Source organism: Aethalodelphis obliquidens, unplaced genomic scaffold, assembly GCF_003676395.1.
Source record: "Aethalodelphis obliquidens isolate GAN/ISIS:26980383/991018 unplaced genomic scaffold, ASM367639v1 scaffold21, whole genome shotgun sequence".
Taxonomy (NCBI): domain Eukaryota; kingdom Metazoa; phylum Chordata; class Mammalia; order Artiodactyla; family Delphinidae; genus Aethalodelphis; species Aethalodelphis obliquidens.
In genome coordinates, this window is record NW_020837965.1 from 12,964,120 (window position 1) to 13,108,298 (window position 144,179).

The following is a 144,179-nucleotide window of genomic DNA, read 5'->3' on the forward strand; positions in this document are numbered from 1 at the left end:
CAAGACAAGGTTGTCCACTCTCACCACTATTATTCAACATTGTTTTGCAAGTTTTAGCCACAGCAATCAGAGAAGAAAAGGAAATAAAAGGAATCCAAATTAGAAAAGAAGTAATGCTGTCACTGTTTGCAGATGACATGATACTATACACAGAGACTCCTAAAGATTCTATCAGAAAACTACTAGAGCTAATCAATGAATTTGGTAAGTAGCAGGATACAAAATTAATGCACAGAAATCCCTTGCATTCCTATACACTAATGATGAAAATATCTGAAAGTGAAATTAAGGAAACATTCCCATTTACCACTGCAACAAAAAGAATAAAATACCTAGGAATAAACCTACTTAAGGAGACAAAAGTCCTGTATGCAGAAAACTATAAGACACTGATGAAAGAAATTAAGGATGATACAAACAGATGGAGAGATATACCATGTTTTTGGATTGGAAGAATCAACATTGTGAAAATGACTCTACTACCCAAAGCCATCTACAGATTCAATGCAATCCCTATCAAACTACCAATGGCATTTTTCACAGAACTAGAACAAAAAATTTCACAATTTGTATGGAAACACAAAAGACCCCGAGTAGCCAAAGCAATCTTGAGAAAGAAAAACAGAGCTGGAGGAATCAGGCTCCCGGACTTCAGACTATACTACAAAGCTACAGTAATCAAGACAGAATGGTACTGGCACAAAAACAGAAATATAGATCAATGGACCAGGATAGAAAGCCCAGAGATAAACCCACGCACATATGGTCAACTTATCTTTGATAAAGGAGGCAAGAATATACAATGGAGAAAAGACAGCCTCTTCAATAAGTGGTGCTGGGAAAATTGGACAGCGACATGTAAAAGAATGAAATTAGATCACTCCCTAACACCATACACAAAAATAAACTCAAAATGGATTAAAGACTTTTAAGGCCAGATACTATAAAAGTCTTAGAGGAAAAAATAGGCAGAACATTCTGTGACATAAATCACAGCAAGATCCTTTTTGACCCACCTCCTAGAGAAATGGAAATAAAAACAATAATAAATAAATGGGACCTAATGAAACTTAGAAGCTTCTGCACAGCAAAGGAAACCATAAACAAGATGAAAGACAACCCTCAGAATGGGAGAAAATATTTGCAAATGAAGCAACTGATAAAGGATTAATCTCCAAAATTTACAAGCAGCCCGTGTAGCTCAATATCAAAAAAACAAAAAACCAATCCAAAAATGGGCAGAAGACCTAAATAGACATTTCTCCAAAGAGGATATACAGATTGTCAACAAACACATGAAAGAATACTCAACATCATTAATCATTAGAGAAATGCAAATCAAAACTACAGTGAGATATCACCTCACACTGGTCAGAATGGCCATCATCAAAAAATCTACAAACAGTAAATGATGGAGACGGTGTGGAGGAAAGGGAACCCTCTTGCACTGTTGGTGGGAATGTAAATTGATACAGCCACTATGGAGAACAGTATGGAGCTTCCTTAAAAAAAACTAAAAATAGAACTATCATATGACCCAGAGATCCCACTACTGGGCATATACCCTGAGAAAGCCATAATTCAAAAAGAGTCATGTACCACAATGCTCATTGCAGCTCTATTTACAATAGCCAGGACATGGAAGCAACCTAAGTGTCCATTGACAGATAAATGGATAAAGAAGATGTGGCACATATATACAATGGAATATTACTCAGCCATAAAAAGAAACGAGACTGAGTTATTTGCAGTGAGGTGGATGGACCTAGAGACTGTCATACAGGGTGAAATAAGTCAGAAAGAGTAAAACAAATACCGTATGCTAACACATATATATGGAATCCAAAAAAAAATAAAAATGGCCATGAAGAACCTAGGGGCAGGATGGGAATAAAGATGCAGACTTACTAGAGAATAGACTTGAGGACAGAGGGAGGAGGAAGGGTAAGCTGGGACAAAATGAGAGAGTAGCATTGACATATATACACTACCAAATGTAAGACCTATAGCCAGTGGGAAGCAGCCGCATAGCACAGGGAGATCAGCTCGGTGTTTTATGACCACCTAAAGGGGTGGTATAGGGAGGGTGGGAGGGAGACACAAGAGGGAGGAAATATGGGGATATATGTATACATAAAGCTGATTCACTTTGTTATAAAGAAGCAACTAACACAACATTTTAAAGCAATTATACTCCAATAAAGATGTTAAAAAAAAAGAGGTACAAACCGCTTATAATAAATGTCACAGGGATGTAATATACAGCATAAGAGATGTGTTCAATAATATTGTAATAAGTTTGTATGGTGACAGATGGTTACCAGACTTATCTAGGTGATCATTTCATAATGTGTGCAAATGTCAAATCACTATGTAGTACACCTGAAACTAACATATATTATATGTCACTATATTTCAATTTTTAAAAAGGACTTCAGGTATTAGAAATATCTGGTAAAGAATACAAATTATGTTTGATGTTTCTCTAAAAGTAGGAACTGAAACATAAGTAAGAAGTAATAATCTAACAAAATGACCAGCATAAAATTTTTTAAATAAATTAAGAATATGCTCGTAGTATTAAAAATATTACCTTGTGATGATGGATGTTCATACATTAGGTTTAAAAATAATCTTCTTTCCAGAAAGCAGTTTAGTTTTATTAATTTGGGGGAAAAAAAGCATCCCTGTAATAGTTTATTTAATGATTTAAAAGATAAAATTCCAATTTTCATTTGTTTTTTTAACTTGCCAGCCAAAGAAACACATATCTGTTACATTCGCTTCTTCATAAGTATGCCAAAAGTAAGTGTACTGGGTATAAATTGAATAGCCCGAAATACTGAATTTAACAGAAGAGATTGTTTTAAACAAGAAGACACGTGATTATCTTCTGTGAGCGAGCTTATGCTTTTTTCCTTTCCTATTCTATTGTCAGAAACGTTGCCCCCAAACACATGTGAATTCTACATCTCTGACCAAAGACCTAAACTCTTCTCTGTTTACACAGAAATAATTCCCTAGGTTAATGCCTGCAAATTACATTTATTAAATACAAAAAAAAATCCAAGAAGACTGTTGGGGGGCGTGGAGTGCCAAGGGCATGATTCCGTGTCAGACAGAAGCCTGCCCCAGACTCTTCTTAGGGGGAACCAGAGGGGATCATGCCAGCAGGAGGGATTTCAGGATAATTCAGTAGGAGTGGGCACGGAGGGGACAGCTGGAGTGTTGCTTTCAAACCTCAGTCCCTCATGCCAGACACCCGAATAGAACAGAGTAGGAAAAAATAGAACAAAAGCATGAGCAGATGTGAGCTCAGAATGCCAGGTGTCATCTTTGTTGTGATGGAAAAAGGAGAGAGGAAGGAGGGGACCAACTCCCTGGATCCATGACCTTAAACATGGGGCCAGTTCTCAGTCACAGATACTCAAGATGATACACAAAAAGCCTGCTGCCTCCAGTTTCAGGGTTTCTGCCTCAGTCTTTCTCCTTTCGGCGGCCTCCTCGGGCCCCCGGGCCCTTCTCTCTCACCTCTGTCCACCCTCCCTCTCACCCCACGTTTGCTCTGTGCACACAATCACAGGCTCAGAAAAGACCATTCCTGTTGCTCCTGCCTGCATGGGAAACTGAGGATGCTTCCCACAGCCCTCAGGGGAGCTGCATTTTCACCCTGTAAGGGGAAAGCTGCTCTCTTGGCCAGGAGAGTTCATCCTGCCCCAGGGCGTAGGGAAAGGGGGTGGAGGGTATATGATGTGCCTGTATTTTTGTTAGAAGAATGTTCCTCTTTGTTCCAGAAATCATTCTCTGGCTCTGCTGGCTTCCTTTTTTCAGTACAAAAGGAGTCAGCTTAGCCAAGGATTATGAGCAATTTGGGAGGTATGATTTCCCTGCCAAGTTGCAAAGAAAATGCAACTGGTGAGGCAATAAAAGGATCAGGGAAGAGTGATGGCCTGGGAGTTCGCTGAAAGCAGCAGCCAGAACCACAGGGGGACATGAAATGCAGAGTCCAAGAGGCAATGCAAAGAGCTCTCCAGCTGAGCTCCAGCATCTAATCACAGGAACCCCCGGGTGCAGGGCTTAAGAAGCAAATGTGGGCATGCCACTCATGCCCCCCGCCCTGAGCCGGCTCTCCCTTGCCTCTCTGCTATCACACTGCCTCCCCCCACCCCACCCCCGCCCCTCAGCCTCCTTGGCTGCTTTCTCCTCTCCCTGCTCTCCTCTTCCTGACCTCCAAACTCAGAACCTCCCAGGGCTCAATCCTTGGACCTCTTTTCCACACAATTCTCATTCTTTAGCTGATCTCATCCACGCTGCAAGGACCATCCACATGCTGATGACTCTGCCCTTAATCCCCGACTCATCTATCCACCTGCCTGTTCAGCAGCTTTATTTGGGTGTCTGACAGTCATCTCAAACTTAACATGTCCCAAACAGAACTCTTGGTCTTCTGACCAAAACCCATACCTCCTCCCCTCTTATTCAGCTCAGTAGATGGAAAAATCATTCTACCAACTTCTCAGACTAAAATCTTAGAGTCAGCCTTGAACTTCCCTCTTTTATTTAGACCATCAGCAAAGTCTATTGGTCAACTTCTAAGTCTACCTAGAATGCAACCGCTTGTTACCACCTCATCACTCCCATCCCGGTACCAACCTCCACCCCTCTGCATCTGGACCATCACAATAACCTTGCAACTGGTCTCCAAGTGTCCACCCTTTCTGCAATGTACTCCACTGGACCTGGGAGTCAGAGCAGACCATTTCCCTGTTTAAATCGTCCAAGGATTTCCAATCTTACTCAGCATAACTTCCAGCACAATCTGTCCTCTGCTGTCCACCATGTCTTGTTTTTATTCTTAGCACTTTGTCATACCTGCCATGTTAAATATCTGTTTTATTGTCTAGAAAAGGAATCAACAAACTACAACACCCAGGCCAACCATCTGTTTCATAAATAAAGTTCTGTTGGAGACAGTCATGTCCACTCATTTATGGACATGACAGTCTCCAGACAGTCTCCAACTGTCTCTGTTGGAGACAGTCATGTCTCCAGAATGGATTCTGCAACTTCTCCACACTCCTAATTTCATCTGACCCACTGTGATTTTCTGGTCTAAGGAACGTGCCCTATTCATAGCTAACGTGCCCTATTCATGTCCACTCATTTTATCTCCAGACAGTCTCCAACTGTCTCTGTTGGAGACAGTCATGTCCACTCATTTTATCTGTGGACGCGTTAGTGCAGAAACAGCAGAGTTGACAGTTGTACCCAGAGACCTATGGCCTGCAAAGCCTAAAATATTTATGGTCTGACCATTTACACACACCATAAATATATTGACAGACAGCCCCTCACACAACCCCCAGAATTCCCCTGGGGAGGGGACGCCTATGGCTTAGACGCAGAACATTACAGTGCGGGTACTTAAAAAGGAAAACATGACCTTATTTGGATCATACCTTTGAGACTAGGACATTTAGCTTATAATAAAATTAGCAATTTAAAGGTTATTATTTTAATGATCACCATCGAGTATTCATTTATTTATTCATTCAATATATATTGATTGAGTGCCTGCCATGTGCCCATTATTGGGCAGGTAACAGAGATAGAATAATGAGCCCAACAAACATGGCTGTGTTTTCAGAAGCTTGTGGTCTAGGAGAAGGCAGACAAAAAACAGAAATTAAATAAATGTTTATGTGCTTGTAAATTCTACAAAGGAGAAGCATAGGGAGGGAAACACAATGAAAGAAAGAGAGGGAGGAAGGAAGGAAGGAAGGAAGGAAGGAAAGAAGGGAGGAAGGGAGGGAGGGAGGGAGGGAGGAGGAAAGAAAGAGAGACAAGAGATGGAGAGGAAGGCAGGAAGGGAGTAAGAAATGAAGAAACAAGAAAGAGGGCTTCCCTGGTGGCGCAGTGGTTGAGAGGCCACCTGCCGATGCAAGGGACACGGGTTCGTGCCCCAGTCTGGGAAGATTCCACATGCCGCGAAGCGGCTAGGCCCGTGAGCCATGGCCACTGAGCCTGCGAGTCCGGAGCCTGTGCTCCACAGTGGGAGAGGCCACAGCAGTGAGAGGCCCGCGTACGGCAAAAAAAAAAAGAAAGAAAAGAAAGAGAATGGATTCTGCAACTTCTCCACACTCCTAATTTCATCTGACCCACTGTGATTTTCTGGTCTAAGGAACGTGCCCTATTCATAGCTAACTGGCTGGGTAACTCCATCTTACATTCTTAATCAATCTCCTTCCTTTGATCAGGAAAAGGACCCCACTCTTTGCAGGTCCCCAGGGCCCACTGCACACAGTCATGACACCACACCCATCCACGCCCATACAGTAAAGAGAGGTCTTCTCTTCCCAACCTCTTTCACCAGACCGGGGGACTTCCAGGTGACTTGCTAAGAATGGGAAGATGATCCAGCCTCCCAGAATCCTCCATGACCATGACGGTACAGTTCCATGGATTCATTAACTGTTTTATAAATATATCCAAAGAAGCTGATTCTCTGGTGGTCCCACTCAGTGGTGATACGAACATGGAATGGACTTATTTTCTCCAGCAAATTCTCTGCCCAAAAGAATCTGCTCTGCAAATATCTCCCTGCTGGAGAAGGGGATTGTAATAATATCTCAGGCCATTCCATCACTTTTTGGTCACTTTCAATTATTAGAACAGTATAGTTCCAGCTCCTGAAGACTCAATCTTCATTTTAACTCTTCAAACTCATACTTGATTCAAAGCCCTCTCTGCAAGGCAGCCTAGACCCTCTGCCCTGTGGGTCCCCCCTCACTCTCTCTGTCTCTTTTCTGTTTCCTACTGCTGTGGTGTTGGAACAGGAAGACAGAGAGCTGCCTGGGGCCGAAGACCCTCTCGGTTGGTGGCCCCTGTTTCTATGCCAAAGTCTGACGAGACATCAGTCGTCTCCACGGGATGGGGCTTCAAAATGGAGTCTCAGGAGCACACTTGGGGATTCTTGTGAGGGAGAGGAGTCCTCAGGGTCTCTCCCCCCAGGAAGTCCTGCTGGGTCTGTCCTTATCCCAGCTCCCTCAGCACTCCCAGAGGAGGCACCCCAGGGGAGGCTGCAGGGACCCATCTCCAGTAGGTACTCTCTCTCAGGGAGATCTGAGACAGGCAGCCAGCCACCCCTTCTGGGGCATGTCCTAGAACAAAGGATGTCCCTGCCAGGCCCACAGAGGTTGTGCAGCGTCAGTGGAGCTGTCTCTGGGAAGTCCACCTACACAGCCCAGCAGCCTGGGAACCCAGGCAGGGAACCACTAGTTCCCACACTAGTGGGAGACGGGATGGTTTAGACTCCTTCTTTGGATTTGGGAGCATCCTTCCCCTTATTTTGGGAAAGAGAGCAAAAGGAATGGTCTCTCTTCACCAATAATGCTCACACACACATACACACATCAAGAGGCTGCCTCTTCCTTGCCTCCAGCCCCTCTCCACCAGGAGAGGGTTAGGGTGACAGGATAAGGCCACTTCTCCAGCTGGTGTTCTCTTGGAAAGCCCTGCAGAGAGGGGCTGGGTCCACCTGCTAGCAGTTCTCTGAATTTGGAACATGGGGTCCTTAGCATCATTGGGTGTCAGCCGTGGGGTTTTGTGGGCAATTCTAGGGAGAGATGATTGCACTCCACGGCCAACACCAGTCTGTTACACTATCTTAACAGCCCAAGACCAAATGGGTGAGAGCATCAGAATTCAAACATATCACACTGAAAAGATGGGAAAAGCCCCAGGGAGGACCCCCTGGTTCCCTGGTTGGAGCCCTCAAAGCACGGTGACATATCAGTTGATGACAACTCATCTGTCAGCAGCTCAACCACACACTCACTAACAACCAACAGAACAGGAATGTCATCTTAGGTGGCACCAGCAGGGGCACCAGACATGGGGGCTTGTCCCCCTGTTCTCAGCGCCAGCCACACCGAACATACGACAGTTATCGAGTCCCAGAGTCGGATGGGCACTTGGGAATCAAAGATGGACGGCACCCCACCACCACCACCTTGAGTGACTGTGAGCCTTAGGGAGGAAATGGATCCAACAACAAACCCCCTCGCCATAGGGGAAGGCGCCACAGCAGAGGCTGGCAGCTCCCGAGAGAACCAAGAAACCTTCTCAGAGGCATAGCATATGTCCTGGTTTTTGAAGCATAGCTAGATCAAGAGGGAAATGTCAGGAGGAGATGAGATGAGGAGACAATACATCAGCTTTTCAAACAAGACTATAAGGGGGTGTCTGCTTCACCTTCAGATGCCCAAGACCTGAGGACCCCGGAAATCCCCTCCACAGACAATAAATGGATACCATTATCCAAAATGGTCCATGCCAGCCACCTTTCTGTATTTGAAAAGCTTTGGAGTGGGACAAGAATTACACTTTCTGGGAGTTGATTCTGACCTAGAATTAGAAACAATTGGTGGCAGTTCTAGAAAGGCAGATTTGAGGCTCAAAACAGCTAATTTCTAATGATTGTAACTCTCCTACAATGAAGACATCTCTAGGCAACTAGGGACACCTATCACTAGAGGGGTCAGGCAGAAGCTAAACCACCACAGGTCAGAGCTGCAGAAGCGGGGGTTCTCCTCTCATCCAGCCTCCGAAGCACCTTCCAAATAACTCGAAGATTGGCTGATTCTGTTCTGAAGAGAGTACCACTCGTTTGGATGCCTCATTTCCAACACGTGTATTGAACTGTAATCTCTAGAGTCCACAGATCACCAGAACAGGAAAAATCTGCCAAAGAGCGCTGTTTATGAAAAGAGCTTATATGTCAAATTATTCATTCTTTGTCTGCACCTATGGCCAAAGGACTGGAATTCTTGCTTTGAGTCTTCAGTGATGGAGGAAAGAAGGCTGCTGTCAAAAATATTAAAAATATAACTTCTTATTTTTATGTCACTAATGATAGAGGCGCTTTCTTCCCGCAAAACTGCTTTTTTTAACTTTCCATCGTGGTTGCCATGGTGATTTGAGCTGGTGCCTGACTCCTGCTATGAGACCCTGGCTCCCTGCTGTGGTCCAGCGTGTTCATGGCTGACACTCCCAGTTTCTCTTCAGGGACCTTGGGGTTCTGTTTGAAACACTACATGGTACATTATAAACACACATACATACACATACACAAATACGAGACAGTGCAAACTAAGTAAAATCACCAGAACTCCCATTCAAAGAGGACTTCTGTTAATATGGTGAACATACTCTGGAAAATTCTCTCATTGCCTCTATTATTTAATGTGTGTGGGCTCACATGTACACTGCTTTTTACATAAAATGGATCATAATGTACTTGATCTTTTGAAACCTTAATTTATCACTTGAAATGTCATGTGATGGTCATTGATCTTGAGCAACAAACATAATAACATCTAATATTCACTGAGAACTCAAAAGGAGACATTGTATTAACTCATCTAATTCTCATAAAACCCCAGCCAAGAAGGTTATCTACTATGTCTACTTTGCTGTTATTATCTCTGTTTTCCAAATGGCAAAACTGAGTACCTTCCAAGATCTCAAAGCTAGTAAGTGGTAGAATCGGGGTTCAACCCAGGCTCTCCAGTTCCAAAGCCTGTGCACTTAATTGCCACATGACACTGTCCCTGCGAATGCCCCTCTTTTTCAAAGGCTATTTTGTGGTGTAAATGTACTGCCATTTATTTCCTCAGTCCCCATTTGATGGGCATTTAGTTTGTAATATTTTGCAACTGAGAGCAACACTCTGATAGCAGTACTCTGATGCTTGGATATGCCTCCTGTTACCTTCATGAGATGATATCCTTCTTTGGCAGAGACTCCTCAAAGCAGGATTGCTAAATCAGGGGATTGACCTGCTTTTACAAAGGTTTTCTGACCTTACAGCGGAATGAGGGTGCCTCTTCCCCCCACATCCTGGCCAATACCAATTTTGTCGTTGGTAATTTCAGTTGCAGTTTTTGACTGTAATAAGGTTGACAGCTTTTCATTTCTATTGACCTCCTGGTTTTCTTCTTTTGAGTTACATGTCTTTTCCTTTGCCTGTTTTTTAAATTAGCACCCTTATCTTTTACTGGTTAGCTTCTCACAGCTCTCACTGTGTACTTGCCAGGGGGCATCAATTATGGGCAGTAGATTGGCTCCTTCAGCACCTTCCCTAACCTCCTCCTGTTCCAGGAGAGCTGAAAACCATACTTTCCAGACTCCCTTGCAGCTAAGATTGCAAATGTGCTATCGTTCTACCCCTGGGACATGCTGGCAGGAAACTTGAGAAATTGGGTCAGCACACCAGGCACATGTGGCATTCACGTTTGTTGCTCTGGGGTCACTGGGCTCCATGGGGCTTGTGAGTCAACAGTGCTGGCTAAAGCTTCCTGATCTTTGGCTCACAACGGTGACCCTGGGATCCAGTGACCATGGCAGGAGACAGCAGCTTCCTCTGCAGCATCCTGGGTGAACCAGAGCAGCAGTTGCCCTGGCAGGCCAGCTCTGAGATCTCCTCCTTCTGCCCTCCCAACAATTCAGGAACAGCTTAATTCCTTGTGTTAAATCCCTTCCCTTTCCTATAAGCTGCAACTGAACCACTAAATGTTAAACCATGCTAAACATGTCTTAAAATATTTTTCCAAGTTTTCCATTTAACTTACAATACTGTTCCTGCTGTTCCCTTGCCATTTAAACAATATTTTGTTTGTAGTCATATTTTTAAACTCTTTATCTTCATTTATGGCATCCCTGGAAAAAGTTTTTCCATGGCAAGTTGATAAACGCTATATTTTCTTTCAGTACAATTATTACTATTCGCAATTTGTATGTGTGTATTGGAGGAGAAAGGGGCACAAGAACTATGACAACTGCTGTAATCAAATAATCCCAGTGATTTTTAAATGTCATCCATAGACACCTGAATGCAGACTTCATTCTATCACAAGGGTTGGCAAATTTTTTCTGTAAAGGAACAGACAGTAAATAATTTTTGGACTGCTCAAATGGTCTCTGTTGCAACTACTCAGCTCTGCCTTTGTACCATGAAAGTTGCCATAGATAATATGTAAATGGATGGGATTGGCTTGGCTGTATTTGGCCTGCTAGTCTTAGGTTACTGACCCCTGTTCTACATCCCCTATTTGTTTATTCTTGGGCCATTATCATGCGCACTGCATGACTACAACTTGAAGTTCTTTCTCATTATACTTCTTTACAGATCTTTTCTGGCTATTCTTGAATATCTATTTCTCTAGAGGAACTTTAGAATTGCTTTTTCAAGTGAAGAAAATCTTATTGGAATTACGATCAGAGAATTGCTTAATTCATTAATAAATTTAGAGGGAATGTCATCCTTACAAAATCATCTTCCAATCTCCATTTATTCAAGTCTCCTATTATCAAGAATTTTGTTCCTAGGGCTTCCCTGGTGGCGCAGTGGTTGAGAGTCCTCCTGCTGATGCAGGGGACACGGGTTCGTGCCCCGGTCCGGGAAGATTCCACATGCCGTGGAGCGGCTGGGCCCGTGAGCCATGGCCGCTGAGCCTGCGCGTCCGGAGCCTGTGCTCCGCAACGGGAGAGGCCACAACAGTGAGAGGCCCACGTACCGAAAAAAAAAAAAAAAAAAAAGAATTTTGTTCCTAAAGAGGCAATGTAGGCACAAAGTCCAGTCCTAGTTCTATCACTTCCTGGCAGTGTGACTTTGGGCAAGTTACTTCTCTGTGCTTTTATTTTCTCACCAGTAAAATGTGAATAGTAGCATTTCTCTTGCAAGGTGTTGGGAGAATTCAGTGATTTGCCTGGAACATAGAAAGCATTGTTCACTTGGTGCTCTAAACTTGTTGTTACATCTGTTAAATCATAGTGGTTATTGCTGTGGGCATCCCATCTATTTCTAACTTTAAAAACTGGTTCTAGTGTTTCACCATCAGGCATAATGAAAACCTATTGAAATTTCCCTAATATGATCTATTACTATTTTACTGTTTTGTTTATCCAGAATATATATTGACTTTTATCAAATGCCTTTGCCACATCTATTGAAATCACCATACCTTTCCCTCTTCTTTACGCATCAAAATAGACAATTACTTTAGCAGATTTCCCCTACGGATCCATCTTTGATTTGTTAAAATGAACCTCTCTAGGCCATGGTGCTCACCTGTTATGCATTGCTATGCTTTAGTTGCTTATGCTTTATTTGGGAATTTTATATCAATGTTCTTAGGAAAGATTAAATTGCTTAACTGTTTTGTTCTTTTTAAAACATATTTATTGGAGTATAATTGCTTTACAATGGTGTGTTAGTTTCTGCTTTATAAAAAAGTGAATCAGCTACACATATACACACATCCCTTAACTGTTTTTAAGAGCTACCCTCACCCATTATTTTATACCAATGGTGTGCTTGTTTCAGAAAGATAATTCAGAAGCTTTACTTCTTTTTCCCTGTTCTAGAACACTTTTAAACAGCCTTGGAACCATCTGGTCCTCAATATTTTAAAATTATCCAAGCGGACACTGTTTGTATCTGACGTTTTACAGCAAATGGCTCAATTTCTTCCATGATAATTGATCGCTTTCTTTTTTCTTTTCAATTCATCTTGAGTCAGTTTTATTAAGGCCATTTCTTACAAAAGCATTCATTTAGCCTATTTTTTTCCAGTTGTTAGAAGATAACCTGTGCTCAGATTTACTGGTTACAGAAAAGCCATAAAATTTTTCTAGTTCACATTTGTTTAGTTTTAGTTATTTCTTTCCTTAGGTTTATTCATTAATTTTTTTTTTTTTTTTTTTTCGGCACGCAGGCCTCTCACTGCTGTGGCCTCTCCCATTGCAGAGCACAGGCTCCCGATGCGCAGGCTCAGAGGCCATGGCTCACGGGCCCAGCTGCTCCGCGGCATGTGGGATATTCATTAATTTTTAATTAAAAAGAAAAAATAGTCCACTGTTATATATACTTCACTCTGTGATTTCATAGAAGCCTTCCGTGTCCTGTCCTCCCCACCCCAATCAAATGCACAGTCTTTAACAGTCCTTACAAATGCCATCCAATAGGAGAAGCAGCCCCCAGGCTGCAAGAGCCAGGACACAGGAAGGGGAGAAAGGCGAAGAAAAACAATGGTCACTGGGGCAGGAGCCTATAAGAATGACGCTCAACGCCCACTACACATCAGAATCACCTGGGACGCTTTTAAAATAAATGCCAGTGCCTGGACCTCTCTCCAAACTAATTAAACCAGACCCTTAGGGGTGGAACCTGGGCATCCATATTTTAGGTCTCCTCAGATGATTCTATGTGCACCCATGGTCGAGAACAACCAGGCTCTGGAAATACGGAGGGAGGGAAAAAATAAAACCTTTAAAGGAATGTGGCATCATGGTCTCCAACCCACATCCACTCAAAGACTTGAGCCCTAGATCAACTCAGTCCTGTGGTTCAGCTTTAGGGATTCTGTTCCAGACACAATGGCTTAGGTCTGGCTGTAGGAGTCTGAGAAACAGGATCTCATCCTCACCACCTAACACAGACTTCTGGCATTAGTAATGCCTCAGGGGGAAAATAAAAAATCCCATACACAAAAATAGAAAAATTCTGTCCCAACGAGGTGGAAGAGCAGTGCCTGAGGCATAGAAACCAGAGTCAGTTCTTGGGGCTCACTGCTCTCCTCTGCGTCTGTGCAAATGCACCATTTCCTCTGAAAGGTTTAGCATCATGGGAATAAACCCTGGAAATAAGATTTCAATGTCTCTCATCTATGATCTAGAAGTGATACACCACAGGATGGCATTTTCAAATGGAATGTACGGTTCAGAAGAGAGTCCCTGGACTCTCAAACAAGATAAGGTAGAAACTTTATTGCATAATTATTCTCCACTCAACCTCATTCTTTTCCTCCCCAAATACCCAACCATCTTTAGCTAATCCAGCAGGTCAGTCTTTTCCTATTTTATTCTTCCATTATTTTTTAAGGCTCAGTAACTTATCTTTAGTGCTGGATAACATGCCAGCTAGTCAGGCTTTTAAAATTCCCCATATTTAATCTAACAGTAGTTTTATACATTTCATATGATAATCAATGGCAACCCTGAAACCTCCAGCCTCCCTAGTAATTCAGGATGGAGTCAGACAGAGCAGTCCGGGTCCTAACACTCACTATGTTTGTATGCTTGGGCACATTTTCAAATTTTAGTTTTAAATATTACCTACCTCATGGGATAGTTATGAAGACGGAATGAGATAACCCATGAAAAGTGCTTAACACAGTGTCTGTCACCTTGTAAACACTACGTCCACTCATCCAACAGCTATTTATTTGTTGTGTTCTGTAGTACGCATCACGGACTGGGCTAGGCACAACGGATAGAGTGATGAGGAAAATCAAACTTGATCCCTGCTTCCATGGAGCTTACAAACTAATTCTCAATAGATGCCGGCTTTTATTATTTCAAGATGCTAAGAGTGGGAATGATCCTTTCGCTGCTAAAAATAAATAGTGTGAGCGGTACAGCAAGAATTTGCAGCTTTTTACTTGGGCTTGCTTATTCCCAGATGGCAGGTATTTGTAGAGTTAAGTTTCATGGAAAGAAACAAATGCAGCCCTGAAGGGCTGGATAGCTTTGTGACTTTGATTAAACTTGAAATGACAGGGTTTGGGGTGAGGGGTGGGGTGGGTATAGGTACAGGCTGAGACAACCAACTTCCTGCTTCCAAGAAGTCTTCGCAGTGCATTGTAACTTTTAAGTCACTTCGCGTCTCTGTGCTTTAGTTTCTTCCTCCGCCAAAGGAAGATAATGTGCCAGACTCTAAGATCCCTGCCAGCTCCAACATTTTCCAGTAATTTTAAGTGTGTGTATGTGGCTTTTGTTTTTCCCTAAAAACAATGATGATTCAGGTCTGCCAGATTTAATGTAGCAGGACTGAAAACCACCAGGCAAAATGCTTTTCCACAGATTGAGATTTTAAATAACACTAACAAAGACAAGCACCAGGTGGCAGAGGCTGGTAGTTGTTGGCCCCAGTATTCACTTTCCCTTTCTCCTGAGCAACTGAACCCAATTTTATTTGGAGTGCCAATGTGCACAGCTAAAAGACCTTAATTCCCAGCCTCTCTGGTGACTCTGGCTAGAATGTTACTAAATTCCAGTCAATGACATGTCAATTGGTCTTTCCAGTACATCTTCTCAAATGCAAAGGGCCAGGCCCTTTTTCCCCTCAGGAAGAGCAGTCAACAAGAAGCATATATGGGAAGAAAAATGCTACTGAAACATGCAAAAGAGTAACTTTCAAAAGTCAATTTTTTTTAGCAAGCTTTTTACTTAAACATCACCATAAGCCAGCAAGCCATACGCACTCTCTTTAGAGGATTAGGTAAATGGTTCTTACACCCTTTATACTGCTAGGGGAGGGAAATGTCATCACAGAGTAATTGTAGGCTTTTCATTTTACTTTCATTCACAAATGTTTATGATCATTGAAGGTTTCCCATGCACTCTTCTATCCTCTATAAAAAACAGCCAAAAACCCTTGGGTTTTAAGTTACATTTTTATTAGAAAATGTAATGCAGTACTCCAAATGAAAGATTTTATCTACTTCCATTTAAAGAATGCCAAAATGCACTTCTATGATAAAGGCATCTGTATTAGAGTCCTCCAGAGAAATAGGACCACCAGGATGTGTACATCTAGAGAGAGAGATCTATTTTAAGGAATTGGCTCACACAACTGGGAAGCTTGGCAAGTCCAGAATCTGCCGAGTAGGCCAGCAGGCTGGAGACCCAGGGAAGAGTTGCAGCTTGAGTCCAAAAGCCATCCACTGGCAGAATTCCCTCTTCTTCAAGGAAGTTCAGGCTTTTTTTAAATTAAGGCCTTCAGCTGACTGCATGAGGCTCAGGCACGTTATGGAGGGTAATCTGCTTCACTAAAAGTCTACTCATTTAAATGTTCGTCTCATCTAAAAACTACCTTCACAGAAACATCTAGAATAATACTTGACCTGGGTATCATGGCTTAGCCAAGTTGACACATAAAATTAAACATTCTAGCATCTTAGGTAATTTTCTTTGCAAACCTTAATTATTTGCAAAGGTAATCACAGTTTATGTAAATCTGTCACAGAGGGTACGCAGGAAGAGACTTTGGGAGGCTCTGTGGCCTGGACTGGCCAGGGGAGGCCATACCTGAGAAACTGATCTTCAACTTACCCAGTCTTACAGGAAATTCTCAAATGATCCTGGGGTTGTTACCAGTTACACAAAAGGAGTAGCCAGGCACACATCTAGTCTCCAGAGCAATTGGAAAGAGACAAGAGGGCAGAGATACCCTGAATCCCATTTGTAAACAATCTGACCATATCCCCACCCCTGTTAGACAGTATCACAAGCAGCTGAGAAATCTTATGAGCCTTCAGGGCCAGAAAGTGTGCGACCCCACCTGGGAGGGTGCCACTGTGTCCCCCAAACTGAAGAGCCATACAAGCACATGGTACCACCTTGCATATCAATCTTTAACACGGGTTCAAAAACACTCCCCACATTGTGTTCAATACATACCACACAATTCAAAAACATTAAACAGTGCAATCTGTCAAACAGATGCAGAAAGTAATAAACTGTCTTTCCAGTAGAATCTTCAAATCACTGAATTTCATGCTTCCCTCCCTCAGTGAATGTGAAAATTATAAATATCCTGTTGGAATGAAATCACTTCAAGCTTCTCACCCAACAATCCCCACAATTCTTCAAAGTGTTTGCATTTTTTTCTAGTTGAGTAACAATTATCAATTATATGGAGCATCAAGTTCAATTTTTTTGGAGAAGGAAGGAAAGAGGGAGGAAGAGAGAAAGAAGGAAAAAGAAGGTGGAAAAGGAGGGAGAAGGAGGAGGAGAAGGAAGAGAAGGGAGAAGGGGAGGAGGAGTGGGCTGAGGAAGAGGAGGAGGGGGAGGAGGGGGAGGGGAGGGGGAGGGGGAGGAAGAGGAGGAGAACGTGTTTTAAGACAGTTTCAAGTTACCCATGGCCTAGAATCAAGCCAAAAGGCTATTTTCAGAATAATAAAATCAAATTATATTTCTGACATATATACAGAGAAAACAAGTACTTCTTTCAAGTGAAAGAAAAATATCAAGATAAAAGAAAACTCAAGTGTTAGAAAGAATCCACCTATGAGCAACACTGTGGCTTCTCAATCATGCCTCTTGGTTACCTCTTGACTCTAGTCTAACTTATCACAGTGTTTGGACACCATGATAGTTTGAAATATTACTAATGGTCCTGTGAGAATGATAAACTAGCCTCTTCTAAGCAGGTCACATATCTCGAAGAATGGAATCTGCCACAAAGCTTATCTATATTACTTTAGAATGAAGTAAAATACCATTTGCAAAATGATTTCACTCGATGAAGCCATTTTGCTGCAGTGAAAATGTACAAGGCATTGTATGATCATCTGCTCTATGGGAAACAATGGATAGCAAACCGTACTGATTTGGAAAAGAAATTACCTCTTCAGATAAGCAAACTCTGAATTAAATAAAGAAACGCAGATTTCCAAGCCACAGAATTACAGAGCAAGAGCCGGAAGGAGTCTCAGCAACCAGCCTCGCTTCTTTGCTTATAGGAACAGCAGCTTCAGTCCAGAAGGCTTAAGGGATTCAATCAGCCAATGAGTAAGAGAGCAGGCGTTGAACCCAGACCTTAGGACTCACGTTCAATACTGCTATCATGGCGCTCCTCCAAGTGTGACTTTTAGGTGTGTGCTATGATCTGAATGTTTATGTCTCCCCCAAATTCATAGGTTGAAATCCTAATGCCCAATATGATGGTATTGGGATGTGGGGCATTTGGGAGGTGATTAGGTCATGAGGGGAAGGGATTATTATTTTCATCAAAGGGCTCCAGAGAGATCCCTAGCCCCTTCCACTGTATGAGGACTCACTGAAGGGCTGCTATGAGCCAGAAGGGGAGCATGCTGTTGCCTGGATCTTGGACTTCCCAGCCTCCAGAACTGTAAAAAAATAAAGATCTGTTGTTTATAAGCCACCCACTGTGTGGTGTTTTGGTCTAGCAGCCAAATAGCTAAGACAGTATGTGAAGTAACTTCAGCCATTTACAAAGTGTTTTCATCTAGAGGTTTGGTTTGTCTGCTTTAATAAATACAACTCATGGTTCCCAGTACCCATATATAAACACAGTGTATCGAATCAAACCTGACCAGAAATCAAGTCCTTGCTGAGCACCTGTTAATACTGTGCACCAATACAGGGAATGCAGAAGCATGAGACATTCTTTACCCAAAGGGTTAAAAGCTACTTAAGAAGATCAAGCTGCCACCTGAAACAGCGTCCAAGTTATAATAACATGTGGTTCATATTATTAGTGTTAAAAGATTTTGGAAAAGACCATGAAGGCTAAATATTAAATTAAACGAATGGAGAGTTCCATTTTCAGCTATGAAAGAATAGTAACTAGAAATGGACCAGTCCTTCCGCTGTAACCAACTGTTTCAGAAAGTAGACAACACATCCCAGGACTGTGATCCCTGAAAGAAGGGAAATAAATGAGGCAAGCCCTGTGATCTCCTATTTCTATGTGGAGGAATTTATCAGATTCCAGTACACAGAGGGGAAATACAGAGTATGGGGGCGGGGTCTTACAGAGCTGTGGAGATAGGTTCAGAGTTGAAGGAGGCTGAGACACCTGAAATTTGCAGTGCAGAGCACCTGAGAGAAGGAAGCTACGCAGAATGAGGTCCAGAAATCTGCAGAGGGGTCCATTTGCATCTTTGGCTCTAGGCTAAGCTAGGTATTCATAGTGTGAATCTCCATGGGCCAGGCAAAGCATCACCAGGGAGAGAATAGTTACAAAGGACCTATTAGCTGAACAACTATTAAAATTCTCACAGAGCTGGGAGATCCTCAAGATCTGAACTATAGTGGAGCTGTATAGTGGTGAACTCATTCAACTCCCAGAGAATTCCATGCTTTAAGAACAGGGCTACTCCAGACCTGCAGTAAAGCCTACTCTGGATCTGCCCTGACAAAGCTCTAAAAACTCCAAAAGAATCAAACTGTCAGAGCTCAAAGGAGAAATAGAAAACACAATTGTATTCAGAGACTTTAACACTCCTCTCTCAATAATTGATAGAACAAGTGGACAGAAAATCAATAAGGGCATAGACTTCTTAAACAACACTATCAACCAACATGACATAATATTTTAAAACATTACAGTCATACACTGCAGAATCTGTATTCTTTTTCAAGGGAACATCAACTAAGATAAATTGGGTCATAAAAAAAGTTGATATATATTTAAAATAATTGAAATCAAACAGAATATTCTCTGACCAAAGCATATTCTCTAACATAATGAAATATCAATAATAAAAAAGAAATCTAAAACATCCTCAAATAATTGGAAATTAACCACCACGCCTCTAATTAACACAAAGGTCAAAAAACACAAGGGAAATTAGAAAACATTTTGAACTGAATGAAAATAAAAACATGACATGTCAAAATATGGGAGATCCAGTTACATTAGTGGTTAGAGAAAATTTTAGTATTAAATGCCTATATCTAAGAAAAAGAAGATCCAAAATCAGAAATCTAAGCTGACATCTTAAGACGCTAGAAAAAGAGAAAATTAAACCCAAAGTAAGCTGAAGAAAATAACTAGCAAAGGTACAAGCAGCAATCAATAAAATAGAAAATAAAGAAACCTAAGGAAAAACATCTAAGAAACCAAAATCTGGTTCTTTGAAAGATAAATAAAATTTACAAAACTCTAACTATACTAATAAATATAAAAAGAGAAAAAGCACAAAGTGGCAATATCAGGAATGTCTTACAGACAATAAAAAGGAAATACTGTAAACCAGTTTATGCCAATAGACAATTTATATAAAATGGACAAACTCCTTGAAAAACATAAATTGCCAAAACTGACATAACAAATTTAAAAATTGGAGAACCCTGTTTCTGTTAGAGATTCTCAGCCCCAACTCCTCTTCTTTGACCTGCTTTGTGATACTGGAGCTGGGGTCTGTAAACACTTCTCTTTTGCCGGAGAGCAAGGAGGGTACTGCAGGGACATTCAGAGGAAAGGAGCTTTCATCCTTGAGACCATGTGCTTTCTTCTTCCTGCTCCTGTGGTGTGGGGCTAATAGCAGCCCTGGGGACACCCTGTGATGCACCCCTTCCAGTGAGGGCTGGGACAGCCCGTACTTACCCTCCAGTAGTTTTCACCAACACTCCAAGAGCTTTCCCAGAAAGTTTCACCAGCACCACAAAAGGTAACTTTCTAGAGAGTTTCAGCAGCATCCTGGGAGGTAGTTTCCCAATGAGTCTCAAATACAGCCCGGAAGGCAGTTTCCTGCTTGCCAGACCCAGTGCTCACCATCCCAGCTAACTCCTATGCCATCCACAGTGCCACAGCCAAACCACCTCCAATGAGATCTGAATCCCGGCCTTGCAAGAAAGCCCTCTTCCAAATGTGCTCCTTCCTTGAGCACTTCTCCCCAGTCAAGGAAGTGGGAAGTGGCTGGTCTCTACATCGCCATTTCTGTATTCTTTAGGTGTCTCTTTACTCCTTAGTAGTTAATCCTATTACTAGTTAGTATCTCTTTATGTTAAGTTTTTCCTAGTGTAGCTTCTGCCTCCTGACTGGACCCTGACCAATACAACTGATGAATTCCATCTAAGATTTAAGAAACTCACAAACTCTTTCAAAAAATAAAGAAGAGGAGGGAACACTTCCCAACTGATTTTATAAGGCATCATCCTGTTACCAAAACCAGACAAAGACATTATACGAAAAAAAAAAAAAAAACTAGACCAATATTCCACATAAATATAGAACCAAAAACCCTTAACCAAATACCCAGAAATCAAATTCACTACTATATAAACAGGGTAATAAACCCCAGTTGGTCATGCTATACCTCAGGAATGCAAAGTTGTTTTATTACGTAAATATCAAATATGTGACATACCACCTTAATCAAATAAAGGAGAAAAATCATATAACTATGTTATTAGGTATAGGAAAAGCATTTAATAAATGAAATCTCTATTCGTAATAAAATTCTCAGCACACTGTAAATAGAAGGTAACTTTCCTTAGATAAAGGAATCTACAAAAAAGAAACTCTACAGCTAACATCACACTCAATGACAAAAGACACTTTTCTCCTAAGATCAGGAATAAGGCGAGGACATCTGCTCTTACCACTTCTTCCCTGCCTTGTACTGGAAGTCCTAACCAGTGCAATAAGACAAGAACATCAGAAATAAAGCAGACATACTGAAAATGACAGGGACAGAGTAAAGGGACAAACTAGGTAATTAGTTAATCCCATTAGGGTATTGTAAGTAAAAAAAAAAAAAAAAAGTATGGGAGGCCCCTGTAAGTTAATGATCACTCAATAAAACAGGTTTACTTAACCACAAAACCAAGCAGGCCTGCCTAGCAGCAAAACCATGCGACAAAAGCACGAGACATGCCCCAAAACAATAAAACAATGGTGGCATGAGACCCACATCTTGCCCAGTGAGCTCAGTAAGTTAATGATCCCTAGGACATGCTCTCTGCACACATAAAAAACAATAATTTATGGAAAGGTGCTCGTTGTACAGAGACCTGAAATAATTTTTACAGTCCTGGCTTGACCATGTAAGGACAAAAAAGCTCCCCTGCCCAACCTGGAGGAGAAGCTGATGATGAAAGCATGACGTCTACTCAGAATGAAGAAGAAAGTGGTCTTTTCCCCTCCCCACTTTTCCTTTGATTATAAAGCTGCAGCCCACCAAGTTCTCGGGCACAGCACCCTGTTGCCCGCCCACTTGTAAGCCTCACAAGCGTCCTATTCTAATAAATCACTTCTTATCTATCACTTTGCCTCTCACTGAATTCTTTCTGCACTGAGACATAAAGGACTGGGCTCTTTAGAGCCCCCCGAAACAACACCTATATGTTTCAGAAAAGAACAAGTAAAATTATCTGTATCCACAGATGATATTATTGTATATGCAGAAAATTCTAAGGATTTTTTTTTAATGCTACTAAAATAAGTGAATTTAGAAATGCAGTAGGACTGCAGGTTGACAAAAGAAAATCAACTGTATTTTGATGTATGCAAAACAAAGAACTGAAAAATAAAATGAGAAAACACCATTTACAATAGCATCAAAAAATAAAAGATCTAAAGATAAATCTAATAAAATATGTGTAAGACCTGTACACTGAAAACTACAGAAATTGCTGAGAGATATTATAGAAAGCCTAAAAACATGGAGATGGAACATGCTCATGGATTGAAGGGTCAATATTATTAAGATATCCATTCTCCCCATCTGTACTTTCAGTGTGATCCCAATCAAAATTCCAAAAAGGCCTTTGCAGAAATGAGTCTAAAATTTATGTAAGTGTAAAGGACCTAAATTATCCAAAACAATTCTGAAGAACAAAGTTGGGGGATTTAAACTGAGTTCAAAATTTACTATAAAGCTACAGTAATGAAGACAATGTGGTATTTGCCTAAGGATAGACAAACAGATCAGTAGAACAGAATAGGGAGTTTATTATTGGTTGTACACATATGTGGTCAATTGATTTTTGACAAAGGAAGGTCTTTTCAACAAATGATGCTGGAAAAAATTGAATATCCATATAGGAAAAAAATGAACCTCAATCCTCACCTCTCATCATGTACAAAAATAACGCAAAGTGGATCACAGACCTGAATGTAAAAGCTAAATATATTACACTTCTAGAAGACAAAAGAGAAAATCCTTGTGAACTTGGAGCATACAAAGATTTCTTAGGACACCAAAAAAACACCTACCATAAAAGGAAAACATGATAAATTGGACTTCCAAATTAAAATTTTGTACTCCTCAAAAGATATAGACTTGGAGAAAACTGACAAAATACATATCTGATTTAAAAGAAAAATTGCACCTGGAATGTATAAAGAGCTCTTACAACTCAGTAAGACAGAGTACCACATTTTTTAAATGAGCAAAAGATATGAACACACATTTCACAAAAAAAATACATGAATGAGAAATAAGTCCTTGGAAAGATGCCCAGCAGCTAATACACCTACTACAAACTCACAAGAAAGCGTTAAAATTAGAAAGAATAACAATAGGAAGCATTGTCAAGAATGTAGAACAATGGAAACTCTCAAACATTTCTAATGGGAGTGTAAAATCATACAATTATTTTGGAAAACAGTTTTGATAGTTTCTTATAAAGTTAAACATACACTTCCCCAAAAGATGAAGCAATTTCACTCCTTGGTATTTACCCAGAAAAAATGAAAACATATGTCCACACAAAGACTTGTACACAAATGTTCACAACAGCTTTATTTGTAATACCAAAAACTGGGGGGACAAATTGTGGTATACCCCTTCAATGGAGTAGTCTTTGAAATTAGGAGCAAACCTTTGATATACACAGCACATAAACAAATCTCAAACACTTTATGCTGAGTAAAAGAAAACATTCATAAAAGGGTACAAAGTGTATGATGCCACTTTTATGTTTTGGAACAAAGGAAACTTATCAACAGTAATAGAAATCAGATTGATGGTTGCCTGGGATCGGGGTGGGGATGAGGGGAAATGCCTGCACAGGTATACGAGAGAACTTTCTGGAGTGATGGAAATGTTCAATATCTTGGTTATATCCATTTATCAAGACTCACTGAACCGTAAACTTAAAATGGGAACATTTTATTGTATGTAAGTTATACCTCAAGAAAGTTAATTTTAAAAAATATGTAGGGACCTAAACTGGAAATCACTTAGACTTGGTTTTAATTTTTAAATTTTCTCTGTAATCTGATTTACTCTAATATTTAGCTTCTTGTCTCCAATAGTAATACAAAACTTCATATCAGTTTAGCCTACATTAAATCACTACAAATTCCAAAATTGTAGAATTAGTTCAATAGTTTTAAACTTTCATTATAAAAAATTCCAGAATTTACTTTATCCACATGAATGATTGATTTGCTTCTAGGAGGTACACTCATGATTAGATATAAATTATACTGCATTAGAAATATGCTCACCTATACCTAAATATATTTGTACTTTAACAAAAGAAATGCTTCTAACCACACAAAATATTAGAGGATGATCCAATTCTATAAAGTAGATAGGTGTTCCTTTTCTTCCAGGCACGAGGAGATAAAAGTATTCACTAGTTATTTTAGTCTGTCACCAGTGCCACAAGAGAAGACAGACAATGAAAGGCACAATGAATAGAAACACAAGAAAATTGCTACAATTTTACCTTTGGACCCACTCACAGCATTGGCTATATAGGGTTTTCTTCCTCCTTCCAGTCACCTGGGAAAATGATCACAGAGAGTTATAAGGGTCACGAGACTAAAAGTCGGACCCAAGAGAATTAAAAAATGCAGATAACCCAATTAATCTGCTAATATTTATTACTGTAGAAATAGCGATAGAGGTAGTTTATTAATGGGGCATTCTTCAAATCATCCCACTCCATATATCTAAAATTCAAAAGCCTCATCTTAAAAATGAAAAGAAAAAAATACTTTTTAGAGTGTAAGCATAACATGTTGAAGTGGTTTTCAAGAAGCAGAATTTCCAAATTTCACAATTTGTATGGAAACACAAAGACCCCGAATAGCCAAAGCAGTCTTGAGAAAGAAAAACGGAGATGGAAGAATCAGGCTCCCCAACTTCAGACTATACTACAAAGCTACAGTAATCAAGACAGTATGGTACTAGCACAAAAACAGAAATATAGATCAATGGAACAGGATAGAAAGCCCAGAGATAAACCCACGCACACATGGTCACCTTATCTTCGATAAAGGAGGCAAAAATATACAATGGAGAAAAGACAGCCTCTTCAATAAGTGGTGCTGGGAAAACTGGACAGCTACATGTAAACGAATGAAATTAGAACACTCCCTAACACCATACACAAAAATAAACTCAAAATGGATTAAAGACCTAAATGTGAGGCCAGACACTATCAAACTCTTAGAGGAAAACATAGGCAGAACACTCTATGACATACATCACAGCAAGATCCTTTTTGACCCACCTCCTAGAGAAATGGAAATAAAAACAAAAATAAACAAATGGGACCTAATGAAAATTAAAAGCTTCTGCACAGCAAAGGAAACCATAAACAAGATGAAAAGACAACCCTCAGAATGGGAGAAAATATGTGCAAATGAAGCAACTGACAAAGGATTAATCTCCAAAATATACAAGCAGCTCATGCAGCTCAATATCCAAAACACAAACAACCCAATCCAACAATGGGCAGAAGACCTAAATAGACATTTCCCCAAAGAAGATACACAGATTGCCAACAAACACATGAAAGAATGCTCAACATCACTAATCATTAGAGAAATGCAAATCAAAACTACATTGAGACATCATCTCACACTGGTCAGAATGGCTATCATCAAAAAATCTACAAACAATAAATGCTGGAGAGGGTGTGGAGAAAAGGGAACCCTCTTGCACTGTTGGTGGGAATGTAAATTGATACAGCCACTATGGAGAACAGTATGGAGGTTCCTTAAAAAACTAAAATTAGAACTACCATACCACCCAGCAATCCCACTACTGGGCATATACCCTGAGAAAGCCATAATTCGAAAAGAGTCATGTACCAAAATGTGCATTGCAGCTCTATTTACAATAGCCAGGACATGGAAGCCACCTAAGTGTCCATCGACAGATGAATGGATAAAGAAGATGTGGCACATATATACAATGGAATATTACTCAGCCATAAAAAGGAACGAAATTGAGTTATTTGCAGTGAGGTGGATGGACCTAGCATTTGTCATACAGAGTGAAGTAAGTCATAAAGAGAAAAACAAATACCGTATGCTAACACATATATATGGAATCTAAAAAAAAAAAAAGGTCATGCAGAACCTAGGGGTAAGACAGGAATAAAGACGCAGACCTACTAGAGAATGGACTTGAGGATACGGGGAGGGGGAAGGGTAAGCTGGGACAAAGTGAGAGAGTGGCACGGACGTATATACACTACCAAATGTAAAACAGATAGCTAGTGGGAAGCAGCCGCATAGCACAGGGAGATCAGCTTGGTGCTTTGTGACCACCTAGAGGGGTGGGATAGGGAGGGTGGGAAGGAGGGAGACGCAAGAGGGAAGAGATATGGGAACATATGTATATGTATAACTGATTCACTTTGTTATAAAGCAGAAACACACCATTGTAAAGCAATTATACTCCAATAAAGACGTTTAAAAATTTTTGTTTTAATAAAAATGAAATAAAGGTAATACGAACAACAACAAAAAAAGCAGTATTTCCAGTGTTCTTCAGCTTCCTGTTACAGCAGCATTACCCACGACGAGGACACCAGCTCACTAGACACACGGTCAGCATGAATAGATACATCACAGTGATGATCAAGTCCCTGCCATCTGCATGATCATGTGCAAATAAGATGACGAGAGCTACCTCAGCATTAACACAAGGCTTCGAGGTCTGAACACCCAAACAACTCTGCAGGATTTGACCAACGTACCTAGTGCCCTATGTACGGGACGTATCGGGTTATATTAAAGATTCATCTGTTTCCCCTTGGAATTCTAAAAAAAAAATCTTCAAGATGGTCAAGCAAAAATATATTTTTCTCCTCATTTACTCTCCATTTTTTGTAGCTTCCAAAAGGCTCCTATATTGATCCATCAAAACCAGAAATGGCTCTGAACCAAAACCAAAAAGAAAGAAAATCCAGAGAGTGTTCTATGGCACTCTGTGAGTATTAGGGTATGGCTTCCACATGAAAGTTGTCAAACTGTGCAAATTCAAAGGAGTGAGTTCCAATCGCGGCCCAGCCATTCTTCGGGAAGTTCACAGAGACGTTTTTCCAGAGAGGCTTGCCATTCAGCGTGCCAGAAGAGAAACCACCCTGGAGTGGGGAGAAACACATCCCTTAAAGACACGTGAAACTGATCCTCTGAAGTCTGTTTCTTAATGGATGGCCCACCTACTTAGTGCAACAAATATCCTTCTCATTGAAGATTTACCACAGCAAAATGATTCCACAAGTTTGAGCAAAAGTTTGAAATACAGAAAAAATTTTCTCAAAGGAAATTCTTATCTATTTATATAAACAGTTTCCAAGGTACAAGAATACCTCAATATTTCCTTGTACTCCACCAAAATGCTGTAAAACTTGCAGAAATGTAACACTTTTCATAACATAACGATAAAATTTTAGATAAAAGTTCACTAAAATAAAAAACCATTTGTCATTTACACGTAGTGGCATGTACATGCATTGTACTGACAGCTTACAGCCACCAGCTCTTCAGACAGGACTGCTGGGGTCAAAATGTTTTATTTATTTATTTATTTTAAAGGCTTTTCTTATTTATTTATTCATTCATTCATTCATTTGGTTGCACCAGGTGTTGGTTGTGGCTCACCTGCTCCTTAGTTGCAGCTCACCAGCTCCTTAGTTGTGGCATGCGAACTCTTAGTTGCGGCATGCATGTGGGATCCAGTTCCCTGACCAGGGATCGAAGCCAGGCCCCCTGCGCTGGGAGCGCAGAGTCTTAAACATTGCGCCACCAGGGAAGTCCCTCAAAATGTTCATTTAAGGTCTTCATTAAGGAGCCTCAGCCCAGCTGGGAGAGGAGTAATTAACCTTCGTTTTATTGCTTTATCCTCATGTACAGAATACCACTTCAAAGTCATATCAAGAGCCTACACTTAAGTTAGAAAAACAGTAACCATCAGTTAAACTGATGACTGGGGAGAGGCAGGGGGTTGAGTGGATGGAAGAAGAGAAATACCCACAGGAACAACTTCCTAGTCACTGACAGAGAAAGATAAAAATAACGTCCTCCTCAGACAGCTGCCATTCCTACTTAGCTAAGTGGCTGGCACACAGCTCTTATTATCATTATTATAGCATGCTTATGAGCATATATCCACAGCACACTCATTCCAGCTACACTTAAAACTAGCTAATTTCAAAGAGTGAAGAGCAAAAGATCCAAAGCACTAGGCCAAGGATCAAAATAAAATCTGCTCTGAAGTCATAAAATTATACTGGAATGGGCCTTCATTTACTTATTTTATTTTATGCATGGAGACACGGTGACTTAATGAGACTAAAAATCAAAGTCACAGATTTACCAGCAACGCTAGGACTTGAATTTGAGTTGCCCAACTCCACGTTCAGAGCCACATACATTTCTGCTACTACACACCTACACAGCTACCTTCAGCTCTGGAAGTGCTTACTGAACATCTTCTGCCACATAGGGGATAGTGAATATTAACACTGAGCCAGGGAGCTTATGTACACAAATTATATTCAGCACTAAAGCTCATCCTCCCCCTGCCCCTCGCCCCCGGGGTGTCAGCCAACCTATCCTCTGGCAGCTCGTCACACAAGACCAGTCGCAGCAGTGCCCTGTGCTCAGACTGCTCTTCCCACCACTCAGCTCTCAGCTCAAACATCACCCACTTCAAGAGGCCTTCCCTGACCTCTCTATCTAGAGAATCTGGCAGGGAAGCTACTTTAACTCATTATCTCATTTTTCCTTCATAATTTTATTTATTTGTTTATTTGGAGCAGGAGTGAGCCAACCGTGGCCCACAGGCCAGCCACCTATTTTTATAAATTAAATGTTATTGGCACACAGGCACCCCCATTCATCTACCTATGGTCTACGGCTCCTTTCTCACTACAAAAGCAGAGCTGAACAACTGCAATGTAGACCAAAGGGCTCACAAAGCCTAAAATATTTACTCTTTGGCTCTTCAAAGAAAAAAAAAGTTTAATAATCCCTGTCCTAGAAGAAAACAGGCTCTGAGAGAGCTGGAACCTTGTCTGTCTTGTTCACTGCTGTATCCCCAGTACTTAGAACAGTCCATGTAACAGATGCTTAATAAAAATGTGTCGAGTGAAAAATAAAAAACATCTAACTCTAAAACAACCTACAGAGCCTACCTCCATTTTACAGATAAGGAAACAGAGGCTCAAAAACGTGAAATAACTTCCTGGAAGTCTCAGCATATATCAGTAAGGAAATATGAATGCTGACCTGTCTGGTTCCTAACACACCTACTTCTAAGAATATTAACTTGACTCATTAAAGTGCTCACCATATATTGGGTACTGTAACAAACTTTCATATATATATATTTATATATGATACCATTCAATCTGCATAAGGGTGTGTCTCCATGAGATTTTATGATGGTAAAACAGAAGCGGAGCAACATAAAATATCTGCAAGTGACTATTAATAGACTTCAAAGTTTATCGTTCTAACCCCCATGCAACAGCGCTAAGATAAAGCATCTGACGTGTGCTGAGAAGAATTCAAAAATGGCCAATTTCAAAATCATAAAATCCTCATATTAGCAGTAATTTGGAAAATGAACATCATAAAAGATGTTGTTTTGTTTTGTTTTTCATGTATGCGACAAATATTTATATGTCAAATGTTGCTTAAGTCACTGGGAGTTTAGGACGAACAAGAAAAACAAGGTCCCTGCTCTTATACAGCTTACATTCTAGTAGAAGGAGACACACAAACACACATGATACCTAAGAGATAAGTGGCCTGTGAAGAATTAAAACAGGTTGATGTGATGATGGGCGCCTCAGAGACCGCTCTGGATTATGTGCCCAGAGTTGGTGGAACAAGAAATAATGGGGTAGGGGGTGGAGCAGGTGTAAGTCAGCAATATCCCCGCCCATCCCAGTAGCAAGACTGGAGCTAACTTCTAAAAGTAGTAAATCACATTATATAAAAGACATACCAGAAGAAAACAGCTGAAATAGTTCAAAGTGGCTGTGTCAGAGGAGCAGAACACAGAATGGGGTGAGGCGGCAGGAACAGCAGTGAGGAAGGAGGCGGGTGTTTTTGATAAGCCCTTTTTTTTTAAACATGTACGCAAAATATCTAATAAAATTCAGGAAATTTACCTTTTTAAATCCTATTCAAAATTTCAAAAAATTCATAAAATTACTAAAAATAAGCCTAACAAGTAATGTGGAAGAACTATAAAAATAAAACTGAAGGACACAGCGGGAGATCTTAATAAATGGTGAGACGCAGCATGTTCTTGTTACCATGTTCTTGAATGGGGAAACACACTATTCTTTTTTTTTAGAAAAAAAGTCTTTACTGAATTTGTTACAATGTTGCTTCTATCATGTTTTTTGGCCTTTTGGCCACAAGGCATATGGGATCCCAGCTTCCCAAACAGGGATCGAACCCATACCCCCAACATTGGAAGGCGAAGTCTTAACCACCGGACCGCCAGGGAAGTCCCTGGAAACACATTATTCTAAAAGAATATATTACTTTTGCCCAAATTGATGTATAAATTCAGAGTAATACTAGTAGCATTTTTCATGGAATTGAAAAGATGTTTTAAAAATTCAAATAGAAGAGTAAATATACTATTGAAATAGCAAAGGTAATTTTTAAAAAGAAATAATGAGGAACTTGCCTCACCAGATATCCACTCATTCATTCTACAAGGGTTCTTGCTCTGACTGTGTGTGCACCAGGCACTTTTCTAGGTGCCAGAGAGCCAGCAATGAATAAAACAGACGCCCGTCATTAAAGGAGCTTGGTTTTAGTGAACGGAGCAGGACAAACACACAGCGATCAACAGAACATGTAACAAGAGCTTCAGTGAAAAATTAAGGAAGAGAAGAGGGGCAGAGAGTGAGACGGGGTGCTATCTTATAGAAGGTGGTCAGGAAGGAACTCTGAAGGAAGTAAACCATGTAACCAAAGATTTTAGAAAGTAAACACAATTAAAGGTGGGATGTTGGATAATAACAAACAAAGCAATTAAACAGAAAAAAAGCTCAGAAATAAGCCTATGTACACATGATGATTTGTTATGTCGAAAACATGGCTTTTAAATCATGGGCAAAAGGACAGTCTATGTACTAAATATGACGGCTATCCACTTGTTTTTAAAAAATTATGTTGGGCTCTTCTCCTTATGAACCACAAATACATTCCAGATGGATTAAAGACTTAAACATTTTTAAAAATCCTAAACTTTATTTGGTTTTGGGGAAAAAATGTTCCTGACCTTGAGAAAGGGGAAGCCCTTCTTAAATAAAACATAAAAGCAATGAAAAAAAGTGAAATATATGACAGTAGCAAAGTTTAAAACTTCTATTCACGAAATATACCATAAGCAAATTGAAATACATGTGACAGAATAGAAGCAAATATTTGTGACACATATAACAGATGAGTTACTACCCAGAATATATAATAAATTCATACAAATCCATCAGAAAAAGACAACACAATAGAAAAATGAGGAAAGAGTGTGAATGGGTAACTTCAGAGAAGAAAAAACACAAACAGCCAATAAACATAGTAAGATGTGCAACCTCCCTAATTATCAAGGAAATAAAAATCATGTCTATTAATTTGAAAAAAATCTTTAAAATCAGTAATATCAAATATTATTATAACTGCTATAAAAATTGATATAGTTTGGCTAGCAATAGGGGCAGGATCTGTTAAAATTTAAAATCCAATTCCAAGACCTAGTATCTGCCTAAACAAATAACAGCACATGTGTACTGTTATTTGTTCCAGCAGGAACCACCTCACACCAAAGGCACATAAAAGATGCCTCCCCTCTATCTGCAAGTAAGCCAGCCCTTACTGCCTCAGTTCACTGCAAAAGGGAAGAACTAGGAACGAGGTTACGCCCATCGAGTGTGGTTTTAGTTATATAAACTGTATCACACCCAAACTGGATTTTCAGTAAATATTGTTACTGCCAGAAAAATTAGTACTGTCACTTTTGGTGGTTGAGTAAGAGAAGAGAACAAGTTCAAAAAGTTATTTGAATTCCATTTTTTATCTCTATTGTAACCTAAAGAAAATTATGACAGGACTGTTGGCAGAGAGCAGTATATTATACAGAAGAACTTCTCTACACGGCATCCCGTGGAAGCATGTCAATCAATAACTCATGATCAACCAATAATTTTGACAAATATTTTTAGATTTCCATACTACCGTCAATCTGGTATCATCTCTGACAAAGAGTCATGGAAACTAACTTCTAAAAAAGTGTGCTTATAGCTGAAAACCAAATCATTCTTAACCATCAAAAAATAAATTTATGTGACTTTCCTTATACCTATTAGCTCCAATAAGAATCTTGGTTTAAGAAAACTTGAAAAAAAAATAGTTCAATTATTGATTCTGCCAATTACTCCTGAGTTTAAAAAACAAAAACAAAACAAAACAAAATACTGGGGGTGATAAAGTCAGCTGCTGATGGTTCTCGCGTGGGTTTACCCAGACACACACTATCATCCCAGGGACTGGTGGTTTGCTGGTATCACGGCAGACTCTCTGCCTATTTTCCACTATTTATCGTACTTTCCCCTTTTGATAACAGAAACCGTTAGAAAAGCACAAGAAAAGAATATTTTTACCTCAGGCATTCTGATCAGCAATACTTACATTAATAGTTAAAGTGAGTGTATACCATTTTTTTGCTGTAACGTCAGCATGTCCTGAAGTATATATGATCCATCCAGCTGTAACACAAAGAGATTATCCCAGTTGATGTATTTTTAGAATCTAAATCACAGAATCCCATAACTCAGTGGGGGTTCTTAGGCGCATTTGTATGTAGTAAAGTCAGCCTTAATAAAGATCGACATTTCCATACCTACAATTGATTTAAAACAAAACATCCTTCATTCAGGCATCCATCCAGCATGCAGAGAGATCCTACTCTGAGCCATATGTGAGCTCACAAGAGAACGAGCAAAATAAACTTACAAACCAAGCATGGTACAATGACGCACTAGCGTGTATAGTTCAGGTCTGCATGTACACCTGATTGGACTGAATATGAAGGATAAGGAGGAAGAGTCAAAACCTACCATAAGATTTCCAGCTAGTGTACCTGGCTACATGGTAATAGCACTCGCTGAGAATTAGAGAGAAAATAATAAGCTAATTTTTGAACGTATTATATTTGAATGCCTGAGAGAAAGCCAGGATGAGATGTCCAGTGTGCAGTTTAAGACACAGAGCAGTGGGGACTGAAGTCAGAGATTTAAATCCCTAGTTCCAATTCTGCCACTACCTCAGTTTGAGACCTTGGGTAAAGCAATTAACCTCTCTGGCACTCTCTTTTGGATGGGAAAATGCAAGGTACCTTCCAGATCAGTCATGCTATGATTATGCAATTCCTATTCTAATGTCCTCATTACCCACTCCCTCTTTAATTTTTATTTTATTATTGGAGTCCTTTTCACCTTAGGAAGAGGCATAGGGGAACAAACTGTAGGAGAGAAGATTTTTTATTAATGCAGGACGAAAGTCAAGAGACTATGAATCAAGAAGAGTCACCACCAATAAGGTCTAGTTTCAACAGAGCGGTGTGTACCCAAACCAAAGAGAAGTGGATGGGATTCAACTTGAATGGATTCTAAGCACCTATTCTGGATAAAATACTATTCTACATAAGACAAGGACTGTTAAGATGAATGAGAAAAGTCCAGCTGTTTTCAAATTATTGACTAAATTAAGAAATAGGAATTCTCCATCTTAAACAAATCAATCCTTCCTTTTGTATTTCCATAAGCACACCAGCAACATTCTTATAGTCTTGCTTTTAGTTATAGTGTTTCCTGAGTATTTTCTCCCTACTACTACCACCACACCCCAATCTCTGGTAATCCTACTCTGACAGCCTAGCTCAACTCTACAATAGCCGATAAGCTTTGCACAATTTTCTCTTTCACTGAGCTGCCTCTGTCTGTACTAATTAACACTATAATTCTGAATCGTTTGGCGTTTGCTTACACGTGTTGAATCTCTTCTCAATTAGATGTTCGAACACGATGAGGTATAAAGCTCCTTCATCACTACCATAAGTAACAGACAGATAGAGCAACATATCATGTAGTAACCATGTGCTATAGAAGAAGCCACTTACCTAGATCACCTGTAACTCTGTAGGTTCCATTTGCAAAAATCCAGAAGAAAACTCCCCTGGCACTTCTAATCAAAATGCCACCTTTATTCACTCTTCCAGCAATGAACACACCTCCCTTCTCAGGGGTCTCTAGGTACACATCACACTTTATAGTCAAATTGGACCTGCAAAATCAAAGTGTTAGTGCTTTTAATTATGTCATTTCAAATGTAGCACAAATGGCTCTTTTCACAGTCACATGCTTCCAAACTTCTAATCAAGGTATGTGATTTGCTAAGTCCACACTTATACCAGGGATGGGCTTCATTGATGATGGTTTCAAGTTTTACATGACGGAAGTCAAGTCATTTCATTGCCTCTTTTAATGACTTACTGTTGGAAAATAATATTTACTGTTTTCAAGCTTCTTAAGAATATATTTCCTGTCTTTCTATAATAAAATAACTTCTCATTCTAAGAATATAAGGAGAAGCCATTTTTTCTAGGAATACGTAAAAGATAAGTTTCCACATCATTCTGAACAAAAAGGTTTATTACATTTCCATCACCAAAGAGAAGCAGCGGAGACTACTAGGAACCTCTGGGAGAACAAAAGCTGCTTTTGAGGCTAATTTTTACATTTAACCCTAACAAGACACAGTCAACTCTATGTTGATTCTACAGTAGGGCTTTTCACACTTGAGCAGTATTGAAATCACCCTGGAGGGCTTATTCAGTTCAGTCTGCAGGCCCCACCCCTCAGGGTCCGATTCAGTAGGTCTAGGGTGGGCCCCTTGAGTGTGCATGTCTAACAAATTGCCAGGTGATGCTGATGCTTCTGGTCCAGGAATCTCACTTGGAGGACCGTTTTCCCCTACACAGTACCTAAGTCTGTGCAGAGGCAGTAAAACCCTGGTTTTGGTATCACTGACAGGAGATCAAAGGACGAGAAAGGTTCAGCCAACCAGGAACTGCCAGAGCTTTAACAATGACATCTCCTCCAGGCTTCCTTTTACAAATGCTACTGGATTCCTCCTGCAATGAAATAACCACCCCAATCCAATACGACCTCTGAAAATAATTCCCCTCCCACTCAAATTCTAAGTGCAAATGGAAAAGAATTAGAAAGCTTGCACACAGTCATGTAATAAAGCAAGCAATTTATCTAAAATAGAACTAAGAATGCCAAGAAATATATTTTGGAAATGGGGAGAAATTATGTGACTTTTACATTTCTCACAGTTTCCTGTCAGTGAATTTTGCACAGTGAAATTTTACTTTGTAAAGGAAAACATAAAAAAGAAGCACCTACAGCAGGTACACAACCATCAGGAAAATCTACATTTAATCATTTAATTAAAGCTGGGCTACTTTACGGGAAAATCAAATGCCAAGTAACTAAAGCCCAGTCTCTCTTGTATGTCCTCCCACAGCAGAGGGAGTTTTTCTCTCTGTAGATTATCACCAGCATGAAACCACCAAGGATCAGCCTTGTTCCTTACATCCCCTACCTCCCTGCTGGCTCATCAGAAGTTTGAAAGTGCTACAGATCCTGTCAGCACCAAAAACTTATTCTATTTAGAGTTAGAGTGAGAGAAGATCAAACGTTTTCCTTTTATACATTACAGTCCAGAATAAGTGATTCTTGCATCACAACTTACAGGCAATTTTACAGATAATGAATAAAATAGAATAAAAGTTTGGTTTAGTCTTCCACAGCCATAATCTCTTGAAAGTGCTGAGAGAACAAAAACCAGCCAACATAATTAAGCAAATTTGATCAAAAGGATGCAGAATTCAGGTCTGTGCAGCGAAAGATAATTTTGTGATTGTCCTCAGATCCCAACCAAAGCTTACTAACAAGATGGAAGTCTTTAACAGCTTTGGTAAAGTCTACCATTTATAGTCAAATTACTGTGCTGATACTTAACTAAATCTAAATACGAAAGAAGGTCTGTCCTAAACACAGTTCTAAGAACTGATGGCACTGTGCGCACATAGAGCCGATTTACTAGAACAGCACTATGGATAAACTCCACTAACTTACTAACTTTCCCTTTCCTCCTCTCAGGAAGAAGACAATGATTAAAACAAGGCTGTGAGGTATAGTCCAAGAGCATGGGCTACAGCACCAAACAGACCTGGCCTCTTGCCCTGGTTCTGGAATTTAAAAGTATGGGATCTTGAACAAATCTCACCCCGAAGCCTCAGTTTCCCAGTCTATAAGGTTAAGAGGATGCTACCTTTGCCAAAAGGTAGCTATGGGAAGCTCATACCAGTGTTTAGTGTTACCCAGTTTTCATTCCCTCCTTTCCCTGCAATAAATGGGCATCACAGCCAGAGAACAGAAATGAACATGGGATGTGTGTACATCTCTAAACAGATCTGGCTCCCTTGAATCCAGGACAGGATAATGGGAGATAACACAAAATAAATAGGATGAGACCACATTTTAAAAGATCTTGGAAGTCAGGCACAGAAGTGCAGATCTGGTTCGGTAGCAGGAAAGAGTCACTGCATATTCTTTTTTTTTTTTTTTTTTGCGGTACGCGGACCTCTCACTGCTGTGGCCTCTCCCGTTGCGGAGCACAGGCTCCGGACGCGCAGGCTCAGCGGCCATGGTTCACGGGCCCAGCCGCTCCGCGGCATGTGGGATCCTCCCAGACAGGGGCACGAACCCGTGTCCCCTGCATCGGCAGGCGGACTCTCAACCACTGCGCCACCAGGGAAGCCCCACTGCATATTCTTGAGCAGTGAAAGAACATGATGAAAGCAGGGCTTAAGAAAGACAAAAATAGTCCTTTCTTGACATGCATAATTGCCATTTCCTGGTTCTTTTTCTTTCAGAATATGTCACTCCTTCCTTCTCTCCCCACTTTCCCCCATCCTCCTCTTCACCTCCTTACACACTGCAATAGTAAAGACTGAGTATTGCTATTTAGATACTGCAAAACCTTCAAAGGTATGAAGAGTTTTGTTTAATCTGTAGATGGTGCTCTACATCATTTCTCTACTACAATGAAGGAGTCTCCCAGTTTTTCTGGAGTCCCAGCCAGAAACAATAGATTTGGGGTTCAGAGAGAGCCCTATGTAGTGTTCATGAGCGTGGGGGATATGGGTTGTCACAGAAACTTAAAGGTTTTCTATGGTGGCTGGCTTCCAGACCAGTGATCAAAATAACAGGGACCATCCCTTAGACAACTAAACGCAGCCACCTGTCTTACTGTAAGACCATTAGTAACAAATGACGAAATCACAAACCCTGCTGACATGACCAGAATGTCCAGATAAAGTGTCTGGTACAGAGATGTTGGGATAAACAGTATTTCTGTTGTATAAGAAGATAAGCCATTGAAGTTATTCTAAATTAGGCAAGAATTCTTTACTCTACCCCCAGTAACTCTCCAAGGAGCTGTAAGGGTTCTAGAAGCTCTGGATAGGAGTTTCTTAAGACTTACTATCTGAGCTTGGGACTAGAATTGGGATTTATAACAGGGAGTAAGGCAATACAGAAAGGATAGAGACTTTCTGCAGCATTCTACAGATAAACAATTCAAAGCTCTTTTCCAAATTATCTTCCCTTCCCTGCCCAATTTCCAAGCTACAGATATGGCTATTTGGTGACTTGACATTAATAGTTACTATCACTAAGCCTGAAATGCTTGTGTTTTATGTTTCACAGTAGCATTATACTAGTTAAAAGAAAAAATAGAAAAGAAACACCTAAAACAGTTATAATTAGTCAGTACACTGGAATTCCGTAACTGACTTCTCAGTTTTGCTTTGGCCATTATATTTTAAGTGAAGAATAAATACATCTTCTCTCTTTATCAAATGCCTAAATAAAAGAGTGGAATTCTCTAGCCAACTAAAAGCTGATTTGCTTTTTACTGTTGCCATCTACTGTCACCTGGTAAATAGATTTTCCACAAAAGCTAAAACAATGTAATTCAAGTATGAATCCAGCAGGTGGCAACACCATTTCAACAAATCAACTCTCCAGCAAAAACAAAAACTTAAAAAACAACACTCAAATCACAAAGTCTGCTTATAAATAAATCTTAAATTATCACTGGGTCCAAAAGTCCTCAATTTTTATATTAAAATCAATCTGATACTGCAACAATTACTATTAAATTGGGCAAATCTGAGGGAAGGACACTTAGGCAATAAAACAATTGGCTGGTTTATGGCCACCACGATATTCAACAATTATAACACACCTATTAGGTTCTTGGACAGAAGAACTGTTGAAAAGTCCTGGCTTCAGAATGTACCTGACAACATTACAAGGTTATTTCAGATCAGATCTATTCCAGCCAGATCTACATAAGGATGTCAATTTTACATACCATTTGTAATCTCCTATAATACTGATGGTGTTGAATGCATCAGCAGCCCAAGTGATGGGCCTTTGATTGAGAACCTGGCGCAGTGTGAAGCGATGCTCTCCAGGGTCTTCAATATTCATAAAGTATTCAAATACACCAGTCTGATCAGCAAAATTCGGAGCTTCACTAAAAAATGGGTAATCTGTTCAGAACACAATAAATTCTTTGTTTAGTATCAAATCTTACAGAATCTCTCCTCTCTGATATTTTCTGGTCCATTTTGATATACTTTTGAAAAGTTTTAAATAGATAAATGATACTTATAAACAGTCAAAGTTTAGGGTTTAGGTTACTAAAGAGCTATTGACTTTTACATCATCTTTATTAAGTATCAATGTGATCAGTTTGACCTACAGACTTTACATACTTAATCCATGCAACTGCTTAAGAGGAAAGATCATGAGTTGTGGAATAAGCAGACCTGGGTTCGGATTCTAGCTCAGTCGGTTCCCCAGGCAAGTTGCTTAACGGCCCTGACTTACCAAGTTTTCAGCTTCTCAGAGGTACGAAAGCAGTATGCATTCAGCAGAAACTGTACCTCAACTTCTGAATTTTGATCAGGATGCCCTCCTGTGATGCCGGGTAGTGGCAGCAGGCTGCAGTGAGCCACACTTCCATCAGCCATGCAATCACGAGGGTGAACAACAGATACACTCAGAGCCATTCTGTACCCAGACAACCACTTTGCTTTTCACTTTCAGTACAGTCTTCAATAAACAACACGACATATGCCACACCTTATTAGGCTTCGTGTTAGATGATTTTGCCCAACTGCAGGCTCACGTAAGTTTTCTGAGCAGATGTAAGGTAGGCTAGACTGAGTTATGAGGTTTGGTATTTTTGACTTATGATATTTTCAACTTACGATGGGTTTATCAGGACCTAACCCCACCGTAAGTTGAGTAAGATCTGTATAACTTTCATTCCAACAATAACCTCTACATTTTTTCTGGCACTGAAACTTACAGGACCCTCAAGTTGCGATTTATCTTGAAGTAACACAAAAATTAGTTCCCGTTTACCACGTAGAGATTTAGAGCTAAATTAATGTAGTTCTCACAACCACTCCATCAGGCACCGGTTTGACAGGTAGAAATCTATCCACTACTGCTGAAATTGGAAACCAAATTAAGCTTTAGTACAAAAACTTACCGACATTGAAGTCATCCTTATAGACACAGGGAAAGGGCTGGGACTTCGGAGGCAGCAGGTAACTGCCTTTGCTGCCGGTGGTGAGCGTGGTGAGTGTGAACAGCTCGTCCTCTTGCAGTTCCAGCGTGAAGCTGCCACCGCTGTCTAGGAGCTGAGAAAGAAACGATGCTGTGTTCAGGCCAAGTGCTTTGGCTCATCTCATTTGGGTCAAATAGCTTTTTAAAAAATAAGCTTAAGATAAGCCAAACTCATTTCTCTTAGAATTTCCTAACTACTTGTGAAGGACACACTCAATATCAAGGCCCTTGGAATCATTTTTCTTAAGTTATTTATAAGACTTTATACAATTAAACATTCTAGAAAGGATATTAAAAGAATTTCTTTTCACAGAAGGAAGAAGGACTAGATGATCCCCAAATCTATTTCCATTACTCTCTTTTCCATTAGACTGTACTATCCTTAACACCTGTGTATAATTCAATACATGCAACTAAGAGATCTGCTTATTTATTTTTTAGGACTTTGCTAAGGTAGAAAAATCCATAAAATCTTATTGTTGACTCAGCTGTTAAACACAGAAAACGTTTACTATATAAAAAAAGTCCTACTCATTACATGTTCAATACGTATTTCAATTAACAAATTACATTTATGTCACATTTATGACCTTGGCATATAAAGCCATAATCTCTTCATCTATAAAATGAGGGGAAGAAAACATACTTCATAGGGCTATTGTGAGGATTAAATGAGAAAATGTTTATAAAGTTCTAAGCTCAGTGAGTGACCTACGAGAAACCTTCCCTACATCATAGGTGTTCTATGGTAAAAGCAGGCCTCTGAAGACACTGAAGTCCTTTGCATAATTGTCACAGGTGCTAAACATTATGTCCACTTTATGAAATCTGAGTAGCTCTTTTTTTCTACTTTATATTAGAGGTTTATATCATACCTTTGCTTTAATAAATTGTTGGTCAGATCTATGAAATATCTAATACCATATTCTGGCTTAGGAAGAACTCCAAATGATATTATTTTTCCTATGGGGAAAATCAGTTTTATTATGCTATTTCTAGCAATGTGTTGTGCAAAAATTAGAGACTATTCCTTTTTTCAAATTTAATATACAATGGGCGTTCAGTTATTGATACTGACTAGTTGAGTCACAGAACTTTCATAATTACCATAAAAAGTAGCAGATTTGTGTCAGTTAGGTGAAGCGATGTGCTTGCATGGGCCAATTCATTCTTTGAAACATTTACTCATGAGAAACCACCATTTGCTAAGCTCTACACTAGGCACCTGGGACAAAAAGGTATAAAAGGCTGGGACCCAATCCTCGAGGCATCCGATGTAGTGGGGAAAGTGTTTACTAGGTAAGTACATATCCCTAGGTGGCTATGACCTAAGACTGGTGGGGAAGGCTTCAGAGGAAGCAACACTTGGGCTGAGTCTTGAAGGATGACAATGATATGAACAGAAGGCATTCTAGGACAAAGAAAAGGCATGTGCAAAGTCACAGAAGTAATTAACTTGGCATGCCATGCTCTGAAAAATGCAAGATGTTTAGACTGTGAGGAAAGGTCAGTTTAGTAGGACATGCATCTAGAAAGGAAAGCAGTCTTTTACCTCATGAGGTGATAACGTGGGTCACACGCCACACTAAGGAACGTGAACTTATAGGAAAAATCACTAAGGCATTTGAGCAGGGACTGACAAAAATCAGATCTGCATTTAGACGCATCATTCTGGTAGTAGTGTGATGGGTGGCGGGGAGTCTGAGAAAACAAGAGATAGTTTCCGAAATCTGAGAGAGACGTAATGAGGAACTGAAACAAGCAGTAGCCGTGGGAATGGAAAATAAGGAGTGGGTAGGAGAGATATGTGGGTGATATTGTCTATACTTGGTCACTGATGGTATGCAAAGGGTGAGTGGGAATGACAGTCTCAAATGAGACTCAAATTTCTGACGAGCAACCAAGTGATGGTTGCTACCATTCACCAAGACAAACTAAATACCAAGAACAAACACATCTACCGAACCATACTGCCTTGAAGAGGACTTCTATTTAAAAGAATGGGGGCAAACTTTACCTCTATTATGCTTCAGCCATAAAATCAGTTATGAAATTAAAAATTAATTCATTAATCAAATTTCTGTTCCTTTTACTGTTGCAATGCTCACACTATAGAAATTGATTTAAAACTACCCATAGAGAATCCAGTTGTTTGAAAAGAAATCTCTCCGATGGTTTTCCAAGTTTGGTATACCACACCTGCAGCTCCGGTATTTCACTCTAAGGAGGAAACACAAAGAAAGCATAGTTGAGTGATTCATCATCTCCTCTTTGAGGATTTCTAAAATCTGTACCAGCAAGAATGAATCAATGACAAGGTGCATTCTATTTCTATTTACCAAAGATCCACCTCAAATCTTAAATAGTAAACATTTTGAAAGTAGGAAGACATTATTCCAGCAAATACTTTATTTCTTAAAAATACTGCAGATTTTTGGCAAATGTTCAAAAAGATTTTAGTGTCTTTGCTTCAAAAATACTCATTATTATACCTATGTAAAAAGTTCTTTAAGAATTTTCTGGCATTAAAAAACAATTCTTACACGATTAGTAGAAAGAGCACTGTATTTCTGTATTCAAATCTAACAATAGGTAGAAATAACAAGAATCTTGTCTCTTTTTTTTGTACAGAGTACTGTAAAGATCAATGTTTGAAAGTTCCCTCAACTGCACAAATGATGCTCTACCAAAAAGAACAACTTTCTTGCAAGTGACCTTTGTTAGGATTCTTCAGAACCACAAAGAGCATTACCTCCTAGTGGCTTCTGTATGTTTGACCAAAACTAGTCAGCAGACATAAGACACCAAGGCATTTACCCATTCATATGCAAACTCTTAATCACTTGTAAGACTTCACTTAAGAACTGCTAGCCCGTGATAAAATATATAAATTCTCAAATCAAAATCAAAATAAAAGTTCCACTTATTTACTCACAAAAGAACCCTTAAGGCTGAAGGTAGCAAATTGTCGTGAAACATTGAAATAGGGAAGAAGTGGCCGTATACACATGGAATGTTTATGACTCTGAGTAGGAAAAAAAAGAATCATGTAAGTTATCCGAATGATATACAAGCCATTTGGGGGGGAAAAAACAAACAGACATTTAATGCCTATAGATTAACAGAAATGACACATAATAGGTGACAAATAACAGTTTATTTCAAACTTTTAAAGACGTTTTTCTTAAAAACCTTTATTGAATGTCTATTGTGTGTATGCCTAGTCAAAGTAAAACTCAATGGCATTTTGACTGAATCAAACTTTGAATTCCAGTCATTTGATGGCACACAGATTAACTTTTATGTTCTGTTTTCCAAGTAATATACATCAAAACAAAAGTAAATCTTGGGACATTTTCACTGAAAAGGCATCTCACCTATATACAACCTTCAAATACACAACTGAGGTCAGCTAAATACATATAACAAATCTCACTGCCAGCAACATTTTTTTCAAAATAATCAGTACAATGGGCTGGGATCAAAAGAAGTCTGAGACATCATCCCGACTTTAGGGGATTCAACAATCACAGAGGACTTACAATATAAGGTTCTGGGACAGGCTTTGTGGGAAAATTTTAAATTACAATTACAGTTAGAGATTTCAATACCTTTCCTCAATAACTGATATACCACTAGACAGAAGATCAACAAAGACACAGGTGATTTGAACAACACTACCAAGTAACTTGCCTGGACTGACATCTATAGATCACTTCATCCAGCAATTGCAGAATGCATATTCCTGTCAAGTGCACAGGGAACATTTACCGAAGTACACCATATTCTTAGCCATAAAAGAAGTCTCCATAAATTCAAAAAGATTCAAGTCACAGAAAGTCTGTTCTCTGACCACAATAAAACTAAATCAGAAATGAATAACAAAAATCTCTGGAAAAATTCCAAAATATTTAGAAACTAAATAACAAATTTCTAAATAATTCATGCCTCAAAGAAAAAAAGTAAAATAAAAGGTGAAATTAGAAAGAATTTTGAGCTGTATGAAAAGCAAAACACAACACATCAGGATTTGTGGGATGCCAATAAAAGAGTAGTTAGAAAAAAATGTATAGCACTGAACACCTAGATTAGAAATGAAGAAAGGATTTGAGACTTTAGCTTAAGATACTAGGAAAAGAAGAGCAAATTAAAACCAAAGTAAGCATAGGGTATGTATGGGATTAAGAGACACGAACTACTATGTATAAAATAGATAAGCAGCAAGGATATACTGTACAACACAGGAAAATATAGACATTATTTTTTAATAATTTTAAAGGGAGCATAATTATAAAAATACTGAATCACTATGCTGTGCATCTGAAGCTAATATAATATTGTAAATTGACTACATTTCAATCAAAAAATTTAATTAAATTTAAAAAAAGTAAGCAGAGGAAAGAAAATAATAGAGATGAAAGGATAAATCAAACAAAAACCAGAAAAACAAGAGAGAATAATTGAGAAACCAAAAGTTGACTCTTTGAGAAGATTAACAGAATTGAATAAACTTCTAGCCAGACTAATCAAGAAATCAGGATAAAAAGAAAACACAAATTGCAATTATGAACATTAAGAAAGGTGACATCAATACAGAGTATATAGATATTAAAAGAATAGTGGGGAATAACATCAATAACTTTGTGCCCAGAAATTTAACAACTTAAAAAGACAAATTTCTTTGAAGACACAAAAACCCAGTGCTCACTGAAGAAGACATGGACAAACTGAATAGCCCGATATCTGTAAAAGAAGTTGAAACGGTAGTTAAAAAAGTTTCCCACAGAGAAAATTGTGGTCCCAGATGGCTTTACTGGGAAATTCAAGTCAACCTGGAAGCTTCGCTCAAACAGGAAGTAAGAGCTAAGGCAGAGTTGAAAACTGCCTGCCTGAGTATTGAGGCATGCCCCAACTGTGCACACAGAGACCATCAGCAAAGGCTGGGACACTTGCTAGTTCCAAACATAAGGAAATCTGTACGGTCATGATCTGACCACTAAGATAATTGAGCAGAGGCTTCAGTGGCCACAAACGATAAAGCTAACAAACTACAGAATTTGTTCAGGAAAGTCACAAAGCAAATAAACAGCAACAACCACAACAAAGAGCAACAACCACAAATACTAGATAGGAGGAAGAATCTGATCTCCAGAGTCTCCATGCTATTTTACGTAATGTGTCTAGTTTTCAACAAATCGTTATGAGATTTGCAGAGAACCAGGAAAGAAAGGCCCATACACAGGCATAAGAGCAGCTGACAGAAACTATGTCTGAGAAACCCTAGTCATTGCTTATTAGATATTAGACTTCCTAGACAAAGACATTAAATCAGGTATTTAAATATGTTCAAAACACTGAATGAATAATGAATAAAGGAGACATCTGCTTCCAGAATGGCAATGGGAGGAGCTCCATGAACCGGCTCCCAGTGAACCTGGTGAAAACTATTTAAATAATAATTACAATAAAGTCTCTGGAAATGGTCCTAAGGCCATGCAACAAATATAGAAACATTTATTCAATAAAATCTACTAAAACTCATGGCATTTAAACCATGATCGACTCCCTCCCTGTCCCTCTCAGCCTAGAGTGACAGAAACTCCATGCCAAGTAGGTACAGCCAAGAACACAGGGTTCCCTCCCTCCCAGCTCCCAGATGAAGACAACAATATCTTCGTGAGAGAAACAGAATATCAGCATTTCTCACCCCCCTTCCCCTCAGCTACTTGATGCTGAGGACAAGTAGCCATGAGTGTGGCCAAGAGGCTGAGGGTTCCCTTCCTCTGTCCAGGTTCCATTCACAGACTCACCTTAAACAAGGCACACTGAGAATATGGGGGGTTCCAAACCCCCACCCAGCACCATACTCCTAAATCAGAGGTGTCACTAAGAGAGAAACACACCCTTGTCCCCATCCCCAACTCCAAGCTTCAGCTCAGAGATTTTGTCCAGGGAGAGAGACAGGTTATAAAACAAAGAGTTCAGAAAGTCTCCCCAAAGAAATTGATTGTACTTAATGCAGAGCATGGGGAAGTTCAAGAGTAAGGGTGCTCTTAAAAATAATGGAAGTTTTGGTGGCAAGCAAATAAAAAGAGACTGTCAGCTTCATTAGATGCATAAGCTAAACCACTGCCCAGCTATTTTGACAGGGAGAACCACAAAAAAAGAAAGCTAAGAAGAACCCTCCTGATGTCAGAATAAACCTAAAACACTAACCTCAAAATCCACCTCTGCAAATAAGCTGGAATTTAATTGGATCAGCTTATGGAGCAATTTAAGTCCCTGAGCATTGCTGAAAACAATAGAGCAATCCACCAGTAATCAGTGAGGCAATAACAGAGAGGTGCACCTGCCCAAAGCTGCACTGTCTAAGAAGCAACACTTGAGGCCTCTCAGTGCAGGGGAGGGGGTGGGTGGGTGGGTGGAGGGAATAAACTTCACTAAATTTCTCCAGCCAATCACTAAGCAAACAAGCAAGCAAACAACAAACCCCAGGAAAGGAGGGAATCAGTACCCAGAGTTACCACAATATATTATATAAAAGGTCTGGCTTTCAACATAAAATTAGGAGACATTCAAAGAAACAGAAAAGTGTGGCCCATACACAAAAACTAGGCAACAGAAACCACCTGTGAGAGCAACCAGATGCTGGATTTAACAGTTGAAGACTTCAAAGTAACCAATATAAATACATTTAAAGAACTAAAGGAAACAAGGCTTAGAGAAGTAAAGGAAGATATAATCACAATGTCTCATCAAGCAGACAATATCAATTAAGTGACAAAAAAATTTTAAAAGAACCAAACGGAAATTCTGAAATTGAAAAATATAGTAAGTGAAATGAAAAATTTCTGTTTTCACTAGAGGGGTCAACAGTAGATTTGAAATAGCAGATGAATTAGAGGATCTGAAAACAATCGATAGAAATTGTGCAACCTGAGGAACTGAGGGGGAAAAAAAAACAAAGGATAAAGAATAATGAACAGAACCTCAGAGAAATGTGGGATACCATTAAGTACACCAACATATATACAATGGGACAGTAGAAAACAGTGGAGAGAGAAAGGAGCAGAAAATATATTCAAAGAAAAGTATCTGAAAACTTTACAAATTTGATGAAAAACATTAATCTACAGATCCAAGAGGCTCAACAAACTCCAGGAGGAATAAATACAAAGAGATGCACATACAGACACCCAGTAAAAATGCTGAAAGTCAAAGAAAAGAAGAAAATCTTGAAAGGAACAAGATCATTTACAAGGGAACCTCAATAAGATTAATAGTTGGTTTATCACCAGAAACAATGGAAGACAGCACATTCAAGGAAAAACTGTCAGCCTAGAATTTTATATTAAGCAAAACTACCTTTTGAAAAATGAATATCTCACTGGAATGCAGTTAATAGAAATCTGAAGTAGACTCTAATAAGTCAAGATTTCTACACTAAATCCTGGAACAACCACTTAAGAAAATAACTCACGAAAATATAGTAAAAAAAAAATTAAAAGAATTTAAATATTACATCACAAAATATTGACTTATTGCAAAAGAAAACAGTAACAGAAGAATAGATGAACCAAAATAATGAGACGTATAGAAACTAAAAAGTAAGCTGAAAGATGTAAATCCAACTATATCAATATTAACATTAAATGTAAATAGATTAAGCAATTGAATCAAAAGGTCAGACTAAATATTTCAAAAAGCAAGATCCAACTATATGCTGTCAAAAAGAAAGACAACTTAGATTCAAAGAAACAAACAGAGGAGGTTGGATCAAGATGGTGGAGTAGGAGGATGTGGAGCTCACCTCCCCCCACAAACGTGTCAAAAGTACCTCTACCTGTGGAACAATTCTCAAAGAAAACTAACTAGGAACTGGCAGAAGAACTTCTATACAACCAAAGCTGCAAGAAGGATCTCCACGTAACTGGGTAGAATGGCAAAAAAGGCATAAGGTTGGGTCCTCCACCCCTGGAAGGGATCTGAAAGGAAGAGAAGGTTTGCTCTCAACCTGGAGAGTGAGTAGGTCAAGCCACAGACTGGCTGTCCCAGTACTGGGATCCTATGCAGAGGAGAATAGCTCCCCTGTTTTCTTTTTTTTTTTAAGAAGGTGTTCAGTTGTGTTTTATGCTATATTTTCCAATACTAACAAAGTGAATTAATCCAATAAAAACAACAAAGAATTACCATAGTTTCAATGATGATGGTGAGGTTACCTAAGCCATCCGTCAGAGCTACATAGCTTCCTCCTTTTTCTAAATGGCCAACTGTCTTCAGGTAATACCAACCTGGTTGAGTAAACTGAGTGGTATGAGCTATAGACAAGCAGAGAAAGACCCAAATAAGATTAAAACTGTGATAATAGGATTCCGTCAAAAAATAAAAAGCTGTTTACTGATTTGAGTCTGAAAGACAACAGAACATGCCACCCCAAAATGTGCCACTTTAGCATGTGGATTATTTTGAGCTGATGGCAATCAAGACCTAGCAGACAAAAGAAAAACTTTTCTCTCTCCTTTAACTGCCTGAAAGAATTTAGATAGGGGACCTGGCACAGAAAGACAGCTACTACCAGAGACAACTTTGTATCTGAAAGATTCACCTGCATGGCAGGGCAAACATCTGCTCTTCTCTTCCTATGAACTGTCTTCCTCCCCTCTGAAGCTCCAGGTCCCTATCCCATTCCTTAGCTCAGGATGGCATTATAAACCTCAACTGCCTGACTGCAAATTTGAGTCTCTTTTTTTTTTTTTTTTTTTTTTGCAGTACGCAGGCCTCTCACTGTTGTGGCCTCTCCCGTTGCAGAGCACAGGCTCTGGACGTGCAGGCTCAGCGGCCATGGCTCACGGGCCTAGCTGCTCCGCGGCATGTAGGATCTTCCCGGACCGGGGCACAAACCCGTGTCCCCTGCATCGGCAGGCGGACTCTCAACCACTGTGCCACCAGGGAAGCCCTAGTCTCATATTTTTATGTACAAAATTAAATGTGTTTTTTTTCCTGGTGATCTGTCTTATATCCATTTAATTATTAGATTAGCCAAAGAACCTAGGAGGGTAGAAGGAAAACTTCTCCACCCCAAGTCTGATTGAGTCTAACAGCCATTTTCTATTTTGGAGAAGAATATTCACCAGTCTCATGTTTCAACTTCTAGTTAAATGGTACAATTATGGGAATATTCTTAGAATGACTGGTGAAAATAAATGAACCACACTCTGTCAGTTCAAGACTACTGAGTAAATCTTTTTTTACCAAGAGTAAAAAATAAAGTTATCCCCTCCCAACTTTTGATGATCTCTATTTAACCCATCCTAATATAACTACAAAGAATATGGTTTTTAAAAAGTTAACAAAATATTCCAAAAACTAAGCTTTATGGTTTCAAACAAGTTTATTTCCACAATATGTATTTATTGGGCACCTCCAAAGTTGGTCCTGAAAATGTACTGAGCAATATTATTCCTTGTCCATTTTGGGAGGTGACACAATTAACCGGTGACAAAATTAGAAAAGTACATTAGTTCATGTAGATAATGTGGGATCAACTATTTCAACATTTAAGGGGTTAACCAACCAGGATATACAAATCCAACTTAACATTTCCATATTTTTGAAATAACAACCTGAGTTTAGAATAATGTCATGGTTACATAATGTCATGACTATAAATCTCTGAGAAAAATATATCAACTAAAAAAAAGCCTGGTCTTAGAATAATTGAGAATGGAATACAGAAAGTAGCCTAGCTATAGAATAATTGAGAATGGAATACAGTTACCCAAAAGGTTCTTACAAAACACTATGACAAATCTTTGTCTTGAAACAGAGACACACTTAAAACTAACACACACACACACACACACACACACACACACACACACACACACAGTGTTCATATAATCCCCGCTAAGTGTTTTCTGCTTTGTCTCTTAGAGAGTAAGTTAGGGATTGAGAGATGGAATCTGAACCATACCTGATATCCAGATAGGAGCTTCTACTACATAGTGCCCGCTCCATGGCTCCTGAGCAGTCATCAGTCCACAACGCCCATATGGCAACTGTTCATAGTAACTAGCCACCAAATTCCAAGCAATTGTGCTAAAAGATTTGTTTGATAAAAAAGAAACACCAAAGCAGCTTGTAATAAAAATGTAAATATCTACAAGCCTATAGTAAAAAAGACCTTATCAGAGTTTACACAAACATATGTAAATGACAAAAAATTACCACCCAAAACAAGAAAACATAAGTTGCCTAAAGTTCACCCACACTTTGAAAAATCAAGTATTGGATGCATCTAAATATTTTTAATGGTGAATCATATAATAAAAAATACAAATGTATATGAGGTGTACAGTTTTACTGACGAATGGTGTAACCAGAAGATGAATCATGACCTACCAGTACCAGACATGTCACAAATGTGAGTCAAATACAAATAAAGGCTTTATCCATACTTGCTTTTCTTCTGACGGTCAGCATTCTAAATGCCCCAGTTTCAAGACATAATTTTATGAACTTCACTCTGAGCTGTTGCAAAGTTTTACAAATGAGAACTCTTAGAGTCAGATTGCCAGGGTTCAAATGATGGTGTAGGCAAATAGGGTAAGGGTTCCCCAGAGGAAGAGAACCAGACATAACTTTCTTAACATAAGAGAAGCCATTTTAGGCCTAAGCCATTTTGTGATCTAAGCCTGGCCACAATGCTTGCCCTTACAGAACAGTCTCAGTAGTAAGTGATTTTAAGGGAATAAAAGAACATAAGAACAAACAGCTATTATCAGGCCAGGGAGATAACTTAACCATATCTGAGACAATATATCAGACCCCAAATAAGCTCTATTATTTGCAGCTTGTTGCTTTTTTTTTTTTTTGAGTTGACACAGCTTAGGTATAGATATAGGTATAGATGAAGGAAATAAGGCAAATGTTTAAAATCATTGCATTTAGGTTGTGAGACTACGGAAGTCCATTGTACTTTTTTCTACTTATCGTGTTTTGAAATTTTTCAAAATAAAAGCCTTTAAAAGTTTCTAATAACTTACGCAGTCATGTAGCCATTGATATAATTCTGATTCAGTATGCGACCCCAGCAGCCTGCACCCACATCACTATTTAAAGTGCTAAAATCTTCAGAAGACCAAAGTTTCTTCTCAGTCAACCTAGCATCGTTTACTGTACGGGTCCCAGGGTAATGAGCTCTGGAAAAGAAAGGGTGGGAGAAAATGTAAAAAGGTCAGAACATGGCACTTATATCTATTTATTGAGTGAATAAAAATACACATCTTCTCCAAGATTTCTATTTTAAAATAATGGGCAGCTTCCAGGTTGCTGTCAGACTGTAAGCATCCTCTTCCCACTCTGTGTCTCAGAACACCCTTAGAATGAGATAAACCTATAACACACAGAATGGGAAGGAAGATAGCAATGGATGAGAAATTTCTTTCTGGAAACCATAACATGGAGGGAAGGATGTTGACAGGTAGAGGCAGCAGAAGAGGCCTAGAACACTCCAAAGATGAATGAGGTGGAGACAGGATTCAGACTTCCCAGGGGAAACAGAGAGCTTGGACAGTAGGAAGGAAGGAGTAAGAAAGAAACGAAAAATAAGACTAATGGGTCTATTATGTAATGTAGTATCTCCTCCCCTGCTCCCACTCCTTGTAGACAGAGAGGCATTTATTGTTTATTCCCAGGCAAAAACAAAAACACTAAAACAAACAAAAATGCACAGAGAAGTCTTCTTTGAATAACAAGAATAAATCTTGGGAAAACTAGAAGTTATTATCCCAGAGCAGTGTGGTTCTCAACTTGAATGCTTTTTGCCTGGTGGAGAAGGCAGGGCAGGGCAGGATTTGCTACTGGCATCTACTGAGTAGAGGCCAGAGATACTGCTAAACATCCTGTAACACCCATGACAGGTCCCAACAACAAAGGATTGTCCAGTGAAAAATATCAGTAGTGCAGAGGTTGAGAAATCCTGCCCCAGACTAATGAACCCCTCTCTTGTTCTAGCATTTGAGAGGAGTCAGCCTAAATATAAATGTATATTTATTGTTCTACGAGTAAAATACTGCCATAATGATGATTGTGGAAGTGACTGATTATTGAATATAAAAACAATTAAGAAATTTCAAATGGAAAATAGAAAACAGACCAACAGTTAGTATAAGAATTAGAGAGCACATGAACAAAATAACTTTAGGGACAAGAATGTATACTTTCTAGGCCAACAACTATTTACAAATAAATTAACAATAATACAAGCAGAATAACAGAGATTGGATTATATCATAATTCTAATCTTTGTGGTTTGGTGTAGTAGTATTCATAACATTAAAAGAATGATTGTGAAAACCTTTAGTTTTTACTTATTTAATTCCATTTAGATCATGAATCTTTTAAGAAAAAAATATCCTACTTGGGAATTAATTATACTAGTAAAGACAAATTAAGGCACAACATTAATTTGGCATTCCAGGATTTTATAAGGAAGAAATGGATAAATAATAAAGAATATAAAGAATTAGGGAAAAAATGAGATTCCACCAAGGTTTTGTTGAGTCACTGAACTCAGTTGAAAACAGGCATCTATTCAGTATTGTAAACATATACAACAGAGACCCCAAGAGCAAGCCAGCACCTAACAGGGTTAAGAAATTATTGTTCTGGTACTACAATTCCCAACTTGGATAATCTGACTACTATTCTTTGAAATTATATAATTTTAATAAACTTTTACATTTTAGATTTATTCTATATCCCAGAACTTCATTCTGTGGTCATGATATTTGATTTTGACACCTCAACCAAATACTATTTTTAAGACTCATCTAGTTATCACTCAGCCAAATGTATATTTGGTGTGTCTCTGGTACAAAAGTACTTATATAAAAAAAATAGCCTGGAAAATAATATGCCATTATGTTATTAATGATCTCTAGATATTTAGATTTTGAGTAAGTTCTAACTCTATCTTTATGGCTTTCTACATTTTCCAAATTTTCTATAATGAGCATGCACTATTTTTAAAATCTAAAAAAGTATCTCTTTTAAAGTTACAGAAATAGGTATCATATCCCTCATTCAAAAAACAATGAAACTGTTACATTTTAAACCTGATTGATTTATCAAATGATCTGAGAAAAGAGGGGCAGAACTGATACTAAAATCCAGGTCTCTCCCAATGTCCAGATCCATAGTTCAACAAAATGTATAAGTTCTTTAAGAATATAATTTTTAAATGCATATAATTAGGCAAAAACATCTCTATCATTTCATGGCATGATTTTTCAAACTTTAAATGACAAGATTAAAATCAATGAAAGTAAACCAAGGTTTATCCTAACAGAAAAATATATGTGTATTAAAAGAAAAATAGAACTTATGAATGAGGTGGACCATGGTAGCCCACTTTCTGAAACTCCCCCAGTACTCCTCCTGAAACCAAACAGACCAACCTGATGACAGAAAGTAAAAACCCACAGACAATACCCGCATCAAATCTAGGTGACAGGAAATCCCCAGGAGCCTTGCAGCATCAGGACTGGCCAGGATCAACAGACAGAATATGGAAACAGTGGAAGTGAAAGGGGACTAACAGGTACTCACCACCCCCCAGCAGCAGACTCTATCCTGAATGGAAGAATTGAGAACAACTGGCTAAAGTGAAAATGTCTTTACAGGCTTGAAATTGGGGCCAAGTGCCAAAAACAGTAAATTCACTAAGAGATCAAACACAATACTGTGACAGTTTAAACCAGATTTGTCCAATAGAAATACAATGTGAAGTATACAGATAACTTTACATCTTCCAGTAGCTACATTTTTTAAAAAGCAGAAGAGAAATTTTAATTATATACTGTTTAACCCAATATATCCAAAATATTATCATTCAACATAAAATCAATATAAAAATTATTAATAACTTACTTTTTTATATTACATCTCTAAATTCCAGTGCATACTTTACACTTATAACATACCTAAATTCAGACTAGCCATATTTCAAGTGCTCCATAAACACAAGTGGCTAGTGGTTACCATATTGGGCAATACAAGCTTAAACCCTTAACTATTTCAGAAATAGGTAGCAAACAATCCTTTCTGCAATGGTAGAGTCTCACCATAAGAATAAGCTGCTTAAATTAGCATCCAAATTGAATAAGACAGGAACACTTAGGATGAGGGAGAGACAACATTTACACAGTAGGGAGAATGGGGCCCAGAGGAAGCAGACCCCAGAAAGTACTGTAACTGCAAAACAAAAATCTGCAAACATAGCGCAGGTCAAGCACAACATGAATGGGGCAGGGAGGCATACTCTTTCTATGGAGATGGGAGCCACAGAATAAACATCTCCTGAACAAAATTCCATTGTACGGCAAGAGCCAAAAATTGGAAACAATCCAAATGACCTTTAACAAAGACTAGATGGATAAATTGTGTTATATTCCTACAATTGAATTCAAAACAGTAATTAAAATCAGCATGACTTAATCTTATAAATATAGTGTTGACCAAAACAACAGATACTCTAAGATGCCGTTTAAATAGTTTTTAAACAGGAAAAATTAGTCTATGATGATAGAGGTCAGATTAGTAGTTGCCTTTGGTGCAAAATGAGAGGCTACTGCTTAGAAAGATTTCCAAGAGGAGAGCTTCACAGATACTGATAATTTTCTATTTCCTGACCTAGGTGGTAGTTGTATAGGTATGTTCACTTTACGATAATTCATTAAGCTATACTCTTATGATCTTCTATATGTATGTATGTGTGTGTGTTTGTATGTTATACTTAATAATTTGTAAGGAAATGAAATTATTAGACAACAGAGGTATATAAAACTAAAGTGAGAGAATTACAGAATAATTATTTTAAAAAGAAAAAGCATTTTAGAAATGAAGACTAAAGTAGAAGGAACACAGATTAGACACTGTCTAATAAATAAAGAGATTAAAAAAATTTGAGAGAAATATAGAATAAAGACAATATGCAAAGGAGATCCAATATGTGTAACTGGGCTTTCTACAAAGAAAACCAAAGTAATGGAGCAGGATGATTATTTAAATTAAGATTTAAGTAAAACTTACTGAAAAAAGAAAATACTGAAATATAGATATTCAAAGGGTGCACAATACTTACTGGGAAATGGTAAACAGTATAAAAGTACTAGACTCTAAAGTTAAGGAGAAATATTCTTTGGACATACCAGAATTATGCCAAGTCATTTATAAGAAAAAATAAGTCTGGCATCAGAATTCTCAACAGCAACATTTTATGTAAGTAACCAATGGAGCAAATTTTATGATACTCAAGAGTTAAGAAAATATGAGTCAAGGATTTTATACCCAGCCAAACTGTCCTTTGAGTCTAAAGGCCACAGATATATAGTAATAAACATGTAAAAGTTCAAGAAATATTGTTTCCATTAGCACTTTCTGAGAAATATAGCAGATATTAAGCTTCTGACACTCAAGAGACTAAAGGAGATACTTCAGTAAAAGACTTACAGGTGAGCACTGATATGCTTAACAGTAGAGCTTGACTAAAAGAAAGGGTAATTAAATAGTATATAAACATTACATTTTCTAATAATGTATAACTAATATAGTTGACACAAAATAAGAGGAAAGAAAGTGAAATGTAAACTAAGTTTGCCAGTTAGCTGGGAGTAAAAGATTACAACTTGCTGCTGACAAATCAAAATCATACAAGCTTATGCTCATGTAAGAGCACAAAGATTAAGAAACTCTGGTAATTAAAATTCCATTGTAGGAGAGAGGGGGAGGAAGAAGTGGTTATAAAATAATTTTAATATTAATTACAGTAAACGAATAGACAATATCTAAATAGAGAGAGAACCAAGATTATTAATATAGAGCAGATCTCAACTTCAGCACTACTGATATTTTGGCTGGATAATTCTTTGTTGTGGGGGAGTTATCCTGTGCATTGGAGGATGCTGAGAAGCAACCCTGGCCCCCACCCATCAGATGCCAGTAGCACCTACGCCAGTGACAGTCAAAAATATTTTCAGTTATTGCCAAATGTTCTGGAGGAGGCAAAATTATCCCCAGTTGAGAACTACTGGTATAAAGGTATCAGCATAAATGTAATCAATAGAATCAAAACTTGTTAAATAACGAAAAAGACACTTCATTTAAAAAGAGCAAAGAAAACAAATCACATAGCAAAAGAATGTGTGTGGGGGTGTATTATATATATATATATATATATATATATATATAAAAATATATATATGGTACAAATCATTAAATGACAAACACAGTAGAAAAGAAAACAAAACCTTCAGCTATGTCAATAAATATAAATGAGTTAAACTCACTAAAATATGAAGACTTTCAGAACAAAATCTAAACCTATGCTATATGCAGCATCACACCTAAAACAAAATTACCTTGAAAGGTAAAGAATAAAAGTATGGGCAAAGATTCTATCAGGCAAATACAAATAAAAAAAAAAAAAGGCAGAGTTCTCTCTTAGTTACATGCAAAGCGAAATTCAACCAAGAAGCATAATATGAGACAAAGAATGACTTTTTCTAATAATAAGTTACAAACCATAATAAAGATAAAACATTACTAATACCTATGTACCAAATAACACAGCAACAACTTTCAAACAGCAGTAATTTCATGAGATTGAAAGGAAAAATAGAAACTCACTAATAAGAGGAAACTAACACTCTTAGTAACCTTGGATAGTTTAAGCGAACAGAATAATTAGAATACAGAATAGCGAAACAATGCAATCAGTAAGGTGGATAATATACACTCAGTTCTCATATCCTGATAGAAAATATACCCTAATATAATAAGATAAAAAGACGACCTTGGGAAATTTTATGAAAAAAATTAAATAATACATTCAGCATTAAATGACCACAATGCAGTAAATTAGAAAATAATGATAAAAAAACAGACTCTATGAGATAGACCTAAAGCAGTGCTCAAAGAAGAATTCATTGCATAAGATACCAACATCAATAAAGATAAAATGAATTAAACATCCAACTTCTTCCTGAAGATACAGTGAAATCCACACTTTCAATTATTTTTTCCTAGCCAAATATATTCAAGATCAACACAAATTTTTCCTTCAAGATTTGAGCTATTTATGCAAGTTTTAACAATAAAGGCAAAAATTACATTCTAATTTCAATGTATAAAATATTAAAATACATTTTACTTTTCTTGCCAAAAAATAAATAAATAAATAAGCCTAAATCTAATCTAATCACGCCTCTATCAATTTCTAACAAGAAACAGCATAGATGAGCATTTTAAACTTAACTACAAAGATGAAATCAGTAAAATCCAGACTGTGAGAAGCTTTACAGGACAAACAATCCAGTTTCTTCAACAAATGAAAGGAAAAAAAAAGAGATGGAGCAAGAACCAAAAAATTAGAAGAGACTTAGATATCAACTAATCATAATGTATGAATCTAAACTGGATCCAGATTCAATCAAATAAAACTATAAAATAACAATAACAGATATTTGATAATATCAAGAAACCATCACATAGTTTCTTGTGATAATGGTATTATTTATGGTGAAATGAAAGAGTTTTTATCTCGAGAGATAAATGGTAAAATTTTTATGGAAGAAATAACATAATGTCTGGGATTTGCTTCAAAATAATGTGAGGAGGAAGAAAAGAGGAATGGATAGGCATGTGAATGGAGAATTGTTCATGGGTTCATAGTTATGGAGGCTGAATGTTGGGAACATGAATATCCACCATATTATTCTGACTACTTTTGTGCACATTGAAAATTCTTCGTTAAAAAAAAAAAGCACACATAGTTCAAGCAGAGCCTTCACACTGAATAAAGAACAAACTCCACATATATATGTATTCTATTTTTCAAATGTTTATATACATTATCATGATAGACAAAATTCAAATACACTTAAAAAAAAATAATACTGCTGGAACCCAGTGAGGTCAAGGCCCCAAAGGCTGAAAGGCAGAACTGGACTAAGGAGCAGGGTCAAAGCCATACTGCTAAGGATATGTGACAAAAGTCACGGTCAGTGATCATATCATACCATTTACCTAAGTGTTCATGAACCCCCAAGCACAGGAAGTCTGAGGGTTAGGAACTAATTTCACAGCACTGCCTTTATAATTTCTAAAATGTAAACACTACTCTGCCCCTTAATCTAAACAAAGTCATGTTTTATTACTCCAAACATTAAAACAATATTTTAAGTTACCAGTACATTATTCCATTGTCATAGAAAGATTCCCAAAGTATACACATTTCAAAGAAAAAAGGAATGAAATATCATTTATACATGCTTTGGTTAAATAAATACAAGAAAGCTACCTTCTGAAAATATAATCAAATGGGGAGAAGGAGGCAAAAACAAAGGCACAGTCAATATCCACAGCAAGCAGTCAGAAACTTAGTTTTCAAAGTAAAACATTCCTTACCCTATGACATCAATCACCCTCAAGAGCTCAGAGTCAAGCAGCATAGAAGCAGAAATGGGCTCCCAGAGATTATCACTCGCTATGATTTTCACTTGCTGGAGACCTTGATAGTTCAGCATTCTTCTTAACACCTTTCAGAGAGAGAAGCAGAACATAGGAAAGGTTAAAAATGAGTTTTCAGCGGCTGAATTACAATGAAGAAAGCTAAAATGTCTTCAAACTCAGCATCCTGGATGATAGTGTCAATATTATTTCTCAATAGAAATGTGCCCCGTGTGGGGGGAAAAAAGCATTATCACTAAGATAATCCACTTCATGGGAACGTAAGGAGAAAAAAAAAAAACGAAGAGGTAAAAATGTTTTAGAGGGATTTTCCCTCTGAATTTAAAATTATGTTTAGCCATAGAAAATTTGGGTGCAAGGGTGGAAATATTTTTTAAAAAATCAGAGCAGTACTACCCACAAAAAAACCACTATTACCCTGGTATGCATTCTTTCATGAATTCTCTTACGCAGACACAATAAATTGGGATCAAATTAAATACACCATTTGGTAAATAAAATGCTTTAACTTAGTTTATTTTGAGTATTTTCCAATGTCTTTAAATATTCTGCCATTACTGAAAAGATTACAGTTCTTAGTATTTTGTACCATACTAGAAGTAGAAATAAGAAATATTCTGCTGTTACCCTCAAGTCTTTAATAGGTATACACAGGACAGGCAATAAAATCTGCCTGTAGGACTATCTACCCACCAGATTAAAAGTAACAAGCTAACTGTAACAGGAAATAAATGAACAAAGCACAGAGTGCCTACTCTGGTATTTAGTTCTGTATCTGGGCCCCATGAGGACTCTAAAAAAAGCACAAGATGGGGTCGTCACCATTAGGTGGCAAACACACTCACCAGGACACTAAAACTAACAGAATGTCCTAGAAAATCAGAGAGTAGTGTATACTGAAATGTATAGATTGCCAAAATATAAAACAAGACAAGAGAAAAGACATTATTTCACCTAGGAGAAGGAGGTTCAGATTTCAAAACAGAACTAGTTTTGTTTTGTTTTTAAATAGATCTTTATTGGAGTATAATTGCTTCACAATACCATGTTAGTTTCAAAACAGAAGTAGTTCTTGATGAATGGGTATGCATAAACCCACTGCTATACCCCCAAGCACTCTGAACTGTCAGGTTCATAGTAGCAGGTGCTCAATAAACATTGGTTGAATTAATTAAGATAAGAAAGAACAAAGATTTTCACAAGCTCTCTTTTCACTTTCTAACTTTTCTGAACTAAAGAAATTTCCAATTAATGTGCTCTTTTAGGAGGCAAATAATGAATCAATTCCACTCTGGAAGAAATCTGAACAGATCCTTAATAGTAAATAAAGACCAACTCTCAAGATTCAGTAGGATTGAGACTCCCAAGCTCTCTATTAGGAGACCAATCTTGAGTTTCATCACCCTGAAATTCTTTCTTATTCTTACAGAGAGGAAGGAGAACAACTTAGTCACATTTGCATTTATCGCAATATTATATCTAGTTTTTCTAGTGCTATTCCTAGACCATCACCTCTAAGATTGCTTACTTTTAAGTAAGTATATATTCAAATAATACTCCAAAATATACAAGCCTATAAGCTATGTTTTATAATAGATTGCCAAAATCAGTATGAATAGCAGCATTCTTTGAGCAAAGTTTTATCTAATGTATTCCAAATGTTTTTGCTGTGGAACCCATCCCTTTCTGCCCCCTAAAAAGCCTAGATAGAAACCCTACCTATAAGAGAAATGAAAAGGAAGCTGTTCTGATTGGACTGAATGAGAGTTCAGAGACTCACACATCCATTTCCGTCCACCACCCTCAGATCCTAGATGGGATTTTCAGACACAATTTTAAAACATCACTGAAAACCAGAGTAAACCATAAATACAATGTAAATAGCAAAAATAAAAGAAATAATAGCCTTGCCACCTTTACATACATTGCTTGTTTGTACTGTATTTAGTTCTACTCTTAAAAACAAATCCTCATTATTTCCAGGGGCCATCTTATTATACTATACGGAATATATATTCATTAAGCTTATTGAACCTGAACACCTACATTCATCTGCCATTATTGAACCCTTTCAATAGGCATTTTAACAAACAGGACGCAGATTCCAATAAAATCTTGCTACAAAAATGGCAAATGCAAACTAAAAGTTATTTCCTGAGACATGTTACTGCAGGTAAACTAAAGTTTCAGTGAAAAGGAAATGAAGTCTGAACTGTTTGAAACACTGATGATGAGTCTTAGAACAAGAATTACAGTCTTTCAAATCAGGTAAGCTGAATTAGAATGCAATGGAATCAGCAACAGACTCTTAATAGTAAAAAAATAAATAAATAAAATAACCACCTTAGTTGCAGACCATTAGTTTAAAAGAAAAAGGAAACTAAATTCTAATTCTTCCATCAAATGAAATGAACACAATTAAAAAGACATGTATAATCCCAAGGAGAAAAAAAAAAACTATGAAATGTCAAATTTGGGAAGATGAAAGTCCATGACTGCAGCAACATGGTCCACCTGACTATAGGGTTACACAGGACACAGCCACTAACTTGGCTTCTGCTCTGTCCCCCTGCTGCTCTCATCAGACCTACCTGCACTCACAGCAGTCATAACTTTCCATGAACAACTCTTGTGCTTCAATCTTACACTAGTTCCACTGTCCCACCTCCACACCACCACACTCTCACCACTTCACTGGTAATGCCTACAGCATGGAGTTAACTTTGAGTTACCTGGCTCTGGCTTCATTCAGTCCTCTAAATCTATACCTTCTCCTCCCCACAACTAGTGATTAAATTGTGCTGTTACTGCAGTGAACATAATGGCCTACTGATGGCTCAGTGCCCCCACTTGTCTAATCCATCTTTCTCCACTTGCTCTTCCCCCAAATCCCTTTACCTTCCAGTCTTCACTTCTCAAAGGCATGGCCCTGCCTTAGCAACTTGGGGAGTTCCTATCCATCCCACCTTGAAGATTCCAACTAGTCTTCCAACAGACTTCCCAAATCCACTCATGCAGAGGTGTCACCTCCTCTCTGTACCTTCTGACAACCCTGTGCATTATTGTGCCAAAGAAATTATAGCTGATATCTTAGTTGTTCATATGGGACTCTACAGTCCCCAGATGTTAACTCTTTTGGGGCAGAAACAGTACTTTTTATCCTTGTATTCCAAGCATGTACACAATGCCTGACAAACTAGGTGTTGAGTAAATGCTTCCTGGCAGACTGAATGAATAAATAAATGAAAGAAATTTAGTGGATATTACCTGCTTAAAAACATGAGACACTCAATTTAAAGAAAAAAAATTTTAAAACTGAAAGAAAATATAACCACAAAATTATATTTCTTGGAGAAAAGACACATAAAACAAGACAAATATAACCATAAAGTAAACTAAAGAATATCTCCACCTGAAAAGTTAAACTGCCATTTGTTTTCCAATGACAGAAGGGGTTATTATTCTCAGATTTTCCTTTTCTGAAAAATAGAAATAATAGGAGTTACCTCATAAAGGAGGTAGTAAGAATTAAATAGAGATAAATATTTAGGAAAAGTGGCTCAAAAAGTAACACACTTTGCAAATGTTAGTTGCTACCTATTTGCTAATCACAAATAGAAACATGTAACACACTCCAATATAATAGGCATTCCAAAGAAAACAAGAATGAGATTATATACTATAAATTTTGATATATGACGGTGAAAGAAAAATCTACATTTCTTGAAGTCCTAAAAATCTAAAATGATACAATTGTTTTTATAGCGATTATCATAATTCCACAAATAATGAATATTTAAGTAGGAAAACTCAACACAACTCTACAGACAAAGGCAATTTGGGGCATAGAGGGAATTACATATGCCTTAATCAGGAATATAAATATTATTAACATTTTGCTTGAATTTTATGTTATAACTAGCAAAATAAATAACTGTGCTATAAAAAAATATGGTGTTCCTACTACTAATTTCCATGGAACCATAAAGGAATTTTTCACTAATAACTTAAAAATAAAAAGACTTTAAAGTTGTACAGACCTTGATATAATTGATGTCAAATGCCCTCTCATTCCAAATCTGCAAAACAGAAAGTCAAAATGTCAGAATTGAAAGTTTTTGTGTCAGAAAGCAAATATTATCATTAATATTAACCTTTCTCCATTAATATTATCTCTCATCATCTTTCTTATCATCTGAAAATCCATTTTTCTTACTTAAGGGAATGTCCTGTTATTAAATTTATAGATATTTATAAGACAACATAATTTTTAATTAAAATATTATTTTTAAAAACCTTAAAATATTTGGTGGGTATTTTTCAGAAAGTCACCTAATTCCAGAGATTTCTAAAAATGGAATATCCATTCAATCATTCAACAAAGATTGACAAGGCAATGTATGCCGAGGACTATAGCAGGCACTGGAGACCTAACAGACACAGGATTGTTGTAATAATTCTTATAAGATCCCTACATACAAAGCCAAGTATTTATAAGGAATATGTAAGGAGTAATTTTTTTAGTGCACACAGAGAATCACAACGATGTGCTACATAACAAAAGCAAACTCTTAATGAAGACAGATAAATGGAACATGCACAAATCTCTCAGGCTTAGAATCATGTAGCAGGAGGTTTTAGAGTTAAAAGAGAACTTCCACGACTTTCAGTTTGTAGCTGAGAGATGGGCCTAGCCTCCAGGTACTCTTTTCAGCCTCCAGTGATACTGGAAAGTGTTCTTATCAAAGAAGCTTCCTCACCATAGCTTGTGATTATCAAGAGTCTAAAAGAGATGTGAATAACCCATTATTTACCAGAAACATTTTCTAAGTGTGACTTTACCATAAGAGAATGCTGTTTGACCCAAACCTACATTTAGTTTCACTATGGGTTAAACATACCCTGACATTTAAGAAAGTTCTCAAACAATTTTGTTGTAATCTTGGGAAGGATAACAAAAACAAGCATATTCTTGATTCTGGCTTCCTAGAGCCCTTGGCTCATCCTCATGTCCTATATCATGTCCTGTGATACTGTAGTTTATCAGTTCCAGTGTCTGCCTCTCTCACTGAACTCCTCAAGAGCTTATTAATCTTGGTATCCCTAAAACATAATAGTCACAATGCCTCAACACAGTAGAAGCTCAATAACTGCTTGCTAATTGCATGAAAACTTTTAAAATCAGTTTTGACAGACAGCATATTAACAAGCAAAAGTGTATAGAGACCCACTATGAGTGTGTGTGAGGCTCTATGGGGTACAGTGCAGGGTGACGTATCCCTCCAGCCTGCCAACAGACCAGCTAGAAACACAAGATATCATGTTTTACATTTTTAAATCATTAAAAGGTGTTAAATAACGGTTTGGGAAAAGGGTAGGCAGATTTCTGCCAGCTTGCCAAATCTGGCCCACCATTTGTACTTTTTACAGCCTGAAAGCTAAAAATGGATTTTAACAGTTTTAAGTGGTTACATTTTAAATGATTATATAATTACCTACATAATATCCTTAATATTGCCTTTTGATCCACAAAGCCTAAAATATTTACTCTCTGGCCCTTTAAGAAGAAGTCGGTCGCCCTCTGGTTTAGGACCACGGAAGACTCATGGAGCAAAATGAGATTAATCATTCATTAAACTATATAGTAAACACAATATTGTTGTAAGAACTAGAGAAACCAGGGAAAACTTGGAAGCAGGAGAATTTGACCTGGGGTAGTACCAAAAACAAAAACAAAGAAATAGTTCCGGGAGGCATATACTAAGTACAGTTTTCTAAAGTGGGAAGAATTTGGATGGGCAGAGAGAAAGAATAAATGGTGACATGTAGTTAATTTGTTAATAGACACCAATAGAACAAATTAGTCTCATGACACAAAGTAGTCAACAAAGTGCCACAAATTACTTTAAAAATTATAAATAAATGTCCAAAGGTTAATCATGTTCTAAAAAATATATTACATACTCCGATATAATCAATGTCCAGATCATGATAATGCTTGGCGCCCACAATCCAACTCACGACATAGTAGGCAGTCAGCTGAAGATTTACATAAGGCCAGTTGAAACCTTTCCCCAGCCATCCAGGGAACGACCATGGCAGCCCTGCAGAGAGGAAGAGGCAAAGTTGGAATAGGTATAAGAGTGCTGGCACTATTAAAAACAAAGCAAAATAAATAAAAAAGAACAAACACAGGCTAAGCAAAGAGCCAATAAAGATCTGACTAAAGGAAAGATTACACATCATGCACAAATTCTCAAAATCCCTTCCAGTTTATGAACACAGTAATTCCTTATTGACCCCGAGAGTCAGGTTCCATAATTCCAAATGCTCTTTCAAGAAAAATAAACAAAAACAAACACCTCTCTCAATGATACTTACCAATATAAAGAAAGGTAACCTACAATTTAATTTAACTTCCACACCTCCTGCTAAAAAGATATACAATGTTCAATTTTTGTTCTCTAAGGTCAAATCAAAGAGTTTTGAAAGGCTTATGCTTAACTATTTCTGTGAGGTAAGTACAATACAAATTCCTTATTCACTAGTACATCTTCTTACAACCTGGAGCTATTTAAAGACTAATTAGTCAGGTAATCAAATTTAACAAAACTAGTTTGTCCTATGTCAATACAAATGCCATTGACTCAATAGGGAAATATACCTTCGTTACACGATATAGAACAAATAATCCACATTCTTCCAATACCCCAGTTATTATTAATCAAAAAAAAAATGAGAAGAGTGGAGAAGCACTAATTAAGATTCTAAATCCTAATTCTCTTACTAATATATTAATATTAAAATAAGGTCAACATTAAGTTCCTTAACTGTTAATATATATTACCAATCTAGTTCACCACTGAAAAAAATTAAAATCAAAGTGACAAAATGCTTATTTTTCTAAACTCTAGAAGAATGCCTAAGTGTATCCAAATAATAAATGTGACATTAAAATAATGGAATGTTTTAAAACAATGAAATGCCAAATACATTCTGAAGGCCCACCATGTGAAGTCTTTGTTAGGACATGGTTCAGCATGCCAGATTTTCTGCATTTAAATTAGAACTGACCTTGAAAACAGCACAATGGGCAAGTATGTGCTGAAGTCAATGATGCTTTTTACTGCTCAAAACATTTCTGGAATCTCTTACAAAAGTCCATTTAGAAAGAACACACTGACCTCCTCATTTTTTTTTAACTTAGAAAAACTTAGGCTTGTCCTTTAATTGGATGGTTGAAAATGATTTTTAAAATAACTTGAAATTAAGTCCTATAAAATGGATCTCAACTCATGTAATTTAGCCTGAATGTATAAGCCTGTTTAAAAAAATCAAATTCATTTCAAATGATAAAAGTATGTCACCACTGTGTATGTTTGAAATCTTTTATAGGTCTGTGCACTGCTACAGGAGAACAGTGCGAGGAGTACAGTCCCATTTAAGAAGCCATCCTGCCGCTAGAATCTAAGCTCCACGAGGACAGGAATTGGGGGCTGGATTGTTCTAGGCATCCCCAGTGCCTAGAACAGTGACCACCACATCCTCGAGGTTCAAAACAAACACACATAAAAACCAAAAAAAACTTTTGTATGTACCTCATCTAGAAATGGGGTCTACTACTGCATGTAGCACACAATTTTTGCAAATAGTTGGGATATACTGCTGCATACAGTATACAATTTTATAAATAGTATTGCCCTTTTACAAATTTTGATGAGAAATTTTGTTGAGGAAATTAGTATAGCACCACAAAAAAAAGAAAAAAACAAAAAATCGAAAACAACAGAATAAGGTTCTAAACCTGATTTTGACATTTACTACTTTTCTGACCTTAAGTCAGTGGTATAAGCTCTCTAAGCCTCCACTGCTTCTGTAAAATGAGAAGAGTAGTGTCTTACTCCAGAGGTATGATAAATATCAGACACAATATATATGAGCAAAGAAGGAATCATGCCTGGCACATGCTTTGCTGCTGGTAGCATACTGGTAGTATTAACAACATTATTAATACTACAGTATTAATAGATACTCCACACACATGATTCAGAATTTAAAAATTAAAGGAAAACAGACTACAAAAGTACATCAAACTTCACTTCTTACCCATGAGTGTGATCTTAGGGTTCCGCTTCTTAGCCTCCTTCATTAACCACCACTCATATCCTCGGAAATAATTCTCATCTAACGCATAGTGCATGTGGGAGGGCTCGGTGCCATCTGCATGGGAGAGAGCAAAACAGAAAGGAAACTATCTGTTAATGGCGCTTTGTAGGCTACTCTCCCCTACACACATACACACATTTCAGAGAAGTAGTATTCCAGATCCAATCCTGACGTAGGGCACATAAGAATAATCTTATATAACTTAAGAATGGATGATCAAAGCATATTATTTCATTTTTTCATTACCATAAGCAACATAAAGGTCTTAAATTATAAAACCACAACTTTCTATTGTAAGCAGTGTTAAGAAAAGTGTTATCAACTCATATAATTGAAAATTCCTAGGACTATATTCTGCTGGGATTTGGTTTCTCTGGGGTTTTCAAATCCCTATGTCCACCTTTAAGTTCAGATCACCTCAGCTTCCAGCTTCTCAATCCTAGATGTGAATCCTGGGCTCCAAAGCCCCAATTTCCATACCCCAGGCCTTGAGCCTGTAACATGCCTTGTTAAATCAAGACAACAGAATTTTGAGAAAAAAGGAACGAGTACACTTTCCCACTGTAAGAAAATTCTATACTAACCTCCACAGGGTGTCAAGGTAGGTAAGTGACATCAGTCCTCACGTGTTACCACATTTCACAAACATCTGCCCTTGTTAAGAAAGGCCTCAGAAGGAGAGGGCCCCTAGCCCTTTTCTTCTTAAAGGTGAACATCAGAATTCACAAGAACTACCTGCTTCTGTATCTCTACCTCTAATTTAGCTTCAGCAAATGAAGGTGGCCAGTCATTATCACTTCTGCAAAATAGGGTTTGACAATAAAACGCATGTCTTTTATAATAGGTTGGGGATAGTTTTGTTACGGGATTTTCTTTTGTTTTTCATTTGCATTGTTTCTTTCAGCATGAATTAAATACCAATTCCACTACACAGATATATCTATTTAACAAAAGCCACTTCCAAGTCACTAACAGGTACATGGGTATATAGACAATACTCTAAGGTTCACTATAATGGAATCTAACTGATAAAAAATAAGTTATGTACGATCATTGAGAGAATTTTCTTCTTCCTGAAAACCAGAGACCTATAAATTTTTTAATTGACTACATGTACTACACAAAGCCAAAATTATGCCAATGAAGATTGAAAATTTAGTGGTTGAAAATGATTTTATTTTTAAAAGACAAAAAAGCTATATCTCTGAAATATCTCTGAAATTACTTATATTTTTGCCACATATTTTATTTAAAGCTAATAACATCTTACATATTTTATACATTAAAATCTTTCCTTTTTTAACTTCTCAGTAAAATTCCAAACTCTCCCTATGCTCTGTCTAGTAAATATTAGTTTATAAAAAACTGTGGATTTGTTTACTGCTTAGTACTTCAACTAAATAAGCAATCTAAAGTCCACAAGCTGCTTTGTATGGAAAAGATGCATATTTTGATATAATATTTTAAAAATAATTAGAATGAAGAAGGAACAATAAAGAACAATCTAAGCAGTAATCAACATCAAGAATGTTGGCATTCTTTATATTCTGAAACCACAGTCCATAAGTTTAAGTATAGGTTTAAATATTGGGGGAAAACGATGCCATTCCACAAATACTCCTACCTGTTGTCTGCCCATCACCACCTATTTCAACTTTTAGAATATGCAAAGAGGCACCGAAGTTCGGCTGGGGAAAGAAGTAACAATATTAACACTGTGATTCATTGTATGAAGGACAAAACACTTTAAGACAATTACTAATCACTGCCTTTGGTTTTGCAGATGAGAAAACCAAAGCAAAACTTCAAATAAACAGCAACTTATTCCAAAAGTAATTTGCCTAGTTTTTTAAAAACTAGAATGGTGAAGGTACTAAAGACTATTAGTGAAATTCACCACAGTTTCTAAGATATCACAGAAAGCATTAAATAATTATTTTTTCATTACCTTAAAGAGATAATCCAGTATTTGAGAACGATAGGGCTCTGGGTAATTTACTAGAAGTCGGGAGGTTGCCTAAAAAATAAAAAGTTTTCAAAAGTATGAATAAAACAAATCCAATAATGAACACCTTTTCAGAGTGCTTATGCATGCCATCTAGCATGCCCGTATTTAGCCAGCTCTTGGGCAGTGTTGAGCTGTGGAAAGTCGTTTCCCAGGTTATCTGTTTGCCTGTCTTGGTTTTGCCCATCATTGGGCAAATACAGCTGTTGTCTGTCCCATAGCTAAAACATAGGTTCCAAGCAACAACCAGGTTTCTCTTCTACTGAGATGAGGGTTGGCTGGGAGGTAAGCTTGCTAAGTCTATTGATGAATCTCATTATTACAAATTTATCTTGAGGACCTTGACTCACAGAGTGGTTTTTAGAAGAAATGAAACAGTTTCTCTGTCTTAAGGCTGTTTGTCAACTACAACATCTGGGGGCCAGAATGGGAAAGATGAATCTCAGGTAAGTTTTCCCCTCAACGTCTTGCAAGAAAATATTACAAGCAGCACTGCTTAAAGGAACCTCCACTCTCCTCATTCTTATTAGAGATTTATAGGTGCTACCTCTTGCTATTAAGAATGACCACACAGTGATTCCCCAGGCCAGGCTGTACTAAGGAAACCTCACACAAGGAAACCTCACACAAGACTTTCCATCAGAATAGAAAGAGAGAGGGGGAAGATGCAGGAAATAACACTTGATCATACCTAAACCATGGCTGATGACTGCTTGAACCAAGAAATCACAAAATCAATAACCCACCAAGTATGTATACTTTGGGGGGCAACAGTAGCAAGGCGAATAAAGAGATAGGTTTTAACATGAAACAACCAACACCTTGCCAGGTGTATGCCAAGGGCAAGACTTGACTTCCATGGGGCTTGATGTTCTATTTTACTCTCATATATGCTACCACTGGTGTCTCAGCCCCTGCCACTGACACACAGGCCCATGGAGCTACTCTCTAGCCACTTCAAGCTCAACACATCCCCAACCAAACATAGCACTTTTTCCTAAATCTGTTTCCTTCTCATGTATTTGCTATCTTAGTAAAGAATAACACCTGTCTGAGCCATAAATTTAGGGTCACCCTTTTATCAAACTTTCCATCTATCTTCAGTCACCAAGACCTCCTTAATATCTCTCAAATCCATCCCCTCATCTTCAACCCCACTACCTTCCTAGGCTCTCCTCAATTATTAGAACAGCCTAAATGGTTTCAGGGTCTCCCATCTGCCTCCCCATATTTTATCCTCCATACTACTTGTCAGATTAATCTTCCCAAAACAAAACAAAACAAAAACCTAACCATGAAACTACTCTGTTTAAACATGCCAAGACTTCCCTCCCCCAAGAGCTTTCAGGATAAAGTTCAGATTGTTCAGTTTTATACCCAAATCCCTTAATTATTTGGATTCTAACTCTGACACTTTACCCCTTATCACTCTCACACCATCTATCTAGGTCTAACAAACTAATTTTTCTCTTTCTTCTGTCTGGAATGCATTCTACACCCTCATTTGGCCAAATCCAATTCATCCTTCAGCTTTCAGGTCAAACTCCACCTCTTCAAGGAAGAATACCTTCTGCTCCTCCCCATAAGTTTGACGTAAGTCAGGGGTCCCCAACTCCCAGGCCACAGACCGGTACAGTCGGTGGCCTATTAGGAACGGGGCCGCACGGCAGGAGGTGAGTGGAGGGCAAGCGAGTGAAGCTTCATCTATATTTACAGCCGCTCCCCATCGCTCTCATTACTGCCTGAGCTCCACCTCCTGTCAGCATTATGGTGAGTTGTATAATCATTTCATTATATATTACAATGTAATAATAATAGAAATAAAATGCACAATAAATGTAACGCGCTTGAATCATCCCGAAACCATCCCCCCTCCCCCGGTCCATGGGAAAATTGTCTTCCACGAAACCGGTCCCTGGTGCCAAAAGGGTCGGGGACCACTGACGCAGATTGGACTGTGGACTCCCTCGGCACAAAGTCCACATGGCTACCATAACTCTTCTATCCCTGCACCCTCATCACTGCTTTACTTTTCTGTTTCACCTCTAAGTTCCTTGAGGACAAGGACTGTGTCTTATTCAAGTTCATATCCCCATTTATTCTATTATTCAATAACCATTTATTTAATATCTTTTATGTTATCATTTGTTGCACTGCACAGGCAACATAATATAGGCTTTGCGTCCATGAAGGTGGTATCCTGATTACATCATTTACAAGCAATGTGACCAAGGGCAATTTATCATAAAGTGGGTTATCTTATTCATTCAGCTGTCCTAAGACTAAAATAAAGTATATGTAAAGGACTTAGCACAGTAGCTGGCACATAGTAAGCTCTCAAGAATTGACAGGCACTGTATACACAAATTGTTTTTAAAAATAGAGTCACTTTCTCAAAGAGCTTACAGACTAGCAGAGGCTCAAATATTAAAGTGAAGGAATGCTGTATATGCACACTAACCTATCCTTGACCCAAGGTACACAAAGCTGCCTGCTCTGCATTATGCTAACGATATACATTGTTGTTAGAACAGTGTGTTTCACTGTTTGGGGGTTATTTTTCTCTCTGTGCTCTTCTATCGCTAACACAGAAAGTGCCAACTCTGAGTAACCACACCACATCATTACTCTATTGCAAGCCTACAGTCACACCGAATGCAAAAGCATTAGTCAATGGCAATAGTCAGGAGCAGTACAGCCAAACGTTGAAACGTACCATGAAGCAATAACAAATTACCAAATTACTAATCACGCTCCCTGAATAAGGCCTGGAGCTCTTTACAAGCAGCCCAGGAAGCCTTAGCACAGTAGCTGGAACATAGTAAGCTCTCAACAAATGGCAGGCATTGTATACCCAAACTGGAACATGTTTTTCATTTAAAATCCTTGGAATAACTTCCTCCCCACTAATCTATGAAACAGAATGATATTAACCAAAATAGTCGTGTGACAGATGCCATCCTGTGCTTTGACATCTATCCTCTCAATGTTCCTACCAGGTAGGTATCACTGTGTCCCCAGAGAAAAACCTGAGATACAGGTTAAGTTAAATAACCTGCCCAAGGCTGTACAGTGAGTGGCAGGGCCCAGAACAGATCCCTAGCAATCTGCTCTTCAGTCCATGTACACCATACTGCCTTCCCTATCAAATATGAAGATTCCTAACACTTATTGCCACAAACTGTGCTAGGTACCAGGGACTTCAGAAAGAAGTTTAAAGTGGTGTACAAATATAGTCTTGCAACCATTTTCATCCAATCGTATTTACCGAACTTCTAAGATGTGTGATGCATTACACATAAGGACACTATTAGAATAGATAACAGTCTCCTATTCTGAGTTACGAAACAATTCTTCTCGTTTTAATAATTTTAAACTGAGTTAATAAACATAAAATAACAAAACATTTCCATTTTCAGCAAGTTAAACAATGGATTTAATATCAAAGTAAAGATATTAGGACATTATGAGTCCTCATTTTAAGAAATACTGGCTATTCCAGGTTTAAACCACAAAAATAGAAAGGAGAATGGTAGTAGTAAAGAATAAATACATTAGCCCATTAGTCTACTGTTTACCTTGAAATATGCATCAGCACCTATGAGTGAGGTTGCAACATTAGAAAATAAAAATGTAAAAATCAGCTGGGTTAGGGAAAAGATTTTTTTTTCCCACAGTAGAAGGTCAGACCTGTGATCAGACTACAGACCAAGTTATCCACTGGCTTTTCCTTCGTGTAATGCAAATGCAAAACTTAATCTCTGATCACCAAGGCATCCACTTTTCAAAAATAATTATGTTTTCTGGTACGTCTACTTAAAAATAGTCACCCAAATCTCGTCGGTAACTTGAAACCTTAGAGTTTTGCTAAGTTAAATGATGGAAATTAATTAAATATGTAGATAATTTCCGAATAATATAAAATGCTAAAACATTAATTACTGAACATAGGTTTACCTACTTTTGGTTTCTTATCACAGAGAAACAAAAGATATTTAGATCTGTTAGAAAACATGTCTTGTGCTACAATGAAAAACTGTACCAAAAAAGAAGCATATGCTTCTAGAAATTATAAAATATATTCATAAATTTGCCAACCTACAGAATACTGGTATAACAGTTCACAATTGTTTACTTCCTAGTTTTCACTAGAAATTAAAGTTTATAAGAGTCAAGCATTCTAACTAATATATGTAATTAAAATACTGGAAATAATAAGGGAAACAATTCTATCAAGGAAAGTAGGATGTATTTTGGCTAAGAAAAGGTATGAGGTAGGGAGATGTATTTTTGTTAGGGAAATGAAAGTAATTTTGTCCTAAAGTAGACAAAATGAATGGATATAGAAGCTGGGGAAAGAGAGAGAGAGAAGAAGAGAGGGAATTTTACCTGTGTAGTCAAGCTAGCTAAAAATGAGATAAATTTATTATAAGGATTTTTTTAAATAAACTTTAATAGTGTACTTATGTAAAACTAAAACTTAATTATCTTTCATCTGCTAAGAAGACAAATTTTTATTAGACTATTGGTCTGCTCTTGATAAGCCTGTGAAAGGTTTTTCTTTACCTTTTAAGTAATCTGCCTAGGAAATAAAGATTCTGTGTTTTATCAAAATAATATTCTATGCTTCACATTATCTTTACTGAATCTTTAATTACTTAAAAAAAATGTGAGTCTTCTCTATTAAAAGAGCTAAGGTTGTGTGTTTGGGGCGGGGGGGGGGTTAAATTGGGATTAAAATAAGTAACTTTATGTATTTGCCTGTGAAGTTCTTGTCATTTTGGTTAAATGGATAACTAAGTATTATTTCACAGTGACCAACAATCCTATTTAATCAAGTGTTTTAACAGCTTTTGATATTTTGACAAACTTCCCAAAATCAAATTCTAAATGAAGTCTTTTTGACCTCAAAATAACTTTGAGATTTTCCAGATGGGCCCTGGAACATCTCAAAAGATGTGGTCTTTCTCCGTATAAAAAGACAGACATTAAACTAATTAGGCTTATTTGGTATGTTAAATTGCATGGGAAGCACTGTCAAAGACATAATGCTAAACCTTCTTTGGGTTATATTTGTATTGATATATGTTACTAATATATGTGTTCCAGAAATTACATGAAATTCCTAGATACCTGCTATATCCTGGTATAATGTTATCACTTGTAATTCTAGTTATTAACTTAAAATGTTGTATGTCACAGAAATAACCTAATTTCCTTGTCATTTGCATTATAATAAACTTTATCAGATCTTTAACATGGTCGTGTTTAAGTCTTTTTGTCATTTACAGACAATTATTTACTCTGACGCTTTTGCAAAAGTGTTCTTTGAAAAGTGCTTCATCTTCAAGAAGACTTGTGAAAAGGACTCTAACTTAAAGTACAGGATTCTGATAATTTTCAGATCATATTGCTCAACTGGGTAAGAATTTACAGAACTCTAAGGTAAAAAAAGATTCAGGGCTTCCCTGGTGGTGCAGTGGTTGAGAGTCCGCCTGCCGATGCAGGGGACATGGGTTCGTACCCCAGTCCGGGAAGATCCCACATGCCGCGGAGCGGCTGGGCCTGTGAGCCATGGCCGCCGAGCCTGCGCATCCAGAGTCTATGCTCCGCAACGGGAGAGGCCACAACAGTGAGAGGCCCATGTACCGCAAAAAAAAAAAAAAAGATTCATAAAACTGCTAACTAAAGATCAGGTTCAATCAGAATTAATTACAAGGAACTGAATGAACTGATGAGGATAATTATAATTTTTATGACTTTTTATCTGAAACATTATTAGTTCTTGAATGTTTTTTTTTTCCCCCAGACTTAAGGAAACCCTTTTTCCTAAGCTGTCTATGACTTACGGCAATTTGGTAAAGTGTGCCCTTATAAACAAAGATAAAACAAATTTCTCCCTACCTGATCCCTTCAGAATTTAGAAACTCTTAGCGAGTATTCTCATTTTCATAGCAATATATTTATTTGCATAAGTTCCTAAGAATCTGTCCTCCTTATAACAGGACACAATTGGAAACATTGATTATATTACTAAGGTTTTAACTGGAATGTCATATCTGAGAGAGATGAACATAGACTCAGATATGACCAGACAGATTTAAGGAACTAAGCTTGACTTATGGAGCCAATAAAGCTCCTTGGAAAAATCAGCCTGGCAACTTGCTTACAGAAGCCTTACCAGGTGAGTAAGGAAGGTCGCTTCCTGGCAGATGTAGGAACCTCAGGATATTCGGTGGACCTCGGGAAGAAAGGAATTCACCCAAATCTATCAGTACTGCTGGGAAAGTCTGATGGTAAGCTCATAGCTTGGCTTCCTACCTTGAGAGAGACTTCTAAGAGTCCAATCTGTGATTCCTTGTGTGAAGGTCCAGCAGAGTATACTTGAAAGAGCCTATATGGTCTATCACTATTCTTGTTGCACTTAATAAATAATAAATTAATTAATTATTAAATAATCAGGCCAGACTTATTTTGCAAGTAAATTAGCATTATTTGGGTTATCTCTGATAAAAGGTGGGGGGAAGGGGAAACTATAGGACACCCTGTGGATATCAGATTTTAGTCCTGTTAATTGCCTTTGAGGTTTGTTTTCTACCTGTAAACTGGACTGAAGACTGAATTCTTCTCACTTCCTCTAATATCTGGCTACAACTCTCCAGATATTGTTTCCAACTTTTTCCCACCTTTCTGATTTGGAATTATTGAGAACTAAAATTGCCATTTTCCTGAAGCCATGCAAGCTAAAGTGGGACAACTAGATATAAACTCCAGAGAAATCACTACAACAGTTCATGTATGAACAATCTTTGTGCCTCTTGCTGCATGGACCACTCAGAAAGAACCCCACCACCACCAGAGATATTCAGACTACAAACCAGGAAAATCTGTGATTGCCACCATCTGTCCCCACCCCGTCTGAATATGCTTCAAGTCCTACATCTAGAAATCTCAACTGGCTACCCTCAGGCCTCAGACTAGGTTTATAATCTGCTCCAACCACTAACCATTGTCTTTCTTTTGTTTCCGTAGAAATGCCTCTTATGAAATAACCTGAATCAAATATTTGCACCATAGAGGCCTAACTTTATAAACACACCTGCATCGCTGCCTCCTCAAATGAGACACAATCCATTAATTGAACTGACCTATTCTAAGACAGTGGTTGGGTGCGATACGGAGCAATCCACCAACTCAGCACAGATTCAAACCTACTTACACCAGATGTCCCAAGATGTTAATCATAACATTATCTAATCTTTGAATGGATCCCTAGGGCCCCAACATCACTGATCTCGTTTCAAGGTATGACCAATGGCTACCAACTGGATTTCAGGACTACTGCTTTTCAATATAATTATTATAGGAGTGCTACTAAAATCCTTTCTAGGTTACAACATGCCCTATCCCTGACTTTTAGTAAATCAGCTTCTCAGGCAGTTAACGTCCTCACCACTGACTGATGTCTAGGCATCAAGGGTGGATTGTAGTGTAATCCCCAACAGTTGGTTTTTCCTTTTTTGTAATGGAAGGGCAGGACTTAAGCTTTGATTGCAAGGCATCCACTCCAGAGTTATCCACTTCAGAGATAGCTATCTCAAATAAACACACTGCCAGCCACAGAACTAGATAAAGAGCCAGGCTGGGGTTGGCGGGAGGGGGTGGGGGGAATTCTTTGTTCGAGATCTTGGTTGATTTCGATAACTGACCATCATTAGGGTCATTTTTTTTTTCTCTTCCTGCACTTTAAATTTCTACTCTTAAGTTTTGAACTGACCAATAAAAAGGGAGCCCACAAAACCCTAGGCCTCACCCTTGACCCTAATGAAAGCAGAACCCCAGGCCCACACCCCCCTCTCTACCTACAACCTCCCTGTGTGGCCCAGGTGTGCCATGTGCTTTCCAGGACCTGTGAGTAATAAACTTTTTATTTTCAAGGTTTTCTGACGGTTATCACTGAGGGCATCTTGCAATCATAGTAAATAGCACAGAGAGGAGCTTCAAGATGACAGAAGAGTAAGACGTGGAGATCACCTTCCTGCCCACAAATGCATCAGAAATACATCTACATGTGGAACAGCTCCTACAGAACACCTACTGAACGCTGGCAGAAGACCTCAGACCTCCCAAAAGGCAAGAAACTCCCCATGTACCTCGGTAGGGCAAAAGAAAAAAGAAAAAACAGAGACAAAATAGGGACGGGACCTGCACCAGTGGGAGGGAGCTGCGTGAACACAGCCTGAAGGGGGCTAGTGGGCCACAGCTAGCCAGGAGAGAGTCCGGGAAAAGGTCTGTAACTGCCAAAAACGCAAGAGATTTTTTCCTGCCTCTTTGTTTCCTGGTGCGCGAGGAGAGGGGATTAAGAGCGCTACTTAAAGGAGCTCCAGAGACGGGCGCAAGCCGCGGCTAACAGCGCGGACCCCAGAGATGGGCTAAGGCTGCTGCTGCAGCCACCAAGAAGCCCGTGTGCAACCACAGGTCACTATCCACAGCTGCCCTCCCAGGAGCCTGTGCAGCCCGCCGCTGCCAGGGTCCCGTGACCCAGGGACAGCTTCCCAGGGAGAACGCACGGCGCGCCTCCGGCTGGTGCAACATCACAGTGGCCTCTGCCGCCGCAGCCTCGCCCCGGATCCGTACCCCTCCCTCTCCCCGGCCTGAGTGAGCCAGAGCCCCCGAATCAGCTGCTTCTTTAACCCCGTCCGCTCTGAGCAAAGAACAGACGCCCTCCGGCGACCTACATGCAGAGGCAGGGTCAAATCCAAAGCTGAACCCCGGGAGCCGTGCGAACAAAGAAGAGAAACGGAAATCTCTCCCAGCAGCCTCAGAAGCAGCGGATTAAATCTCCACAATCAACTTGATGTACCCTGCATCTGTGGAATACGTGAACAGGCAATGAATCACCCCAAATTGAGGAGGTGGATTTGGGGAGTAATGATTTTTTTTTTCCCTTTTTCTCTTATTGTCAGTGTGTATGCGTACGATTCTGTGTGTGATTTTGTCTGTATAGCTTTGCTTTTACCATTTGTCCTGGGGTTCTGTCCTTTTTTTCCTTTTCTCTTTTTAATAAACTATTCAGCACTTGCTATCATTGGTGGATTTGCTTTCTGGTTTGGTTGTTCTCTTCTTTCTTTTTTTTTAAATTACTTTAAAAAAATTTTTAATAATTATTTTTTGTTTTTTATTTTAATAACTTTTTAATTTAATCTTACTTTATTTATTTTATCTTTTTCTTTCTTTCTTTCTTTTCTCTCTTTTATTCTGAGCCATGTGGATGACAGGCTCTTGGTGCTCCAGTCAGGTATCAGGGCTGTGCTTCTGATGTAGGAGAGCCAAGTTCAAGACATTGGTCCACCAGAGAACTCCCAGCTCCACATATTATCAAACAGCAAAAATCTCCCAGAGCTCTCTGTCTCAACGCCAAGACCCAGCTCTACTCAATGGCCAGCAAGCACCAGTGCTAGACATCCTTTGCCAAACAACTAGCAAGACAGGAACACAACCCCACCCATTAGCAGAGAGGCTGCCTAAAATCATAATAGGTCACAGACACCCCAAAACACACCATCAGACATGGGCCTGCACACCAGAAAGACAAGATCCAGCCTCATCCACCAGAACACAGGCACTAGCTCCCTCCACCAGGAAGCCTACACAACCCACTGAACCAACCTTAGTCACTGGAGGCAAACACCAAAAACAACGGGAACTACAAACCTGCAGCCTGCAAAAAGGAGACCCCAAACACAGTAAGTTAAGCAAAATGAGAAGACAAGGAAACACACAGCAGATGAAGGAGCAAGGTAAAAACCCACCAGACGTAACAAATGAAGAGAAAATAGGCAGTCTACCTGAAAAAGAATTGAGAATAATGATAGTAAAGATGATCCAAAATCTTGGAAATAGAATGGAGAAAATATAAGAAATGTTTAACAAGGACCGAGAAGAACTAAAGAGCAAACAAACAATGATGAACAACAAAATAAATGAAATTAAAAATACTCTAGAAGGGATCAATAGCAGAATAACTGAGGCAGAAGAACAGATAAGTGACCTGGAAGATAAAATATTGGAAATAACTGTCACAGAGCAGAATAAAGAAAAAAGAATGAAAAGAATTGAGGACAGTATCAGAGACCTCTGGGACAACATTAAACGCACCAATATTCGAATTATAGGGGTCGCAGAAGAAGAAGAGAAAAAGAAAGGGACTGAGAAAATATTTGAAGAGATTATAGTTGAAATCTTCCCTAATATAGGTAAGGAAATAGTTAATCAAATGCAGGAAGCACAGAGAGTCCCATACAGAATAAATCTAAGGAGAAATACGCCAAGACACATATTAATCAAACGATCAAAAATTAACTACAAAGAAAAAATATTAAAAGCAGCAAGGGAAAAACAACAAATAACATACAAGGGAATCCCATAAGGTTAACAGCTGATCTTTCAGCAGAAACTCTGCAAGCCAGAAGGGAATGGCAAGACTATTTAAAGTGATGAAAGGGAAAAATCTACAACCAAGATTACTCTGTCCAGCAAGGATCTCATTCAGATTTGACGGAGAAATTAAAACATTTACAGACAAGTAAAAACTAACAGAATTCAGCAACACCATACCAGCTTTACAACAAATGCTAAAGGAACTTCTCTAGGCAGGAAACAACAGAAGGAAAGGACCTACAACAACAAACCCAAAACAATTAAGAAAATGGTAATAGGAACATACGTATCAATAATTACCTAAAATGTAAATGGATTAAACGCTCCAACCAAAAGACATAGACTGGCTGAATGGATACAAAAACAAGACCCATATATACGCTGTCTACAAGAGAACCACTTCAGACCTAGGGACACATACAGATTGAAAGTGAGGGGATGGAAAAACATATTCCATGCAAATGGAAATCAAAAGAAAGCTGGAGTAGCAATTCTCATATCAGACAAAATAGACTTTAAAACAAAGAGTATTACAAGAGACAAAGAAGGACATTACATAATGATCAAGGGATCAATGCATGAAGAAGATATAACAATTGTAAATATTTATGCACCCAACATAGGAGCACCTCAATACATAAGGCAAATACTAACAGCCATAAAAGGGGAAATCGACAGTAACACAATCATAGTAGGGGACTTTAAGACCCCACTTTCACCAGTGGACAGATCATCCAAAATGAAAATAAATAAGGGAAGACAAGCTTTAAATGATACATTAAACAACATGGACTTAATTTATATTTATAGGACATTCCACCCAAAAACAACATAATACACTTTTTCCTCAAGTGCTCATGGAACATTCTCCAGGATAGATCATATCTTGGGTCACAAGTCAAGCCTTGGTAAATTTAAGAAAATTGAAGTTGTATCAAGTATCTTTTCTGCCCACAATGCTATGAGATTAGATATCAATTACAGGAAAAAGTATGTAAAAAATACAAGCACATGGAGGCTAAACAATACACTACTTAATAACCAAGAGATCACTGAAGAAATCAAAGAGGAAATCAAAAAATACCTAGAAACAAATGACAATGAAAACACAACAACCCAAAACCTATGGGATACAGCAAAAGCAGTTCTAAGAGGGAAGTTTATAGCAATACAATCCTACCTTAAGAAACAAGAAACATCTCAAATAAACAACCTAACATTACACCTAACGCAATTAAAGAAAGAAGAAGAAAAAAAACCATACGTTAGCAGAAGGAAAGAAATCATAAAGATCAGTTCAAAAATAAATGAAAAAGAAATGAAGGAAACAATAGCAAAGATCAATAAAATTAAAACCTGATTCTCTGAGAAGATAAACAAAATTGATAAAGCATTAGCCAGAATCATCAAGAAAAAAAGGGAGAAAACTCAAATCAATAGAATTAGAAATGAAAAACGGGAAGTAACAACTGACACTGCAGAAATACAAAGGATCATGAGAGATTACTACAAGCAACTATATGCCAATAAAATGGACAACCTGGAAGAAATGGACAAACTCTTAGAAATGCACAACCTTCCGAGACTGAACCAGGAAGAAACAGAAAATATGAACAGACCAATCACAAGCACTGAAATTGAAACTGTGATTAAAAATCTTCCAATATGGGCTTCCCTGGTGGCGCAGTGGCTGAGAGTCCGCCTGCCAATGCAGGGGACACGGGTTCGTGCTGCGGTCTGGGAGGATCCCACATGCCGCGGAGCGGCTGGGCCCGTGAGCCATGGCCGCTGGGCCTGGGCGTCCGGAGTCTGTGCTCCGCAACGGGAAGGGCCACAACAGTGAGAGGCCCACTACCACCAAAAAAAAAAAAAAAAAAACTCTTCCAATAAACAAAAGCCCAGGAGCAGATGGCTTCACAGGCAAATTCTATCAAACATTTAGAGAAGAGCTAACACCCATCGTTCTCAAACTCTTCCAAAATAGCAGAGAGAGGAACACTCCCAAACTCATTCTACGAGGCCACCATCACCCTGATACAAAAACCAGAAAAGGATGTCACAAAAAAAAAAACCACTACAGACCAGTATCACTGATAAACGTAGATGCAAAAATCCTCAACAAAATACTAGCAAACAGAATCCAACAGCACATTAAAAGGATCATACACCATGACCGACTGGGGTTTATCCCAGGAATGCAAGAATGTATATTCTTTAATATATGCAAAATCAATTGATGTGATACACCATATTAACAAATTGAAGGAAAAAAACCATATGATCATCTCAATAGATCCAGAAAAAGCTTTCGACAAAATTCAACGCCGATTTATGATAAAAAACCTCCAGAAAGGAGGCACAGAGGGAACTTACATCAACATAATAAAGGCCATATATGACAAACCCACAGCCAACATCGTCCTCAATGGTGAAAAACTGAAACCATTTCCACTAAGATCAGGAACAAGACAAGGCTGCCCTCTCTCACCACTATTATTCAACATTGTTTTGCAAGTTTTAGCCACAGCAATCAGAGAAGAAAAAGAAATAAAAGGAATCCAAATGGGAAAAGAAGTAGCAAAGCTGTCACTGTTTGCAGATGACATGACACTATACACAGAGAATCCTAAAGATGCTACCAGAAAACTGCTAGAGCTAATCAATGAATTAGGTAAAGTAGCAGGATACAAAAGTAATGCACAGAAATCTCTTGCATTCTTATACACTAACGATGAAAAATCTGAAAGTGAAATTAAGGAAACATTCCCATTTACCACTGCAACAGAAAGAATAAAATACCTAGGAATAAACCTACCTAAGGAGACACAAGACCTGTATGCAGAAACTTATAAGACACTGATGAAAGAAATTAAAGATGATACAAATAGATGGAGAGATATACCATGTTCTTGGATTGGAAGAATCAACATTGTGAAAATGAGTATACTACCCAAAACAATCGACAGAGTCAATGCAATCCCTATCAAACTACAACTGATATTTTTCACAGAACTATAACAAAAAATTTCACAATTTGTATGGAAACACAAAAGACCCCGAATAGCCAAAGCAATCTTGAGAAAGAAAAACGGAGCTGGAGGAATCAGGCTCCTGGACTTCAGACTATACTACAAAGCTACAGTAATCAAGACAGTATGGTACTGGCACTAAAACAGAAATATAGATCAATGGAACAGGATAGAAAGCCCAGAGATAATCCCATGCACATATGGTCACCTTATCTTTCATAAAAGAGGCAAGAATATAGAATGGAGAAAAGACAGCCTCTTCAATAAGTGGTGCTGGGAAAACTGGACAGCTACATGTAAACGAATGAAATTAGAACATTCCCTAACACCATACACAAAAATAAACTCAAAATGGATTAAAGACCTAAATGCAAGGCCAGACACTATCAAACTCTTAGTGGAAAACATAGGCAGAACATTCTATGACATAAATCACAGCAAGATCCTTTTTGACCCATCTCCTAGAGAAATGGAAATAAAAGCAAAAATAAACAAATGGGACCTAATGAAACTTCAAAGCTTTTGCACAGCAAAGGAAACCACAAACAAGATGAAAAGACAACCCTCAGAATGGGAGAAAATATTTGCAAATGAAGCAACTGACAAAGGATTAATCTCCAAAATTTACAAGCAGCTCATGCAGCTCAATATCAAAAAAACAAACAACCCAATCCAAAAAAGCAGAAGACCTAAACAGACATTTCTCCAAAGAAGATATACAGATTGCCAACAAACACATGAAAGAATGCTCAACATCATTAATCATTAGAGAAATGCAAATCAAAACTACAGTGAGATACCACCTCACACCGGTCAGAATGGCCATAATCAAAAAATCTACAAACAGTAAATGCTGAAGAGGGTGTGGAGAAAAGGGAACCCTCATACACTGTTGGTGGGAATGTAAATTGATACAGCCACTGTGGAGAACAGTATGGAGGGTCCTTAAAAAGCTAAAAATAGAACTACCATACGACCCAGCAATCCCACTACTGGGCATATACCCTGAGAAAACCATAATTCAAAAAGAGTCATGTACCACAATGTTCATTGCAGCTCTATTTACAATAGCCAGGACATGGAAGCAACCTAAGTGTCCATCAACAGATGAATGGATAAAGAAGATGTGGAACATATATACAATGGAATATTTGCCATAAAAAGGAACAAAATTGAGTTATTTGTAGTGAGGTGGATGGACCTAGAGTCTGTCATACAGAGTGAAGTAAGTCAGAAAGAGAAAACAAATACCACATGCTAACACATATATATGGAATCTAAAAAAAAAAAAAAAAAAGTCATGAAGAACCTAGGTGCAAGACAGGAATAAAGACGCAGACCTACTAGAGAATGGACTTGAGGACATGGGGAGGGGGAAGGGTAAACTGGGACAAAGTGAGAGAGTGGCATGGACATATATATACTATCAAATGTAAAATAGATAGCTAATGGGAAGTAGCCGCATAGCACAGGGAGATCAGCTCGGTACTTTGTGAACAGCTAGAGGGGTGGGATAGGGAGGGGGGGTGGGAGGGAGACGCAAGAGGGAAGAGATATGGGGATATATGTATATGTATAACTGATTCATTTTGTTATAAAGCAGAAACTAACACACCATTGTAAAGCAGTTATACTCCAATAAAAACGTTAGAAAAAAAATAAAAAGAATAAAAAGAAGCTCAAGGACCAGTCCCTCCACAGCACTGGTTATCAATAGGCTGAGACCAGCCCAAAACATCCACCCAGCAAGCAAGCATTCAAGCTGGTTCTGAATTGCATCTAAGGATACAAGCACCAATCTGACTCAACCCAACAAACAACCCATTCAACCAATTCAAGAATTCTGCCTTACCATTTTCAAATAAAATCAGTTTTAGCTATGATCTGGGGTACAAAAAAGAAAATCCCTCTCACCCAAAGATCTGCCACCATAAACCCCATGGACCCAAAAGCTACAAACACAAGGAGATAAAACAAAGACAAGACAATGGTTACAAAGAGCATGAGACAGGACTAAGTAAATTGTTAGGAGCCAAGAACACTCAAGCTACTGTGGCAAGCTCCCAGGCCTAGGAGCCACCCATCAGCATGACTAGGGAACTAAGGAAATTACCAGCTGTGCCCACACAAATGTTGCATTAAGCTGGAATGGCCCTCATGTCTCCCTTAACATAAGTATTTTAAAATGCCCAGATAATACAAACTTATCCCAAGTGACACAGCCTAAAAAAGACTAAAAAGACATGCCAATTAAATGCCATTAGTATCCTGGATGGGATCCCGAAACCGAAAAAGAGCATTAGGTAACAACTAAGGAAATATGAAAGGAAGTACAGACTTTCATTAACGTAATTAATATTGGTTGGGACAAATGTCCCGTACTAATGTGCGATGCTGATAACAGGAGAAAACTGGCTACAGGGTATATGAGAACTCTGTATTGTCTAGGCAACTTTTCTGTACATCAGAAACTATCTTTAAATTAGAATTTTATTTAAAAAACAGAAAACCGCTTGCTCCAGAGATCCTTGAATCAGGAAAATAATTCTCTCAACATTTAGTATGAGAAGGCACTGGCGCATTTGTTAAAAAGCAGATTCTCAGGCCCCACTCCAGAACTGTAAAGTCAGAATGGGAGCTGGCGGGGAGGCCAGAGTCTGCATGGAAACAAACGACCAGGTGATTCTTACGCATCTTAACGGTGGTGAGTCACTATCTTGACTGGTGACCCATCGTTTCCCTCTCCTCACACACATAAATAGCCACCAATGAGGCACTGCCCCTTCCAGAGGGCAACTCACCCCCTTAGGCCTTTGCCATCCCAGGGGAAAACAATCCTCCAACAGTAAACAATCCTAAACTATCAGTTGATACTGGTGTAGCCTGCCATTAGAAAAAGAAAAAAAAAAAAAGTCCCAGACAGTTTCTAGCCTCTCACCTTCCTAAAGAGGCCTTGAGATACCTGCTGTGCCTCCAAACAAAAACTTATCCGGGTGCTTCCCTGGTGGCGCCATGGTTGAGAGTCCGCCTGCCGATGCAGGGGACGCGGGTTCGTGCCCCGGTCCGGGAAGATCCCACATGCGGCGGAGCGGCTGGGCCCATGAGCCATGGCCGCTGAGCCTGCGCGTCCGGAGCCTGTGCTCCGCAACGGAAGAGGCCACAACAGTGAGAGGCCCACGTACCGCCAAAAAAAACTTATTCGGTAGTTGACCCTTTGAAAGAGCCCAACCGCATCCTGCAGTACTGATCCAGGACTCCCGAACCCCCTCCCTAAAAAAGAAGAGGCACAGCCAAAGCATCCCACTGGGGCGTCCTCTTCAGCAGACGGATGCTCGTCGGCTCCCTGGCCGTCTCTGGAGCGACCCTCCCAGAGTGCCCTCTCCAAGGCGAAGAGACCCTCCCCCCCACACACACACACACAGGCCCCGCTGCCCAGAGAAAGGAAGGGTTTGAGCTCCAGCCTTGTCACTATCTAGACCTGTCACTTACTCGGTGGACCCCCGGATTTGTTAAATCTAACTGGCTCTACAAGTTCATTTTAAACCAGCAAACGCAGGTTACAGCCTCGCGGCCGGCGGGTCCGGACAGCCAGGCGAAGGGCGCCCGCCGGCAGCCGGGCCGCGACGGGACAGCGTCGAAACGCTGGGCTACGCCGCGGGGGCTTGTGGGGCGAGACGGAGCTGTGCCCTGACGCCACCCGTGCGTCCCACCCCCCGCTGCTCACCCCGCCGCCGCTGATAGCTCCGATGCCGTCGAACTCCCGGCCCAGCCCGTCGGAGTCGTCGAGCACGTACGCGCTGCCGGGCGCCAGCAGCGCGCACAGCAGCAGGGGCACCGCGGCTTGGCCCGCCGAACCCGCGGCGGCCGTCATGACTTTCACTTGGCGTTGCCGGGAAGCCTGGAGTAGGTGCTCAGCCATTGTGTGGGTCACATGACTCCGGCGCCCGCGGAGGCGGGTCCGGTTGCCGCCATGATGGAGAAGGGCAGGAGGCCGCTGGCGCCGCCGCCGCCATGTTGAGTGTGGGCCGCAGCTCGTTGACGCAGCCGCCGTAATGTTGGGGGAGGGCGGAGCGAGCCTTTCCTACTCGGCCGAAGTTCACGCTCCGAGTTAAGCCTTCGCGTGTATCCGTTCGCTGCCTCTCCTTCGGCTTCACCCACTGGAGCACTTTATCGAAGGGGAGGTGGATGTCCAAGGCCAAGGGAGCAGGGCAGTGCGTGGCCTATTATGGACCTCCCCGAACGTCTCCGGGCGCTTCTGCCACCTGCCAGTACGTGGCAGAACGAGAAAGAGGAGCAGGCTTGAGTCTCTATCCTAGTCCCTGTTCAGCTGTCACCTTGGTGGAGTCACTTAGCTTTATGAGCCTGAGTCTCCTCTTACGTAAGATGAAGCAAGGAGAGCAGCCGCATGGGGACATATGATTAAATGAAATACGAGTAAGGCAACAGACAGGCAGTAAATCTTAGCTGAATGCGTGACACACTTAGCAAGCCTTAGTTGACATGGATCTTCATCCTGGTAACAACTTCATCCTGGTAACAACTTCATCCTGGTTGCTTCATAAGGTACTTGCCGCTGCCAGTTGAAATGGTTCCAGGCAGATAACCCTAAATTGGCAGGGAAGTTGTGGATTGTCCTGGGATTCCTGCCACATCCGGCATTGGTCTGAGATTTCTGATTTCCTTGGTATTGAAACAAATTGAAGAGACTATTGAGAGGCTGCAGAGAAAGCATCTCTGATCCCCAGGTCTGATTGTTTTGCCCCTTAACTGCAAACGTAAATTTAAGTGTCAAGACTACGATTATACCAGGAGGAAAAATTTATCTGGGCAGTCCCGTAAACACACTCGTCAGGCCCTTATGATATCTCTAGGTTCTTAATGGAGAGTATGCTTACTCTTTCCACCTTCCTAAATTACTATAGGTCTATTGTGATTTACCAAGGACAGTCCCAGCTTGTGTCTATTGTCCTAACATAATTATTGATAGTATCCCTTTCACCCTCAAAAATGTTCTGGCTTGTATGATAAATTATATAGTTCCCTGTATATTGGCCACTTGTTTTCTTCCATTTCTTCTTTTCCCCATACAGCACTTATCTGAACTACCTTCCTTACAATCACCATTCTGTGATTCAAGTCAGTAACTTGTCAAGTTCCATAGATGTACCTTCTCTGAACTCACTCTGATCCATCTGTTCTAATAAAATTTTAAACATGAGCGGAGCACCAGTGGCTGCAAGACGTGGCTGATAAATCAAGTAACTGCTAAGCTTCCTACCAACCCTGAGATTTTATATCTGGGATATGCATGTAACATCTGCATAATCATGTAACTAGAAGAAAATAGAGGAAAAAATACCATACAAGCGAAACTGGGAAGTTGAAACCAGAACCCAGTATATGTCATTCTGTAACACACTGTTGCACCTTGTATTTGGAAGGCACACCACAAATATTTGTGCAATGTGTGATATTTGTAAAAGAGGAAACAGAATATTTAACAGTAAATATGTACCACTAGTTCCCATTAGTTCATAACCAAAGTAATTCCTTACCAGGGAAAATGTCTCTTGTTGCAAATTTCTAATCTACGCTCAGGAAACCATTAGACGAGAAAGTTTCTAATAGGGCTTCCCTGGTGGCGCAGTGGTTGAGAGTCCGCCTGCCGATGCAGGGGACACGGGTTCGTGCCCCGGTCCAGGAAGATCCCACATGCCGCGGAGCGGCTAGGCCCGTGAGCCATGGCCGCTGAGCCTGTGTGTCCGGAGCCTGTGCTCCGCAACGGGAGAGGCCACAACAGTGAGAGGCCCGCGTACCGGGGAAAAAAAAAAAAAGTTTCTAATAAAAAAGCAGTAAATACAAGCTGAGAAAGAGAGATCCTTGAACTGCTGGGCACGGCACTCAGATGTGCTCAAGACATGAGATAAAGGGAAGCGGCCGTTATCAGACAAGTGATTGTGTGTTCGGCTTCCCTTGCTTCTGTGGTTTCAGGGTCCCTGATATACACCAGACAGTAGGAAAGAAGCGTCTCTCAGTTCTCAAAAGTCAGATGAGTTTAAAAAGTAAGGACAGTTTTTCTCTTAAATAAGCAACGTTTCTGAGTATCACAGCTGTACTTCAGCCACAGAAAATTTCTCAGTTTTCTGAAGTGATCAAAATCAGATGGTCTTGAGAAAAGTGAGCAATCTTGCCTTTTAATGAAACGTTATTGATAAAGTCTGTTGTCTCACTTTAAGAAATGGCTTTACTTTTAGAAGTCTGAATTAGGTGATGGTGTCTTAAATCAATGGAAGAGGATGGGCTTTTTAAAACATGATATTGGGACAGCTGGATAACTATTTGGGGAAAGATCAAATTTTAGATCTATACCTCACACCACACATAAGTATAACCGCCAAATGGATAAAGCTCTAAATGTAAATAAATGAAACCTTACAAGTTGTATTAGAAAACATGAGTAAATTCCTGTATAACCAGGGGTCTGGATAGGACTCAATATCTTGACACAACAAAATAAAAGTTTGATTTTTAGAAAATCACTGAAAAATGATATAAGGGGGTAAGAAAAAAGAATTATTTATAAAAGAAGTTGGAAACATTTCTTAAAGTAAGAGTCCTCTGGGGCCAAAAGTATGAAGTATTTTCTTATCATGAACTATCCTGTAACATCTGTCATTTATCTGATCTTTACAACTTGTACGTAAGTTGCTTGATTGCAGTTGTTAATTACATCACCCGCTATTCAATGACTTCTCTCTGTAAACTCAGGGCTTTATATATAAAGACAGTAAAAATGGTTCAAAGGATAGAACCCACATAACGGAATAAATTATATATTGCTTACTAAACATCTTCTTAAGCATAACTACAGATAAAAATTGCTATAGTAAGGAGCAGTGTGGTATAGTAGTTAAACGATCAGCCCTGGAACCCCAGACTACATAGCTTCAAATCTCTCCTACCACCTACTAGCTGTGTGATTTTGGCCAAGTTACTTTACTTCTTTGGGCTTCAGTTTAACCATCCATAAATAGAGATGATGATAGAGAAGTTGATATGAAGGTTAGCAGAATTAATATTTATGAAACATTTAGAAGAGTGACCACCATATTTATATTTATATATATATATAATCATACTGCATGCTATGAAAGGGTTTATTATATAAATAATAACATAAATAGAATACAGATTAACTATAGTGTAGCTCTTGAGTTTATTGCTCTCCACAAAACTAAGACAGTCCTGAGGAAAAGGATTCTTCCTGTCTTTGTACTGGTCTGAATTTTTTTTTCTGTTTTCATTGTCTACACTCATCCAAATCCATGTCCCGTGTGGCTGATTCCCCTCATGTGAGTCTTGGTGGGAGGCAGATTCCACCTCTTTCAGGAGTTAAGGTGCCACATCCTCCCTCTTCTCACCCCCAGTAGCATGGGCTCTAGAGCCCCAGTGACCCAGCTCCCTCAGTCAGTTCCCCAAACCTGTGACTTTGATCTTGGAAGAGTGATTAGATGTATGGACGACTGAGAAAGCACCCTGGAGCAGTGTCAGAGTGCAGAGGAGGTGGTGGCATAGAGGCTCCACCAGATGGGCTTCAAGTGCCAGGAGCAGTAGGGTGAGAAGTGCCATCCTAACCTATTGCTCAGGCAGGGTGACCTGGGCTGTCTTTCTAGTCCTTTGGCCCATTTCACAAGACAGGTTCTGCAGCCTCAGCAGCAATTCTGTGCCTTATCTTGATTTCTAAGTCTTTCATTTTTGCTCAGGTTAGCCAAAGATGGTGCTGTTGTCTGCAGCTGAGAACCCTGACTGATACACCAGGTAATAATCAAGACCATTTGTGATCACTGCAAAGAATTCTCAGCCTCTAGGTCTGCATTAACCCTACTTTAAACACTACTTCACCACCTGTAGTTCTTTTGTTGGTAATTGTTTTTTGGGGTTTTTTGTTGTTGTTTTTGGGTTTTGGTTTTTCTTTTGGCCGTACTGCACAGCATGTGGGATCTTAGTTCCCCCACCAGGGATTGAACCCACACCCACTGCAGTGGAAGTGTGGAGTCCTAACCACTGGACCGGCAGGGAAGTCCCTGTTGGTAATTGTTAATGCATGGATTAGTTCCAATAAAGGAACTCCAGGAAGTTTTGCTGTCCTCCTGTTTCACCTGTGATATGTCTATTCTTCTTTGGATCGTCAATACCATTTTCTGCACTCCTACCAGGGGAAGAATTCTAGAGTCCACCTAATTTCAAGTCTTAGGCATGAAGAAAATAAGAGTACAAGAGGTTCCCATGGCTCAAAAGATTTTTTTTAAACATCTAGTACAATTCCATCCCACAAATGTAAGGCAAAGCACATACATAATTTGAAATTTTCTAGTAGCCACATTAAAGTTAAAAAAAAAAGCAGGTGAGATTAATTTTTGATGATACATTTTATTTAACCCCAGATATCCAAAATATTATTGATAAATATGTAATCAGTATGAAAATATATTAATAAAAGATTTTGTGGGGGTTTTTTCATACGAAGGTTTCAACAATCTAGAGTGTGTCTTACACAGATAGCACACCTCAATTCGGATTAGCCTAATGTCAAGTGCACAATAGCCACATGTGGCCAGTGGTGCTGGGGTTGGACTGAGCAGATCTCATGTATGCCAGGCCCTGGGTTGCCTCTGGCTGCTAAAGATGAGATTGAAGGATATCCACTCTTTGCTGGGGCTGCCATAACAAAATACAACAAAACAGTGGTTTAAACAACAGAAATTTATTTTCTCAGAGTTCTGACATTCAGAATCAAGGTGGTGGGAACTTTGGCTTTTTCTGAAGTCTCTCTCCTTGGCATGCAGGTGGCCACCATCTCTCTGCATCCTCACACGGTCTCCCCTCTGTGCATGCGCATCCCTGGTGTCTCTTTGTGTATCCAAATTTCCTCTTCTTATAAGGATACCAGTCAGATTGGGTTAGGGCCCATGCTAACAATTTCATTTTAACTTAATCACATCTATAAAGGCCCTATCTCCAAATACAGTCACGTTCTGAGGCACTGGGGTTAGAGCTTCAACATATGAATTTGAGGCAGACAAAATTCAGCCTGTAACAATATCTAACAGTGGTTCAGTTGTAACAAACTGGTAAATGTCAGTAAAATGCTTTCCTGAGTTCCAAGAGCCATTCTGGCAAATTATTGAACCTGAGGAGTGGGTTGTGGGAACCCCCAAATGACAGCCAGTTGGTCCAAAGTACTGGAGACTGAGGTCTTGTGACCAGCATCTGAAGTGGAAACAGCCCTGTGGGATGGAGCTCTTACCTTGTGGAATCTGGTGCGTACTCCAGGTAATTAGTGTCAGAAGTGAACTAAATTGAAGGACTTCTAGCTTGTGTCTGGAGTACTGGAGAACTGGTTGTTGGTGGAAGGAAAACCCACACACACTGGGTGTCAGAGGTGTCCTGCAAGGAGAAACAGAACAGTAGTGGCCAGTCGTCCCAGGCACCAGCCTGCAGCAAACATAACCCCACCATGTGCATTCATGCCTATTTGTAAGAATTACCTGCCAGTACTTGTTCTACATTCACTGCTGTGATCTTCCTCCCTAGATTTCCGACTCCCGTCTCCATACTCTGACTGCCAGTATTGTTTTGGGCTCTATCCCTCCAGTCACAGGCTACTTCAGCAGCCCTGGCTTCTCACTTTGCTTAATTGATTTTGACACCAACAGTTTGGATGAAAGACCTCCCCCTCCTGCATTCTGGCCCCATGGAAGCCTCAAATGCTGTTTGGTTTCCATCCCCCACTCACTGTACTTCTCCCCAACCTCAGGATAGGATAATTTGGACAACAACCTGCTTTCCCACCCCATCTCAGACTTTGATTACTGGCTAAATTGTTTCCCTCTAAAATTCATATATTGAAGCCCCAACCCCCATTGTGACTGGATTTGGAGATAGAAACTATAAGGAGGTGATTAAAGTTAAATGAGATCATAAGGATGGGGCCCTGATACACTAAGATTAGGGTCCTTATAAGAAGAGACACCAGAGTGCGCTCTTGTGGGCTCTCCCCCCGCCCCCTGCTCTCACATCCTCTCTCTCTCTCACTTCATCCCTTCTACCCCACCACCTCTACCATGTGAGAACACAGTGAGAAGACAGCTGTCTGCAAGACAGAAAAAGATCCCCTACCAGAAACTGAATGGCAGATACCTTGACCTTGGACTTCCAGCCTCCAGAAGTATGAGAAAATCAAGGCTTCTACTGTTGAAGCCTCCCAGTCTACGGTATTTTGTCATGACAGCCTGAGCTGACTTATACACCTACTGTCTGTCTGTACTGCTTGCATGTCCAAACCATAGGATTAAAATTTCTTTTTTTTTTTCAGACAGTTGTCTTTTAATTAGCAATAAGTAACCATGATTATTAGGAAATTTTGTTTAAAATGAGTTAAGTATATGCCATAAACCCAGAGAGTTAACAGAGTATTTTGGTTACAAAAAGGGAAAATTTCTTGAACACTGACAATTGCCTGAATTAATCCCAAATTCATAATTTCTCCATGTCACAACATTCACATCAACTCAACAATATATATACTGAATTTGTTATCTGTTCCTGTGTCATAAAGTATCCAAAGTTCAGTAGCTGAAAACAACAAATATTTAGTATCTCTCAGTTTCTGTGGGTTGGGAATACTGGATCACCTTCACTGAGTGGTTCTAGCTCAGAATCCCTAGTGAGGTTGCGGTAGGGATGTTAGCAGGAGCTGTAATTATCTGGAGGTTTGAAGATGTACTTCCAAGATGGTTACTCAGTATTGTTGGCTCACTCAGATCCCCACCACGTGGACCTTTTCTCACGACAGGGCAGCTGGCGTCCCTCAAGACCAAGTGAGCAGAGAGAGAGAGAGCATGAGGAGGAATTCACAGGATTATTCTGACCTAGTCTCCAAAATAGTGCACCATCACTTCTGCTTTATTTTCTAGGAATGAGTCATCTAGTCTAGCCCACACTCCAGGGGAGGGAAATCGGGCTCTACCTCTTGAAAGGAGGGGTGCCAAGGAATTTGTGAACATATTTTAAAATCACAACACTTACCCATGATGCATTTCAGCAAACCACTCATATGATATAGTATTAAATATTGCAGTAACTAATATTTTGAGGGCTTATTCATAGAAATGGGTATGATAAAATGATATAAGGGATTTACTCAGTTACTGCACGTTTGCAAAGATACTTTAGCATCCTCTAAAAAAGCACCAAGGAAAATAAACACTCTAGCATTATTTTCTGTAAAATGGCAGGTATTCCTATCACTCTTGGGTTTTCACTATAATCTCTGCTCTGCTCTGCTCATTCTGTGGATTCTGGTATGACCCACAGCTTTGGGTAACAGAACCTGCCTTCCCCAGTCCAGATGCCATAGAACCCACAACACTTAAGCTGGCTTCAGATCCTCCCTCCTGTCTGTCCCTAGCCCCTCTGCCCCAGTTGACTCAATTTTTTGCCAATCATTTCTACTTCTCTGCCCTATCCTTTGGATTGAACCTCCTTAAATATTAGTACATGTCTTGGTTAAATCTAAGTTCATGAAATATTTTTTCGATCCTAAAACTTAAACGATTAGCTGGTTATCCCTACCATAAGCAAACTCAACAGATAATTCCACAAGGACTTACACTTCTTATCCTGACTTTAAAAATTAAGCTAATCAGCAGTCTGCACATCCGCAATACATCAGAGGAAACTATTTGGAGTTAATCTTCTTAAATTTGGTTATTTCAATAAATGAATATAACAAAGGAATTAAAAGGCATTTATGCAATTTACAGACATCATGAAATACATATTAGATGTTCTGAAAAGGTATTTAAGATATTAAAGACTCTAGTCCTTAGTTTGATAACATATCTCCATTTTAACTGTTACTATACTTACGTTCAGACTTAAGCTTTAAGTTAAAATCATTTACAAGTCTGAAATGAGAGGCTGTATTAGCTCAACTGTTTTGAAAAGGGCAGAGCCAAGTGAACTAATGGTACAATGATGCAGAATGGAATTTAAATACTGATGAAGGGATAATAGGGCTGTAGGGGAACAAAATCTGCCACCCCAAAATGTGTCTCTTTGGTATGAGAATTGATTTAGACTGATTATTTTTAAGAAACAGAAGACTTGGGAAGTTTTTCTTGCTACCTCCCCCCTTAACTGTTTAAGAGAATTTGGATAAAGGGCCTGTTCCCAGATTAGAGCTATCACCAGAGATATCTGCAAATGTGGACTGTGATGGGGGAAACTCAGCAGAGCCTAGGGATCAGAGTCCTCTGTGTGCCCCATTGTCTCTGCATGACCCAGCAAACATTTGTTTACCAAACATTTGCTTTTTCATCTCTATATGAATTGCCTTCCTCCTCTTTGCAGTCCTGAACAACTACCCCCAACATCCTCTTTTGTCTTTAGCTGAAGATAATACTTAAGGTGAGGATTTCAGCCATTTTAATGAGTTACTCAGTTTTCCTGGGCCTCTCCAGTGCATACATGCTATTAAACTTTTGTTTTATTTTCTCCTGTTAATCTGTCTCATGTCAATTTCATTCTTGGACCAGCCAGAGGAACACAGAAGGGTAGAGAAAAATTTCTTCCTTTCTGACAGGGTTAAAGTACCAAAAGCAAGCAAGAATTTGAACATAAAGTGTTTCCATACTCTTCCCTTTTTAGAGGTTCTGTTCTCCCTGCCTCTCCACCACCCACCCCAACAGTCTCTTACCCAGGCAACCATCCTGTACACCAGTTGTTCTCAAACCTTGGGGCAACTGAGCCAACGTGCCACAACTACTGAAGTCCGCGTGCCTAGAGCCTGTGCTCCACAACAAGAGAAGCCACTGCAATGAGAAGCCTGCGCACCGCAAGGAAGAGTAGCCCTCGCTCGCAGCAACTAGGGAAAGCCCTCACGCAGCAGCGAAGACCCAACACAGCCATAAATAAATAAATAAATTTATTTGTTTATTTTAAAAAATAACTTTGTTCCTTAAATAAAACAAAACTTTGGGCATCAAAACTACTTGGAGTGTTTCTTATAACACACATCACTGAACTCCAGCCCCAGAGCTTCTGATTCCCTGGGCCTGGGGTGAGACTGAGAATTTTAATTCTCCAATGTTCAGAGGTGACATTGATGCTGCTAATCCAAGAAGCATACTTGGAGAACCATTGATGTAAATGGATCTCAGGCAGCTTTGCCATAATGTAGAAGCCAAGTAAGGTTTTATCTGACAACTTAATATTCCGCCACCACCCCCCCCCCGCCCGAACACAAGGAATATATTTGCATCCTTAGAAAGAAAGCCTGCTGGTAAAAGTTTCAAGACCCCCCCCCCCAATAAAAGTCATCTAATAGTTACATTTTAGGCTCCTTGACAAGTAATGAGAAAAATATTTTTGCTCAGTAGTCCTATTCAAAGGCTTAATAAATGTTTGTTGAATTACACATTTTAAATCAAACACATGAAGTGGATTCCAATCTCAGGCCATAATCAGAGATGCCAGAAATAAAATATTCTTTATCTTTCTGTAACTCAACTAAAATTCCATTTCAATACCCCATTCTACCAAACTGGTGGACACTTAATCACAGTCAATTCAGGATCCTACGTCTTCTTCCTCTGGATTCTGCCTGTGTTTACTTTGCTAGGACTGCCATTACAAAACACCACAGACTGGGTGGTGTAACCAGCAGAAATTTATTTTCTCACGGTTCTAGAGGCTGGAAGTCCAAAATCAAGGTGTCAGTAGGGTTGGTTTCTTCTGAGGTCTCTCTCCTTGGCTTACAGATGTCTACCTACTCTCTCTGTCCTCACCTGGTCTTTCCTCTGTGCATGCGCATACCTGGTGTCTCTTTGTGTGTCCAAATCTCCTCTTCTTATAAGGACACCACCGATCAGATTGGATTAGGACCCATGCTAACAGTTTTATTTTAACTTAGTCATCTATTTAAAGAGCCTAACTCCAAGTACAGTCACATTATGACATACTAGGGATTAGGACCTCAACATATGGATTTTGGCAGAGAGGTAAGGGGATGCAAGTCAGCCCATAACACCATCTAGGATCCAGGGAGTTTGTATGTAGGTAAGGCTGGAGAGGTTTACCTCAAGCCCCAATTCTCAAGGCTGCCCTCTGTGCATGCTGGCCTCTCGTGAGATGTCCTCATTCCCTTCTGGTCCTCGGTAGTTAGCCCATGCAGGACTCACCTGGGTTGTCCCTCATCAATGCGGACAAGGCTTCTTCATTGACACTCTGGACCATTGGAAGCGCCATGAGGTGGGCTGAGGCCTTGCATCACTTCTGTGCACCCCTCGTGTGCCCTGACCAGCGCTGTGCTGGGCACAGGGGAATGTGGTAAGTTTGTCTCAGGCCTCTCACACATGTAGTCCTGAGATAGCCTCCTATCTGGACTTCACCCTGGACATGAGAGACAGGATCACTCTCCTCCCCACATCATGCAGTTCATCAGAGTAACTGTCACCCCACCCCCACCTCAGGGATTGCAGGGGAGAGGGTACAAACAGTCAGGATGCAGTGTCCCTGTATCAGGCAACCACATCTGAATTCTCATGACTTCCCTTCTCACAACCCTAAGCCCCAGCCCCACCGGGAGGAAATACCTTTTATCTGTTCTTGGGGGCCGGAAGATTTGCTTTAGCTCAACAGATATTCTTCCAAGCAGATTGTCTGCACCTCAGTTCTTTTCATTCTCCTGAGTTGCATGAATCCTTTGAAACTCTAAACCTAGGATTGTCTTCTCCTCCCAACCTCGTATTTTTCTGCCAAGAATTCCTTCTCTTGAGGCAATAAATGCAAAATGGCTAATTGAGTGGGGGGGGGGGGAATAGGGATGGGGTAAAAGGAAGTAAGGCTGGGGAAATAAATCAGTATTTCAGAATGTTCCCTGCCATGTTTAGCTGCTACTTGAACTAGTGAAATTGCAGCAAGTGGAAAATGTGGATGCAAAGGACCCTTCATCAGCAGATTAGATTCTTCCACTATCTGCCCCACGGAGAAGTTGGAGCCAAGCAAGACCACATTCACTTCCCCTTTTCCCCATGGGCAGCCCAAGTGCCCTGCACGGGCCAGTGTTGGGTGTCCATTCTGTGGCCTCAGGAAACCAGATACCAACATGCCAGGAACACCAAACCCCTCAAGGTAGTATTCTGAATGCTTCTAATTGGCTTTTTCTCACCTTGGAGTTGTTTAAATGTCAGAGACTCAACAGCTCTGGAATTTCCATCTCTTCATCAGCTAGCTCTGTAGTTGAAAATACAGTATTGTCAAATATTCTGGACTAAATAAGAAACAGAGTTATTACAGGTTCTTAAATGTCCTATTATGTGGAACTGACAAAGTTTCAGCATAGGGCAGCCACAGTTTTTCTCCTAATTAATCAGAAGTGAAAGTTTGCGTTTCCTGTGCTTTGTAACAACATCCTTTTTTTCTTTTGAATAGCAAAATACATAAAAATCTGATGTGGATATTAAGATGCCATTTCCCTAAAAGCAGAAGTATAGTCTATTTAGGTAAAATAAGAAATTGTGAGTGTCATGAGATACCCATGTATAGAAGCCACAGATAAGTGGATGTGCAAAACCGAACAAAAATGAGAATTTTGGATTAGAGTGACAAGTAAACTGAAATCATTGCTTTCATTTTTTTTTTAAAGGCTTGTCTTACTATTAATTTTCTACATTGTACTTAAATTTTTTATTATTTCAGTAAAAATAGAAAGTATTCTGAATTTTTAAGTTCCTATATGCTAAATTACTTTGCAAATGTACTTTATAAACCTAAATGATTACTTTTATTATTTTCAATAAAAGACCTACAAAGGAAGTATAGGAAACCCATTATACTCTTGTTACATCCTGAATAACCTCAAGGTTAAAAATCTTGGTTATATCACAAGATCATCTTTTCCAGTTCTGGGGAGAAATTTTAAAAACCCTACCAACAGGAACTTCTAATGCCCTTTTACAAAGGCAGGCTCAAATTGTCATGATTACAGTTTTTAAAATGAAGTTAAATTTTTCCATCCCAAATTAATTCTGTCCTTATAAAGTAAAAATTTCCTCTTCGTGTGTAATAAAAGTTTATTAAAGCAAGGTTCAAAAGTGAAGTCTCTGGCTTTTTTATATCTCAGAAGTTCCAGGAGCTAATTTCACTTCACATTAAATCACTTACAGGGCTTCCCTGGTGGCGCAGTGGTAGAGAGTCCGCCTGCCGATGCAGGGGACGCGGGTTCGTGCTCCAGTCCGGGAAGATCCCACATGCTGCGGAGCGGCCGGGCCCGTGAGCCATAGCCGCTGAGCCTGCGCGTCCGGAGTCTGTGCTCCGCAACGGGAGAGGCCACAACAGTGAGAGGCCCGCGTACCGAAAAAAAAAAAAAGATCACTTACAGATTTGGCAACAACTGTCAAGGTGTTACTATACTAAGTGAATTTTCATTATAACATCCCATGTCTTTCTCAAATAAAGTTTCAAGTCTCATAAAATTATTGATTTGCCTAAGCCAGTTAGTTCAAGTGGCTTTAGCATGGTTTAGCAATTTCTGATGGAATCTTCTCTTCCAAGAGGAAAATCAAAGGAGAAAATGGTTCTACAATAAAATACTGTATAGCTAATATATAATCCCTTTGAAAAAAAAACAAAAACTTTACCTAGTTGGCTACCTTGACCCCACCATCATGCCATTAAGCAATGAACATGCTCTTTATACACACATCCACATTCTCTCTCTGTTGTTTTTCTCCCAGGATCTTGATCACCCTGATTCCATCTACAACAGCCTCTCCTATTCTATACATCCAACGACTCATCCTATCTTTTTGTACCTCTCTTGGAGTATTTATCCATTTTTACTATTTTTACCATTGCGGTTATTAGCGCTTTCTCCTTCCCTAAGTGATAAGCTCCTTATGGGTTAGGGTCACGTCCTATATATCTGCCAGCACAGTGGTCTCTTAGGAGAGGAGGATAGATATATGTGTTGACAGACAAATGAGTGAGGGAGGGAGTGAATGAATGAATGAGATTCTAGTACATATTCTATCAAATAAAGCACATATAGTATCAATATACAATTGTAATTAAGATGCAAAGAGAAAAGTGAGTAATAAAAATTACACTACAGTAAATAATACATAAAACATCTTTTAAAATACTTAGGAGACTTCTGTTGCTCAAACTTGGATAAGGTACATCCTTCTCATTAATATGCTGCTTCCTCATTGGTTTGTGATGAAATATGAGTGCAATTTCCTGTCCCCTCAATAATATTGGTTTCTCTTCTGGGTGCAAGCAGATTTATCTGGCTCCTCGGTCAACAAAATCATCATCCCAAGAAACATGGGTAAGTGTAAGATTAAAAAATAAGACTTTAAGTAGATAACATACTTTTGAATGATTGTCAGTAATATTTGCAACATTTTTTCTAGTTTGGGCTGTATAAATGTGGTCATGCAAAGCATTATAAGACGGGGAGAAATGAGGATGACACATGGCTTCTCTACTTTGAGCAGTAGTAAAGGATGTCAAAATTTACATTTAGAAATAGGTAACACTATCAAAATATAAAAGAGGAATGCTTATGCTCCATTTCCTCTACAGGAAACAGTATATTGGCAAAATGAAAATTAAGTGGTTAGGGAAGAAATGTACCAACTCCTGGCTGTAGAGATATCTAGCACCACTTCCTCAGCAGTATAAAGGTCTAGTGATATTTTTTTATACCATCAGAAACAATGTGAAATTTGAAAATAATATTTCCAGTATTAATTAATATTTCTAGTATGTATTAATTAATTAATAATTCTTAAGAGATGACTATCACATTGACACACAGTAGAGTGTTAATAAGTAGCTATTCAACTGATAAATGAAGGCAAATGTTTCCTATAACATTTTATCTTCTGATCATTGTCATCAATGGTTGGTACTGTTTTAATTCTGATTTTTACCAACCATCAATGGTTGGTACTATTTTAGGAGCTGTGGATTATCTTCTTTGGGCATCAGGTAAAAATTAAAATCAGAATTAAACACTTATCCAAATTTCTCAGCACTGGATCTAAAAACAGTTTTCTCAAAATATGATTAAAGCAATCAAAATAATATCTGAAAAGATGTATGAATAATAAGAATTATGTATTCTGTTAAAATCTCAGATTCACACAAATTAATTTAACAGCTCTCCTCTGCAGCATTTGGTATCATGTGTGAAATGTTATTATATAAATTATATACTGAGTGCCTCTGGTTTCTCTGCTATGCTCTGGATAGGTGGCCAAAGATGATCTGCTTTCAGGAAATGTAGGGAACAACACAGGCCACCAGTGTTGTCATTAGAACAATATCAGTTAACATGTCATGAAGGCTTACCATGTGCTCAGTACTGAGTTTCATGTGTTATCTCATTTAATCCTCACAAGAATTCTGTGAAATGGTTGCTATCTTACGCCTGTGAAAATTGAAACTTAGAGAGGTGAAGGAATACACATGGTCACAAATCCCCCAAGAGCTGCTGAGAACCTTTGAGTCTCCAGAGCCCTCACACGTGTAACCACAAGCCCCCAGAAACACTGCCTCTGTTGCCCAACCCAGAAGACACCCAGTATCTGCTTCATTAAACCATTCAGTCTTATGGTTGTTTTAGTTAAGGCAGGAAATATTCCTACAGAGAAAGAAATTTATTCCACTGAGAATTTTGTAAGTCCTCTCAAAACTATTTTTCCATTTGACCCTTCCTATCTTTTTTTTTTTTAAGATGAGCATTTGTTGAGTAACATGGACAAAGCAGGAAGGGGCACCTTCCTGCTCATCACCCAGTTCTCCCAAGTCCTTCTTCTAAGGAAGAATATTTTCATGGTTTAAGTGTTCTTCCCCAGACGCATGAGCCTAGTGATAGACATGATGTTGCGTAACCGTCAGAGTTCCATCCTCTGTAGCTTATTAAATTTTGTGCATCTCAGACATTTTTCGAGTGTCATTTTCCTTCTTCACTTATGTTCTTTAGAAGTCCCTTTAATGAGGATTTTGGGGGTCAATGTTCTCAGTGGTAGTTTATCTTAAAATATCCTCATTTGTGCTCTCATTTTGAAATTTAGTTCGGTTGGGTATTCAGTTATAGGATGACATATATCTTCATAACAATTTGGAAACATCAATCCACTGTCTTCTGGTTTATGTTATCATTGTTGTTGAAAATGTCTTTGTCGGTCGAAATTTCATCCTTTGTAGGTAGTCCATTTTTTCTCTCTGGCTCTTTTTTTTCTTAGTCTTTGGTGATCTGCAGCTTGATTGCAATGTTGGCTAAGTATAGATTTCCAGCTCTGTTTGTTTCTAATCTTATTTGGGGTTTGCTGAGCTTCATAAATCTGAGGATGCCATGTCCTTCATCACTTTCAGACATCTCTCAGTCAGCATATTTTCTAACATTGCCTCTCCCCTACTTTCTCTCTTCTGTCCTTGTGAACTTTAATTATACATGCACTGACCTTTTCACTTTATCCTCCATGTCTCTGTGGTATTTTCCTGTCTCTTTAGCACTCTGATAATTTTGTGTTATTTCTTTAGCTCTGTCTTACAATATACTAATTTTCTCTTCAGCTGGAGCTAGGCAGTCGGTTAGTCCCTGTGTTAATTTTTAATTTTATATTACTGTATTTTTTAATTTCTGAAAGGTCTATTTCAATCTTTTAAAAAATATGCCCAGTCATCTTTTATAGTCTCTTGAGCCTTACTCATGTGTTCAGATTCCTTCTCTTGTTTCTTTAAATGTATTAAACATACTTGTTTTGTGTTATATATCTATTAATTTTATCTCTAAAGCTTTTGTGGATCTAGTACTCTTCTTTCTTGCTTTTGCTGAATCTCACACATAGAAGCTAATTTCTGTATGTGTGTAAGTGTGTGTGTTTTCTTCTTCACATTTCTTCTAGTGTGGTAGCAGGATATTTGTTCTTTTTATCCATCTGTTTTTAAAATCGAGTGTGTTTGGGGTTGGGGGGTTTTAATCAGCCTATATTTGTTAGAACAAGATCTGTGAGAACTCTTTAAAGCCTGGGTTGAGGGAGCTTCCCTCAAGGCATGGTTTGTATTTACTTCTTCCACGTGCCTAGAATACTTATTCTTTCATATGGTAAACTTTTATTATGGGTGAATTTATTTTCAGATTATTTAAGTTGTTTATTGTTTGTTTTGTTGTGTTTCTATAAATTACTTTTTATATGTGAGGAAAGAAGTGAAATCATACCATTTCTTAGGAAGACATATATGCTGTATCTGCAGGTTATTCAGATGTTAGTTGTCAAGATTCTTTACATCTCATCTCACATAGCCTTTTGATTTCACTTTTTAACCTTAATTGCAATATAATCTGCATGCAGCAAAAAGGAACATATCCTAAGTGTACAGCATGATTCATTTTTACAAACTGAACTTGTTCATGGAATCAACACTCATATCAAGAAACAAAACATTACCCAATTCTCAGAAGTCCTGCTGGTGCCCTCTTCCTGTCATTACTCACCCACCACCACCACCACCACCACCACCCCCGCCAAAGATAACAGCCATCTGACTCTTCTTTCTCTGTCTTTTTTTTGTTTTTTTGTTTTTTTGTGGTACGCGGGCATCTCACTGTTGTGGCCTCTCCCGTTGCGGAGCACAGGCTCCAGACGCGCAGGATCAGCGGCCATGGCTCACGGGCCCAGCCGCCCTGGGGTATGTGGGATCCCCCCGGACCGGAGCACGAACCCGTGTCCCCTGCATCGGCAGGCGGACTCTCAACCACTGCACCACCAGGGAAGCCCTCTTTCTCTGTTTTTTATAACTAAATATTTAATATGACATTCTACATAGTTGTCTGCAACAATGTAGGTGGGCTTTGTTGAGAAGAACGGGAATGCATGATGGTTTTCCCACTTCCAGTTGGTCTTATTTACATTTTTTTCATTACCACATTGTGAGTGGTGAAAGATAATTAATTTCGGCTTTAAACCAATTCAGAGATGATTCCTGATCTAAACAATAGACCCTTCAAAATTCAGCCTCCTGACTCATAAAACTGGGAGATCTTCCCCCCACTCCCACCCCGCTCCCGCCCTCCCCGTGGTAGCAGGATATTTGCTCCTTTTTAGCCATCTGTTTCTAAAATCAAGTACAGGAAAAATAAAAGCCTAAATAAAATGTTGCCTTATCCATTATATAAATTACTGAAAAGGAACATGTTTAACCTTCCAAAGAAAATGTGTTGACAGATATACGGAAACATAAGGACACATTGTCAGAGTGTGAGACATGATGTAAGGTGATGATTCTCACAAGTTTATTTGAAATCCACACAGTTTAATAGAGAACATAAAAGTGACGTCTTTTAGAAAATGTAGGGTTGATTATTTTATATCTAGTTTGCAGAAATTTTCATTCACGTCATTTTCTTTAATTAGAAGAGCCATTATAGTTGAAAGACCTGTACGAATCCATCAGTGCTACTATTTAGGAGGAAAGTAGAAAATATTCTCTTCCTTTTCAACAAAGCTAGTCTGTGCCGTAGCAAAAATACCTCAGACATCTAAGGTATTTTTATGTAAAAGGCAGAAGACAAAATAGTTGAGTCAAGAGGCTTTAGAGTTAAACCTAGGATTGCAGTCAAGTTCTACCAAGATTAGACAGGCAATATGGGGCTAATTGCCTAATATGTGGCTCAATTCTTCTTTGTAATATAGGATTGTAATAAACAGCACAGAGTTACAATAAAACATAAATTATAATAAATATGCATGCCATTTTATATGGAGTCCAGCACACAGAAAGCCCTCAGTAAATGGATTGCTACCCTGATGTCTGACAGCATAGATTAACACTACCTGGTTCTTCATCAGATAATATGTACCCTTTCTGCCTGCCTTTTTCGATCCCTCTGCATTGCTTCTGAGCCTCAACCATGTTATTGCATGTAACAATAATTTGTTCATTTTCATTAATGTATAGATTTTATTGTGTTAATATAGCACAATCTATTTACCTCCCAACGCTAATAGGCATTCCAGTTGGGGGATATTACAAATAGTGCTACTGTGAACATTCTAATTCTACCACATGTAGAATACATGGGAACCACATGTATGTACTTCTATTGAGCATATACCTAGAAGTAGAGTTGCTGAACCATATGATTTGTATAAGAGCCAAACAGTTTTCTAGCCAACAGTATATGAGAGTTCCAGGTGTTCTACATCCTCACTAAGACTTGGTATTTGCTATCTTTTTCATTTCGTTTATTCTGGTGGGTGTGTAGTTGTATCCCTCTGTGGTTTTAGTTTGTAGATTTCTGACGACTAGTGAAGTTGAGCACATAGATCCAATATTAATTCACTATTGGCCTGAAGTTTATGGAACCAGATTAATAGTATAGACTCAGACCCCATTCCCAAGTGAGGACCAGCCAGAGTCCATGAGTACTCAGGGATTGTTTTTTTTATGATAGCTCCTCACAGAAACAAAGGTAAGACAGGGAATTTGCCAACGTTCCCTGCTGTCTGTCTGCAAATATCTGTAAAGTTTGTTATTTTGTTTATTTTGATGGCTGAGGCTCCTGGATCCCAGCATGAGTGGGATGTCGAGGACCCCGTGCTACCTGTGTGGGCCCATGCCCTGCCACTGGCCCATGCCCTGCCACTGGTCCATGCTCTGTCACTGGCCCATGCTCTGCCACTGGCCCATGCCCTGTCACTGGCCCATGCCCTGTCACTGGCCCATGCTCTGCCACTGGCCCATGCCCTGCCACTGGTCCATGCTCTGTCACTGGCCCATGCTCTGCCACTGGTCCATGCTCTGTCACTGGCCCATGCCCTGCCACTGGCCCATGCCCTGCCACTGGCCCATGCTCTGTCACTTGTTCTCTGCAGTCCAAGCTCTAGTTAGTTCCTCCAGATCCACGTATGCCTTAGGGTACCCAGAGCTTTACTGCTCACTTACCTCTGTGATCTTAGCTCCTGCTTCCTTTTTTTCCTCTCTGGAAGGTTTCCCTATTTATTTAAAGGCTGTTTGAGAGGGGGAGAGATAAACTGGGAGATTGGGATTGACATATAAACAGTACTATATATAAAATAGATAACTAATAAAAACCTGCTGTATAGCACAGGGAACTCCACTCAATACTCTGTAATGGCCTATATGGGAAAAGAATCTTAAAAAAAAAAAGAGTGGCTATATGTATGCGTATAACTGATTCACTTTGCTGTACACCTGAAACTAACACAACATTTGTAAATCAACTATATTCCAATAAAAATTTTAAAAATAAAAGGCTGTTTATTCATATTTTTAGGTATGGAAAAATTAGGTGATTTCAGGAATCTTAGTGCCCCATTTTGTGTTAAGAGTGACATATCCTATGGGCTCTGGATATGGTTTACTCTCCCAGCAGAATACTGGTGCCTTGTGGTGGCAGGTCTCTTTTGTGCTAAGGGCGCATCGACACTTGGAAAGGGATGGTTTTGAGGTCCTGTAGGCCTCACAGCACACAGGAAGAGGACATGTCTTCCTCCCCCTACATGGTGACTCTACAAAGCTTTCTGTGAAGATTCCCCTCAGATAAATCAAAGCACCAACAGGACTCACTAGCAGAGGAATAAAGCTAGTAGTTCTCTATTCCAATATGGAGAGAAGGATGGATTCTCTGTTCCTACGTGGATGTACATCAGACATTTTTAAAAAGCTAACCTAGTAAACAATCAGGTATAAATGCAGAAACTGATGACCACAGATTTTACCCAGAATGGAGCACATTCTGCCCTCTCTTTCACAAGAGTACGAGAAAGATAACGTAAATCAGTCCACAAAGAAAGCAAAGGAGAAACAAATGAGGTAGTGTTGTCTAATTATTTACGAAGTTTCAGCAAACTGCTCTATTTTCAAGTGCTTCACTTTATCAAACTTCTTGTGACAATTTTTTCTTGGCTAATAAGCATATTTTGCAAATAAGTGCCTTATACATAATTTGCACACGAAATTAAAAAATTGAAATCCTATAATCATACAGTTTACCATACACTCAAATGCATTTACTGATTACAAACAAATAATTGAATCCGCCATCTTTTTTTTAAACTAGCTTCTAAAATGACTTTTAACTTTAGTTTTGCGTGCTTAGATTGTGTCTAGTGAGCAATATAATTCCCTCTAACCTGGCATCCTTTGGATAATTCTTATTTGAAAAAGGTCAAATATCTCAGCCTGATTTCATTTACTGAAGTCAATTAGACAATTTTCCCTTTTTAAACACCTTCATTGTATGCAATTTCATGCATTTTGATATCCTCAATAAATGAAATAAAATAAGATTGTTTCAAAACTCATGATGTCTCTTTTAAGCACCCAAACTATTCTAGTTTGTCTTTCATTACAGAAACGAAGCCATTTTAAAAAGAGATGTCAACCTTTGTGAAAATAAAGCCTTCTATATTCACGTTCGCACCAATCTCCTCTGAGTTTCACGAAGAAAACCAAACTGAAGACAGCATTCTATGAAAACTGATGGATAATGTGGCGAATCCTCCAGGGTTCTTCATCAGCAGGCTGTGAGAATAAGCACATGGACTTCTGCACATTAAAATCACTGATCACTTTAGTAACTGCCGGGAACCTGGATCCTGACTTCCAGCCATCGATACCTGTGTGAAACTTGATCTCCACTCATCCTTTAAGACCATTGATGAATCCATCAGAACTTTTGAAAGCAAAGGACAACTGAAGAAATCTTAGTGAAAGAGAGTTAGGTGTTGAAAACAAACTACCGAGAGACAAGACTTATCTTGGTACTTATCATCTAAGAACGCATATAATCAGCACCTAAAAAAGAAAACATGAACAGCACATGTATTGAAGAACAGCATGACTTGGATCACTATTTGTTTCCAGTTGTTTACATCTTTGTGACAATAGTCAGCATTCCAGCCAACATCGGTTCTCTATGTGTGTCTTTTCTGCAAGCAAAGAAGGAAAATGAATTAGGCATTTACCTCTTCAGTTTATCCTTATCGGATCTGCTGTATGCCTTAACTCTCCCTCTATGGATTGATTATACTTGGAATAAAGACAACTGGACATTCTCTCCTGCCCTGTGCAAAGGGAGTGCCTTCTTCATGTACATGAACTTTTACAGTAGCACAGCTTTCCTCACCTGCATCGCGATTGATCGGTATTTAGCAGTTGTCTACCCTTTGAAGTTTTCTTTTCTTAGGTCAAGAAGATGTGCGTTCATGGTGAGCCTTTTCATCTGGATATTGGAAACCATCTTCAATGCTGTCATTCTGTGGGAAGATGAAACAGCTGTTGAATATTGTGATGCCACAAAGTCTAACTTTACTTTATGCTATGACAAATATCCTTTGGAGAAATGGCAAATCCGGTTTAACTTTGCTAGGACGTGTGTAGGCTATATGATACCTTTGGTCATCATAATGGCTTGCAACCAGAAAGTCTACAAAGCTGTGCAGCAAAATCAAGCTACAGAAAACAGTGAAAAGAAGAGAATCATAAAACTACTTGTTAGTATCACGTTGACTTTTATCTTGTGTTTTACCCCCTTTCATGTGATGTTGCTGATTCGCAGCGTTTTAGAGCATGATGTGAGCTTAGATGAACATATGTTTGACCATAACAAGCCTGGGAAGCAGAGTTATAAAATCTATAGAATCACAGTTGCATTAACAAGTTTAAATTGTGTTGCTGATCCAATTCTGTACTGTTTCGTAACTGAAACAGGAAGATCGGATATGTGGAATGTATTCAGAGTCTTTACTAAGAAGCTTAATAAATCAAAAAGACAAGGAAAAAGCATACTTTCTATGTCTACAAAAGATACTGTGGAATTAGACATCCTGGAATAGAACCAAGGTCTAATTTTTTAAAGATATGCAATATTATACCATCAAGATTATATTTTCAAAAGGAAATCTCAGCATGAGAGGGGAGTAAAGGTTCCCACTGAGGGACTATTTTAATCCTCTCCGATGGAAATATTTCAAACGTGTGCTCTATAGCTCCCTGACTTTTATTAAACAAGAATGAAACAAAATTGAATATATTCCTAATGACTCAGGGTCATCACTGTAGAATGGCAATTGCTTTTGCATCTGTGCTCTAATCGCTCAGTCCAGTAAGATGTACTGGACCGTGTGTTTTTAAATTGGTGAGCTTCGTGTCTGGTTGTTGTGATTTTTCTCACTCTTTCTATGGATCTCAGACTATCATTTCTCCCAGCCAACAACACCAACTACTAAATACTGCTTCTAATCTTCTCGTTAGATAACAAACATTTATTGAGCCCACTCTATGTGCTAGGTTTTGTGGTAAGTACTGGGGTTACAACAGAAATGATCTCATAAGCCTTTTGAAGCTTATATCAGTTTGGAAACATAGCCACTGAGCTTGTAAGTGTTCTCTATAAAATAAAAGTAAATAGTCTCTGAGTGAGAGTCTGAAGGCCTCATCCATGATATAAAGGACATGAGCTTTGTGAAAGTTCTTTCAGTTAATCAGAGAACTTTTTACTTTCTTTAAAATCACAATTTTTAAAATTTTGATTCTTTCAAAATTTGCTGTTGAGTACAGTATTAAAAGTTTAATGTTTAGACAAAAAGATATACTATAAACAAAAAAGACATTTATTATATTAAATCTTACATTCAGAGACTTCTTTGGGGGTTTAGAGTATTTAGAGAATCTTGATATAATATATTCTTTTATATTTTCTCATTACAGAAATTACTCCGCCTAGTTTTAAGTAGGCATCAGGTAAACATTTTTCTTAACCAAAGTATGTTTTAAGATTTTCGAAGATGTTTTTATCCTCCTATTCTCCTTTTCTCCTTCTCTCCCTTCTCTTTACTATCTGTTCCTTCCAGTCCCCAAAATTGATCAGATAGTAAATGTCTTGGTATCATTTGTGCCCTCATATTAGAAAACAAAAATCTGATAACAAAAAAGACAAATAATGAATTTCTAGATATACACTGAAAAAACTCAGTTAGTGCACAAACTGACTCCATTTTCTATTAAAGTTGTCCATGACAGTTTCGGTGCACAAGAGAAAACCACCTTGCTTTGAGGCCCTATGTGCTTTCTCTGCTCTTTGCACTTTTCTCATCATAAAGTTTCTGGAGAATTAATAGATTGAGTCTGGGCACCCTGAGATACACTTATACATACTTAAAGGCTAAAGATACACCAATGAAACGAAAAGGAACTAAAATAGTTTGGGCTGTTCGATTCTTTCCTGATAAATTATTGGCAGCACCTACATTGAATACGTGTGAAAGTAAAAGATCCAGGAACAATTTTGCCCACATTGGAAACTCAGATGCAGATTGTCTTGTCTGAGGTCACAGAGTTCGTTGGAAGCAGAGCCACATCTTGAGCCCAGAAACCCCGACTTCCCTCCAGAGTTGCTATTCCTCCTTCACACGTTTATTTTTTGGGTTTTTTTTTTTTGACATTTCTACCATTTCTTTCTTTAGGGATGCAAAAGGCATATATACATCGAGAGTTGTTCAAGATAGTCATTGGATTTAAGATAAGAATAAGGAGGAAGAGGAGAGTTATTTCATAAATTAATACCTCTGGAAATAAAATAAGTCATATAGATAGCAATTAAGCTGATCTGTTACAGAGAACTGGTTAGAACTTGACCTCAGTTGGTTATATCAAGAGATGTGGCAGATACAAGTTTATGGCCCCCTTAGTAAGAACGTTCTATTTAATAAGTAACAGCAAAACCATTGATCTAACATGTAAGTTCCAAAATGAACCAGGCCGCCAAAACCTATAAGCAGGGCCAACCATGGAGAACCCACATTAGGAGGATGCTCATATGATTTAGGGTAAAGCACTCTAGACATGATCTAAAATTATGGACAATCCCAACATTGGGAAGTTAATCCTTTAGTCTTGAACAGCTTTATAGGTTCCTGATTACAGTTCTCCATTAAACTAAAAGGATTTCTGGAAGGAATAAGACCTTGTAGCTATTATTACCTGGGACGCCTTTGTCAGAAGACCTAGATTAGAACACCAGCAGTTATCCACTTATGAACCGTTTGATCTCAAAAAATGTTCAGCTCTCCCTAAGGCTCAGTTTCTATAAACAGCAGGGAGAGTAGCATCACTTGCTTTTAACAAGTAGATGTGAAAACACTTTGTAAACTATGATGAGTTTTCTAAATGTTTCTTATTATCAGTTATTCTCATCTTCATCATGATTAGTGGATAGCTACCCACAAGACAGAACAGTCCCTGGAGGCACTCTGAGCGTAGGAATATAGCAGCGTGAGCTAGTAGGGGCTGGCTCTCACACACCACTGCTATGGTTACTTCTCCCAGATGGTTCAACAAGTCCATTATGGTAACTTAAGGGCCTTTATTGTTGCTTCTACATCCTCAATAGTGCCTGCTTCTAGGAGTTCACATTTCTGAGGAGACACATGCTATGTACATCACCATAAACAGGTAGAGATCCATTTTTAATTTAAGTTTTTGACCTTTTGTTCTTTATTCAGAATGTTATTTTTTATTTGAATGAACTCAATTAGACATCTTGGATAGGTCAGTGAAGAGACTGAGAAGAGCTTTTTAAAACCTCCCTTTTCTCTACCTAGTCTGGGAGAAGCTTCATGGGTGAAGAAGTTAAAAGACATAAAAAAATCACCTCAGTTTGTTCAAATTACATAGCATCACTTCCCTAGGAGCATCCTGAGAAAATCTGTCTCTCCGACCTGATTTATTCCCTTTTCTCTTTTTAATTTAAGCTAAATGTTCTCCCCAAGAAATTGTATTTCCAATCCTTAATGTTATGATCAAATACATAATTATTTACCAATTGCCTCTGTTGACTTCGCCTGTTTTTAACTAGACAGTACCTACTTTTAAATAGAATTTGTGATACATAGCTTGTAGGCATTTCTGTTTAAAACATGTTTATCTTGCCCTGGGCTTCTTTTTTGCCCAAACATCACTGTCATCATTCTGTCATTTACACGTGGGCCTCTCTTCTGGTGAAACCCATCCACAGGTTGCTATGGAAACACATCAGCTACAATAACACCCTGACCCATGAAGGCCTTTGTGATTAGAGACTTCTTTGTCTAGGTCCATCAGGTGACTCTGCTGTGAATCAGAAGTCTGTTCATCCAATAGATGCTACAACACACAAAGAACACATACTCATAGACTCCAACAACCTGCCTCACCTCACAAAAACAAACAAACAAAAATTCCTTGGGACCTTTTAACCTATGTTTGTACTCTTTTGCAAGATGTCTAATAGCAACAAGTAGAACACATATGACCTCTTTGCCTTCTGAAATAATGCACGCATGAGTGTTTTACTTTCTTGTTTACTGAGTCAGCAGCTGGGAGACACTATTGAGATTCTTCCCTCCCCTTCCCTCCTCCCTTCTTTCTCCTTCAACCAGAAGTGGCTGCCAAGGAAGCCATGGTAAGAAAACTTGTACCTGCATTGTTTCCATTGCTCTACTATTCTGGAAAAATCTAGTTCTGACTGAGATGTTTTATTTACATGTCCTGGGGGGAATATAACATCAGGTTAATTTAAACGAAAGCAGGGATGTCCTGTTTTATTCTTCGTTCATGGTATAAACACTTGATTCAATTCAAGTTAAAAAAAAAATTTTTGACCCCTATTATTTCTTTTATTCTTTCACATTTCATACAGCTTACCCATCACGACAGTGTGATGGTAGCATTTGTTAGTTGCATTAGTTGAATGCCCCTTGTTTGCAGGAATAAGGTGGCAATGGCAGCATCGGGTCAAACCTGGGTGAGGGAAAAGTGATGTGGGAGATAAGATTCCTCTTCTTTTCCAAAGATCCTTTTCTTACGACATCACTTGTTGCTGGCCAAGAAAAATCACACTCAAGACTTGTCTGTGGCCACTAGGTGTTGATCGTGTTCTATTCAGGACCCTGTAATTCACGGCTAGCTGCCACCCCCCAGAAGCAAAGAGGAGCTTAGAATGACATTTTTCCATCCAAGAAACAAGAAAGATTCCCTATGAATTGGAAATGAATAGGGGCAACTGCTGAAATTCAGTTTGCATTATTTATTTCTCTGCTTTCTAGAAAGCTCAGTAACCATCAGATAATTTCACTTGGTTTAAACTCCCTATGTCATTCTAATTTTTTTTTTTTCCAGTTGGTTAAATTGGTCAGTCTACATGTGAGAGAACGTAGGCTAAATCATATCATTTCTGCAGGATCGTGGGTATAACACTGATGACTTGTTCTAATTCAGCTAACTTACCCACAGAAGAAAGTACTGGCCACCTTTCACATGAAGAGAAACATAAAACATATGAGCTGTAAGCGGTTTGCAATTTTGTCTACTGTGATGAAATTATAATCTATGAAAGTCAAGATGTAATTCAATACACGTATGACTTTCATTTCTAATTTATTACTGTTAGATCTCAGCACTAAAAACTACGTCTGTTATTTTGAATTGTTTAAATCTGTTCTTCCCCAAAGAACAGTAATACAATCATCTTCTAGTTTAACACCATTTGCATATCATTAAACACATTAATGGCTTATAATCTACTTTTCTTCTGCCTATAATTTTCTTAAGCTCTTTATGAAGCACCAGTGGGTTTTTACACATTTAAAAAATAGGTTATGATTCCTCAAATAATGTTGTAATTAGGTGTTCAAAAAGCAAGCCAATACAGAAATGGGCTAGGGAAGTCTGCATGTCATTGTTCAGTGCAAACTTTTAAATAAAAATACAAATTTCATTATCTAGGAAATGTGTGTTCAGTTAATTTCAAAATCAAATACAATCAAGAAATCTTGTTCTGCAATGACTGGACTTGCCCATGATATGAAAAATATTAACTTCAGTTCTCAGCATTTCATCAATCCTTCTTGGAAATGTGATTGAACTTGTAAACATCCTTCTAAAAGAATCCTTTTCAAAATTATTGTAAAATTTCTGATCTTGCTTCTAAGACTACTGACACTTACTAACAAATAGATTAACTTGGAAACCCTGTTTTCTTTTGGTAGTTAAATGGATCAAATCAAAGAATTGAGATAATGGACTAAAAAGTGCCTCTGTAGGAATGCCACAGAGCGGCGTACCGGCAACCTTAGAAGCGTGTGCATGATAAGTGCCAGCTCTGTTAAGCTTTATTAGTGTTTTAAAAATATATATAACAGGGGTGGGACAGGGAAGGTGGGAGGGAGACACAAGAGGGAGGAGATCCAGGGATATATGTATAGCTGATTCACTTTGTTATAAAGCAGAAACTAACACACCATTGTAAAGCAATTATACTCCATTAAAGATGTTTATATATATATATATATATATACATATATATATATGTATATATATATATATATATATAAAAATAACAAAAAAAAATCCTCTGTCATACCACTCACCCATTCATGGAAGTGACACTCGCTGATGCTAAGGAAATCTGTTTTGAATCTTTGGGGCAACGCCTTCTGTGCTTCTCTGGCAGTTCACCCAAGAAAGGAGCATGTGACACCCTATGTTCAAAAAGAGTATGGGACAGGGACTTCCTTGGTGGCGCAGTGGTTAAGAATCCACCTGCCAATGCAGCGGACATGGGTTCAAGTCCTGGTCCGGGAAGATCCCACATGCCGCGGAGCAACTGAGCCCGTGTGCCACACTGCTGAGCCTGCGCTCTAGAGCCCGCGAGCCACAACTGCTGAGCCAGTGGCCTAGAGCCCACGCACTGCAACAAAGAGTAGCCCCCACTCGAGACAACTGGAGAAAGCCCGCGCGCAGCAGCAAAGACCCAACGCAGCCAAAGTTAAATAAATTTATTTTTTGAAAAAAGAAAAAAAGACTATGGGACAGAAAGACCTAATGCTTTTCAAAACTCATCCAGTTCCCCTTGGATGAAAGAATTGCCAAGCCAAATCAGGGTCTGGAATAAGCAGAGATTCTTGCTCTGCAAATCTTGTTCTGACTCCTAAAAGGACTATTATTAAGGGTGTTCTCACTGGTAATCGGAACTGTTTGTTAAGTGAATAAAGTTCTTTAACGGAATGAACTAAAAATGGTACAATTTCACCCTTTGTCCTAACCCCAGAGTTCAGTTTCTGAAACCCTTGGAACTATTTGTACTTCCAGTTGAAAAACTTTAAGATTATATGGGAAAATGAGGTTATGGAGAAATAGTTTTAAGAAAGATTTTATTAATATTTCTTACATTTGTTAAAGTAAAATAGAAACAAATATTTTCAATGACATTCATTTTAAATTGGTAAAAATAGGTATTATATTGATTAACATCTATCATTCTGTGCTCATGAAAATTGTTTTTTAGGTTGTTCTTCCCTTAAATTTTTAGTCAGCTGTTCATATATGGACTAAATTTTGTTGCAGACTATACAATGACATGACTGCCTCTATTCACTGACTCAGTGCTACAAAAAAAATATGTAACTCCCAGCCCACATACCACCAAGCTATAGGAAATTCCATCTCAGTCATTACTGGGCTGTCCTTTTTCAGGTTCACACCAGAATCAGGGAGGTTTACATGATGTTAAGAAAATGGAGGAGGGACCTTTGATTTCCAGTCTCTAATGATCACAGTTGACAATGACATTATCTAAGCTTTCAGTGGTTTTTGAACCTCAGTTATTCTTTGCTGCCTCCCTGATTATCCTGGGGCCAGGGCTCATTGACAAGACTGACTAGAAGCCAGCTAATGACCCAGAGTCCTGTGCATCAGGTCGACATTCTCTTCAAAATCCACGTGGTTTCTTAGGAGTGGAGCATGTACTTAAGTTAAGCCAATCAAAATAGATCAATTCCCTGGAACTATGATTGGTTCAGTGGTGTCCAGGTGGCTTAACCTGCTTAGAATGCTGGGACAAAGGCTCTTTGTTTCACTCTGGATGATGTCAAATGACGATGAGCTTCCTGGAATCTCCGTGGCCATTTTGTGGTCATGAAATAGCCAACATACGGAAGAAAGAACTCAGGGAATCAGAGCACTGGAGCTGGTTCTTCTGAGACAATGATTCTCCACACATGGCAATTATGTGAACCACATCAGCCTCCTTATTCTGTAAATCAGTCTGAGTCAGATTTTTTTCCTTTCTTGAACCCCAAAGGGTTCCATTAGGGTCCTAATGGAATGTGGAAGTGCATATGGAAGTGAAGGTGAGGGTGATGTAAGTTACAGACTAAGATTGTTGAAGAAATAGGACTGAAGAGGTCTGAAGGAAAGGACAAAGGGGACAGCTCTAGCTTATGAAATTAGCAGCCCTTGTTACTTTTTTTTTAACATCTTTATTGGAGTATAATTGCCTTACAATGGTGTGTTAGTTTCTGCTGTATAACAAAGTGAATCAGCTATACATACACATACATCCTCACATCTCCTCCTTCTTGCATCTCCCTCCCACCCTCCCTATCCCACCCCTCTAGGTGGACACAAAACACCAAGCTGATCTCCCTGTGCTATGCAGCTGCTTCCCACTAGCTATGTATTTTACATTTGGTAGTGTATATATGTCCATGCCACTCTCTCACTTCATCCCAGCTTACCCTTCCCCCTCCCTGTGTCCTCAAGTCCATTCTCTATGTCTGCGTCTTTATTCCTCTCCTGCCCCTAGCTACTTCAGAACCATTTTTTGTTTTTTGAAGATTCCATATATATGTGTTAGCATACAGTATTTGTTTTTCTCTTTCTGACTTACTTCACTCTGAATGACAGTCTCTGGTCCATCCACCTCACTACAAATAGCTCAGTTTCGTTTCTTTTTATGGCTGAGTAAAATTCCATTGTATATATGTGCCACATCTTCTTTATCCATTCACCTGTCGATGGACACTTAGGTGACTTCCATGTCCTGGCTATTGTAAATAGAGCTGCAATGAACATTTTGGTACATGACTCTTTTTGAATTATGGTTTTCTCAGGGTATATGCCCAGTAGTGGAATTGCTGGATCGTATGGTACTTCTATTTTTAGTTTTCTGAGGAACCTCCATACTATTCTCCACAGTGGCTGTATCAATTTACATTCCCACAAACAGTGCAAGAGGGTTCCATCTCTCCACACCCTCTCCAGCATTTATTGTTTGTAGATTTTTTGATGATGGCCATTCTGACAGGTGTGAGGTGATACCTCATTGTAGTTTTGATTTGCATATCTCTAATGATTAGGGATGTTGAGCATCCTTTCATGTGTTTGTTGGCAATCTGTATATCTTCTTTGGAGAAATGTCTATTTAGGTCTTCTGCCCATTTTTGGATAGGGTGGTTGTTTTTTGATATTGAGCTGCATGAGCTGCTTGTATATTTTGGAGATTAATCCTTTGTCAGTTGTTTCATTTGCAAATACTTTCTCCCATTCTGAGGGTTGTCTTTTCATCTTGTTTATGGTTTCTTTTGCTGTGCAAAAGCTTTTAAGTTTCATTAGGTCCCATTTGTTTATTTTTGTTTTTATGTCCATTTCTCTAGGAGGTGGGTCAAAAAGGATCTCGCTGTAATTTATGTCATGGAGTGTTCTGCCTATGTTTTCCTCTAAGAGTTTTATAGTGTTTGGCCTTACAGTTAGGTCTTTAATCCATTTTGAGTTTATTGTTGTGTATGGTGTTAGGGAGTGTTCTAATTTCATTCTTTTACATGTAGCTGTGCAGTTTTCCCAGCACCACTCACTGAAGAGGCTGTCTTTTCTCCATTGTACATTCTCGCCTCCATTGTCAAAGATAAGGTTGACCATATGTGTGTGGGTTTATCTCTGGGTTTTCTATCCTGTTCCATTGATCTATATATCTACTTTTGTGCCAGTACCATGCTGTCTTAATTACTGTAGCTTTGTAGTATAGTCTGAAGTCCAGGGGCCTGATTCTTCCAGCTCCATTTTTCTTTCTCAAGATTGTTTTGGCTATTCGGGGTCTTTTGTGTTTCCATACAAATGGTGAAATTTTTTGTCCTAGTTCTGTAGAACAAACAGAACTAGTTTGTTGGTAGTTTGATAGGGATTGCATTGAATTTACAGGTTGCTTTGGGTAGTATAGTCATTTTCACAGTGTTGATTCTTCCAATCCAAGATCACGGTATATCTCCCCATCTATTTGTATCATCTTTAATTTCTTTCATCAGTGTCATAGTTTTCTGCATACAGGTCTTTTGTCTCCTTAGGTAGGTTTATTCCTAGGTATTTTATTCTTTTTGTTGCAATGGTAAATGAGAGTGTTTCCTTAATTTCTCTTTCAGATTTTTCATCATTAATGTATAGGAATGCAAGATATTTCTGTGCATTACTTTTGTATCCTGCTACTTTGCCAAATTCATTGATGAGCTCTAGCAGTTTTCTGGTAGCATCTTTAGGATTCTCTATGTATAGTATCATGTCATCTGCAAACAGTGACAGTTTTACTTCTTCTTTTCCGATTTGGATTCCTTTTATTTCTTTTTCTTCTCTGATTGCTGTGGCTAAAACTTCCAAAACTATGTTGAATAAAAGTGGTGAGAGAGGGCAACCTTGTCTTGTTCCTGATCTTACTGGAAATGGTTTCAATTTTTCACCATTGAGAACGATGTTGGCAGCCCTTGTTACTAAATGGTAGCAAAATAACTGCTTCATCAACTGTTTTCTGCTATGTCCTGGGACTCAGAAAATGCCTACCAAGGCTCTCCCATTAGGGAATTGTTAGGAAAAACTCAAGACATTGGAGTCTTTGGGCTTCTTTTTATAGCCCTCAATAAGGTCCCACAAGAGAAAGGTACAATAACACAATTTTTTGTGAGACCTTTCCTGATATATTTTCAAATCTAGAAAATATTGCTGCCCGAGGGGCCTATCCCCTGGAGCAATATGTTTTCACGCTTCAGGAAAAGGGGGAATTTTAGCTAGAAAAGGGAAGCTAATATTAATTGTGAGTCACTCGAGAGCAGAGTCTCAAAAGCTAGACATTATGGAGAAAGAAAAGAATTTTTAAAATCCCTTGGGCTCCCATTTCATACCAAGAACCAGGCCTGGATGACTTAAATTTGGATTTTTCTTTAAGCCAAGGGAAGTGATGATGCAGTCATGATGTAAACAAAAGTTCCTGTTTTGCAAGAAAATGGAAAAGCCTGGCCGCCTGACTCCAGTGGACTGTAGGGAGGAGGTAGTAAAAATTACAATGAGGACATCAGAGGCAAATGTGGAACCTCATGGCCTGAGGAGCAGCAGAAACTTCAGAGTGTGTAGGGGAGAATAGTCAATGCTAATAATCTGCTTTCCCTGCAGGGAGCTGCAAGTCTCTGGGAGAAGTCCCGTATGCATCCTGATACACAGCAATGTGGTACAAAACTAGAGATCAGCCTACAGTTGTGCAGGTTGAGCACTGCACAAGAAATCCATGTCTGTAGGGCAACACTCATTTCACAGACATCATAGATTCATACATTTATTATGGCAGTTTTAGAGCATATGGCAGCAACAAGTTCTAACAAAATCAGTGTGACAATGTCCCAACACTGGAAGGAGAGTGTCTTAAGGAAGACTCATCTTTTTCTAATTTGCACAGAATGCCATGTGAGTAGCTTAACCCTGCCTTTCCCCTGGCACCACAAGATTATATAAGCATCTTCCATTTCACACAGCCTTCATGGGAGGAGCTAGGAGAGGTGGAGTATATTTGAAAGATTGAACATCTACCCCAAAGTAACTGAGTTAACCCAATGAGACAGTTTAAGCAGGAAGAAGTGGATATATCTTTAATTCACAAGGAGAATAATTTTTTGCTCCCTGCTATCCAGCAAGTTGGTGATTCAGACCAGCGTGATCATTGTCTCTCAGATGCCCAGGTTTTGACTAAAGGGGGCCCACTGGAACAGAGAGAGAGGAGAACATACCTTTCTTTAAAATAATCCTGTCTACCTGTGACCTACAAGTCAGGTTGACTACAGGTCCAATCACAAGTGCAATGGTTCTCAAACTTTCATGTTTATAAGAATCACCTGGGAATCTTGGTTTAAAAGATTTTTATTCAGTAAATCTTAGGTGGACTGTGAGATACTGCATTTCTAAGAAATTCCTAGGTAATGCCAATGCTGCCAGGCCCTGGGTCCGGGTGTTGAGTTGCACAGTTTTAGAGTCTAGAAAGTGGTTCTCGGACTTTCACGTGCAACAGAACCACCCTGAGGGCTTGTTGAAACAGAGTGCTGGGCCCCTGTGGTATTGTGATTTATAGTAAGAAATATCTGGTCTTCATCCTCATTTCTAGCACAGAGCTCCTAAAACTCTTGTAATTTCCTAAGTGACAAGAGCACCAGGAGCATCTCGTGTTCTAATATTTGGCGTTTGACCCCATCCCTGAACCAGGGCTCCTGAAACCCTTGAAATTTCCTTGGTGATAGGAATTTTAATGAAGTGACTGGGTGGGCTCCTGAGTGGCTCCTGGATGAAGGTTGGTCACCTGAAAGAACAAGCCATGATTAGAAGCTTGGAACTTTCAACCCCACCCTCCTTTCTCTTGAGAAGGGAGAAGGGCTGAAAATGGGGTTCATAGTTCATCATGCCTACATGAGGAAGCCTCCATAAAAATCCCCGAAGTATGGGGTGTGGAGCTTCCAAGTTGGGCAACACATCCATGTCAGGAGGGTGACACACCCCTACTCCACAGGGACAGAAGCTCTTGCGCTCAGGACCCTCCCAGACCTCGCCCTGTGTGTCTCTTCACCTGTGTTCATCTGTATCCTTCTTCATATCCTTTAGTAAACTGGTAAACCTAAGTGTTGCCCTGAGTTCTGTGAGCCACTCTAGCAAATTAATCAAACCTGAAGGAGGGTTATAGGAACCTCTGATCTGAAGTCCAACTGGACAGAAGCTGTGGGTAACCTGGGCTCCTGCTACTTGTGACTGGCCTCTGAAGTGAGGCAGGAGCCGTCTTCTGGGACTGACCCCTTAACGTGTGGGATCTGACTCTCTCACCATGTAGATAGTATCAGAACTGAGTTAATCTGGAGGACACCCAGCTGGTGTTGCCGGGATTTGCTTGGTGTGGGGAAAAACCTCCAGACATTTGGTGACCAGAAGTGTCAGAAGTGGTGTTTTGTGTGAGTGCTAAAGAAGACACATGGAACACACATAGTAAAGGAAAAACTGGGTATGTTTTTTCTTTAAAGCCCCAATTCCCAGAGCTTCGGATCCAGCAGGGCTAGGGTGGGGTCTGAGAATTTGCATTTCTGACAAGTTTCCCAGTAACCCTGATGTGGGCGAGCTACACACTGAGACCCCAGCTCTAATCTCATGCCACTCTCTCCCAAGATCTTCTTTGTCAATTACCACCTACCAGAGAAAAAGTACTGCCTCTCCCACAGTGAAGGTACAAATGTACACAGCCTGCAGGCAGGGAGTATATCTGTGGGTCCCTCCCACTCCCAAGGCCAGTCCCTACCTGCAGTTTACTAAGAGACAGAAATCATTACGTTTCAAAAACTGTGTCCAGGTAGGTTTCTGGCTGTGGTTTCTAACTCGCAGAATTGAACAGAAGCAATTAGACTGAAAGCTGCCGGGTTTTAAGGGCCTGTATAGCCTTTCACCTCTCTGGTCTCATGGCACTGAAATGGAGGCTACATTTGGTTCTTTTGCCAATAGTGCTCTCCTGTATCTCTTCCACCAGGTCAGAAGCTGTTGGAGAATAGAAACCACATTTTATTCACCTCTATATCTCTTCCAAGCCCGTGCTCAGCTCTCTTGCTAAAAATGAACATAAAGTTTTGCACATTCTAGATGTAACAGGAATCACATTTAGAAGATATTAAACAGCTACACTTTCTATTCTCATATGACTGATGTTCTCTCAAAGCCCATCCATCATTAAAGCTCAGTTTACTGCCCAGGAAAAAAGAGGGAGGTATCAAAGAGTCATAGTTCATGAAAGAAGATATTACTAAGTGATGTCCCACTGGGTAGAAAGCTGAAGCAGATATACCTTCTGATTCTAGGAGGAAGCCATGAGGTAGAGAAAGCTAGAGCAAGAGAGAGGACATGCCCCTGGGGTCAAATCAAGAGAGGTCAAGGAGGAAAGGCAGAAGCAGAGGGGGCTTTCCTGTTTGGGGCCTGAGGAGGAGACCACATTCAGAGAACTCCTGCAAAAAATAAAAAGAGAAAATGGCAACAGAAGAGAAAAATAGACATGGTAGTATGCCATGAAGGTGCAAAAAAAAGGTATCTGGGAACGGTCAGCTCATGTGGGGCAGGGTAGGTATCCAAACACTCTGACATGCTCCCAGAGGTGGAAAGGTGTGGAAGAGTGAGGAGGGCGGTGGGAAGAGCAGGGGGAAACTGACCCTGTGGCAGAAGCTATATGGTGGAAAACCATAGACCCAGGATGGAGGGAGGTGGCTGAGACCCAGAGAATCTGCAGCTTTAGTGAGGACCAAGGTGACGGAGAAACCCTGGACCCCAGTAGGCCACCACATCGCAAGTCATGCTGACTGCAGTGTCAGCAGTTTCTACCAGGAGGATCCCCAGTGGATGGACAGGACATCATCTCAAAGGCTAGAGGGGACCAGGGGACAGCATCAGGACCCATAGGTGGACATCACCCCTTTCCTCACCACAAAGAGGACAGCTAAGCTTCCCTTCCACCCAGGAGTCATCTTGTGGATATCTAAGGTGAGTCCTAAGAGGAAACAGGAATCTTGACTTTGAGTGTTTATCCAAAAGATACTAAAGAAATCTCTAAAAGACTGTTTAAGCAGCAGAGCCTGAAATATCCTCAATGTGAAAATTTCAGTTTTTTCCCCACCTTCAGTGGGAATGGGGGGAGAAAGAAGATAATAATAGTTTCTTCTCCACATCCAAATGTCCATGTAAAAATGTGTCCTTGAAACTCAACAAAAATGTGACAAAGTGTGTAGGATTTTGCTGTTACATTCATTTTGTATAAGCCTAGTTTATTTAAGCTGAAGTTTCTTCCACTGGAAAATAATAGCAGAAAATGGAGCTACTGGGAACAGCCCAGAAACAGTATCCAGGACACTGTGTGTGGCAAGAATGGATGGATAGATAATAAGGAGGATGACCTACTCTTCAAAAGTTTCCTTCCTCTTTACTTCAAAACTCATTTTCCCCCCCTCTGGCATTCATCTGTTGAAATGAATTGCCCCTCCCAAGGAGGATACACACAAAGATAGAATGCTAATAACCACAATACCTAGCACCTCAGCTTACTTACAGTAGGCATTGAAGATTTATTTGGTCATTCGATGTGCTAATTAGATTTGAAGAGAGATATCATGAAAATTACGTGGTGTACTTGGTTGATTTAAAGAAGGGAAGACAAGATGAGAGCTCCTAGGAATATCCATGGAGCTGACAAGGGCTGGGTATGGTCATACTTTGTAGTAGCTGCTATTGGATGGAGAGCAGGGCTACCTGTCTGCTGTCCTAGATGCACTGGAAACAGAGAATGAGCTCGCTTTGAGACATGACTTTCCTCTTAGTTCCAACTGAGTTGGAAGGTTGGCCTCTTTTTCTCCTTCTCCATATTCTGCTCTAGAGAGGCATGTGAAGAACATCTAGAACAAAATCCTCCTATTATGGGTGAGGAACCTGAGCTCACAAAGGTAAAATAATTTACACAACTTCTAAATGACAGAGACTGGAATAATTTTCAAGCCTCCCAGGTCAGGTTTTTCCTTTACTGCAGACTCCTCTGGATGCAAGCAACAAATCAAACTGTCAGAGGGGAAAAAAAATTATTGGCCCAGAGAAGTAAAGTCCAGGGGCAATTTCGGGTATGGCTGAATTCAAATGCTCAACTCAGTTTGCCAGGAAGACATATTTCACCATCATTCCTTTCCACCTTCTGCTATTTTGGCTTTTATGTCATGTCAAAGATGGCTACTGGCACCTCCAGCCTAAGGTTCCACAACTTAGAAAATCCAGTGGGAAGAGAGAGTCTCTTTCCTGACTCAAGATGCTGGTTCCCCTGCCTTTGTTCACTGCTTTAAACCAGTCACTGTGGTTAGAGTTTCTCTCATAGATGACACATGCTCCTGGAGTATAAGACAGTCACACCCTAAGCTCAGAGACTGAAAGGAGAAGAGAGAGTGGCTTCTCAAAGGAAAATCAGAATATTGTTACCAAAAGGAGGAGGGAAAAGAGTCTGTTTCTATGACAGCATCCTTCTAGGCTGTGTGGTCCAGATACACCTGTGACATCAGACACACACCTTGTATTATTCTCAATTGAAAGGAAGGTTAGTTTATTTAATCTTATGAAAGGGGAGAAAATGGTCTTCTTTTTATAGAGAATAGACACCTTGCACAACGTTCACTCTGGAAGGTAATGTCAGGAAGGATCCTGGCAGGCAACAGGGGCTCACTCCAATTCAGATAATCTAAGAGAGTTTAATAAAGAGATATTTACAAAAGCAAAGGGTGTAAGGGAGGTACAAAGATGGTGCAGTACCTGGAGGGTAGTAACGTCTGGGTTCCCTGACCCCCCTGGCCCTGAAGGGGCAAGAGGAGGGGGTGACCCCTAAACTAGGAGGCACAGAGGACTGTTTGGAGAGGGCAACTGGACTGAAGCTGTGATCTTTAGTGAGGATACAGCCTCAAAATGGGACCTGGGGAAACAACAAATTCCCAAACCTTCCTCTCCTCCCTCCATCCAATTTTCTGTAGAAGGTCTCTATTGGGTGACACATCAGAAGGCCAGAAGCAGGAATCTCATCATTGTGGATCATAAGGTCAGCCTCTCAGAGCACAATGCTGGACAGACAAGGATCAAGATTGGGTCCAGAGGAGGAACAGACAGTATTCACTTTCTCAGTTACATGTGCACTCTATCATGGGCCATGAGATGTCTGACTGTATGCCCTTGTCTAAATTCCTATACTGCAGCATTGCCCGCTAAACATCTATAACTGAAATCCTTTGAAACATGTGGATTGTGAACATACATGACAACAGCCACAGTGAGGCCCACTGGGGCTTCATTTTGGTTTGGGGTCATAAGACTTGCTCGAGTGTTTGTTCCTTTGTTTGCTAGCTTTGTGGCCTTGAAAAAGCCAGATAATCTCTCAGAGACAGAGTTTCCTCATCTTCAATATGAAGATAATATTTCCCTTACCCATCTGATGGTATCTGTCATTCAGTACAAATGAAATATTAGATATAAAAGTGTATGGGGAGGGCTTCCCTGGTGGCGCAGTGGTTGAGAGTCCGCCTGCCGATGCAGGGGACACGGGTTCGTGCCCCGGTCCGGGAAGATCCCACAGATCCCACATGCCGCGGAGCGGCTGGGCCCGTGAGCCATGGCCGCTGAGCCTGTGCGTCCGGAGCCTGTGCTCCACGCAACGGGAGAGCCCACAGCAGTGAGGGGCCCGCATACCGCAAAAAAAAAAAAAAAAGTGTATGGGGAATGACAAAGTACTAATTTCATATTGATCATTTCAGCCTTTGTATGTGAGCATAGGTAATATAATATGTTTTATTTATGGCTATGCAGTTTGGTAATTCTTACATCAGGAAAAGTTCTAAAGTGCATTTCATGCATTCTATATGTGGCAGTATGTTTTAACCATGTGAAATTTGAAATGAATTAATGAGGAATTAACCTCCAGTTTACTCCAGGATTGCATTGAGGAGATGATTTACTGGGATTCTGCTTATTGCTGGGGGAAAAATAAACAAGGTTAATCAAGTTTTCTGCCTGACAAGTGAGTCACTGTGCTTATTATCTGTTTATGAGTAGACAAAAGCACAAAACATCCTTGCGTCCCAGTGAGTTCTGCGAGTCCTTTAAAAACTGTACATTAGCCATGGACCTTCCTGCTAACTCTCCCCTGCAGTTTGCTGAGGATATTTTCCATAATATAACTAGACTTATCACAATGTATTTCTGCACTGCTGGCTCCTAGGACAATTGCCTAGATTTTCAAACCCCAGATTGGAAGCTGTGGTTTGATAAAAACTGCTTTGGAGAAAATGGAAACACTCCCCTCATCCCCTCTTACCTCCCCCCTTTCTTCTTAACCCCCATCCCTCTATGAATATCCTGGTTCCTAAGACTCTTTTGATCAGATTCCCTTATTGTCCCAGTTTCATGAGAACTCATCAGTGACAGCTTCCAGGGGTGCACTGAGAGTATACTATGTGTTAAGAACTCTACATCCAATACTTTACTTAATCTCCCCAATATCATATGAAGTAGGTGTTATTATCTCCATTGTATGTGAAAGGACTGAAGCTTAGAGAGGCTTACAGCAGAAGAATTTGAATCCAAATGTCTGAGTCCAAAGCCTGTGACCCCAACCACCATACTTTATAGCCTATCTGTTTCCATGTTGTTCTTTCTCTCTTATAGTAAAATCCGATTGATCCTCATAGAAGAATGGGTCTTACTTGGGTCAAGATGCAGAGGGAGTTTTATTCTTCTCATTTCAGAAGACACTTATGTACCCATTGCAGATACATCACTGATACTTTTTTGGGAAAGGGACAGCCACTATCCCCTGAGGACCCTATGTTAACAGCTGAGAAGGGAATAGCTGTATTGAGTTGCTGTTCTCTGTTAGTCACCATGAAGTCTAGATTCTAATTATTGCGATATCACAATTCAAGGCCATCTGCAAGACAAATGGTCAAAAGCCAGAGTGCTCAGCTTTGCAATATACTATTGTGGTAAAAACATAACACAGGATTTTTTTTTTTTTTTTTTTTTTTTTTGCGGTACGCGGGCCTCTCGCTGTTGTGGCCTCTCCCGTTGCGGAGCACAGGCTCCGGACGCGCAGGCTCAGCGGCCATGGCTCATGGGCCCAGCCGCTCCGCGGCATGTGGGATCTTCCCGGACCGGGGCACGAACCCGTGTCCCCTGCATCGGCAGGCGGACTCTCAACCACTGCGCCACCAGGGAAGCCCAGGATTTTTTTTAATATAAAAAATGTAGGAGAATGCTCAGTGACTGAGAATCTATATATGGAACTTAATCTATTTTTCCTAAATGACGGCTATAAGAGGTTAAGCCCAATGATATAAACTTTACCTTGCCGAATTTCCCCATCAATTTCATGCTGTTCATATTCCATTTCTTTTTACTTCTTAAGCACATTGGAGAAGTATATGAGAAAAAATGCACACTCATCTTTTTAAATGATATAAGAGATAGTGAACAATTTAATAGAAAGAAAAGAAAAACACTCAACTCATTTATTAATTCTTTTAATGAATTTTTGTCAAATGCTTAATTTTTGCTGGGTTCCAGGAGTACTGGGAAACTTCTAGTCTAATAGGGGATCCAGGGACAAGCAATGTAATATAGTGAGTATTACAGTAAGAGTTAAGTAAGAAGGGTGAGTGGGCATGACCACAACTGACTCAGTCTCAGAGGGTCTAGGAAAGCGTCCAAGAACACTTGCTGTCTCCTTTGAGATCTAACGGCTGAGTAGGCCTTAATCAAGCTGGGGGAGGGTGTTTCAGGCTGAGGTGCAACACAGACAAAAGCCTGGCTCCATTTTAAGGAAATGAAAGTAGTTCAGCGTTGTTGGCACTGTGAGGGAGGAAGTGGCAAAAGATAAAGAATGGAAAGAAGCAGAAGTTAAATCTTAGAGAGTCTCTTAGCTCCGTTAAATAATTTGGACTTTTCTATTAAGGTCAATAAGTAGCTATTAAAATTTTTAAGCCAGTGAATGACAGGATCAAATTTGTGCTTTAGGAAGATGATTACTCTTGACTCCAGGTCCCAGAGGACACTGGTCTGGGTTGGCGTGCTGGTGCAGTGACACTGACCTTCACCTCTGAGGAAGCTGAGCCCTTGTTTTCCTTGCCTTTGTTGGGCCATAGATGTTGCAATACAGCTATGTTTAGACTCTACATACAGAAAACCCATATTCAAATGAAACATCAATTCCTGTAAGGACAAATTTCTGTCTCCCCAGAGTGGAAGATGTCTGTTGTAAACAGCCTGCTACCAAAAGGCTGGCTGCTCTCCTTGGTCTCCGCTGCTGGCAGGTTGGGCATTCAAGAGCAGCATTAGCTAGATCAGTGGGGACCCATCAAGCCTCTGCCACACGCCCACTCTGTTCTTGCGCCTTTTGTGCAGCACAGAATCATCCTTCCCCACTGGTCGTTGAGAGACCCCTCTGCAGTGGATGTTCCCTGGGGGACAGTAATATCTGCATACTTTGTGCCCATTCCTATAGGTGAGTCTACATACCTCTTCCCCAGACTTGCTTGTCCCTAGTTTTCCAGTCCTTTTCCTTCCAGATGCAAGGCCAATCATCTATACAAAATGGGTAACCAAGCTTGCTGTTCATCACTTTCTTACTGAGTAATTTCCTATCTCTCCCTTGACTAACGGACAGGTCTAAGATGCAGCTTTTATGTCTTCTCAGGGGATGGACACACAGAATTGAGCGATCAGTCACACCTAGTGGCAGCCTGCTTGCTAACGAATCCTCACGTTGGCTCTCCTTACATCTACTTTCCCCTTGCCCTGATCTCTGGGATTATTCTCAAGCCTTTAAGCTGTGCTTCCAAGGGAGCCCAGGCTAAATGCTTGGCATCAGGAGTGACCCTAGAAATCAAACCATAAGAATGGGATTTTCAAATTAGATTACTAGTGGTAGTTACTATTACCCTGCACTGGGTGCCTCAGAGTTGGTTGAATATTCATCCAGGTTGCAGAATTTTAACTGTGACATCACACCAGTGACAGCTATAAAGAAAGTGCCTAAATGTTCTAGATCCATTTTCCCATTCTCACAAGCTGGGAGTGCAGTGGGATAAATTACTATGTTGCCACACTTTTCTGAACATATGGAAGGAAAGCTGTTGGTGATCAGGGGGATAGCTGAATAGGTGCTGTGGGTGCTCAGGTGTCTTCGTTCCCTGTGAAATATTTCAGCATTTCTTCTTTCTGATGATTCGGTAACTGATGGCATTTTCCACCTTCATTGATTCCATGCTCTAAATCCGTGAAACTCTACCCTGATGTGTACAACTGAATTGCCTCAGTGCTTAAAAAAAATCAATGCATGTATGGACTCCATCATTTAAATCAGAATGTTTAAAAGCGGGGCCCAGATATCTGTGTTTTTAAAAGCTCCTCGCATGGTTGTAATGTGCAGCCAGGGTTGATGACAGCACTTCCAGACCAACAGAGAGGGGAGGGTGGAGGGTGACTTACATTCATTGAGCAAGCACTACCATTGGCATCTTCCCTTTTTATATATATATGCAGTTTCAATAACAGTGATATGGGAAAGAGTAATCAGATTTCTTCTTGAAGGAACATGCCAACAGTTTGGTGGAAATACGTATATTTGATGCTTGGGGTAAAAGGTGAGTGCTCCCAAGGGCATGTTCAAAACAAAACTGTTTCCAAAAATGGCAGGCATATGACAAGGAGAGGAATTGGATGGCCTTTGTGGGACTGGGAAAGAGAACGTAAAGAAGAGGGATAGGAAAGAATAAAGCACCAAGTAGCCTGCTGTGAGCCTCCAGATCTTCCACGACTCAACTCCCAGCGCTTGGGATTAGGACACCTTGTTGACATAGTGAGTGTTAAGGTTTCTGCCCAGGTGACATTGTCAGTATGAAAACAGGAGCTGGATGGTCAGGAATGTCTCTCCCAAGGTCTATGTCTCAATGTGATAAGAGCTAATATTCACTGAGAGTAATTTTAGACATTCAGGAGTTGCAAAAAGAAGTTGAAAGATGCTGTCTGTCCCATTGTGACAGAAAAGAACCTGCTGACGTCAGGAGATCACCTTGATGATGGGCTCACAGCTAGTGCTACACTTATGAGGCTCCACAGAGAGCCAGTGGGACCAAAAATGCCCCTCCAGGGTGCTAAGCTCTTGAGAGTAATCATGAACCAGCACCTCCCAAAGGGTGTTCTGTGGAACTGGAGTTCTACAGATGTTAAATGAAAAAAATATACAAGGTTTCCTGATCAAAGACGTCGGTCAGAAGGGCTAAATGAAAGGTCTTCCAAAGCCTTTAGTTTGCTAAATGAGCCTGGTGAGGGTCCAAGAGGGGAAACAAGACTGCAGCTCTCCTGCATGTTCTCATGAAATACCTCAAAGACCCCAATTCCCTGAGAGTCATTTTGGGAAACATTCCTACAGGCCTATGTATGAATGACTGATGACAAATAGATGTTTTTGCAAGAAATGAACAGAGACGAAAAGATATAAGTACATGCACTTGTACATTTTAAATTTGCCTTCTTTTTAAATCAGAAACAAAAGTAAGTTGTTTTTCCTTTTTCTAGAAATAAGCCTTCATCAAAACAAACTGTTAGGCCACGGGAATTCACTGGGCATTTCCGTTACTGGTGTCTCGCCGCAGGGCCTATCTATTGAAGACAATGTCTGGAAGCTTCTACGTTGTCATTGTTGGTCACCATGATAATCCAGTTTTTGAAATGGAGTTTCTGCCAGCTGGAAAAGCAGAATCCAAAGACGATCACCTCCATCTGAACGAGTTCGTAGCTCACACTGCTATCGATCTCGTAGACAGAACATGTGGCTGTCAAACAACATGTACCTGAAGACGGGGGACGAGTTCAGTGAATGGTTTGTTTCAGCATTCATCACTGCGGGTCATATGAGATTTATTATGTTGCATGACGTCAGGCAAGCAGCTGGAGTAAAGAACTCCTTTATCGATGTCTATGATTTATACATAAAGCTTGAAATGAATCCATTTTATGAATCCAATTCTCCTATTTGGTCAAGCGCATTTGACAGAAAAGTTCAGTTTCTTGGGAAGAAACACCTTTTATGCTGAATGCAAAAAATTCGGAAGTAAACAGTGTCACTACAATAGGGTATACTCAGGAATGTGTACATTGTAAGTAACTTAATTAAACAGCATGGAAAAGTTTTAGTTGTAGTCTCAATCTATCGAAACCTAATGCAATTGCTTTCATATTTAAACACAGTATATTCAGTTTCTTACGACTATCAACAGATTGATATTTGCTTGTGAACAGTGTTATTTATGAAGCGTTCTTTATCGGTAATCTTGAAATCTTTCTATTTTAAAAATTGAGAATAAGCTTTTGAATTTCCTCATTCAGATAGCTTGATCTTGTTCCAAATGTCATGGTCAAGATTTGGTAGGCAGATTTAAACCCAAAAGCTTCTGCAGTAGGGGATGAAGTTGATAGCACATACAGGGGCTCATCTGAGGTGTTATGAAAATGTATAGGTAGAATACATAGAAGTAGTATATGTACACTAAGAAGCCAAGAAGCCAGAGCAGACAGCTTTGCGGTGCCAAATGCCACAGGCCTGCCCCTGTCGGAGACTGGGAACGGCGATCCTCCTGTAATCCTAGAATCCTGGATCCATGTTTGTCAAGTGGGAGGCTAGGACCAAAGTGACAGGTTATGTTCTTATGTTTCCTTTCCTCAGACAGTAAACTAAAGATGAAGTGAACCCGTTGATAGCTGTACTAGGAAAAAGTTGTACAGCAGTTTTAGAATTGTAAGCAAAGAAAAGCTTGCATCACATTAACCCTTGCGCTCTTGGCTCTTTAGGCTGTATATCATACTGGAGGGGGCAGGAGTGACTTCTTTTGTACTGTAACAGCGTGGGATCTTACAGTAAACCAGTAAATGTCCATTGAAAAGCAAGTAATATAACTGGGTATTTTCTGTGCTAATTGCGAGCACAGAAAGAAGTTTGTTCCATTCTGAGTAACCTGAGCAAGTAATTCTAAGTTTGGTCTTGTATCTTTGTGTGAAGCTGTTAGCATAATTTTTTACCATATTTATTTGATATCCTAAATAAAGATGTTTGTCCAAGGAAAAAAATAACAAAACAAAACAAAAAACAAGCTGTTATCCTGCACAAGGCATTGTGTATTCCACGGAGGCTTACCCCCCATTGGTTGTACATGAGGTAATGGCTCTGCATAGTTATTTCACTGACTCCTTGAAACTGCAACTCCCTGTTGAGAGCTGAAGTAATATACGTGAGAACAGTAGGGAGCCCGAAAGTAAAGAATTCATCCCGCTGAATGTTTTCCTATCGTACGTTCATGATGTGACTCCACAAGTCGACCGCAAACCAAGAAGCAGTTCACATTTATGAGCGGGAGGTTAGAAACAGCTTGTGCTTCTGGGTCAAGTTACCTTTACTGAAGTGGAGAGAGTGTGATGATGTAGCTTTGGAGTGGGAGGCAAGAGACCTGAATTCTTGTCCCAGTGATACATACTCTTGCTATGTGACCTTGGCCAAATGCCTAGTTGTCTCATCTGTAAAGTGGGGCTTAGATGCTCTTGCAGGTCTCTTCCAGTTTGAATCTAGGCGTATCTGGATAACTGCACGAAAATAAATGTAAGCCATTCCATAGTGACTGGAGAAAACCTTGGAGAACTTGGAATGTACAAAAAGGGCCCTCCTTAGGAAAGACCCCTTCTTAACAATGAGGCTCCAGAAGTTTTACAGCCGTTATTCTCTGTGGGCTTGGGGCTCAATTTCTTACTCTGTTGAAGGTTACACGACGCTGGGAAAAGGCTGAGGGGTCCAGGCCCTGAGTCTCCAGACGATGTTGCTATCCACTCACATGAGTGTCCAGCCATGATGCTCCTGTGCTCAGCTGTGGTGTCCAGGGATGTGTGTCTCCACGCCTGCTTAGTCCTCTCTTGCACCCTTGCAGCTGTCCCTGACTTGAAGTTTATATTGATACCTTCTTTCCCTCTGCCCTTTACTTCCTCGTGGACTACTGGAGCTCTCACAGTGGAGCAAATATTTTTCTGAGGGTTGTGAAGAGCTCAGTCTGTACCAGAGCAACAGTCTCTGTCCCATCGCCCAAGAATGGTCAGCATAACTTTCCTTAGAAGTAGTAAGACAACAATATGTTTGAATTTTCATATGCTGTCATATTAAATTCTCAATGATTCACCTAATTATGTCTCCCTATTAGAATTTCTGGTGTCTGAATTGGAAGGTTGGCGTGGCCAGGATGTATATAACTTGAACAAAGCTCTCCATGTGATTCTAGCATTCTCTCCATCTCTCCACTCCCCCACCCAAACATGAGGCCTCTCTCCTTCTTTGGTCCTTTAGCTCTAAACATAGAGAAGCAGGACATTTTTGTTGACCTTAGCAGTGTTTGAAAGGTTCATTTCATTTGCGGCTTTAGACTCCCTGTGTGAAATTATGGGAAGAACTGTAACAGAATACATTTTTGTTCATGTGACCTTTTTCCCATTTTAGGTATATCCTTCTAAAATGTCTCTCTCCTAATACTGCCCCCTCCATAATTCAAGCCCCTGGACAACTGGTAGAACCTCCAGCGTGGTCTTTCCTGCGTCTTCTCATCCATTCTTCATACAGCAGCTAGAGGGATCTTCTAAGAAGTCTGATCGGGACTCATCCCACTGAAAACTCTCTTGGCTTTTACTGCTCTTAGGGAAGATTCTAAAACTCATAACATGGTCCACAAGAGCTTTGTGGTCTGACACAGTCCTAACGATATATCAGATCTCAACTCTGGCCACTTATCCCCTTTCCTCAAGCTTCCATCGCACTGGCCTCCTGCTTTTCGCCTTGCTCCTTTCTGCATCAGGGCAAATGCTGGTCCTTCAGCCTGGGACCATCTTTGCTCCATTTCTTCATGTTCCTAGTTATAAATCATCACGTAGTTGGATAAGGATGCCACTTTCTTAGGTTGCGGAGTCTATGATTATTACTTAGAAGCCTATCTGAAACTTTAGTTCAATGAGTAGTGTGTGTATAAAAGTTAAAATATCTTTATTTTTTTCACATGGGGAGCCGATTTTTTGGCACTGTTAATTGAATGGCCATCCCTCCTGTACGACACAACGCCACTTTTCCCGTATTTCCTAATTCTGGTGTGAACCTAAGTCTGTATCTACACTCTCTCCTCTTTTACTGAACTTTTGTGCCTATTTTTATACCATCACCACACTGCGTTAATTACCATATAGTTTTATAATAAATCTTTATATCTGGTAAGGAGATTCTCCCCTTCCTGACTAATTGTTCTTCAAGAATTTTTTTGTTCTTGGCCCATTACACTTCCATTGGGCTTTTTGGACCAATTTATCAAGTTCTGTGAGGAGACTCTGTTGAAATGCTCGTTAGAATTGCATTGAATTTTACAGGTATATTTTGGGACATTTTACATATTTATGACTTCTCATCCAGGAAGTTAGCATATGTTTCTATTTTGTGTAAATCTTTTATGGCTTTCAATAAAGTTTTATAATATTCTCCATAAAGATCTTAGACATCTATATTAGATTTATTGCTAGGTCACTTCTAGATTTTATTACAAGTTTTTGATACTGCAAATGGCATTTTTAAAAATGTATCCTTTCATTGATTGTGGTTTGTGGTTGATGCACAAGAATGAATTCATTTTTCATAAGGTAATCTAGTATCTAGCAACTTTGATGAAGTCTCTTAGTAGCTCTAGTTTTTGCCTTTCAATTCCTTTAGTTCCCTATGTAGAAATTAATATTTTGCTCACAAATAATGACAATTTGATTTTTCTTTACCTATCATTTTAACTTTTATCTATTTTCATATATTATTCTGCTAACTAGGTCCTTCATAATAATGTTGATTAAAACTGGCATAACAGACATCCTTGTCAGATTTTACTATTAAGTGTAATATTTGCTCTTGGCTTTCTTTGTGATTTCCTTTCTCAGGTTAAAAAATTTGTTATAAGTTCGTATTATAAATTAGTATTAGCATTATGAATGCTTTCTCTGAATTTGCAGAGATTACCATATGTCATAAAATGAGATGGAATATTTTCCCTCTTTTTCTATTTTCTAGACCAGTTTGTATAAGATAAGAATTGGTTTTGGAAGAACTGTTGGAATTTGCCTATAACATCATCTGGACCTATGCTTGTTTTTTCATTCCTTATTTATTTCTCACTTCTGCGATTTTCTTTCTATCATGTGAAACTGGGAAGCACACGTTTTAAAAATTTCTATATATTATATATAGTATGCTGAATTTCTACATGTTATGCAAGTTTTTGTATTAACGTGATCCACCAGCTTTCTAAAATCAGAAGTCTTGGATTAGTCCTTTAAAAATTTTTTTTGCTGGGCTTCGCTGGTAGTGCAGTGGTTAAGAATCCACCTGCCACTGCACGGGACACGGGTTCGAGCCCTGGTCTGGGAAGATCCCACATGCCACGGAACAACTAAGCCGGCGTGTCGCACAGCTAAAGCCTGCGTGCTGCACAACTACTGAAGTTTGCACGCCTAGAGCCCGTGCTCCGCAACAAGAGAAGCCACTTGCAGTGAGAAGCCCGCGCACCGCAACAAAGACGCGGCAACCAGAGAAAAGCCTGAGCACAGCAACGAAGACCCAAAGCAGCCAAAAATAAATAAAATAAACTTATAAAAAAAATTTTTGTTTTGCTTACTATTGTAAAATGAGATGTCTATTTTATTATCTATTCTTGCTAGTTAATACTGGTATATAGGAGGCATACTTGCATTCAGTTCTAATCACTTTGCTAAGCTCTTTAAAATGTATCCAGCATATTATCAGAGTCAGCAGTCTGTGACTGCAAAATGATATTTTATTTTCTTTGGTATTCAAGATACAAAGAGTACTAGGCCTATTGCATGGACTACTAGAAATCTATTTTCCTCCAGGGTTTCACTTTCCAATAGATTTTGGAGAAGCTCTAAGGAATGTATCTACATAAATGGTTCTCTGTTGGTGGAGTCATCCACTTGTTCCTGCAGCCCATGCTCTGAACCACTGCTTCTCCAAAGGCAGGCATAGCCCCTCTCACCACCTCATAGAGCATTCCACATCCTTATCAGATTCCTCTAAGCTTGGACATGATCCCCTCTCATAATTCCCAATCTATTTAACAAAACTTATTTGTGAGCACCTAGAGGAGATGATCAAGTGACTTATAACGGAAAGAAAATTTGTCATCAGATTTTCAAAAACAACGCTCCAGAAGAAAATGAAACAATATATTTAAGACACTCAAAGAAAAAGAATGTGCTCTAAGGGTTGTATAACCAGCCAAATTGACTTTCAATATCAAAAGCTCTAAACTTAGTATCAACATCTAAATATTCAATACTTAACCCTTTCCTGAATCTACCAGAGATCAACCTTCAGACACACAACATGTCTAGGACTTTGTCATAAATACTGGCATGTAGTTATTTATAGAACTAAGTTGAAATGAGTGTAAAAAGACAAGATTATAGTGTGTAATAGTTATATGTTTTGATGATGTAATCACAGTCTAACTAAAAAATGCCTGGGGGGAGCATCACAAAAAAGCTTTTAATTGTTTTCATAATCCTCTGATGGATAGTATTAATATCAGTATTATGGGACAACACTGTGTATGACATAGGATAAAACAAATTAGTAATTACGACCTATTCTAATTCTATTATTCCCTCTGTTCTGGAGAACCAGGATTCTTAGTATGGAAAAAAGAAGAGACAGATGTAAGCTAGAAGAGAGTAAGTAAAAACTCAATTGTCCTGAATTTGAATTGAATGAGTGTATATTAGTAGAATTCAAATTTATATTTATGAATATATATGTATGTATGTATATATATATATATATATGTATTTAAGAAGCTCTCATTTCAAGATCATGGTCTGGGTGCAAAGGATGCTCTGTGTCAATGGGCTGATCCTAAATCTGTCCACTGAAAATTTCTGGAAACAAGGACACAACCCAGTAGCACTGAGCCTGCATAACACCCACAATATGATTTGAAATGAGGGTTTCTTGGAGATGTGACTAATTTCAGGACAGTGGCAGGAAATACACAAGATGATCCTGGACCATGTTCTTAGCCCATAAGGGTCATGTTAAATGGAACCAACTTGAAGAAGCTCCTCAAGGCCAAATATGGGGCTATTTGAGTTTTAATAAAGATATTAACTACAATAGATTAGTACATATCAAATGTGCTTAAATAAATATATGAGTTTTTAGGGTTAGTCATACTTAGAGAAGGATTTGGGAAACCAACTTATTATCTTGAAAACTAATCAAGGGGAAAGCCTCAAGCACTCATCCTGTCTTTCCTATATGAATTGTATCTCTGTACCTAAATAGCAGATCAGGAGAAGTGACTCTTCAAAGGAAGATTCCAGTCAATAAATTAAGAAGAAGTGAAATTCCCCTTTTGCAGCCCCTACTTAATTCACTGATCTAGGCATTGATCAGAAATAGCTGCTAATTTCACAAAAAGAGACGAAACCAGACAATCTGTGCCCCCTGATGAAAGGACACAAAACCCCTATACTCTTGCCAAAACAAGTAAACAAACAAACAAACCCAAATCTGATGCAATTATCAATTTATAGGAAATACAGAGGACAGAAGAACCTCTTAAACTACACCATGATGACATAATCATCTTATGGGAGTCTCTACAGGCCAAACAACCTAGATTCTTCAACAAATGCTTTACAAGGGATAAAGTGGGAACTGGGGAGAAACATTAGATTAAAAGACAAATCTAAAAATAGAAAAAAATAAACTATAGCATTGATGGCTGCAAGACTGGGTGAAAAAAAAATGATCTCTTAAAGAAAAGTGATTACAATAAAAATCAAGAGAGTGGTTACTTTTAGGGAAGAGGGATCCAGTATGTGGAGGGCTTCTGAGGTAGCTGACAAAGTTCTATTTCTTGACTTGGCAGTGGTTACAAGAGTTATTTGCCTTTTAATCATTCATTAAAGTATAATTTTGTATCATGGAGTTTTTTGTATCTAAGTTTTCATTTAACAGTGAAAAACTTTTTTTATCTTTATTGGTTGCTTAGGGGATAAGCTTTCAAAATATGATTAAGTGTTCCTAAAACTCATCACTTTGGAGGATCGCAAGCCAAAATCTAACCTTTGCATTCCTGTCTAGCTCCTGCTGGGTTTCAGGGGAGCAAACTAGTTCAAATCCAACGTGGCCAAATATGTAGTAAGCCTCTTTAACCTTCTCCCCACCCTTTCACATCAATAAGACCCTTCCCCAGTCTATTCATTCATCCTTATCCCCAGAATGACTGGCAGTGGAAACATCAGTTTCCTTTCATAAGCTCTCTCACCTCCACTCACAGGGTGTAACCTGACCTCAGGGCAGCAAAGGAATTATAATGACTGTTAGTATATTTCTCAAAGTCTGGGTTATTCAATAAAATAACACCACATGGGGGATGCCACCATTTGAGTCCAGTTATACAGTTAAAAGAAAAATTTTTTTTTGTTTTAAGATTTTTTTGATGTGGACCACTTTTAAAGTCTTTGTTTAATTTGTCACAATGTTGCTTCTGTTTTATGTTTCAGATTTTTGGCCTCAAGGCATGTGAGGTCTTGGCTCTCCAACGGGGGATAGAAACTGCACCCCCTGCATTGGAAAGCAAAGTCTTAACCATTGGACCACCAGGGAAGTCTCAAAAAATCATTTCTTTAGCTGTTCAAAGCATACTCTGTTTAAGGCTGACCTTAATTCATGTCATAAGCAAAGCATTGTCATTTTATTCTGAAATATAATTGAGGTGTATGGTGCCCTGTTTTCTCCTTTAAAATGAGCTACCTTGCTGTGGTTTTTATTCTCAAATCTTCTCTTAGGGTTTTTTTCAAAACAAAGGAAATCTCAACTTCTAGAAATGGAAAAACCAACCACTTTCAAAAGATAGTTTTCCCATCTATCTCTGTTGCTGCAAACCAGATCAAATCAAAAAGTTTTATCTTTATTAGGCACTTGTTTTAATGAATTCCTGTCATTGATTTTTTTAAAAATCCCTTCATTTAACCCTTGTTTTCTTCTAGAAATCTTATAACCTCTTCTAATTCTTCCCATGAAGTCATGACACTTCAAAGACATTAAGGCGTTCTATAGGAAGAATTAGTCCCATTTATTTGTTCTCACTCTTATTATTGTGTGTAACAGATACCACAAGCTGGCCACCTAAATCCATTCTGTCCTCCTTCCTGGACCCATGGCTGGAGTAGATTTCCCGATTTCCTTTGCAGTTGTTTTAGGTGACTTGGTTCTCACCGTTGGAATGTGAACAGCAATAATATGCACCCTCCAGGGCTCATGAAACCTCCCCCCAACTCGTGCTCCTCCGCGTGCTTTCCTCTTTCTGGGTGACTGGGAAGGTGACCATAGGAAGCCTTGGTGGCCATGTGTGGAGAACGGCAGACTCACCATCACACCTGGATCCCTGAGAAACTATGCCACTGCTGCCGCTGACTTAAACTCCCTCAGTGAGAGAGGAACACATTTCTATTTAACCCACTGAACTTTAAGGGTTTATTTGTTTACCATACTCCCTACTCAATTTCCTGAAATCATTACCTGAAAGTGAGCGCCATAGTAAACACCTAAAATGTATGGAATTAGCTGAGTGTTCAGAACGAAGGAAGGAAGAAAATGGGTATCAAAGACTGGAAAGCTAGAGCCCCGTGTTATCCATGGGGGAAAAAACTTAATAAAATTATCATCTATGATGACTTGGAAGGAAGACCAAGAGCCTATTAAGCCTGTAGCTCAAGGGAAAGCAATTGGAAAAGCAAGAATATTATTGTGTGTTGGCTCCTATTTATCACTGTTAGCAAAGTATTACAAGAAAGAGATGAACTCAGGCAAAAATTGTCTAGTTTGACAGCTGAAGTGGAATTAAATAACAAGACTTTTAAACTTCAGGGTTTCCTAGGGCTGAGAAAACTGATGGTTTCTGTACCTCAAATACTAGAAGATAAGATTTGTATGTCATAAAAAAAGGGGGGAGACCCAGCCCAGTGGCAAAGATGATATCAAGGATGTTGCCTTACCACCTAAGACGATTGCTTCAGAGGTCAGTGTAGATTCCATGAGGGCAAAGTGGATGGGCTGAGCAAAAAAAACCAAAAAAACAGACTTTAGAACAGATCTAGAAAAGAATTTGGAGCTTATTTACTTCTACATGAAACTGACTGGAAGCAAGTAGGTCAGAAGCCTGTCATGTTTTTGAGCAAACTGTACTACCCAGAAACTACAAGTTTGGGTCTGTAAAATTACCCTCATACAGTAGCAGAAAGTGGGCTTTGAAAGATGTACAGCTTATAACATACTCCCCGATATCCACCCCATAGGTGACCATGAGCACAGTGGACAAGAATATTCTCCAGGCGGGCAAAAACTAGGGCCACCAAGAACAAGGACAAGAAAGCTCCTTGCAAAGGACAGATGCAGTCTAAAAGACATTTCCTTCTAAGGGTTGGGGTTCTTTTTCTATCATTGCTGTGGACCAGCTGTGGACCATCATTGCTGTGGACCAGCTGTGGACCATCATTGCTGTGGACTGCTTTGAGGGTTTTTATTATGGTTATCCTGTCCACTTTTGTATGTTAAGTGAGCAGATAGAGCACAGGTAACTTATCTTTTGGTACAGAGGGTGCCTGACCTTGAGGGACCATATCTGGATCTGAAGGAGTGGTCTGAGCATCACATGGAGATCCTAGACTTTGAGACAGATATAATAACTGGATGAAATTTTGGGTTTTCTCCCCTAAAGAGTATGCATGTTTTATGTAAGGGATGATGGTGACCAAAAGGGCTAATTGTGATAGAGATTACAAGAGGTCTATCAAAATCCATTCTCCCCTTCTTTCCGGGCACACAGCTAGACTTCGCTTCTCAACAACCCCAGAAGAGAAGTGACTAAGTTCTCTTCAGTGGAATATTATTAAAGTGATACATGCCACTTCCAAGCATGGCCCATAAAAGCCTCTCACTCTTGTCCCTCTATGCCCTTTCTCCCTACTGGCTGACTGACATGGCAAGGTTTTGGATGACTCCCAGAGATCACATGTTGAAGTTGGCAGGGCCACTGTCAACCTGGGTTCTTAAACAGCTGTGTGGAAGAGAGGTGCCTTCCACTCAGATGCTATCGTAGTGGCTTTTTGAGTTTTAAGCTACCGATATTTGGATTTTATTTTAACTGCAGCCTAACATTCTCTAACACATCATGCTAAAAAGTAGTAGTGTCTATTTTTGCACAGTTTGTCAATTTTTCCAAGAAAGGCTATAGCTGATCCATTGAATCCAAAACCTTTACACTGTCCCTCATCACCATCCATCCCTTCAGGATGAGATTAGATTGCATGGTCTCTTTTTATTTCTTACGATTCCCTTGAATAATCCACTCTGAATCTCTTCTCTCCCTCTCCCACCACTGCTCTCTCTCTCTCTCTCTCTCTCTCTCTCTCTCTCTCTTTCTCCTTATCCCCTGCTCTGCTTACACCCAACTGTCTACCTACTCCCATACTCACGAACTTTAAATTCATGACCGCTGAAGTAAAATAGGTCCGTAGTGGTGCCCAGCAATCTCATTACATTTCCATAGTTCATTCGCTCATCCAGTCTCCTACAGAACTAGTTCATGTTTCCTTCTCCCTCCACAAATCGCCAGGTCCTCGACCCTCCTCCTCCCTCTCGGCTGAGGAGTTTGAATTCTTTTTCAGTAAGAAAGCAGAAGCAATCAGGGGAGAATTTCCACTAGCTCCCACCAGGCCTCTACTGCCTACCTTCATCTGTTCTCATGTAATTTGTCTTCCCTCCTGGGTGAATTGTCTGTGCTCCTTTCTAAAGCCAAAACCTTCATATGTGCACTGGGCACCATTTCCTCTTATCTACTCAAGGGTCTTACTCCAAACAACTCTCTCCTTTCTCTCCTGCTCATCAAATTTTCCCTCTAAACTGGATCTTTCCCATCAACACACAAAACATGCTGCAATATATCTCATTTTAAAAAACAAAAAACTTGACTCCACACCCTCTTTCAACTATTATCTCATTTCTTTGCTAGTTTTTATATATCTTTCAAAAAAAAACTGTCTATATTCACTCTTTCTCTAATTTCATTCTCTCTTGAACCCACTCCAAACAGCATTTCTTTCTCACCATTTCATTGAAGCAGCTGATATCATGATCCTTGATGACCTTCATGTTGCCAAACCCAATGGTCAATTATTAATCTACATGTTACTCAACCTGTTAGCAAATTTTAATACAGTCTATCACTCCTTTTTGAAATACTTGAATCTCTTGGCTTCCAGGGACCCTTCTCTCTTGGTTCTTTGCCCTCCTGACTGGTCACTTTTCCATCTCCCCAGCCTCTAATGTTGGAATGCCTCAGGCTCAGTATCTTATGTTTACTCTTTCCTATGTACACACATTCTCTAGAGGATCTTGTCAAGTTTCATAGCTTTTGAGACCATATTTATGCAGGCGGATCCCAAATTTCTGTTTCTAAGCTAGATGTTTCTCTTTAACCCCAGGCTTGTATATCCAACTGCCTTCCTGACATCTTCACTTGGGTATCAAACTTAACTTTCCCCAAAATCAAACTCATGATTATCCTTAAGCCTGCTTAATAAAAGTAACTCCATATTTGAGTTGCTTAAGCCAAAACCTTCATCCTCCTTGACTATTCTCTTTCCCTAACACTCTACAACCAGTGCATCAGCATAATCTCTTGCCTCTACCTCAAACTATATCCAGAATCTGACACCTTCTCACCACCTCCATCACCATCATCTCTCACTGGATTACTAAGATAGTATCCTGTGGTCAAAATTGCTTATTTCTTCTCAATATCTCTATTCCCTCCTTCTATACTGATAGAATTTTTAACTGGGTACCTGGTCTTCCAGAATTTAGATTTCCTAACATTTTTTGCAGCTTGGTGTAGCCAAGGGGATGTAAGCAGAAATATCTGTGGAACTTCTAGGAATGTTCCTTAAGAGATAGTCATAAGGTACCTTTTGTAGCTTCCTCTTCATCTTTTTCTCATCCTGCTTCCTGCTACATAGATAACTCTTTAACCCGCAGAGAGGTGGCAGCCTTAAGTTTACTCTTTCCTCTCAGCACTCACGCCCTATGTAAGTCCTTAGAGCAATGAGTTGGAAGGTTCTTGAATTCCTGAGGACTTGGTAAATGAAGCTGCCATCTACCTCTAGATTCAGACCTCTGAACTTATGAATGAGAGAGAAACCAACTTCTACTTAAAGCCTCTCTTATTTGGAGAACACTGTCCCTGCTGAACTTCCTTCAAGACAATATGCCTTCTGATTTTTTTCCCTGCTTCTGCTCCTTTATAAACTATTCTCCCACAGCATCAGCCAGAATAATACCAGGTTGGCTCATGCTACTCTTGTGATCAAAGCATTCCAGGGGCTTCCCATGCTACTCCCATCATGGTCTCATCAAAGCCCTCACTAGACCTGTCTGCACTTCCATGTTCTGCTCCCCCTGCTCCTCTGCCCTCATCTCCAGCCACTCTTCTCCCCACTTGTTTTATTCCAGACACAATGGCCACTCGCTGACTCACAAGCACACTGCTGCTGAAGGGCTGTGCACTCTTTTCCTCATCCCTTGTTATCTCGTGGTTCACTCTTTCTCAGTTTCTTCAAGACTTTACTCAGATATCACCTTATCAATCAGGATTTTTCTGACTACCTGATCTAAACATTTACCACAAGCACCAGGACATTTCCCAGAAAAGTTGGGGTTTTCAGCTTCTTTAGAAAATGCAACTGCTCTGACAATACTGGGCCCAATTTTCACAGGGAAGCAATGGACTTGAGAGAGGAATAGCTTCAAGGTAGGTCTTTGGAGAACTTCAGTTATTCTTCCCGTATAATTTCCATCTGTACTTTGTCCCCCCCTGCTTTGACAGGAGCAAAGGATGCTGTGTTTATTTTATGTAGACTCCCATGCAAACTTAGCTTCGAGCACCAGTACCCTTGACTCCATCCCATCCCCAGCCCCAGTTAGATGGTCATCCTTCTAAATATAAAGTCTAAAGTCGCTGCTGGACAGAAATCGGGAGGCATAAGCATCTATAGTTCACTTTCCCCACCCCACCCCCCACCAACTCCCTGTTGTCATGTATCCCCCTACTTCACAAATTCATAATTTTGTCTGGTTGCTCAAGACATGCTGGCTTAAAGTATTTAGTTCTCCCAAATTTATAGGGGAAAACGCAAAGATTAAGAAGCTTTTTGTGACCCAAAAGATTGACCCTTTAAGAGTGGAACTCAAGAGACAATCAATGCATATGACTTTCTATACCTGATGCTCTTAAGGCCAAATTCTGTCTACCAGATTATTTTACAAAGCCGTATGGCTCAGCCTTGGAGAGTTGTTTGATTTGGTTCACAGCGCAAGTCTGTTTTCTTTTTAAATGTCAAAACAGGCCAACCAGGCTTTGAACATGTGCAGAGATCATTGCGAACAGATTAATCTTTCCTAGTAAGGGACCTAGACTTGTGTCAACGAACAATTTCAAACAACTGAAAGGTGAATTGCATTACTGAGCTGGTGAATGCTGTATTTAGAAGTTACTAAAGACAATTGCTAGTTCAAGTGAAGTTCAAATTCCTCAAAGTGAATAACTTCTAATAAGTTTAGGTAGAGCTTGGTAGTGCCCTGTTACATACGTATATCAAGTTTGTATTAAAGAAAAGTGTTGGTGTTTCCATGTTAATTTTACCATGTCTTCATAAATGTTTTCAAAATCAAATTTTTGGAAAATGGTAATCAAAACTACTTTGAATGCAGCTCATGGACTTTTCTTTTTCTTTGTTCAGGATTAAGAATTATCTAAAATAATTTCATTCATTCATTCATCAAAAATCGTGCAAGAAATATTCATCTAGCAATGCTAGTCACTGTTCTAGGCACTAAATTTAGAGTAGTGAACAAAAGAGCCAAGTCCCCAGTCTCATGGAGATTACAGTCTTGTGGGATAGAGGGTGGAGGGAGAGAGAGTAAACAAGTAAATGTATAAAACATCTGGTTACAAAGATAAGTGCCAGCAAAGCAGGCAGGGATGGAGTTTTATGCACATTTACATCACCAGCATTTGGAGCTTTGAAGGAGCTTAAGAGGATGAATGGATTAATGACTTAATTTGATAAACTCTACCTGCAGAACTTCTGATCAGACAGAGCATTTGCTCTACAGCCATGAAATGGGGTGGCTGGGGCATGCATGCCTTAGTTCCATCTCCCACAAACTGAGGCCTTGTGCATTGGCTGCAGGTGGTTCCCAAAGAAAAGCCTTAAGAGACAAAGTCCTTTTTATGGCCTCTGCTTGCAACCCCTCTCCCAGCCCCATATACCAAGGGCTACAGAGAGACTTCACCTCCTCTAAGAGGTGGAGATTCTTATAAAGTTGAGAACTTCCCCAATTTATCTACAGCAAATTAGACCTCTCTTTAGAAGAAAGGCTACCTTGTTGGGAAAGGCATCTGCAAGTTAAAGTGTTTTCTGATAAGCTTTCTTTGTCCTTGTTGAGAGAAGTAATCATTGACCAGGGT

General features: G+C 39.4%; 2 protein-coding genes, 1 long non-coding RNA gene and 1 pseudogene across 8 annotated transcripts; 2 read left to right on the plus strand and 2 right to left on the minus strand.

Annotated features, from left to right (window-relative positions):
- Positions 1–24,146: 24,146 nt before the first annotated feature.
- GALC (galactosylceramidase) lies at positions 24,147–85,771 on the minus strand. 6 transcript variants are annotated; one of them, XR_003435598.1, is made up of 18 exons: positions 85,481–85,713; positions 68,231–68,299; positions 67,907–67,970; positions 66,223–66,336; positions 64,081–64,220; positions 62,157–62,195; positions 58,054–58,184; positions 50,631–50,786; positions 49,559–49,683; positions 47,776–47,903; positions 42,521–42,610; positions 41,719–41,805; positions 39,509–39,659; positions 38,318–38,498; positions 33,987–34,150; positions 32,498–32,574; positions 26,539–26,925; positions 24,147–24,329 (listed from the first exon to the last, which is right to left on the minus strand). XR_003435598.1 is itself a non-coding variant. In XM_027120234.1 (17 exons), the coding sequence occupies exons 1-17, from the start codon at positions 85,673–85,675 to the stop codon at positions 26,779–26,781; spliced, it is 2,058 nt and encodes a 685-aa protein (XP_026976035.1). In that variant the 5' UTR covers positions 85,676–85,771; the 3' UTR covers positions 26,247–26,778. The 6 variants fall into 6 exon arrangements, 5 of the variants coding, with proteins under 5 accessions (XP_026976035.1, XP_026976036.1, XP_026976038.1 ...); XM_027120234.1 differs by lacking the exon at positions 24,147–24,329 and having other exon boundaries at positions 26,247–26,925; positions 85,481–85,771; XM_027120235.1 differs by lacking the exon at positions 24,147–24,329 and having other exon boundaries at positions 26,247–26,925; positions 64,138–64,220; positions 85,481–85,715.
- Positions 85,772–90,333: 4,562 nt separating this feature from the next.
- On the minus strand, positions 90,334–96,184 carry LOC113627764 (uncharacterized). The gene is made up of 3 exons (XR_003435722.1): positions 96,000–96,184; positions 91,064–91,203; positions 90,334–90,687 (listed from the first exon to the last, which is right to left on the minus strand). It is a non-coding gene; the product is annotated as an uncharacterized LOC113627764 (long non-coding RNA).
- A 2,886-nt stretch (positions 96,185–99,070) lies between these two features.
- GPR65 (G protein-coupled receptor 65) lies at positions 99,071–111,825 on the plus strand. The gene is made up of 2 exons (XM_027120239.1): positions 99,071–99,151; positions 106,211–111,825. The coding sequence occupies exon 2, from the start codon at positions 106,668–106,670 to the stop codon at positions 107,691–107,693; it is 1,026 nt and encodes a 341-aa protein (XP_026976040.1). The 5' UTR covers positions 99,071–99,151; positions 106,211–106,667; the 3' UTR covers positions 107,694–111,825.
- A 9,639-nt stretch (positions 111,826–121,464) lies between these two features.
- Positions 121,465–129,704, plus strand: LOC113627549 (trafficking protein particle complex subunit 2-like; annotated as a pseudogene).
- The last annotated feature ends 14,475 nt before the right edge of the window (positions 129,705–144,179 follow it).

What these genes read in the sequence shown, in the direction of transcription:
- GALC (XM_027120234.1), bottom strand. Translation starts at nt 85,675, where the DNA reads ATGGCTGAGCACCTACTCCAGGCTTCCCGGCAACGCCAAGTGAAAGTC. An exon ending in TGGTGATGGGCAGACAACAG is followed by an intron (nt 66,337 to 67,906) that starts GTAGGAGTATTT and finishes TCTCCCATGCAG; the next exon opens with ATGGCACCGAGCCCTCCCAC. An exon ending in AGCTCCTATCTGGATATCAG is followed by an intron (nt 47,904 to 49,558) that starts GTATGGTTCAGA and finishes GCTTGTCTATAG; the next exon opens with CTCATACCACTCAGTTTACT.
- GPR65 (XM_027120239.1), top strand. Translation starts at nt 106,668, where the DNA reads ATGAACAGCACATGTATTGAAGAACAGCATGACTTGGATCACTATTTG.